The 144179-nt window shown below is 38.2% G+C and overlaps 1 protein-coding gene across 1 annotated transcript; it reads right to left on the reverse strand.

Moving 5' to 3' along the window:
- Nucleotides 1-24901: 24901 nt before the first annotated feature.
- On the reverse strand, nt 24902-93379 carry LOC110679221. The gene is made up of 3 exons (XM_021853361.1): nt 92038-93379; nt 63099-63288; nt 24902-26362 (listed from the first exon to the last, which is right to left on the reverse strand). Exon 3 carries the CDS (start codon nt 26123-26125, stop codon nt 25544-25546), a length of 582 nt encoding a protein of 193 aa, XP_021709053.1. The 5' UTR covers nt 26126-26362; nt 63099-63288; nt 92038-93379; the 3' UTR covers nt 24902-25543.
- Nucleotides 93380-144179: the final 50800 nt, after the last annotated feature.

Here is a 144179-nt window from a genome sequence, read left to right on the forward strand (position 1 = left end):
TCGCCATACGTGATTACTTTAATATCTTGAAATTTTGAAAACTTGTGTGTGTTGTAGTAGTTAGATTTAAGATATATCTTGATATTAAAATATTGAAAAATATTTTAAATGTGAAAGTTATCAAAATAGGGAACCACTATGGCCATAACTGGTACACTTTCCCTATGCTGTTCAGCTCAAGAAAAGTAAAAATTTCTGCCCAAGAAATGGTAAAGAAATTTCATACAGTGAGCTCCATTTGAATTGACATATCTTTTTAACTGCGTACTGCGATCAAAGAAAAATGCTTTTCTTGAGCATTTCTTGCAAGAAATTTCCCACGCATCGAGATAGGCGATTACTTTTCTGTTGAAGTGCATACTTCGCTTAAGGGGTCAGGATCCGTCATTGATTTCGGAGTTTTCAAAAGCAGTTTTTTGTTCAAAATCAAGAAAACTTACAGGAAAATGTGTTCACTGTATTCTATTCTCTAACCGAAACACAGCGAATACAATTTCATCGAATAATTTTCAATTTTGAACAAGAAAACTGCTTTTGAAATTTCGATTATGACGATGATTACGATGACGGAGCGTTGAGCGTTAACTGATGAATAAGTCTCGCGTAAAAATTCAAAAGGGCCGATCCTCAGATCACTGAATCAGAGAAAATTTGATGTGAATATTGATCACTACATTTTTAATTCTTATTTCTCTGCATTCAAATACATCTATATGATATCTTGCTCGTTGATTGCATTTTACTATTTCAACACGTTAATAAAAGATATTATTATGAAAACTGCGAAAAATGTGCAAACAAATTATGTGATCAAATGTTTAACCCATTTTCGATTTTCAAGCAGACATTGGCCTATTTATGAGTTTTGTTAGCGTGCCGTGGCCCAAGGATAGTCCCTTTGGGTTTCGAACGAATGAGCAAGAGAGAGTCATAGGCCTCTCACCCTACTGAGGCCAATGACAGTTTGCGATTTTTTCCGATTGTAGGCCATCTTGATGGAAAAAAATCTCACCATCGGCCGTTTTGAGCAGAGGACCAATGAATGATTTGAAAAAAAAAACGGGTATTAGCTGTTTTGTAAATCGAGTTTAAAACGTTTTATAACCAGTTTTATGATTATGTTTACAATGTTTGTATAAGTAGTTTGTGTGTGTGTTGGGAGATACAATCAAATTGTATCAAATCCCGATTTTTTTTACAATTAGATCATTGGCCCTTTAGAATTTCAACGCGAAAAATGTGATGAATCGTTAAGGCCCAAGTATAAATGGACCAAATGTCATTTTCGCCGTTTAAATCAACCAATTAAAGAAAATAAAAACACAGAAAAGTAATTTTTACGATTTATGGATTTTAATTGCTTTTTCACTTTTGGCATTTGCTTTATTTTTACTTGGGCTTTAATACAGTTTGGTCTCCAGAGAACATTTTACCGAGTTGCAAATATATGATCTGTCTGAAACCTATTTTGTTCCTATCAACGTAAATTCTTGGTTGTCGACTACCTCAGTCTTAATAGTTCCTTTCAACTGTGAAAATACTGAACAATATCATCAAAATGATCCTGACAGTTAAGGGTTGCAAGTCAGCTTAACGCTAAGTAGATTTTGCGAGCTTAGTGACGAGATCCACGGTTTTCGGAGATTTCTTGACAATTTTTTGATAATTTTCCCTACGGCTTGTAAGGAGCACATAAAATCTGCAATTAACTATTTGCAATATTTTTGTCGATTTATTGGTGAAATTTGGAGTTATTCCAAGTGAAGTATTTTATTCTTTGCATTCCTCATTCGCTTCGGCAGGGTTTTTTTTTTCAAACTAATGATCACAATATGCGTTGTTTTCAAGTTTCAGACAATTCATCCGAGAAAATTCTCCCTGTCATAGTGGATTCTGGAAGTGCCAAAGTTTTTTCGTTAATTCTGAACCGGACATAAATGCAACTTTGTGTTTTGTTTCAGACAATTGGATGGTGAAAAACCTCACAGTGGTTTATCATTCTTACCCTGCATGAATTGTTGAATTTTGTCATGATGCCTTATGGAAGTTCCTTGTCGTATTATTGAAAAAACAAGGTAAATTCCTGACTGAATCCATAGTGGGCTCCTCCAAAAGATTACAGCAAGATTCTTGTATTGACGATTTCTCCATTAGTATTTGTTGTGGATTACAGACATAATTTGTATGAGTGCCTGTCCAGTACATTAGATAACACTTCAATAGTCACATTGTGTATATTGTACACCATAGTTGAGAAAACTTGCTTTTCGATCACAGCCACAGCTTGGTGCTTCTGGCAATGGTCAACTGCGAGGGACCGGAAGGGAAAATTATTGGAGAGATTCGGTATTTCCATAAACATTTAATTTAAGAACATCCATCTTTAGGGGTCTGTGAGGCGTTTGTAAAGCTTCAGAGGATGAGAACCACTGACTTAACTGATTACAGTTTGATATTGTCAAAAATATTACTTCTTTATTATCACCTGATTTATTACTATCACATACAATTAAAGTCATTGTAAATAAGTATAAATGAAAACGGTAGAGTAAGGTGGGGCAAAAGTTGGACCTTAGTTGTATAATCAAAGTTTCCATGCAAATAATAGCAGATGAAACAAAACAAATACCATACAGCGAACCTTCAACATATTGGCTATAACTTTGCTGAACAAACTTGTGTCAAAATATTTACCCATTTTTAGTTATAACAGTTTCAAAATTGATTGTCTTAAACGAACTTTTGCCCCACCGGTGGGGCAAAAGTTCGAATCTAGGGCAAAAGTTCGTTGGCTAAAACACAAAATATCAATACTTTTATGACAGACATACTTTATACCAGCCGTAAACTTATGTTTGCCGAAAAATACACACTAAATTTTCATCAAAAAATGCCCAAAACAGGGTTAATTGTAATACACCCAAAAAATAGCAGTTTTTCGCAAAAATAAGTGAAAATGTAAAATTTTTGTGACATTTTTCGCACGATCAGGCAAATTTAGCTAAATTTGAAGATAATATGTAGATTTTAGGAAATTTGACAAAATTTCCGTAGGTTTATACATGGGTCGAACTTTTGCCCCGCAGGTTCGAACTTTTGCCCCGCAGGTTCGAACTTTTGCCCCGCTATGTGCCAAAAATTGATTCCAACTATTTATGGAAAAACTAATACACGTCAAAGCATCCTTATGATAGGCCTAGAAACGCCCTTTCATAAAATATTGAAAAATATTTTTTCTTCATTTGGTTCCATGCATCGAAAGTTTGACCAAATATTACAATATTTACGTCGAAAAACAACAAATAGCCATAACTTTTCCAAATCTCAATCGATTTTTATGATATTTGGAGTGAAAGTCTCTTACTTGAATAGCATTCGAACCACCATGACATTTCTAAGTTTTGATTTGATTTGAGCTAGAAATCTTAAAAAGAAACTCTTGCCCCACTCGAACTTTTGCCCCACTTTACTCTATGCAACTTGTTTTTTTTTCACTAGAGCTAAAACAAACAACAAAATACTGCATTCCGTTGTTAGGGATGAGATTGGGCCAAAAATGCGTAAGTTCTGTTTTATTATTGAACAATTTTGGTTATTTGACTTGAAATGAGCTGCTGAATATGAGAATACGTTCATGGGTAACGTATATGCAAATGCTTAACAAATAATTAAAATTCATTTGTTTTCCCAAATGGCATTCATCCACCCAAAAGTGAGATTTTCTATGAAACATTAAAAGTGACAATTCAAAAGGGCCTTATTTCCAAGCATTCTTCAATGATTTAATAACAATAAACTTCTGGCTCTAGGAATCTAATTTTTTGATCGTAGCTGTAAATAATTTCAAGGAGTACTACGTTGAAATTTTATAAAAATATTTCCAATACTTGTTGAGATATTTTAGATTATGCGTTGTCCTTATGTCACCCTCTAGAGTGACATTCCCCGACTACGGTGAATTGAAGACAAAATTCTGAGGAATCAAATAACATAAAAATAATACTTCAATCTACAACAATCATTTGATGGAAGAGGAAACAGTTCTGGTATCGAGAAAATTGTAAATGACTTTTTGCAGGATATTCGGATACGCTTAGCACACTAAAAACCATTTAATTGACTATCAATTTCAATTTGATCCTCGACACTAAAGCGCATTTGGCACTAAACCGACTCAGCTTTCAGGTTCGTCACTTGCCATTGAAGTCCTTTGTGTCGTTTCTTTCGCTTCTTGTCACTATAAACGTTCACATTTCACTCAATAAATCACTGCAACACTTCTCTTTCGGATTTTAACGACTTATTTCAACGTTGGCGTTGCTCTGGCTCTTGGCTGCAGGCCGGGACAAGTGCAATTTGACCATTAAAATTCAGCAAATGGGCACAAGTCACGACCTACATTCGGAGCCCTAACCTTTCCTGTTCAATTCCTGATCTAACTTCAAGTTGATTTCGATGTTGGCGGCCCTTTCCTGACGAGTCTCTCTTTCTTCATTAATGCTACTTTATTTAGTACTTTGTACAAATTATCACATGCTTTCGTTATGATGTTAATTTTTATATTAGCCAATGTTACTAGAGGGAGGGGGGGTTAACGATTATGCAAGCCGTTAGTGGTCGTTTGCTGTCGCGATTATCCTTCGGAATGGGGCTTCGGCGATTGCACTACCCACTTCAAACCGAAGCTGGTGATAATCAGCGGAGGAAAACAACGAACAACAGTTAGGTTAATTCATTGCTTCGTGTTTTTTTCCTCTCGTCGTAATTCCAATGCGATCAACATGCAACGCAGAGAGGATAAAATGGGACCATAAAACCTGAACCCGAAGGCTTCGCCAGAAAACAGCACCTTTTCGTGAAATTTCGCTTCCAAGGAAAAAATCGGCTCGGTTTTGGATCGATTGAAAAGAGGATGAGGGAAGAAGATGGCGAAGAATGAGGGAACCAAAAACCGCAAAAACCAGAATCGGTCCACAGGGCCAGGTATCCCGAAAAAGACAAAAGGTGCATCTTGCACATGCCGTTTCGTTGCAGCAAGACCATCATCCTGCGCTTTTCGAACGAATCGTTTTGTGGTTAATCAAGAAGAACGGTGGTCAGAAGCAGCAGTCTGCAGACTAGGGTGCGGTTTATTTTTCTAATGTTCTCAAACCCAAAAATGTGCTTTTCTGATTTCAAATCATATTAAAAACGTATCCTCAAAGTTTCATTCAAAAATAATAATATTTAGATTTGTTGCGATCGGTTTGAAAGCAATTTTTCAAGTTAAAAATTATGACCTTCAATGTAGGTTATGTAACTTTGTTATATTTGAACTAATTTCGACTCTTTTAGTTTTATTCTCTAAAAAATTTAATTTATGGAGAGATTGTGAAACATTGACGTTTCACCGCCGCACCCTAAACCCTGCAACCGAACTCAACTCGGTGGACTGTTGATTGAATGAACCATGCACACAGGAAGAAGAGAAAACCATCTACTTCCTGTCCTGTGGCAGTTGCTGTTGTGCAGTGGAAGACGACAGCAACAGGCAGTTGGTTTCGGATGACAGCTGCTGCTGTTGCTCGGAAACGAAAATTGGTGGATTTTTAAGCTTTCGGCTGATGGGCACTTATTAATCTTACAATGCCAGCTGGTAGGAGCGCTTAATGAAGAACGCTATAAGTTGCAAAGTGCACAGTGCAAGATGCGATAGTTGAAACAATGGTGATCTGATAACAGGTCTGTCAAATGCTGATGAAAATGGCCTCACCTTAGCAAAACAAATGGTTTACTCCGGTTTTATAGACCAATTTCTGGTTTAAGTCCAATATAAAGCTTTGATAAAACCCAGAATGTCGTATCTTCGACAGATACATTCCAGATTCGAACTTTTTCGTATATCGAAACCTAGGCGTTCGCCTGGATGGAGCGTGTGGTGGAGTTGCTATCGCTAGGCGTATGAAAAAAACAACTTTTTTCGTCATTTTTGAAATTTTGGGAGTTTCTATTGAAACACAGCTAGGTAAATATACCTACATTGCTGCCTATTAACCTTTTTATCGCACTGGGCAGCAAGTTAGTTTGCTTCAAACTGACATACAGAAAGTGATTCGCAATAAATCAAATTTTTTTGTCATTGGTGTCTTTATTGCCAAACATAGCTCATAGAATAATTCACAAAGCAATTCCAACAGTAGAATTTCATTTGATGAGTGCTTTTCAGGATATTTCTCAATTCAATACCTCAATTTTTCCTCTTCTAGAAACCCATATACTATTGATTTGGTCTTAATCGACTCTAGCTACCTTCCAAGCCAACTTGATTTTGATTCTGATCATGCCTCTGTTACACTTCGTATTTCCCATGAAGCGATTTTCAATTCTATCAGCTCCCCTTTTAATTGTTTACGAGCTGACTGAGAAACCTTCACCGGAACAAGTGATCGCTGTCTAGACGACAACAAAAATCATAATTAATATTCATTTAAAAGGTCAATTGGATCAGATGAGTTGCTTTTTAGGCTACTCAAACCTACCACAATTATTGTTTTCTTCATCAAAGAGAAATCTTTGTGTCAGTTCATATGAAAAGGGTATTCAAATTGGTATCATCAGCAGAATGACATGCCTATTCGTAGATTTGGGCGAACCCTACGATTAGTTGGAGCAGCCAAGCGTTACTAACTTCAACGAAACAGTAGCTTTTATATTTATTTTGCATTAGCAAATTTCACTGTGACATGTTTCTGTCGCGACACTGCAGTGTTGCCAGTTTTTCGAACAAATGATCCAGTCATATACTTGCGAGAATTCCACGAATCGTGCTGTTTCTTAACTAATTAATCAAAAGTGTTACTGATACCAGAGTTTCCTAGTTAGTTTCTAACTACAAACGAATTTTACCGAGAAAATCAAGAGGGCTCCGAATGTTTTTTTTATCAAAATGGAACAATCAAACTTTTACCCAAAAAATCTCCTATCAATTCAACCCCAACAACCGATCGTCTGCGATCATAATTTAGTCGATCCTCAATCATCGTCCATCTTCGATTGGCCCCGAAAGCCACCACCATCCAAATTGGCAGAGCTCGGGACCGAAAAAATAAATCCCACGAACTTTCAAACCCCCATTTCACGGACACGGACCCCGGAGGCGCCTCTGCCACACAGTGCCCAGTAGTGCCCGTCGATCAAAAGGACCGCAATCCGGCGATCGATGTGTGTCCTTCGGACGTTCACAGGAAAATTCCGGCCGACGAAACCCGATCATCATCAGCGGCAGCAGCATCATAAATTTCGTATTGATTGAGTTGGGATGGATTTTTTTTACCTGGTACCGAAATTTGGACGACCCGTCTCTGTTTGACCGGCAAATATTTGGAAAGGTACAAAGCAAAGATGCCCTGGCTTTTGAGATGATCGCGGTTCCTTGTATCTTTCGACGGAAGATGATCTTATCTCCGGGTAAGTAATATACTTTTATTGCAGAGAGGGCGTTTGCAAATACTGGGAAGAGGAACAGAGTTTTTTCACGCACTTTACATGTGATTCGATCAGCTTGGAGATAAACGTACCATTCAGAAAATGTAAGAAACCATTATAGTGAAATATAACGTCGGTATACAATAAAACGTATTGTAATTGCAGAACAAAACACAAATTGCCAATCGAAGCAAAACATAAATTGTTTGTCTAACCGTTTGTTACCTTTTGAAAACCATTCAAATAATCGTTTTACAGTAAAAGATATTGTAAAAACCTCATATACCATACAGTAAATTATTCAAAACAATATATTATATTGTACTTGCATTGTTATTTTCACAATATACTGTATCATCTTTTTAATGTTTTGAATAGTACTAATACAATAAGTTATACATCTTATTTTGGATATTTGGTGGTTCACCACTGAAGAAACATTCCCGAACGATAAGTTTTGACAGATAAATGATAAATTTAGATCGATTTACTCAAAAAGCAATAAAACTGAACCCAGCTTTAGATCGTCTTCACTTAAAACTCCAACAAGCTAGTAAACCCCCCAGATTCCGCTCGTTATCCGGTAGTTTCCTCAAAACGAGCAAATTATGGGTTCATGAATCAGCAGCCTTCCCCCCTTTCCCATATCCTCCTCATAGGTTAATTATTCAATTGAGTGCCCAATTGTGGCGCACGGGTAAAGGAAGAGAAAACGAGATTTTGGAAGGAGCTGTTTACGCGAGCGCTTGCGCGCACTTAGGTACGTTTGTTATGCGATGATTGGTAAACGATTTGATGGATTTTTTTTCAGCAGCTGATGCTTCTCCTCAGCTTGTTACCAATACCCACCATAACTTTAGCTCCCCCGTTTTGAGGCAGAAAATCAATCATTCAGTTAAACTTCAATTAGTTTTTGGGAAGAGGGTGCGGTGGGGGGTTGCGCACGCTTACGGTTCCCATTGAATCCGGAGTTTGAGGCCCCGATTGATTAGAAGAGATGCGTAAGCGATAGGAAAATAGTGAAAATAGCCATTGAAGAAAGGGTTCCGCCCAGTGCTGTAAACATTCGCATTTTCGCGACGTTCATTTTACTTCAATGGTAAACTGAATGAACTTCGAGAAACGCGAAAACTGTGGAATGAATGTCGTCTGACACGATGACATTTTCATCTAGTTCAGAAATGTCTGGTCATAAACAAAAAGAACAGTTTAATGCTTCTTGTTATGTCGAATATGACTCACATGAAAAAAGATATAATTAAACATAAACCGTACCTTTTTCTGATGACACCATCGCGCATCAATTGCATTCATTTGACATTTTTCTTCCGTTTTTTTTTTTCGACCGCTCGTGTAGTGAGTGCTGAAAGCGAAGGCTGTCGAATGTCGACGAAAACGTGTCAACTACGGTTATTGCTTACAACACTGGATTTACGCTTCTTATGTTTAACGGAACTGAAATGCAAATTGTACTTTGCTAGGGGCTGTTAAGGCAAAGATGCACCGAAGCCTAATCTCAAATTTCCAAGGGCAAAAATCTTGAGAACAAGACAAAAGTTCGCATTGTAAATTTAATCGTCAAGGGACCTCCAACAAGGGATCGAATGATCATATTTTCAACGCGAACGGTAGTTTGGTTTGTATTTTTGAAAATTCTACGATTGGCTTCGATGCATCTTCAACTGTTTTTGATGCAAAGCTGATATGAAATTTTCTAAAATATATTGATATTTTGGCGATCAAATGTTTGGTAATGTTATTGAAAAATTTTGGTTATTTCAAAAGTTTATCACAAGAGGACAAAAGGTTAACACTCTTTTTCTAAAAGGGGAAATTTTCTCCAATTTTTTCTATCTTTTGTCAAACTCTCCTTTTGACGTTTACTCTTTCGACTTTTTTTTCTCTTAGCTGCTCTTTTGATAGCTTAGTCGCAAAATGCTGATCATCATGAATCGTATTAATCTTTTAACGCCCGAACTATTTAACATTCATAATAATCACCGGATTCTTTCTGGAGTATTGCAATATGTTAAAAGAATACGAAAACCGTCATTTAGTTGGAAATCTACGGTCACAGTTCCCTACAGTACACGGTAGGCCATATGTACGCAAAATATAAAAAAATAAAATAAAAGGTGATACAGAGAGCTCATATAAATCAAATGGATTTCCTAGAAATCTCACGAGATTCCAGAAGAATTTTCAAAAGATTCCCTAAGACTTCTATAGGATTCTTACGTGATTCCCAAAGTAATTTTACAAAACTCCATCAGAAATTCTATAGGCTTCCTGCATAAATCTCACTGGATTCCCGTTGAACTTACACCAGCTTAGTATTTCCGCAGTATTCCCACGGCATTTACACTGAATTTCAACTCCCTAAGGATTCACACAGCATTGTTACTAGATGCTGCAGGGCTCCCACTGGAATTCTAATGTTTTTCAAAACTATTTCCAAATGACTCTTGAAGCTTTCCATAGAATCCTAAAAAAAAATCCTCTGAAATTGTAAAACAATTTCCCATAGGAATTCCCACAGAATTTTTACTGAATTCACTAAAGATTTCCTCAGAGTTTCTACAAGATTCTCAGACCAGAATTCTCACGATATTTCCCAACGATTTACATAGTGATTCCACAGTATTCTCGCAATATATGCACAATATTTCCATATCATTTCCACATGTTTCTCACAGTATTCAAACTGGAAGCCCTGGGTTTACACTTGAATCCCAGGTTTTCCATTTGACCATTTCCACTGTAATAACAGAATCCAAACTGGAATCAAAAGATCCACAACAAAATCAATCTCAGGATCCACAATTGAATCTCAGGATTCACACTGGAATATCATCAGGATCCAAACTGAAATCCCATGATCCACACTGTAATACTAGGATCTACACTGGAAGTCCCAGGATACACAATGGAATCCAATGATCACCACTTCAATCCCACGATCACACTGGAATTTTAGATTCCACACAGGAATCCTAGGATCAACATTGGAATGTCAGAACCCACACTTGAATCCAAAGATTCACATATTAAATTCAAAACTCCACACTGAAATACAAGATTTACATTGGAATCTCAAGATACACACTGCAATAAAATTCCGCATTACAATCAAAGCATTTACACTGAAATAACAACATCCACACATTGTAATCCCAAGATCCAAACTAGAATCCCACGATCCACACAAAAATTTACAATCGCAGGATCCACACTGGATCTCCAGGATGCACACGGGCATCCCAGGATATGCAATGAACTCAAGGGATCAATTGAATACCACCATTCACACCAAAATCCCATAATTCACACTAGAGTCCCAAGGTCCATATTAGAATCAAAAGGGTTACACTTAAAACACAGGATCCATCTGTAGTCTCATGATCAACACTGGACTCACTTTGGAAACCTAAAATCCACACTGAAATACCATGATCCACACCAAAATCCCATGATCCACACTCGAATTCCAGGATCCAACTCCAACTGGAACACCACGAATACATCAAGACAAGCAAAAAGGTTTACAAGGCCCAGTGGTTCAAAAGCCCAGGCTATCCTAAATTCAAAAAAAGAGATCTTAGGGTAATAACCGGTCTGTTGACTTGTCACTGCCCTAATAGGTATCATCTATATAAACTTGTGAAAATCCAATCTTCTGAATGTCGTTTTTGTCAAATCGAAAACGAAACTGCTGAACATATAATCTGCAGCTGTGGAGCTTTGTTCAATCAAAGAAGGTCAATGTTTGGAAGAGGGTTATAAGAGCCCCTAGATATCTGGCAAAGTCCCAACAGGGTTATAGACTTGACACAACAAGTCGAGCCTAACTGGGATCGTGCGCTATATCAACCATCACACCTTAGTTGTGCCAGGATATTTTATTAGCACCAAATCAAATATGGGTCATACTACAATATTCCTAATTAATGGACGCAGTGATAATAGGCTCTAATTAAAAAAAACTCACACTGTAATCATAGGATCCTCACTAGAATTTCTGAGTACACTCTGGAATCCCAGGGTTCTCAATGTAATCTCAGAATACACACTGGCATTCCAGTATCGACACTGGAATTTCAGAATACACATTAGCATATTAGGATCCACACTTTAATTTCAAACCACACTCCGGAATCCCAAAATCCACACTGGAATCCCAGGATCCACACTTGAATCTCAAGATGCACACTGGATTTCTAGGATCCACACTGGAATATTGGGATCCACACTGAGATTCCAGGATCTATACTGGACACCCAGGATCTACACTGGAACCCGGAATGTACATAGGAATCCCAGGATCCACACTGAAATCCCGGAGCCCACACTGTCGTCTCAGGATCCACAATGGAATCTCTGGATTCATACTGGAATTACTGTTTTTACACTGGAATCTCAGGTATGTACTGGAATCCCAGGATCCACGCTAAAATCCCAGGATACACACTGGAATTCAAAGATCAACACTTCAATCCCACGATCCACACTTGAATCCAAGAATCCACACTGAAATCCTAGGATCAGCACTGGAATCCCATGATTCACATTAGAATCTCAGAATTCCCAATGGAATTCCAGAATCCACACTGTAGACTCAGGATCCACTATGAAATACCGAAACCCACACTGTAATCCCATGATCCACACTGGTAACTCATGGACCCACATTTTGAACTGATTCTCAGGACCCAACTTGACACTAGAATCTCAGAATCTACACTGAAATCCCAGGACTTATACTGGAGATCCGGGATCTACATTAGAATCCCAGGATTCAAGCTGAATCGGCAGGATCCATTCTGGAATCCCATGAACCACACTGGAATCTTAACATCCATAATAGAATAAAGGAAACTACACTCGAACTCCAGGATCTACACTGGAATCCCATGATTCACACTGGAACCACACTGCCTTCCCAGGATCCACAATGGAATCTCTGAATTCACACTGGAATTACAGTATGCACACTGGAATCTCAGGTATGTACTAGAATCCCAGCATCCTTACTGAAGTCCCAGGATACAAATTGGAATTCAAAGATCAACACTTCAATCCCACGGACCACACTGAAATCCCAGAATCCACACAGGAATCCTAGGACCAACACTGAAATATCAGAACCTACACTGGAATCTCACGATTTACATTGGAATCTTAGGATCCACAATGGAATTTCGGGATCCACACTGTAGTCTAAGGATTCACTATGAAAAACCAAAATTCACACTGGAATCTCAGGACCCATACTGGAAACTCAAGGACCCACATTTTTCACTGATTCTCAGGACCTACATTGGTAGTGGAATCTCAAAATCTATACTGGATTCCCAGGACCTATCCTGGAACCCCAGGATCCACACTGGAATCCTACGAGTCATACTACAATCCCTGGATCTACACTAGAATCAAAAGATCCACTTCGAAACAACATTATCCACACTGGAATCCCAGGATTCACACTTGAATACCAGTATTCACACTGGAATCCAAGTATCAGCATTGGAATCTCAGGATACCCTCTATAATCCATACTATAATGAAAGGATCCACAGTGTGGATTCCACATTCAAGTCCCATGATTCAAACTTAGATAACCTACACTGGATTCCCAACATCCATATAGTAATCCCAGGATTCATTTTGAAATCTCATAATTCTCACTATTATCCCAGAATCCTCACTGGCTTTCAAGGATCCACATTGGAGCCAACCCAAGAATATACATTCAGAAATCTCTGGTTTAAAAATCACGATTATTGTAACATTATGCGAGCGAGGTGATATCACCAAGATTTGCTGATAAAACAGCTCAAATAATCGGGTCCTAAAGCCTCATCCAACTTTATGTACCGAACGCTTAAGTTCAAGCCTGAAACACATGTTAACTCAGTTTTTAATTGCTTTTAATTGGTTCACGGCCAAAAAACATGTTTTTTTTTTCTGATTTTTAAGATTTTATCACTCCTCTTGGAAAACACTCAAATTTTGAGTGCATTTTATTTACCGTGTCCTTTCCGAAATGTCAGATAGGAACAACCCCACTGTTGAAAAGTTGAACCCCTGTGGCGGTTTTGTCGACTAAGTGAACGTCAAACATGATCAGAAGTGTCCAGGTTTAAAATTGGAGCCATTTTATAAGTGGAGGTTAAACGTGATACAGTCGTTATTTGCGCAGGAAAATTTGCCAAAGAAGTAGGGGAAAAGCACTAATTTTTGACACACAAGAGATGTCAATTTATGCCAATTTTCAGATTTTCATACAAAGTAGGCCAAAATCGTATGAATGGGTTGAAAATTAGTGCTAGATCCCTAGCAAGACTGCGCACTGTCGTGTTATTTTCTAAAAACCAGATTCTATCAATAATTTGAAAAAATAATGCTTCCAGCACAGCCTAGTGAAAGATATCTGAATTCAAAAACCTGTCATAGGTTTTGCTCTTGAGCTCTATTACAACTTTGCCAAAGATACCATCCTTTCAAATTGTCAGAAAAAAATAAACTGTTTTCATAAAAGTAACTGATCTCAAAATAAATCACTTGGCGTTATTAGGTTAAGTTTGACACATGAAAATATTTCGGTTTACATACATGTAGGGTACATTATGGAAAAATATTAGAGAATTTTTCGTAAAGTTCCAAATTAAACTTAGAACAGTTTTAAATTGCTTCAGGACAGTTTATTTATAAATGACTTTGTTTATTAGTGCGAATTAAACACTGCTTCAGAATATAGAAGACAAGCTTGAAAGTGTCACAACAGTATATCAAGTTTCTAAGAAAGATATAAAATTGCTCTTTGTAACTAGAACTAGTGAAAGCTTTGAAAATATCTGTATTTCCTAATGATACAATTCAACCGATGGACATGAAAACGTTGGTCTTGTAGAAAAAAATTAACATAAAACTTCAATAGGTTCCTATTCCTTACTCGTGCAAGGATTAAACCAGCATTCGAAAGCAAATATTGAAATTTACTTTAAAGTTTTCAAGATGTGCATTTCCACACTGGTTACCCTTATGTCAAAAGCAGAAAAATGGTAAGCACTTGCGGAAGATTTTTATTCCAAACTAGTGGTCCCGGCCTGGGAGGGAGACACAGATACTACACACGAAATATAAAACAACGTTTTTTTTTTGAACTGCAAGATAACTCCAGCTTGCCAACAACAATCAAGGCAGGCTTCGAGAAAATCGGTAGTTTCCTTTTGTTGTGCACCTCCGATCTTTCCTGACAAACATGAAAAAAGGGCCACAGTTTTCTATGCACTAAATATTCGTTTTCATTGGAAAAAGTAGAACGATGCGTTTTTCAATGCTTTATGTTCCATCAGATTAAATGGTGCTCACGTGACATTACTTGCGTTATGTGCATGAATTGATTTTCGTTCGATTTTTGTCACTTTTGAAGGAATACGAAAATGTGTTTTAATCAGTTACGCACTTTTTTCATGTTAGTCCAAAAATTTTGTATTGGTTTCTCCCTCCCAGGTCCCGGCAAACTTCGTAACGCCATCAAGTCATCAAGTAGGCTGTTAAAAAATGTCATTTTATTTCCTATTCAAAATGACATATTAGTTCTCCCCCGTTTTACCAAATTTTCCGATAACTTCCCCAAACTTTTTCGTCACACGAACACGTCGAAGCCCTTCAAGAAGACAACAGTGTAAGAATTGTGCAGCCTCGGGCTGAATTTCCCCTTGATAAAGAGTCAATCAATCAATCAATTGTGCAAATCGGATGTCCTGTTCTCAAGTTTTTTTCGTGACATGCAAACACCACTCCATTTTTATTTATATAGAAGATTGAAATCAATGGAATCCGTACCCCTCCATCAAGTGTACTGTACAAGTAGCTTTGAATTAACTGTGCATTTCAGAAGTATTTTAAAGGCAATCAATTTTACAAAAAAAGTTGTTTAATGAATACAATATAACATATCCTGCAACGCATTTGGTAATCCGTAAATCAACCTAAGCGAGAGTTGATGTTCACTAGAATAAGCGTCAAAAACTGAAACGAACATTAGTTACAAATTAAGTTTTTTTTTTTCAGAAAACTCAAAATATTTGGAAACTGCTTCACGGAGCACAATCAAATGTTCGTCTAGTCTTCAATTTGGAAGTTTTACTGGCTTTTCAGTCTTTTTGGCAATTCACAACCAGTGTTGGTAGACTCACACTCAAATCTCAATCATTGAGTTCTCTCTCGATAGCAAACTCACTTGAGATCTTTTTGCAAAACTCACACATGAGATTTTGATGCAAAATCACTAAAAAAAGAAGAAGAAATCATAAAACTCAACGAAAATCTGCCAAAAACCAATTTTATTGTTGACATTAGAAACGTTTGTTATACAGTACTGACCCGATTTTGTCAGCCCCTTTTTGCGGAAAACTTTTTGCTTTCACGGTTTCAGTATTAAACTTTCTTCAAATCTTATTCAACCCAGTTAAATTTATTATAAATATGCATAACATAGTGATGAAAGAATTTTGATAACTTGTTTACTTTTTGAAGGAGAGCTGAGAAACGTTTTAAAAAAGGGGCTGACAAAATCGGGTCAGTACTGTATTTCCAACAGAAAAACAAAGAATGAGTGCTTTGCGTGAAACAACTGTGGAAATGTCAGTGAGTCAAACGGATGAGCCAACTCATTCATGATTTTTTTGATTGTTGAGTTGCGTGAGCTACAACTCAAGGGTGAAAAATCTCAAGCATGAGAAATGAGAATTTGAGAGTTTGGCAACGCTGTTGAAAACAAATGTATGGTTTTGTTGTCCCAACGTTTCGGTTCTTGTCGGACCTTCTTCAAGGATTCGGAAATGTTTTTTTTTTGGTTCAGATAGTCGTAGTAGTGCAGTCTTTCATCTCATCTGTCCTGATATTTGCGACATATCGCGAAGGATCTTCCATTACAACAAACGTGACAACCGAGGTAGTCCCACATTAAACCTCAGAATGAGAAATTATCTAAAATAAAGCAACATAAACGCGTGAGTGACTATATAACGCATGTTCCTCCTTCGACTATTTCCCACGTTTTCGCACTCCCACGACCGCCTCGCCGTTAACCACGTTGCTAGCAAGCAAATTACGACGGTGATGGCGACGTTAGCGGCGAAGGGGGTAATATGCCTACATGGGTTGGGTGCCAGATCGATCAAAGTGGGAAGAAGTTCTTCATCTTGATCTCAGCAGCAGCATCCAGCATGGAGCCCAACCCGGGGGAAGACCCGCTAATTAGTCAATTTTTTCACCGTTAGTGTGCCGCAAGCGAATGCGCTGTCCATAATAAAAACGATACACTTCATCATCGTATTGAATTGTGGGTTGTTGTTTGTGCGCCACGACGAGGATGATGACGATGACGAAGACGTTGCACAGTGGCCCGAAGATGGCCACTGACATGTTTTCTTACTTTCTTAAGTTTTGAATAGCTATTTTCCTTAGTTTTTGATCGATTGATCAAATCTCAAAAAAAAAGATCAGCTCTACCATTTCCATTCGACCTTATTCTGTGTTTTAAAGATATTTTGAATCTTATTTGACATGTTTGCTGTTTAAGAATGTCAACAAGTTTGTCTTATGGAACCTTTTCAAATGTTTTGAAAAATTCCGGAAAATCTTGTTTAATTCCGAAAAAACGTGTTCAATACATCTAGTAAACAATCTAAAATGATGTTCCATAGTGTTCAATGAACTTGGGTTTCGTTTGAGTAATTTTGACAAAGACGTGGAAATTAATGTTTTTTGTTATACAGTGAATCAGATCAGCAGATCTACAGACTTGTTCAAAAGATCGCATTTTCTTCATCATCAGCTTTCAACAAGATAACTACTTTCGACCAATATTTATATAGTGGACAGCCACCGTGCAACGACTTGGGAGCCCCATTTGGTCCAAGTCTCGTGTTTAAGACGATGACGACGACGACGGCCATGTCTCTTGGTGATAGAAACAGATTATACAGTCAGCAAGTTTACCGCGCTCTTTCGCTCGCTCTTCCTCGCAGATCCCGCGTTCTGTTCGCGCTGCTAAACGAAACGAAAATTGTTTAGCAGGAAACGATGAACCGGGATCCAGTTAGTGTGATGTGGAGGGACCTCTTCTCGTCGTTGGCGCGAGCGAAGCGAATAAAATAAACAAATGCTGGAAATATACAAGCTCCGCCGACGTCGTCGTCGTCGTCGTCGTCGTCGTCGTCATCTTCTATAGAGATGATCGCGAGCTTCTCTTGTGGCTTCGGAGAAAGACGTTTGTGCGATCGTAAAAATTCCACCTAACGGAATCCTATTTCCCTTCGAACGACCGACCGACCAACAAGTAGGTAGGAGGCAGTGAATTTAGGGTTACCATATTTGTCAAGACCAAAAAGATTACTTAAAATTACTCCAAAAATTTTTGAAATCTCTTTAAGTAAGTAAAAACAATGAAACTACATGGCGCTTTTCAGAAGTATTGCAATTTCACATGAAATTTTGATTTTATTGAATAATACGAAAAAGCATGTTTTTGCAACTATTTTGGCAAGTTTTTTATTTTTGTTCAAAAACAGCTAATTCATAATAAGAGTTTGATTTCAAAAAAATGCGTCGAAATAAAAACCTTGACACTTTTGATCTTTGACGTTCGCTGACAAATTTCCACTGGGGCTCTGTTTTTTGACACTGACACCACTGACACACAGAAAATACACGTTTAACATAATGTTCTCAAAATCTGAGTTAAAATCTAGGGGTGTGGTACAAACTAAAAAAAACTAAAAAGTTTGTTTTTCGGACTTAAACCGATAACAAAGATTGAAAAATTGAGTAAACGTGTAATTCTTACGTAAGCTCGAGCTTTTGATACATAAAAAAAGATATAGTATTAGTACTTAAGATTTCTAGACTAGATAAACAACAGTTTGCAAAAACTAAGAAGCAATTTCGTGCGGCAGGCCAAATATTTCGTAAAATCGAAAGAAGAAAAAATAAGTTTAATTTTTTAACAATACTCACGAATATGTATGAAATCGAGAAAAGTATTCACCTGAGGCCATTCAGAAAATAGAATAGTAAACGGTTTTGAAAGGTGAAAAAGAGTACATGTACTCTCTCTCAAGGATGATAACCCTAACTGAATTCCGAAAAGTTCTTCCTGAGCTGTATGAGGCAATAATAAGGCCTCTCCCAAGAAGTGGAGCACCACAGCACAATCATGACTGAGCTGAAATTATCGCTGAATTGGCTTTTGTTGTGTTTATAGATTGGATTGGAAGCTGCAGCAGTCAGCAGAAATCATGATCCACTTCTTCGGATCCCTAAGGCTAGAGACGGATGCAGTTTTTGCGGTGTGGCGTGGAATTAAAAGCGATTCTTTCATTCCACACAATATTGTGCTCTGCAAGATAAATCCACGTAATGCGATTATCTGAAAATGTCGATATACCGTCGCAGTGATAATGAAAATCACCAAATGTTTCAGATTGGGCAAATTCGATACATTTGTGTCCTTCAAGGACGAAAAAATCCAAGCCTACTTGAATTTTGACGTTGCGTTTAAATTGCGCGCATATCTTCTGCGCGTTGCCGCCGCCACTGGATGTGGATTTAATATAAGCGCCGCAATATCACACGCCCTAATGATTCATCACGATGCGGATCGCTCCCGCGGGTGCATCCCATTGGACCTGGAGCAGATCAATCGCGGATCTCGTACCAGATTATTACGTGATTTTCTCGATTTTGAACTCGAGGAACAAAGTTGCACTCCACCAAAAGGATGGTGAAACAACGAACCTCTTGCATCAGCACAGATGTAATTGCGTGGTTGGTAGGCTTCACGTTGTTGCAACTGTGGAAAAAACTTAATTAGATCCGCGTATCTTGGCTGCTGGAGGTATTGCTAGGGCCTCGTGCTAGGGCATTAGGGCGATTCAAAAAGGTTAAAAATGCTCCAAAAACAAGTTTTTTTTAGCAAAAAAAAATGGAATTTTGAAGTCTTTTACTTGAATAGCATTTGAACAACCGTGATATTCGTCAAATGTGCTTTGAGATCAGCTTGAAATATTGAACTTTATTCTACGTAAGAAATCATACTGTTAAATCGGCAAAACTCCATTTTCTTTATGAAGATTGCAGAAAAAGACTATTTTTTAGGAATTTGAGCTACCCTACAGGGCATGCTCCAAACTAAAGTATGTATGATTTTTGCACCATGTTCGTTTCGCTTGGAGGCGATTCCGCGTAGAACACACCGCCGCCGAAGCGGCGACCAGCACAAGCCGAAGAAGTAATTTTTCCTTTTCAGTCAGCCTGCCCGCGGTCAACGTCGTCTATGGAGGTGGGGGGGCCCCAGTTGGAGGCGTTAAATGTTGCGGTAATTGAAACGCGCCACGACGATCACACCGCCATAGAGGACGCCGCTGAGAAAGACGACGACGACGACGACAATAACCGCAAGGGTGGAACTAATTTACATAACCTCAACCTTCGTGGAACCATTTTCTGCGCGGTGCGGCTGGACGGTAGTTTTGTGTGTGGAGGATCCTTTCGGAGATCGTTGTTCAGAAAATGGGTGGATTTGGACCGAGATTCCCATCAATGAATGGTCGGTGATTCGTTTGTTTGTGATTGGCAATGAGTTGTATAAGAAACATTCGGAAAAGTAATTCAAAAATTTTAGTGTAATTGTTCTTTAAAAGATTTTAAGCATGCAATTAGGAAAAAAATCATTGAAATTGACTTTATATGTGTCCGACATAAAAGTAAAATGTCATAAATTTAAGTAACAAACAACGTGCTGTATTAGAACTAGCAGCCGAGATTCAGAACTTTAAACTTGATTATTATTGTAGGAAGCAAGGTCAACTTTTTATGAACTTTTCATTTTGTTTTTAATAAATTTCTCCTAAATTCCCCTGCTCAATTTAATGAACAGTTCGAAAATCCTGATTTTTCTGGCAGCACTGCTGCATTGTGAGTCTGACGAGATGCAAGTGTTAGTTGACAAGTGACAGGTGGATAGACAGATGAAATAACATGAGGCAGAGAGAGAAAGACAGTAAGCCGCCAAAAGCAGATGGGATGGAAAACATAAACAAAGATAACAGTGAATTGGAAAGTTGAAATAGTTTGTGAAAATTGAAATCCTGTAAAGATAGTTTATAAGTTAGAAAGGAAATTGGAATCGACAGGTTTAGTGAGTTTGTTTCATGAGATTTAGACACGAAACCAGTTGGCCGTTAAATAGGGTGTGCCCAAAGTATAAACAAAGGACGAAATTAGAGGTTGGTTCAACAAAATTGGGTTTGTTTCTTCCAGATCCGAAAACTTGACGAATATTTAAAAAATACTTGGTTAAACTCACGAATACTTCAAATTTTAATTAGGTTTTTCAATTGGGATTGAATAAAAAAAATTATGCAACATTTCCATGACACAAAACGCAAGCAATATTCTTTAAGATTCGAAAAAATGCTAGAACTTTTCCAAACAAAAAATCTTGTTTGAGATGTTCGATTTGATGTTCGTAATGAGAAAAACAAGTTTTATATTAAATAAAACAACATAATTCGTAATTAAACGGGAAACCCGTTTTCTCTCAAAAACTATTTATATTAAATAAAACAACATAATTCGTAATTAAACGGGAAACCTCAAAAACGATGTCACTATTCGATAGACAAACCAAGCTACTGTGAAGCTCGTGCAGAATTTTTTGCGGAATGGCCAAATTGGTCAAACAAATTCAATTTTATGTCATCAGAAGCCAAGATCAAAGCTTCCAAACTAGACCATTTTGTATGAAAAAGAGCAATTCGTTCTTTATTCAGCACTCATAATAGAGTCCTAAAATGTTTGATAAAAACTTGTTTTTTATTAAATAACACGATAGAGCGTTTTCTTGCAACCACTTTGGCAAATTTTCCCGCTCGAAGAACGGCTATAATATATTTAAACTTTAATTTTAAAAATGAGTCCAACATTGAACCTTGACACTTTTGATCATGTTTGACGCAGAGGGATGGCATCATAGCTTTTCACTATGGTATTTGACAGGTCTTGTTGTGCCTTCTTATCGGGAGCATAAATTTATACTCCAGTTGAAATTCTCACGCACACTCATGTATTTGTTGAATGTTTACCTTCCGTATGAGTGAAAATGGTACAAAATGCGCCAAACAAGACAAAAACTGCGCATAGCTGGTATGTGAGACAGTGCATTGACAGTCTTCGGTTTACTTATCAGTGGTTAAATCCGCGTTCGCAATGGCATTTAGCCGTCTATCCCGCGCATCGATATTGGTTGGAAACTTGTGATGCGAAATGTTATCATCGTGATAACATTTCGCATCACAAGTTTCTGATTGTGAGAATCGACACCGAAAGAAGGAAACAACACTTCATTGTTGTTTTTATGATAATATATATGAAACTTACTCTATTTTAAACCGCGAGCTACGCTATGGAAATAATAACGAACAATATGCGTAGATTTTGTGTGCCTAGGTTCATTTTCCCACATTCACACCAGCTGCATTGCTTATAGCGTAATAGTATTGGTGAGCACTGCTTGCGTTCGATAAGAGGCGACAAAATATGGCCATCATATCGGCCCCCTGGTTTGACGTTAACGTAGTCGACAAAAACGCCACAGGGGCTCGACGTTTTTACACTGGGGTAGTTCCTATCTGACATTTCGGAAGAGACACGGAGAACAGAATACAACCAAAATTTGAGTTTAAAGCAAGGGGTGTGACAAAATTTCAGAAATCAGGAAAAAAATATGTTTTGGGCGGGAAACCAACGAAAAGCATTTAAAAATTGAGTAAACATGTGTTTTTGGCCTAAACTTAAGCGTATGGTACTAAAATTGGGACAGGGCTTTAGGACCCTATTGAGATATCTCACACGCCATACAAATTGATTTGAATTTCATAAAAAAAAACTTGCAATAGAGGGAAAATCGCAGGAGAATTTCATAAAATTGGGCAAGATTTTGTAAAATGAATTTTTTGCGAGATTTTTTGCGAAGTTCTTGACACAAGTCTCACAGAAGATTCAGCTATGTATATACATCTGCATTTCAGTTCAGTTATTGAAACATTCTTCTTATATCCAGATTAATTATTTTTGTATACAAAGCTTGACATTGGTACAACACGAGTCGTTCTTAAAGTTCTTTTGAAATATTCTTTACCACACTGCATTACACATGATGCAGACAAAACTATGACTGCAGTTCCTGTAACTTTCACCACAGTTGCTAGTTTAGTACAAACTGCTTTACCATAATCATATTATCGTTATTTTTCCGGCTATGTACGACTTTGCATCATAAACTGTTTCTTAAACCGATATTTAGTAGAAATATATAACTTTAATTATTATTTCAAATCAACTGATTGACCTTCAAGAAATGTCCAATAATTTCAAAAAGAAATTTGTTTGCGCAAAAACCAGAGGGATTACGTAGGTGCCTAGCAATGACCCCAATTCAATACAAAAGAAACATTCTAAAAACTTGCATCTCCCTAAAATCATTTCCAATGGCGTCAGCTCCCAGTAAATATGGACCGCATTAGCCACATTTAGTCCCGTCGACAGACCAACTCAGGCTAAAGCTAAAAGTGGTGGCACCGGGCGGCTCGTTAGTTAACCGCTGGGGCTGCTGTTATCGTGCAATTTTATGGTAATAATTGCCTATAAATACATCCAACAACAGCAAGGCCCGGGCATTAATTGACCATACAGTTCTTTCCCTGTCGTCATCGGGCTAGACGAACAAAATCGCTACGAAGTCGAGTGAGAGAAGTCTCCCTCCCCATCAGCCGAAAAGCCTTGGGGTCCAAATTTTGCACGGTCGGCATTTCGCAGAAGTATATGATACCCATCCCGAAGGTGTACGCAAGTCGACCGAGCGTTTCTGCGAATTTTACGGGGTGGATGCTCTGGTATTCGTCATAGTACCAGTAGTGCAGCATTCATTGAGTTACTTTAAACTGGCTCCGTTATGCTTAGCACGCTTGAGCCTGACAAATGAAAAATTTGAAGTAACTTTAGGATAATGCGACAACATTCCCAGACACATCAACCTTTTTTGGGAAAATAATAGAAAAGAAATCGTTTTCGTTAGTATTTCAGCTATTTTGCACCTTATTTCATCATAGTGTTCCTAAGTTCGTTACTTCCCATAAGAAATCACCATAGGTGGCGAACTTGGAAACCGAAATTACGTTCGATTGATTTTAAACAAAAAAAATTTCTTGGGCGGCGAACACTGGACCAACTACCCTAGCAAAATTTCTTCGGACGTTCGTCTGTTCGAATGCGGGTCCTAAGCATGGTAGACGCCGAGAAAGGTGAGCAAAAACCCGAGTTCGTTGTTTTCAATATTGCCACCACGCTATTACACGAATCCCAGTTTCTGCTTCTAATTTGGCCCTCGAGCGATCCATCGCGAGAAACGGAGCAACGGTTTTTTTTCTTCAGCGATCAACACCCAGGTTAGCAGTCGGCGTATTCGAAATGAAGCAATTGACCTTTCGCTCCCCGTTCCCCGTGTTTTATGGGTCGATTTTGATAAGGCGGTGTAGGACCATTCGCGAAGACATGGATGAAGCCAGGTTTTTCATCAGGAATGAAGGCAAGTGATCTTTCGTGGTAAAAAGTTAAAGTTTTTGATTTTTTTAATAATTGCACTTATTTTGGACAAAAATTTAATATTATATATTATAAAAACTATAAATGATTTTAATCTATAGGCACAATGGCAATTCGAATCACATAATGACAGCTCATCCCGAATAAGAATTTGACGAGAAGTGATTCAAACACCTTAAAGCACATTCCAAGACACCAACCATTTTGAAAATTTGATTTTATGTTAGATTTTTAACGTAGATTTAGAATATTTTAAAAACCTAGGTATCCCTAAAGATCCCAATTGGGTTCTTTATGAGGTACCTAGTTGTTGATGTATGCTGATGTTCGAAAGGCAAAACTTCAGCAAATAATTTCTCGTAAATTTTTTCAAAAGGGCCTATCTAACATTGAGACTCTCTTTGATTACAATCTCTTTAATCAAGAACTGAGCCACATTAACCTCATCTGTTGTTTTTTTATATGAAACGTTTGCCAAAGATTTTGTCTTCCGGTCCATAGTGAAATACTTCCCAAATGCTTTAGTATTGCACTGTTAAAATCTAAAGAGAACGAGAAAGGAGAGAATCTCTCGTTGTTACAAAGGTCCTTCAGTAAAGTTCAGTGAGATTTGTTTGGTAGGAAATTATCCCTTACCTAGCAAATATGTAAATTTCTACCTTTTGACGCCTTTTCGGCCTTTTGTCCTATCGACCTTCTGTTCTTTTGTCATTGTGAAATTGTCCCTTTTGACCAAAGCCATCTGGCTACGCCCATGCGCGCAGAGCTTGCATATAGCTGGCGGGCGATTGGCCCGGATTAGTCGGTTAGTTATGATGCGTATATGAGTGTCAGTCCGAAATGTTTAGTCGGTAAGTAAGTCTACGGTTGTCTTCTGCTCTCATGCCAAGTTAGTCGATTAATGGTTTGGTTATCCGAGAGACTCGTACTGCTCCATCAGCAGCGCCGCAGCAATGCCTTCTTCTTCTTCTCCCTCCGGATCCGGTTGATGCTAATTGCCTCGTTCCACCCGTTCATAACAACCACACCAGGATGATCTGGTTGTTGTTTGCAATCCAGATCACCAACCGAAAAGGTCTGACAGATCCGGACTTGAACCACGCAGAGAGGAGCGAAAACGTGTGAAATACGATCCCCATCACTCGTCGTCGTCTTCGTTGTTCGAGCGAAGCGAAATGTGAGGATTCGTCGACCACCGAGGCGCGTCTTCTTACGGACAATGGAAACCAGCCTTGTTGAAACCGGACGCTTGTTAGCACGCTATATACAAATTTTTATTAGTGTCCAGTTCGCGGGTTTCCCATTGCCGGTAAAGAGAATCGCCCGCTCTTCCAGTTGGCTCAAATCCAAACCCCGGCTATTAACGGTGGAACGAGGCTGGTGTTAGAAACGCTGACTTGCCTCGGCCCTAAAGTGTTCTGCTGTAACGAGAGTAAGTTCGCTTGCATCTACGCAGAAAGAGACCTGTACCAGGACCTGGATGATCCACACCCAACCGGATAAACCTACCATCGTCATTACCGTTTGGATCGTTCATCGAAGATGAATGACCGGACATTCCGACGGACATCTGCCCGCCGGACTGCTGATGAGATCCGTGTCCCAGCGAGGACATTCCCTGCTGGCCGAGGCCGGGCTGGGACAGCGAAGTGATGGTGTGCGATGGCTGGGGCTGTCCCAACCCGGGCACGTGATGCAAAGACGGGTGATGAGCGTCCAGAGCGACCGGCTGCAGCGTGATGAGTGACGCCGGTGGAAGCTGATGAGCGACATGAGCGGCCGGTTTGCCATAGGACGGATGCATCACCAGGTTGTTGTTCTCGTTGAGATGGTGCCCGGTGACCACCGGGTAGCTCATGCTGTAGCTGGTCGATGTGGTGGTGTAGGCGGCACTCATGCCCACCGTGTTGAGCAGATGCTGCTGCTGATCGGCCTGAGATACCGTCTGCTGCTGCGACGATGGGTGCTGGTGTTGATTGCTTGGTAACATTGTGGGGACGGATTGATGAATGATGTCACTTAGGTTTACTGGGTTGATAACTTAATATTTGGTTGAGTTGACAGCCTTGTCGCTCCTTTGTCAAGGTGATTGCAGTTGCCGTATAAAGAGTACGATTGCAGTGCGCTTACGTGTCTAGCTTAGGCGGTAGAATTACGAACTACTGTTATTGCTCGATGAGGAGTATCGTTGAGATGTGTATAATCTTAAAGGGTAAACGATGAATATCTGGAAGAAGAAGAGAAAAACAGAAATTAGTGAGCATTACATTTACTAATAATATAGTTATAATATAATAATTATGTGACATATTTATATTTCTCATTCCCCAATCAAATTCGTTTTCAAGTAAGTGCACTTTCACATTTTTTTTTTCAAGTTTCTGAAAACCGTGGTGTAGTGAGACAACTCGTGTATCATTCAACAAAACGCTGGATAGTGTTGAAAATGACCAGGGACGCTGGTAAGTCAGAATATACATCAGTGGAAGCGATGAACGATTTTTTTTACCGAATTCTAAAATTTCAGTTTGGAAATTATTTGAAGATTTTATTAATAGTTACCGCAAAACGGGGTTACTTTGATAGCTTTTTCGAAGAAAGCATCATTATTTATGCATTCTGTTTCAAAGAATCACATTTTATATTTTTAAAACAAGTACTGACATCCTAGCTATCGATTGCACTTGATAAATTGCCAAAAGATTTATTCTGAATGGATATATTATTTTTCATATAATCGAAAGTCGGTTTTCTGTTTTGGGGTAACTTTGATAATGGAGTAGGGTAACGGTCGTATTTTGGACCCCCTAAGGAAGTGATTTTACATTTTTGTCCCAATTAATTTATTGCACAACGTAATGTCAAAGAACATACCAAAATGTAGAGAAAAACTTCATCTACGAGATAAAAATGCCCATACGGTCATGTAGGATCCAAAAGACGTCGAAAATAATTGAATTGTGCATCACTGTTTTTCATTATTTTGGACACACCAATACATTTTGGACCCTCATGGTATATATTTTGGACCCCCGGCATTTTCTTATCGTTTGGCGACAAAGTCCACGGCACTGGTTGTATTATATGCTTGCCCAAAGTCTAATCAATCGATTGACAATGGAAAAGCGAAGAAATTCTACGCTTTTAGTTCAGAAATTAGAAAAAAAGTTTTTGTTTACGTTTGAAAAATTTCTGACGTCTTCAATTTCTGTGTGTAACGTGTTGTAACGGTTGCATGGATGAACCGATTAAATTAAATTAATTTCAGATAAAATAAACATATTTTCCATGCACAAACGCTTGATGCAAGTGCGGAATGGTCCTATCTTTCCAAATGGCATGCGGATTGTATTGGTCTTTCGATTTTAACTGGAAAATTTGCAGGAAACTGGCCCAGGGGGTCCAAAATATATAGAGGTCCAAAATATATTGGTTACCCTATAAATCGAACAACATTGAATGAAATACGGAACATTCATAGGGCATTGCATACCTCTAGGCGTTTAACGCTATATGAAAATTTCTGACTTAGATTACAAAAATGGGTCCAGTTTGTAAAAATGGTTTTCGCTAAGAGATTTGAGACCGAATTCATGTTCTACTATAACTAGGCTGTCAAGGATAAGTGACGAGCTTATTATGACTTCATCAAATAGTGATCGTAGAATAGATTGTTTGTAAGCGTTTCAAAAATGCTAAAATCTTATAAATTTTCAATATTTGCATATAAATCCTCAAATGCACTTGATTCCAACACTTTTACGGTACAATTGATAGGTACCCTGGGCAGTTAACCCGGGATCTCTTGATCATAAGAAATCTACATGACTGTTGGATTATACAAGCATTTACAGTTACAGTGCGTCCAAGACTTTTTTAAGTTAAACTTCTTTAACTTTTCTTCCAATAAAAACTCTCAAAAATCTCCTAGCATATCTGAGACAATTTTTTGAAGTTTTCCTGCATATAAATCCTACTAATTTTCTATCAGAAATTTATCTCGATATTGCTACTGAGATTTCTCCAGGAGAACTTATTCAGAATTTCAATATATAGTTTTCTGAAAATTTTACTATTGACACAACCAAGAATTTCTTGTCATATTTCTTTAGATGATAATAAATCTTCGAGCTGAGATTTTATCATGAAAATTTATCCAGGATGTCTGCACTGATTTCTATCCTGAGGAATTTCTCTGATGATTTTCAATAGAATGCGTCCAGAGATTTTTGCAAATATTCCTTCAGCGACATTTCTGACAGTTCTCTGTGAACTCTAGCTCCTTCAAAAATTAGTCCTGGCATACCACATAATATTATTTTAGAATAACCATCAACAACTGCATACCGCTTCTCCAAAGTAGTTTTTTTAATTTTCTCATAAGAACTTTTTGGATTTTTTTAGCCATCCAGTAGTCGCACCACGATGTTCTCCGTTTTATATGTCCAAGGTGCATATCTGGGCAAAATTTAAAAAAATGTAGGCCCAAGTTCAAATTTTCAAGAGCACGGATCTGGAGAACCAAGCATCCATTTGAGCTGAAAACCTAATCGATTGGTCACCATCAGCTAGTAACCAATCGATTAAGTTTTCGGCTTAAACGGATGTTTGGTTCTTCAGATCCGTGCTTTTGAAAATTGCAAGTTTGGCTTCGATTCATCTTCACCTTAATGGTATAGATCCATTCAAAAGAAATCAGTAATATTTGAACGGTCTTTCATTAATTGTGGTCAAGCTTTGGAAAATTTAACGATCATTGACACACGAGCCATAATTTTATCCCATTTATTCGCCTGCATTCACACAACACGCATGACATTTATCGTTCATGGCAACAAGTCACGAAAGAAAAAAAAGACAGGCACACATCACCCACTGTTTGGCACCGATCACTGTGTGTCAACAGTTGTAACATTCGCTGGCACATTCTTATTATTCCTCCCTTTCTGTGCTATGTTCGCAACCGACGGGGTGTTCGATAATAGATTATAAATAAGATTCTTAGGGCTGCGTAAGTAATGGCGAATGGTCCGTTATATGAAATTACGGAGCCAATTTTATGTTATTAGGAATCATGATATAATTTTTATTGCATAATAATTAAGATAACTAAATAAACTTGAGCACTCACATTTAATTATTTTTAAGATGTGATTTGTAATTTTAATGCAATTTCGATGTAAGTCACTTGTGTCTAAAAATTGAATGAAGAGAACGTAGCAATACTTGAAAGAGCTTGATTTCATACCTTATTGGGTTACCTTAAATAAAACGCTTCAAGTTTAGCGTAGATCACAGCTAGAAATTGGAATGTTCGAGATTCAACAGCTAAAACATGGTGGAACAAAGTTGTTTATTAATTCTATACGTAGTATGCAGGTCCACCATAAACTTGTTTAAATCCTACACAAACTGAATAGTTCTTCGTAAGCTTTTCTTTCAATCAGTCACCCTGCCAAGTTAAGACAAACCAGTCGTTATAAACGGTAAAGGCAAAAGAAAAAAAAATCGTACTGTTTTAGCCATACATTTGTTTCCAAATTTTATTATCTAGAATTTCAAATAAAGACCTGCAAGTAAATTAGCGACAAACCAATTCGAAATGGATGCTCTATACTTTTCATTATTCTCTACCATTTTGTACTGCACCTCTTTACGTCGTTACTCGAAACACTGCACTGAATTTACATTGGTGACAAAATTCAGTTTTACTGTAAGATTTTGTAGGACTCGATCGAAAAAATCAAAACCGGAAAGGAGAAATTTAGCAAGATATGACGGATATTACCCCACAAGCCAAACTCTTGCACGATGACTTGAATGACTGTTTCATTAATTTTGACTAGTTTTCAGATTTTTCCGCAAAAATTTCGTAAGTGCTCTTCAAAGAATATAAGATTACGATTCTAATGACATCTTGTTTCAAAATTTTGGTCGATCCAATACTGAGGAAATTAGCTATGTTTTTTTTCAGTGTGTTTTTTGTCTTATAAATGTCACATCTTATGTAAAAATTTAGTATACAAAATTCAAAACATGTTTTTTGAAAAAATGCATACGATGTAAGAATAACTCTTTGTCTTTCGAATGCGACTTAGAGAGTTTCAATTGGACGTGTAATCCCAGAGATATGGACTGAACACTTTTGTATGTTTTTTAGGAGGTGAACCCAAACTTATGCACGGGAGTGTATAAGTTCAAAAGAGCGTAGCTTCAAAATGGGGCCCATTTTTTTTTTTAAATTTTGTCCAGACATGCAGTTTGACCAAAGAAAACGATTGGTGAGCTCAGATTTGATGAACATTTTTTCTGATAATAAAGGCCTGTGGAGCATCATGCACGTGGTTCACCGATGCCGTGCTGTGCCATACAAAATACAAAATCGCGACTACTGAAAAGTAACGTTTTGAGAAATATATTTTGGACTCTGGAAGTGCTCATACAGGATTTCAAGAAAGTGTAAACTAAGGACAGCATTGCATGAAGTTCGAAAATAATTTTCTATGATTTTTTGGAAGAATTTCTGTTTAAATATTTAGAGGAATCTGACGATAAAAATAAAATCGTTCTATGTAATTAGGGCAATCGCAGGATAAATTAATGCAAATATTATGGTTAAACTTTGCTTGGATTTCTAAGAGCGTTTCTTTTCAAATTCGTGATTTACTTTCTCCATAATCTGCGTAGGAATGTTTAAGGAACTTTGAAAGGTTTAAGCTAGTCGGCTGGTGTAATTCCAACAAAAATCGCCAAATTGGAGGAAAAAGCCTCAAAATTCCCATTATCTGAGAGATTCTGCCAAGAAGTATAAATTCTTGAGAATCTTTTACTATCGTATCTTCAAACTACTAAAAACAAATTACTGGAAGAATTCTTGGAGTAATTCAAAAAGTTATTCAATTTATTGAAGAATCCCTGCCTTAGGCAATGTTCGAAGCGTTCACAGTGAAATTCCTGACCGTAGCTTTGAATAATTCATGGGAAGAGTTTTATAGCAAAACTTCGATAATCCAAGCAATTCCTAGTGAATCTGCTCAAAAAGATCTTAAAAAATTTAGATTGTTGTTAATTATGCAAGGATTCCAGAAGAAGAATTACTTATATTTCTGGAGAAAGCTCTTCAAATAGTTTTTGAAGGAATTCTTCAGGTGTCTCTAGATACACTTTCTGTAAGTCCCAGGTTGCATTTCATCAACAGTTTTGAGAATAGTAGATTTTGAAGATATCCTTGAAAGAATTGTTTAAGGCAGAATTTGAAGAAAGTCACCAGGAAAAATTTAAAGAAAAATATCTTGAAAAATTACTAAAAACATCTTATAAGAAAAATACTGGATTAATTTACAAACAATAGAAAAAAAATCTTACAGTTTTTCCTTTAAAAATATATGATTCCTAAAATGGTATTTCAGCTGTGATAAACGAGTTTTACGAGCGTTTACGTGAATTCATCGATACAATCGTTCAACAAACTAACTGTTCGGTCGCTTAAGCTCATGTATGCGTTATTAGATGACAGATATATGAAAACAATTAAAAATCATACCTACCCGGTTAACCAAACCAAATCAAATCAGATTTTATGAAATACACAGATTTTTTGACAAAAAAAATTAAGTGGCTTATGGCATTAGACCGTTTAACTCCCAGTAATTTCACACTGGTACAAAAATAATAAAAAGAATACAATTTAATGTACTAAAATACAGAGTCAAAACATTTTAAAATTAACATATCTGGAAAAAATACCGTTATCAAGCATCAAGTTCGTTGACACCAGTGTTGTAAACATTCGACATTTTTCACGGCATTTCAATACAGTACTAGAACAACGGCCTAACTGACAAATCTAAACAAACTGAGTTTTATTCACTTAACTGTTTATTTGATAAATTACAATCATATAATGCACTTCTGTTCCTTAAAAATAACGTTTTTCACGAAATAAGTGGGAAAAACGTAAAGGCGCATTTGATGTTTTCTTTCGATACAAATTCTGGTGTCAATTTCACCTATCTTCCCCCCTTGCGGTAACCGGGCGCATTTGAGATTGAGTGTGGCAGCAAGGCGCATTTCAAACTGAGTGTGCAGAAGGGTGATAGTGATAAAGGTTCGTGTGAGAGAGCGTAGCAAAACGGCGAAGCTGATGATAGTCAAACCAGAAGGACGAGGTCAAAAGGCGCAATCGCTGTTGTCAAACTGAAGAAGACGAAAAACCTAGGGGCGCAACAGCTCTAAATTTTGATGAATGGCGCATTATGGTTTTTTATTTATTTTAACGTGTAATTCATAATATGTAAATAAATTAAATGTTTTGCTACAAAAGTAATATTGTAATGAATCCTATATAAATGCATCATGAGATTAAATCGATCGGAAACACAATAAAGAATTAAAATTACATCCGCTAAACTTCAAACCGATTTTACTGAGAATGTATTAGTCTTCACATTCGCCCTAATTCTGACTCTGTATTGATTTGTTTCGCTTTCATAATTAGTAGTCAAATAATCTCTCTAGACTCATCCGCCACCGCACGCTATGTCTGAACCAGACGATTATAAAAATGGAATGTACATCGGATTTTTCCTCGCTAGAGTTTAGTATTTGGGTTATATTTTAATAATCGGAAAGTTTTAAAATATTCCATTGGTGAAATTTTGATTTTTTTTCCACTTTTTAGCCAGTTTTCATACTAAATCCCATGAAAATCACGTTTTCGATGCATTTCAGCCCATACAAAATATATGGAAAAATTTTCACCGATAGAATATTTCAAAACGTTTTCGACCTTTTGTCCCTTCGACCTTTTGTCTTTCGACCTTTTGTCCTTTCGACCCTTTGTCTTTCGACCTTTTGTCCATAGACCCTTTCACACACAACACGAGCGATAGAATGAACATCGAGAAACACAAAAACTGTGGAATGAATGTCGTCTGACACGATGACATTTTCATATACATACACGGAGAAATATTTTTACCTAATTTTTGAGTTTACTTTACCCAAAATTAAGTGTATCGATTATAGTTTCAACCCAAAATCTCTCGGTATTCTCTTTTTCCCACACGAATGTTGTCAAAAATAGAGAGAGCTGCATCTACCCAATGGGGGTACTTTGGCCCAATAAGCCAAATTTGGGTAAATGCAACTTCTCTTATGTTTGGGTCGAAAGAACTCAATTTTGCGCTAAATCAACCCAAAATTGAGTATATTTTTCTAATGGAATTAAAGCCAAACTATCTAGTGGGGACCTTGGAAATTTAGCCAAAATTGAGTTATTGGGCTCAACTACGGAATTGCGTTGAAACAACCCAAAATTGAGTTGAATTCCGTCTCCGTGTATCATGAATTTAGCATAGATTTCAGAAGTGTCCGATCATTAACAACAAAAATAGTTGATTCTTGCTTGTTATTACGGAAATGGAGAGAAAATAACAAAAACCGTACCGTTTTCTTGTGATGCCATCGTGGTCAGCTGTTCTTGGACGTGGACGTTTGTTCTGTACAAATCATAACATGAATAGAAAGTTTCAACTGAAGTTCTACAAACTTTTTCAAATATTTCACAAGTAGATTTCCGAAACTTCTCCAGAAGCGTATTGAATAGCGAATATCTCAGTTATTGGACGCTACAAGCAACACCACCGATTGAAAGTTGACCTGGATGAAGCTGACAAATTCGTGGGAGTGCTGTGACCGCAAGATGCCTGGCACCGTTCGCTGTACTGCACAAAGCAAATCGCGCCTAAAGTGCGGTCCCTTCCCCCTTTATACACCGTACATTCACTAGCCTCAACTACCAGGCAGGAGGCGAACCCGGTTGACATTGAACCTGGCTCGTAAATTTAACCTGCCTTCCTTCGAACCGCAACTACGCCACGGAGAGCTAGAGCTTTCCCCCGTCTACTTCGTGGCACAGTAATGAGGCTGTAATATTCCACCTTAATTGCAAACGCGCGCACATACGTCGCGGAAAAGCCGCCGACAGTTAACTCACTAAGGCTAAGCGATGATGCGATCATATTTGTCAAAGATCAGCAGCGAGAAAAGTTGCCGCTAGCGAGCATCTTCCCTGTTCGGGGCCGCCCTAACAAGTTGTGACTGATTTGTGTGAAAAATGAAAGACAAGTGAAGACCGCCGCCAAAGTGGCGCGGCGGTCGGTGAAGGCGGGATCGAACAAAGCGGTGCGCTGTCAAATCAGATGATCCCTTCAGAAACGTTTCGCTCACGTCGGAGTTCAGCGGGTATGCAAAACGATCGCCGCATGGGGTGAAAGTTCTTGCTGGCGAGTGACCGGGATTAGTTCGCTCGATGCTTGCCAATCAGCTCTCTATTTTATGCGATGTCAAAACCATTGAAGCAGCAGCGCGGGAACCGAGGGATGATTTATGTGATCCGTGTGCAAGCTCACGCCGCAATCCGGTGATCTACGCTTGTGGCGCGTTCCCTTCTGGCAGTGCCCGACCGTATTTCTGTATCATCCCGGTGATTTCGCGCTTGATCAGCTGAATTAAATATGCGCGCACGCCTCTGCCTATCAGGTTTGTTTTATGGCCCCCTTTTGTTCGATTCGTTCTCCATGAACTGGAACGAAGCCGTTCCTCTTCCGGTTTATTGCGAGGAGCAGCAGCCGCGTGGCTTAGTTTGACACAGGCCTCAGCCAGAGCCGTTACATAATAGGCATAACGCTGAACGAGTCGTTTCTTCGACCCGGTTGAACTGGTTTGGCCTGGATCGATCGGTCGATCGGCCCGAGTTGGGTTGGGCATTGTGTGTGACATTAAACGCCTCTCTATACTCAGAACTCAGCGATCGCGTCACAGAGCGCGAGAGTTGTAATTGCAATCGCGCCCCGGGCTCTTACTGCAGCTTCCAGCGGTCGTTCACCTTTGTCACAGTTTCGCTCGAGAGTTTCTGCGCGTTGACTAGCGAGCAACGGGACCTGCATGTGCATTGCCAAACTTGCCGCGATCACCATCTCGGGTCGTGGAGCACAATTATCAACGCTCGGCGAGAATGAGCTAAATGAATTTAATTACGTCCAGTAAATCATTGAACCGGGTGTTCCCAAGTCAAACGACCAACAATGCATTGGATCTTGGCAATTGAGGAAATTGTGCACTTACACTTCCTCTTGAACTTTTTTTCTACTTTCCACAAAGCTCCGATTCTTTCACGGCTGCAACATTGACGCTAAAGCTGATGATGATGATATAATCGAAAAGTGCATTGACCAATCCTGTCGTTCTGTAGTGCTGAACTGCGGCTGCCGGTGTGCAACGAACGGACAAGAGCTACTTAACGACCATCCATCCGTCCGTGTTGTGCCATATTATGATCGCTGCCCGCGATCACTACGTCCAAAGAATAATTCAAAATAAATCACTTTGGTGCGCTGCTGGCTGGCTCGCTTGATGACTCTGGTGCTCTGGCTGCGTGATCTCCTCCCGCTTTCAGAGGAAGGGTATGCAGATTTACCATCCCGCTTTCCTCCGCCGGCGAACGTGACCCTGTTAACATTGGGAACGAATTCCTCCTCCAAGAGCCAGCCCTCCAAAACCCCGTTGACTCCCTCGTTGTGTTCGTCGTTCGTTCGTTGGTCGTGATCTCCATTGGGTGAAGTTGATTTTACAGTTATCCGCAGCGTCCATGAGGTCGATCTGTTTCTGGAGCTGGAGCAGCAGAAGAGCTATCCGCTTTCTAGTGAAGGTAAATCGGATCTGGAAAACGGTGCAAAGTAGTTCTGACAAATCTCTTGATTGATTGGAAACGCTTGCCACGAGAGGGAACTAGTAGAGTTGTGTTTGTAAACATTCGTTTTGTCTCGAAGAGCGTGGCTTTACGTCGGATTTCGATGTCAAGATCACGGGGCTTGGGATGAGCAGTTGAAGAAGTTGCTTGTAGACTAAGAATGATGGGATCAAGCGTTCCGTAGAATTAGAGAGATTGTTGGAACGTGTTTGATTTTAGTTCTATAAAATTGCATCTTGAGCTTTGCAATCAAATTACAACTTTTTCAGTGAGTCTAAAATATTAATTGGTTTGTCTTGTGGTAACGTGTATGAAGCAAATCCAAAATTTAGTTTAGAGCATCGTCGTGCCCTTAGTTAAAAACTGACCTGAGAACCTGATACCAGGAAGCTGATAACTGATATAGCTAAAATATTTGTGCCTCAGCTTGAGATGCTTGGACTTCTACAAATCTCGATAGCCGTTGAGGCTCTCCTACCGACCAGACCATCCCGTTGTAGGTGATCTTCAGATCCTCAGATGCCAAGAAGTGGTCAAAGCGCATAGAACGCATCATTGCATTGTGAAAAGAATGGCTTCTGACAATCCAAACCGAGCTGTAATTCTTGATCGGTGTCACATCCAACGCTACATTTGTCAGCAGGCAGGCCATCCGAAGTTATAAACGAGCCTAGCAGCAACTCAACAATCACTATTTAACCTATGGGCTCAGGTCACATCCTCAAAAGATTCGCCAAACCCCACTCCTTCCTTCTTCTTGGATTTTGCTTGGAAGAGCTTTGCATGGGAACATCTTTGCCGATGACCTTGGACCTCGTCGAGCAAGCCACAGCTCGGACCAGGTGTTAATCTGTGCTATTGTGGCAATCGTCAGCGACATAAGCCATCTTACTGTATCTGAGGGTAGTGCACAGATTAGAAAAGAAACCCTGAAAGCTAAAGTTGAACATCTATGGACTGGTCACTTCTACCCGCTGAACAGGCGAGAGAGCTTTGTTGTCCCATGAGCATGAGCATGAGAATGATTGATCGTCCGAAGTTGCTACTCCGTTGCAAGAACAGCTATACTTACATAGGGAACCAATAGACATTACTCGGGTTCAGTAGATTCATCTTCAATGTGTAAGTACTGGTGCTCTCATTATTATAACAAACAATACTGGCGCCGGCTGCTTCCAAATGCAGGTCAATTTTGGGATGGTGTGTTGCTTGCTTTATGGAAGCCAAAGAGTCCTCTGCACTTCCACAAGGAAACACTGGGTGTTTGGATATGGGGAAGGATTCGTTTTAGTAAATGATAAAGTTATAATTTAACATGAATACGTGAGCATATACACGGATGATCGATACCGATAGTGCGGTTACTACCCGAACCGGACACAATTGATCCGGATACCGTCGCTCGTCCACAAAGAAGCATGCAACAGATTCAACGGATCAAACACAACTCTGGCGGGAGAGCTTTGTTGTCCCAATACCGAAACTCGACAAACAGGCTAGAGAATTGACGAACTAGCGATCAATTGCATACACCAAGGGTTTGGAACGAATTATAAACGTCTGGCTCGCGCATCATCTCACTAACCGTTTCTTTAGGATGATCGACAGAACCACCAAATACGATTCCTTGAAGGATGAACCCACTACACGGAAAAAATCTGTTCCTGGAATCATGAAGAAATCATGAATTTGCATATTCATGGTCCGATTTTGTATGCAGCCATGAATATGGGTATTCACGATTTCGTGAATAATTTTCGTGGTTTCAGGAACACATTTGTACCCGTATTCCGTAAGGAATCATTATATCGTTTACCTTGTTCCTGACCATGATTGACGACGTTTTCCAGGACCTCATAAACAGAGTCAGCACAGACGATATCATTTTAGATGACTCGTTGATCAATGTTTCGCGAGATTGTTTTTAATTCCTTTAAATATCTTTAAATAAAAACTTCATCTGATATTTAATATAAAAGTAACCAGGATCTCGCATAAGAGCTACCCTTTATGTTCTTATTTTCTTAAAGTTGATTCAGAAGTTTTTCTAGTACTTCAAGAGATTGTTCTGTAATGATTTCTATTTCTTGTCCATTTTCCAAAAACAAAAATCATTGGGATTTTTATCGGAATCTATGGCCGCCATAGAAAGACAAAGAAATATCTCAGCTAATAACTGCGGGTGTGCTCATGAGAACTTTAAGCTGCGAAGCAGGCTCTGTCCAAGTTGGGACGTATCGCCAGCAAGCAAAAAAGATGGAACCTCTCCGTATGTCGCATTCGCAAGCCGAACAAACTGTTTTTCCTGCTAATTTGCTTACGACCGGCGCACCGTTCAAATTTACAGCTACATCATCATTTTTCTCCGATTTCACTCCAGAGACGTGTGCTATAGCTATCGCACCCCCTGAAGACGACGACGGGGCGGAGCGTGTGGAATGTTGTTGACGTTGACGATGAAAGCCGCTCATACTCTTCTTACGGCCACGGCCGGTGGACGAAGGGATGAATTAATCTCCACCCGAAAAAAAAGAGTGAGCTGTAAACAGCAAATCATCATCATCTGTCAAATCGTAGTCCACGCGCTCGCGGGCCATCTACGCACGTTCATGCGCCCTCGGGCTCGAGGCTTCCCGAGCCATCCAACAGTCACACTTTTGTCGTCACAGGTCAGCGAACCTCTTGCCCGGAGGTGTTGGCTTGGCACGCTGCACAGCGGCCGTAAAGTCGAACCAAACGGCGAAAAATGATAATCGAAATATTTTTTTTTTGCTTTTCAGTTTCTTCAATAGGGTCCTGAAGCCCTGTCTCAATTTTAGTGCCAAACGCTTAAGCTTAGGCCAAAAACACATGTTTACTCAATTGTTTAATTATTTTCGTTTGTTTAATTCTAAAAAAACTTTTTTTAATGTTTTTTAGATTTTGTCACACTCCTTGGCTTAAACTCAAATTATGGGTGTATTTTATTTTCCGTGTCGCTTCCGAAATGTCAGATAGGAACAACCCCAGTGTTAAAACTAAAAGCCCTGTGGTGTTTTTGTCGACTAAGCGAACGTCGAACATGATCAAAAGTGTCAAGGTTCATTAATGGACCAAATTTTTAAATAAAGTTTGAGCTGGAAAAATTACTAAAATAGTTGCAGTAATGTGATTTTTCTATTGTTAACTTATTATGGCACGTGAAAAGATTGTTTCAATTTTGGGTAAAACTTGTTTAGAATGTAATGTTTATATTTGCGAAATTTCGTCACAATCTGTCAAGCGGTCATTGAGATGGTTTCCAAGCAAGAAAGGCTTTATCAAAAAAAAAAAAATACGGCGTGATCGTGGGAAATCCAGATCAGCCTTACAGGTGGATCACGAAACAGCAGGGAATCGAAAATTTGATCGTGTTCCGTGTGGTAAAATCGTTCCAGGGAACAAACGATCTAGTGGCGAGCTGGCAAGAAAAGTGAAGACAAGGTAGGTGAGGAATAGCTTCAAGCGTAATCCGAACCTTTCGATAGAAAGACGTTGTCTTTCGACCAACTCCATCTGGTTTCTAAAGCAGGCAATGAAGCGGCCCAAATTTTAGGCCTTCAAGGTAAGGAAGGTGCCTTACTGAACTGATAAACAGAATATGGTGGCCAAATCCCGCACTAGGAAACTGTATCGCAAGTGGTTGCTGCAGCCGGTATCATCGTGATGGACGAAGAGACTTGTGCATTAAAGCGGACGACGAGCAGATCCCTAGCCTGAAGTATATTGTCGGCAAGCCTTTCCTGGACGTTCCATAAGAGAAGGTCGATAAATTTTCCAAAAAGTACTTGTTGTGGCGGGCAATTTATAGATGCGGGAAGTCGTACATAACGAATGGCTCAATCAACGGTCAAATAAATAAATAAAAATGAATAAATATTTGAAGAGTGTCTCCTAAGGCGTATGCTGCACTTCCTCCGGTCACATAAAGGCGAGGGTTTCGGTCGGAACTGGCATTCTTCAAACGCATCAGAACTTCACCCAATAGAAACATTCTGGGTTGTTTCAGGAGGTATGGACTCAGCATTTAGTAAATGGTCAAATTAGGCAATTCTTAAATGTTCAAATTATCAGCCGTTTTGAACAATTTTCGAGATTTTGTCCAACTTTTGTAGTATTGCCCGCCACTGTGCGCTGCTACGAGAGAGGCGCAAACCGAAACAATCGTCCCGATTCAGAACCTTGCTGTGCGCTCGCTAAACTGCTCCTCGAAAATGGGTGCAGCCCAAGCTTCTCTCCTCCGTACCGATGATGGAACGATTCTTGGGTCTTAATTCACACCACGCAGCACGGAGAACCCACAGATAAACAGATGTGACACTTAGAACAAATTTCTTTAAAATCGCTTAGTTCGCACCATCATCATCTGGTGAGCAAGTTACACAAAATACTTGTAGATGGCGGTAGTGTGAAACGTCAAACGTGAAGAAAAACGATGCGCACGCCTCTGGCTGTGAGATTTGGAACATAGCGAAATTCACATGTTCGTTAGTGAGCGGTCGAAGGAAACTTCGTGAGTGGCACGTATGTTTGTCTGTGGAGAACCGTTCCAGGCAACACCCGTCATGCTTGTTCAGTTTTCCCTTTATTGGACCGCGATGATCCAGTGTGTGTGTGTGTCGTTCGTCGCAAGTCCGCGCAGAACCGTTTCGGAGTGCATTTCCTTTTGAGAGCGTAATTAAACGGCCTGACCGGACCGGGTACAATTCGATGGTTCTTTGCAAGCTTTGCGCTCGTTGTAGATGCAATAAAGTGATTTTGTTCGTCGGGCAGAGGGCACGGTAATATCGTTCCACTTGTTTTCCGATCTAATGAGGAAGTTGTAAATGGTACACGGCTCCGCGAGCTTCAAGTTTTCGGATGACTGAGTTTGGCGTTTCATTGGCGAGATGACGGTTGCACTTTTGGGGGGCGTCGTCCAGGTCATGGCCGCGGCGTTGAGAAATGTTTTATTTGCTTTCAGATTCTGGCCTGATAGATAGTCACTATCAAAGCCCTTATGTGGGATTTCTGAAGAGGTCTCTGGTAGATTCATTAGGGAATATTTCACAGTTTACTCCGGAAATTCTTATCAAAATCTGAGAGCAGTTCTCAACGCAACCTGCGATGAACGAATCCGACAAATTCATGAAAATATTTCGAATGAATCCTTGGCAAGAATTGTTGCTTTTTTTGCTAAACACTAGCAACAATATCCGTATCAGAAGCCTCCCGATATTTTCAGAAGGCTCTTTGCATGATCCTAAACGGTTTTCTGGTGAACCTGAAATAATAGGTTCTTGATCTATTTTCGGGCAGATTTTCGGAATGATACGAGCATGAATCACTTTGAGGTAATTTAGAGTTTTTTTTTTCAAAATCCTTCGAGGTCTGGATATCGAAATCCTACAGAGATGTTTGAGATGTGGGACTTCTACAGAGTCGCTTTTGGATTTTTGCCTGATCTGTGGGAAACTTCTCAAAAGTTCCTGATAAAATCCGTTGAGAATTTAAAATAAGATTCTTGGAGGAACCCTAATTGGGTTAATTGTCGGCTTCTTTATATTGTTCTTCACAAGTTTGTCTGTCAAGCATCTAACAAAGAGTCTGCCTTGAATTCTTATTAGTTTTTATGTATGATAGATGCATAACCAATAACCCTCCCATTTTCCACTTCAACAGCATATTCAGCAGATGGTTAAGTTATTAATCAAATCAATCATTATTAGATCACTTTCGGTTCGTTTTGAAAATTTAGAGTGAAGTTTCTCTTGATTAGGATAGCCATATTTTCTCTCACTGAAAAGAGTACATTTTTTCAACTCTGTAAAAGAGTACTTACGAGTACACTTAGCCTACTTTGAAAAATATTAAATGCACTACTAATTAATAATTTCACATTTTCTTGCAAAAAAAGTATGATTCTTAAGGCCCAAATGCAATGATAGCGGAACGACAACGGAAAGTGGAACAGGTTCGCCAGCATGAAACACACCGTCCTGACTGAGCTGTCAACGAACGAAAGTGAACCAAGTCTGAGTCGACAAACATGCTATACTTCATGCTAGCGAACCGGTTTCGCTTTCCGTTGCCGTTCCGCTGTCATTGCGTTTGGGCCTTTAATCACAGCCGCTTTTCCTACATTTCAATTAAAATTAAGTTTTTCAGGGAGACACTATTCTCAACTTTCCATCAAATATTTCACGAAATTTAACTCTCATTTCTTACTATATTGAACATTGACTCTAAGTGAATCGATTTTTTCAATCAATTTTTGTTCAATTATATTTACCATATCAAAAGTCGTTCGTTTTTTAAATAATATTGTCTTTAAAATGAGGTTTGTTGAAAAAAATCTCAAGAAATGTAGAACCATTTGAGTTTGTGTAGGAACCAGAAGAATTGAGAAGAGTGAAACGTGGATCTAAATAGAACCTCAAGCATTGTTTCCGATTAAAGTTTTATTAAGGACTTTTTAAAACATTATGAAACTTAGAAACTTGTTTGATTTAATAGTTTATTTTTATGATTCCCATACTACATTTCAAACTGAAACCTTTTCATTTCCACACCTTTGTTCATAAAAAATGGCATCGCCAAAACGACGTTTCTATGGAAAGTGTTTTGAATTTAGACTGACTTTTTTTTAGTTGATTGTGTGCCAGTTTTTGTCGAAAATCGGTGAATTATCTGTATTGTCCTGGGAATAAGGTTGATATGGTTTCTTCAAAAGGTTTTTTGATTTGACGATTATCGTCAATAGTAACTGAAAAATAGTACACTTGAGCCCGTTTAGCAAAAAAGAATAGTACACAAATTTTCAAGGCAAAAAAGAGTACTTGAATTCTAAAATGAGTACGTCTGGTAACCCTACTCTTGATGTTTTATCTAGAGACCGGTGAAGTATTTAATTGTTTCTGCACAAATCACCTAGGACAAGACTTCAAGTGGATTTATCTCCAGATTATTATTGTAAAATTTATGTGCATAATTCTTACAGACATTTGCTGAGGTGGTTCATTGAAGTAGGCTCTTTGCAATATCTACATGACGAAACCTATATGCAAAATTCGCAGTAGATACATGTTGGATCTCCAACAGATTTTCGATACAACAGATAATCTTTAACGGTTTACTGGTGAATTTCTGATTGAATTTGCAATAACTTCGCGAAATCTTGGATGGTTTCATCTGGAGATCGCCCGGAAGTCTTCACGATCGAATTGTTAGTGATTTTTGGATAGAACTTCGGTGGATTCAATTCTTGGCAAGACTCTTACGTGAATCCTGGCCAAATACATAGCCCGTAACTAACGAAAATTTTTGCCGAGAACACAGTCTTCTAAGGCAACACACCAAATCGCAAAAAGTGGAACCTTTTTGCAGCATCAATGGAGAACCATGGACTCACTCCACCCCCTACTCTATCGGTTCTTTGTAACGCACCTTGAAATCAGCTCAAGTTGATAGTAAATCCTGTTAGTGGAATACCTGTAAGTAAAAAAAGAAAAACGAATTTAGTATTGTAATTTTTTATCTAAATATGAGATATATGAGCTAACGCAGAAGATTGTATCTGAAATTCTGTGAATTTTCTCCTTGACGAACTTCAAGTAAATATAATTGACATGAAAATGTCCAACGCGTAGTTTATTCTGGCCAGTACTGTACATGATATAGCTAGACGCCACCTGTCAAGTATTATCTGGGTTTCTTCGGCTCGATATTTACTCTCTCGACAACTTTGTGGAATATAATAAATAAATCGGGTTTTTGAAACATTGAATTGTTCAAACGATAATATCTTGGATATTGAAGGATCACCATCATCATTCTTCAAATATATTCCGATACCTCATATTCTCCGCAAGATATCCTAAAATAAATTTTCATAGATTTGTAGATCTTCAAGCGTCCTGGTTTGACTTCTTTTTCTAAATTATTGTCCGATTGAAGTCTTTGTAGATGACTTAATAAAACCAATAAAGAGGATTATTGGTGGATTACTGGAAAGGTCCTCTCTTCCTTTCTGATGTTACATTCCAACCGGAACCGAGCCTGCTTTTCGGCTTTAGAGTTCTTATGAGCATTTTCACAGTTATTTACTGAGAGCTTTCATGGTAAGCATAAAGATATTTTATGCCCTGGGAGTAGAGAAAAAATCCAACCCGAAAAAACCCTAGACCAGCGGGATTTGCACCTACGACCTTCAGCATGGTCATGTTTACTGTGCGTTTACCACTACGGCTAATTTGGCTTCGACAAAAAAGTCACTTATCTTAATAGAACATTAAGTACCTTTAACTTTCGAATCACTCACGTTCTTGACTAAGTTCAATGACCTCTATATACGATCAACTTATTACGGTTCAATTGTATTAGACTGCCTAACCAAAAACCTCTCCCAGCAGATTTACAAAGAACTGGATTGTTTATGCCGGTAATTATCGTAGAGAGCTGCTGACTCTACATGGGCAAGAGCAGCGATACAAGACACCGCAGTTTCATAAATTCTTCGACTCAGCCATTCGGGGTGCGTGCAATCGAAGTCATGTGTGGGCGACAGTTTGCTCGTCGTCTCTATGCTGAGAACGTTCAAGCCGTATGCTTTCTCACCAGGCGGCTGCATTGACTGCATATGGTGATCGGCTATGATATTGGTACTGTAAAACGGGGGTCACTTGGATATTTGTTAGACGAAAATCTGATTGTTTTAGTATTCTATCACAATGATTTTCGATCTTAAAATTTCAAAACAAGTACTGTTATCTTAGTTCTGATTGCATAACGATTAATTTTGAATGAAATAAACAAAAGATTTTTGGTTCTGGGGTGTCTTTGATAATGGGGCTCCTCAACCAAACTACGTAGAATAGTTTGTAAGCGTTTGTAAAATGCAAAACTCCCATTGATTTTCAATATTTAAATATAAAACCTCAAATGTTGTCGATTCCAACGAAAATAGCTCTGACATGAAGTGTTATACTTATACTCTTATTTTCGTATTACTCAACTGATAAACAATCTATGTTATTTTGTTTAGTATGTTGTGGGCCCTGCATTATCAATGACAACTCATTTTACGGTACTGATCGTTTGCGGCTCGAACCACCCGCCAACGCCATTCTCCCAGAGCACTAGACAGCCGCACGCTAATTAATACTTTGAACTTGCTGACTTGCGTGGAATGCAAAGCCGTAGTACCTACCCGACCCCAGATTGATAAATGCGCTGATATAAATTATGGGCGCAAGCTGACAGAGTTCCAACACCAGACAGTTTGTTCAACAAATCGGCTCTAACTGTGGCGCGCAAATGCGACGAAGAGCTTTCCTAGAGCTCCATGAATATTGCAATTAAAATGTGCGATCTTTCTCCTAGTTTGAGGGTAGGGGGAGGATTTTAAGAGTGCAAACAAGCCGTTTATGATGAAATGCGCGCGCGGGAGGGCAATAATTTCTCCGGGTCCCACAGATCACCATTGTTCTTGCTTGGCGGGTGGGTGGATGCGATGGATCATCTCCCTAACACTGCTGCTGCCTTTGGGGAGTGCTTTGTGGTGGGTGGTGGATCGAGACTTTGAGCCAATAGAGTTGCTTTCAAGCTGGGGTGGCACGCGTCAACCACAAAACAGTGGCGTCAACTTTCCCAAGCTCGTCCATAATTCTTGTTGGCACTTGCCGAACCGTGTAAGATTGTGACGCACTTCGAGATCTGAACTATCTCAGAGGTAACTGTTTCCAGAGGTGGCGGTATTGCGTGTCTGGTATAGGACAAACTTTTAATCGTTTAACTGATGATGATCCCCAGCGGGGTGATTATGTGCAAAATGTTGCGATGGATGATGCCGATTTCGTTACAAGGTAAATACAGGCTGATATCTTGTGGATTTTTTCTTGAAATTTGGTAGATAATCGGAATGTTGCTCATACCAGATTTCGAGAGAGATTATCTTGTCTTGCGATTCTTTCTTGAGACAGAATCACACACCTACTCAATACTCTTAATCCCATCCATCACACACCGGTGTGGCCAAAACACGTAAACCCATCAATAGGAGTAACACATTTCAATTGATCTTGATCATTATGGGCAAAGGAAGATTTTTATTTTAGAAGTGGCCTAGAAAGGCCAGCTTACGGTAATACAGATTTGTAGACATGCCTGCAGTTTGTTGACATTTCTAAGCTTAAACTTAAGCCTTATTTAAGACTGAACGATAAATAAACATGGATAAACATTTGAAAAGCTAAAAAAATACTTAATGTTTTTTTTTTTTTTTTTTGAAGTAGTCGCCCGTATTTCAGTTGGGAATTTTGTATGGCACTATTTGAACAAATTCACTCGAAATTACTAAGAAAGAATTGAAAAATTTGACATATTATTCCAGAATGCATCATCTCACTTCAAAGTACTCGTGATGTATGTGTAGGATTTATCATAATCATTCTTTCCAACTCTTCAGCAGTTTAATAGGCGTACCAGCGCATCTCTCGTTGGAGACTTGTCCCATATCTCTGTCGTTGGTGACGACGAGGAGTAAGCAACTCTCATACAAAAGCCTAAGAATGAACCACCTTGCTATCGGCTTCCTCAATTTATGAGTGACATAATTTCGAATCAAATAACTAGCACAACTTCTGAGAGAATTTCTGGTGGAGCCTATGGAAGAGATTCTAGCGAAATCTGTTTAGGCGTCTCCTTATACCAGAAGTTAAAGGCAAAGTTTTTATTAAATAAATTATTGGCCATGCTGCAGGATTTTCATACATTTTGTGCAAAATTGCAAACAAAATTCAAACAGATTCCTGGCATCGAGAATTCGTTGAGAAACATCAAAACTCCTAGAAGAATTTATTGTGGCTCTGCTAGAAAAATATGCGGACTCTTAATTTTCTTTGGAGATTTCTTTATGATTTACCTCGAAATTGTAGTCCCAAAAATTTATTGAAGAGATTTGCTAAGAGAACATTTAAAAAATCTGCCAAAAAACTTCTTCAAACTGTACCTGAAATTACACCGAAAAGCTTAACTTTCCTTGATTTCTGCTGAGAAATCATTCAAATTACTTTTTCGTGGATTTCTAATAAAGCTTTCCCATAAGGTGCAGTCCACAAATTATGTAACACGCTTGATGGGGCTTAAGTATTACGACTCAAACAAAATTTAGAAAATTGTCATGCAAAAAGCCTTGCGGAGAAGGTAGGGGATCAAGAATTCCCAATTTTAGTGTTCGGCAAAGATGTCCAGCAGATTAAGGACTATCTGGCGATGATGAATCTGATTGAAAATTCTACCACTAGGTGGCGCTAGTAATAAATTTTCTCCAATTCTCTAAATCTTTTGATTCTCATTAGCTTGCAGGTTGGTGTCATCGGCAAAGGGTGTTTTGCAGCTGAAGCGCTATCTGATGATGATGAGTCTAATTGAGAATTCGTACGACAGGCGCCGCTAGGTAAAAGAGTTTCAATGCTCTTAATTTCAAGGGAGATCATCAGTAGATGTGTGGATTTGTTGGAAAACGTCTGGCATTTTGAACAGCGAAACAGCAGTTTTAATGTATAAATATCAATAACAACAAAAAAATCTTTTTTGCCCCAAAATGGATTGTAAATTCTCATTTGAACGTTTTTACTGTAGACCACAAACTTTTAGCTCATCAGGATCTTGACATATAGAAATCTGAAACAAATTGTTATTGAACCAACAAATGAATTTAAAAATAAATTTCTCCCTAACAGAAAACGCTTGATCTGTGTTGATTAACATTGCCGATTACACCAATCCTCTATCATATCACAGAGAACAGACATGGAGGCTAGAACAAAATTCCATCTAAACCATGTGTAAAGGTTCCAATCAACCATCAACGCCGCCAACGCAGACAGCCCGACATACAAACTCGTTTCGACAACAGGATGTCACTAGTGAACGTCAAAATGCATTAAAACACAAAGCAACGCTAGCGACAAGTGGCAATTTTTGATATCGACACTAGCGCCAAAGTGTAAAAAGTGGCAAATTTGTAGCGTTCTCAATCTGACGACAGCGCCGCGTAACAGGAGCATAACAACATACTTTGAAATGACCAGTACAATGCTTTACACACGCTGACGAGAAAAGATGAACGTCTGTTCTCTGTGATCATATCATGATCTTGAGATACAGAATGGTAGAAAATATATACACCACACAGAGGATTGATTTACAATTAAAGACACTAACCTTTCAGTAGACAAGGTTCTTGAGATATAGAAGAGCAAAGAAAAAATCTATCTAGCTTCACTTAGTAAATGTGTTCCTAGTCATAATTTCCACCACAAGATAGCCCTCGATCTGCTGAACATCTTTGCCGAACATACCAACCTTCTAGGTGATAAAAATCTTGAGAAATAGGCAGTAGAATAATATTTACTACTAGCGCCAAAAACGGATGAATTCTCGATACTATTTGTCATCGTCATGTAGCCCTTAATCTGACACCAATTTTCTAAACAATAAGGATTTTGAGATTTAGAGGATTGAATAAATATTTGTTACTAGCGCCACCTAGCGGATAAATTCTCAACTAGATTTTTCCCCTCCAGATAGTCCCTGATCCGCTAAGCAACTTTGCCGAAGACACAAACCTTCTAGCTGATAAGGATTTTGAGATACAGACGTTCGAAGAAAATTTGTTACTAGCACCACCTAGCGGATTAATTTTCAATTTCATATTCCATCGCCATATCACAGAGAACAGACATGGAGGCTCGTACAAAATTCCATCAAAATCATGCGTAAAGGTTAGAGTCAATCATCAGCGCCGCTAACGCAGACAGCGCGACATACACACTCGTTTCGACCACACGATGGCACTAGTGAACGTCAACACACATTGGCACACGAAGCAATGCTAGCGACAAGTGGCAATTTTTGATGGTGAAACTAGCGCCAAAGTGTATAAAGCGGCAAAATTGAAGCTCCCATATTTTGATGACAGCGCCGCGTAGCAGGAGCATAAGGGATTGTTCAAATATTACGTAACGCAACAGGGGGAGGGAGGGGGTCTGACATAGTGTTACGGTTCATACAAAAATTTAAAAATTTCCATACAAATGCTTTTACGTGGGGGAGGCAGGGGGTCCAAAATTGGCAAATTTTGCGTTACGTAATATTTGTATGAATCCTAACGACATACATTGAAATGCCCCGAACAAAGCTTTACACACACTGACGATTAAAGATGAACGTTTGTTCTCTGTGGCCATATAGGCTTTGACCTGCTGAACAACTTTATCGAAGACGCCAACCTTCTAGCTCATCGGAATCTTTAGATATCCGTGTAATGCCATTTTTTTACCCCTCGTGTCCACGGGAGGAATCAGGCTTGTAAGGACCGCATGTACTTCAAAATTTATTTCAAATTAATTGTTCTACCGGTATCCAAATTGTGGCCGTTTAAAAAGTCAACGTTCGGCCCGGGATTTTAAGGGTTAAAAATTTCACTATTTAAAATCATTGAACAATAATTGCCATGAACGTTCAGCATATTCTCACTCAAATTCTTTCTATGGATTCCAAAACCACACAGCTAAAAATATGTTGTAAATTTCAGTTTATTTTCATGCACATATATGGAGCATCAAAATAAACTGAAATGTCAACGTCAAATCGCTTATTTTTCAATCGAATATACTTCAAATTTACACGATCATGTAATATTCAAGCATTTTTAGTTGAAAATTAAACGTGATGATGTAACAATAGATGAATTTGGTTTACTTTTACTATCTTCTTCTATTTACGCTACATTGAAATTTAAATATTTTTATCTGTGCATTGATAATGTAAATTGTAAGTCGTTTTATCAACGTTTTAAGAATAATTTTACCTGTTTACCCAAGATTTGTAATAGTATTTCTCCATTGCAAATGATTTATGACCATATTTGGTTTTCGACAATTCTTCAAGAATAATTCAAATTCATCCCATAAAAGATTATTCGAAATTAGACCCGTTAACCTTAACAAAAGTTTTAAAAGATTCTTGTACGCATCTTAAAGATCACACTATTAAACAAAATTTAGACTTTCCATGAGAAAATATTGAAACTGTATATGAGATCAATGATGCCATAAGTCTTGGAATCCTTATGTTACTCAGTTAGCGCGATTTTTCTAACAAAATATATCAAAATTTTTGCTGGTTAGTAGTTAAAATAACAAATTATAAAAAAAAATCCTCTACACTAAACAAAATTGAAACAAAATATGTTATAACTCAAACAGAAATGTGACTCATTATGTTACAAATCAAACAAAAATATAAATCATTTTGTTGATTTTCCATAACTGAATTATAACAAAATTTGTAATAGGCAATGTTTTCATTTTTTTTTCTATAACAAATTGTGTTATAATTAAGTTTTAAATTGAAACAAATTTGAAACAGCCTTTGTTCTTGTAACTGATTTTGTTTTATATTTGTTAAAATTTCCTCCATCAACTCAAAGTGCTTCTAACAAAAATTGTAACTTGTAACAAATCTTGATATAATTTTGCTATAATCTTGTTGTAATCCATTGGTCGGGTGGCACCAATTGTAGTCAATTAGATTATACGTTATGTTACACAGCAAATTTACATAAAACATTTCGTGTTTACTAGTTCATTTTCCCTTTTTTAAGCTACATTTATTTATTCTTTCTAATCTATCTGAACTTATTTTAACTCAAGTACACCTAATTTGGCCAGAGTGTTCCTTATTTGGCCATTCCTATATAAAATCAATGTGATTGGCCAATAAAAGAATGGAGTTCAAGTACGTGGCTGAAGCTGGTTCCTGTTGCCTATACTGACCAGGCTTGATAAGAACTCCTCTGCGATGCAAACAAGAGGCGATTTTGCCGTTTTTCTGAGGAGAAAAAATTGAACTCAAAATTTTCAACACAGCTAGCTCAAGTGATTCGAGTGCGTGTACAAAAAAATGCGAGGATTTTTTCTGGTACTCTCTCTCCCTTGTTGCGATGCTCACCTTTACTCGCGCTTCAAAAGAACTCTTGAGCGTCCCGCCCGAACAAGGCAGTCCTCGGAGAGTTGTGATGGCAATCATTTTTTGATGGAATTTTACTCTGGTGTGTTTTGTGTCGCATCTTCCTTTCTCATTTTTCGTTGCCTCTCTACTTAGCATTTTTTTTTTTGCTCCCTCGCAAAGAGGCAAAGGCAGCACGCTGCTCTAGAGTATGTCACCGAACTCTGATGATGCTGAGGAGTATTATCAAGCCTTATTTGAACCTAAATGCTCATTACTCAAAAACGGCTGTACGAAATTGCTTCATGTTTTCACATTTCATTGAAATTTTGTTCCCAAGAGTGAATATCCGAATCGAACGCGAAAAAAATGTTGTTGCCTGAGAAACTAACGTAAGTTATGGCTATGCGTCGGTCCCCCAAGGAATTTTGGAACATCTCCGGATCCAGATGACCACCGATCAATATCGGCAAAGATTCTAAAACTAGAAAAGTTTTTTATTAACTTGTTGAAAAATGGTGCAAAAAATATCGAGGAACAACATACAGTCAACTCTCCATGAGTCGATATTGAAGGGACCATCGACTCATGGAAATATCGGGTTATGGAACTGCCATGCTAAAGAAACCTGTTTGAGGGGATCATCATAGTAACCATGAAATTTGATTTTTAGTATAGTTCCATGAGTCGGTATCGAGTAATGGAACATCGAGGTTTAACTGTAGTTATACGATTTGGATATTTTTTTCTGTGGTAAAAAAATGAAGCTGCTTATAAAGGGGTTAACTGAGTGCTTTTTTGCCAAAGTTGCCATTTTCGCATTCATATATCGTGTGGCATGTACGATTATACCTGAGGCGAATAATTATGCTCTAGCCTAGGGAAGTCAAGGAAATTTCCTTTTACGAAAAGATCCTGGACAAACTGGGAATCACACCCAGACAACTTCAGCACGGCATTGTTTTGTAACCGCGGACTCTATCCACTAGGCTAAGGAAAGCCAAAACCATGTTCAATTCGAAAAAAGGGCAATGGCACCTACCTTATAACTGTTAAATTTCATTCGTACTAAGTCCCCCTGCATCACGACTCATCAGCTAATGGATCTAAGCCACGCTTTTGCCGGAGCTCGACATAGGCTTGTTTTAATACGTTCTTCAACCCCGCTCGTCTACCCGCTACTAAAGCCCACGCTTCTTGCAATTGATAGTTAGCCATAAGATGAGCCCAGCCTGCAACGCACTGAAAGTTAATCATCCGAATCATCACATTCCCATTTGCTGCCCATTTGCCCATTTTCCCCCCATTCAAATTGGTGCCTGTTTTACTTGTGCTTGTTTGTTGCGTTGCTTCCGCGTTCAGTATCAGGGAGACCGGGACAATTTAACAATTAAATTTATTTGACTTTTACGGGCTGAAATAGGTAGGAGCTCCGCCATTACCGTTCAGAAGAATTTGTTAACAAATTACAACTCGTCGGAATTAGATGGGTTCCCAGCCTTATTCAGCCAACGCACATGGGATGGGAGTGCCATCTTTCCGTATTCAACAGCACTGGTAATAGGCATGGTAATTTTGTTGTTTATATGAAAATTCCCATCACCATTAAGGTGTCACCAGGCACATTTGATGGCCGCTCTCTGCGTACCACTCTGTTGTGAGAATCCGAGCCCACATCCGAGCCATTAGCAATTGAATGCGCGCAGAACTGACTGCGCGGCGGTTCATCCACCTCTCGTGGCTCGCGACCATGCTTTGGACCTATGACAATGACATCCGCAATTGATCAGTCACCCACCGGCAGGGGCGTAGTCAGGATCGGGGGGCGTGACGAACGACCCCAAAGGCATTATTCTTCATAAGGGTGTCAATTTAAGTACATTTTAGGCACAGACAAACAGACGTAACACTCTGATTATTTTCATCGGACAGCAGAATAGCGTCCAATTCTTATATCTAGTAGTTGGACGACGGGTTACTCGCGGCGCTCGCATCACTTTTATTCGAGTTTGACGTTTGCTCACTACCGCCATCTAGTTCACGGTTGGCCAAATGAAGTAAGGTACCGTGGGGTAAGTGGATACAGAAAAATCAATAGTTAATTTCATTGTTATGTACAGCTAACTTGAATAGTTTAACTCAAACTTTTTTCTGTGGATAACAAATAAGGGACTATTATACTTCAAATCGTCATTTATTTCGATTTTTCTGATTGTTATGTATTGAGAATGAGAGACTTGAAAATTTGCGCCAAATGATCCACTTGCCGCACCATGGTGGGGTAAGTGGATCACCATTAAAAAAAATCTGTTCTCGAAACAAATGTAGTATGATTATGTTTAATAAGAATGATATTACCCTCGCACTTGTTATTAGTGCTAGTAATGTTACATTTTATTACTTTAAAATTAAAAAGTATCTTTATTTAATCAAAATATAATAAAAAGTATGTATATATTAGTTCATACTAATTAGAACAAAAAAAAAAACATTGTAATTAGAAAAATTTGGAGAAAATTCTTCCATTTATACGCATAAGTTATACAGAAGTATTGTAGGATTATTCCTAACGATATTTTCGAAAAGCACTCTTGGTTTAAAAATATTAGTTACATTTACTTTTGAATAACAAACTGAAATCCTTATGTTTTATTTATGAATATATGTGTATCATCTGTCTAGAACAATTTATATGGTCAAATCATGTATGAGACTATGCTTTCAATTGGAAAATTAGTATATTTTGCTCTTTTACAACTCAGCTTAGATAAACCACGAAAAGTTTCGTGTGAATTTTGAAATTATTATTCTTTTTATATTTTTTTATACCAGAAAGGTTAAAAAAGTTTTAGGTGGATTAATTCAAATTTTCTATGGTCAATTTAACAAATTCAAGCTGGGAATGGAACAAAATAAAGGAAAACAACATATGCGGGTATTAAAGCTTATTAAAATTCTCCTAAGCAGTCTGCCAATAAATGATAATTATTCTTGATCCACTTACCCCACCCCACTAAAAAGTAGGGGTAAGTGTACCATGTCCAATATATTTGTATTTATTCATAAAATGACATATTTTTCATTGTGATTCATTCAATTAGAACTGAAATGCTCACCATGTGTCGAAAAAAATAATAGAATTTGATTTTAGACAGAGATACAATGGATGTTTGATTGATGGAGAACAATTTTCAAATTAATTACTTTTTGCAGCTAACAAGTTTGCTTGTGTTAGTGTACGTGTAGTAGCAGTTTTGCAATAGTATCAGTGTGGGCGTAAGAATATAACCTAAAACGAAGCAATGGTGCGGAAACATTCAACATATCCAAGTATTTAGGCTTTATATTGACAAATGATCCACTTACCCCACTGATACACTTCCCCCACTGTACCTTATTTTTAGCATTGGGCGTAAATGTTCACTTGACTATGTTTTAAATTGATAATTATTCTACCTGTTACGTCTGCTTGTCTGTGTTTTAGGTATATTTTGTTTTACACGTTCCTTCCAAAATGTCAGATAGGAACAACCCCAGTGTTAAAACTAAAAGCCCTATGGCAAACAAAATCAAATGTGTCAAGGTTCATATTCGGAACCATTTTTTAAATTAATGTATAAATATGTAATAGCCATTGTTTAAGCTGGAAAAATTGCTAAAATAGTTGCAAGAACATGCTTAATATTAAATAATGTATTATTAAATAAAAACAAGAATTCATTAAAAGTACTCCAGAAAATATCATTATGCAATTTTTCATCGATATGTATGCTGTATACTGCCTATAAATGCATGTCAGTCCCATGTTTGCTGGATTTCCTATTCACATGGGACAATTATGCATTTATGGGCAGTATACATTTATTTTCTGCCAGGGAAAAGGGGGCACTGCCGCTTTGCTTACACTCATGCCCACCAAATGCCATCGCGGAGAGCCTCGAACTTGGCAATCGATGTTCAGTAGGAATGATTATGAGGAGGATGATGATGATGTCGATTCTGCCAACACGCCAACATTCACCCATTGTCGTCACCAAGGTTTTTGTGCAGAAAAAAAAACGCGCACTGTCATGGTTGCAGCAGCGCAGCTAAGCACTGGCTCATCGCGAGATTGATATTTCACGATACTCCCAAAGGGTTCCCGTTAGATGAATCCGTTGACCGCCGTCGTAGAGCTGAACCCAGAGCCGAGCTGCGGTCGTATCCAGCAGTAAAACCAATCCCGCATTAATTTAATTACAATTTTAAGTACAAGCGGGCGCGTAACGAACTTAAACTTATTGACTCTTCGCCTGGATGTCTGGTATGGGAGAAGATGCGAGATTGCGGTGGATTTGCGCAGGTCAATAATGACCGACCGGATAAGTGCCGTGTGAAATGGGCTTCCGCCTGAACCACCATCAGGGCCCCCTCGATAACGTACGCAGAGGGTCGGTCATCTAATACTCCGCTGAGGTCCATCGGAGCCGTATAAAGCCATAAAGATCCACCACATGAGTGTTTCTAATTCTAATTCTGCTACAAAATGGTTTTTCCTTGCCCGTAAAGGGAAGGCATCGCTCGATCGTTAATTAATACGCTGTAATTGGCACTAGCGCCAATTATTTCGCGGCTATTTATTGAAATGGATCTATCCGAGAGCGATCCGAGCGGTAGGTGTGAGGGCAAAGAATAATTCGACGAATGATGCGCGCGAATGGAAGGTGAGAACCAGTAATTGATTCCTGATGATCATGATTTCGGTTGCAATAGATCTATCGAGCGCTGCTCTTAATAGTTCACAGCCCTTGCAGTCATCGTTGATTTTCAGGTTTTTATCAAGAAGGATAGCAACCAACAATAGGTCATTCAACTATTTGTGAAATTTGTGACCACTTCAGACATGAAGTGGTGGAAAATGCGAGAGATGAAAACTTGAGTGAATCCCGTGGAAGATCCTAGGAGAGTCAGGATAGGATCTCCTTAAGACTCTTCTAAAGATGATCCATATCCAGCCTTTTAACAAGCCTTTCTAGATGTGTCAAAAAATTTCTTAGGAATACCACAAAAATGTTTGAAATTCTTTTTATAGTTTAATCGGAAATCTTCCAAAATTATTTATAGAAGTTCTCCAAAGATCTTGACAGAAATGCGTCAGGGATCCACCAGGGATGATGTTAGCTATTTAACAAGATATTTGTCAGGAATCATTTTGGGATATAAACTTTACTATTAGTAATAGTAATAGTAAGGATTTAAAACTTCTCTATTGTTCCAATAAAGATCCAAGAAAAAAATCATATAGAATCTCACAGCTCTCGAATCCGACCAATACTTCGGAACGATTCCACCATTGATATTTACGACAATTCATAAAGAATATACAGTAAGGGAGAGTTCCCTTACTCGATGTTCCATATCTCGATATCGAGTAAGAATTGGTTTTCGTGGCTACCTCGATGGTCCCTTGGATCGCATTTGCACTGGTTCTGTGTTTTGTAACTCGATACCTCCCTAACTCGATGGTCCCTTTAATATCGAGTTATAAAGATGTGGCTGTATAGTTCCCTCTGGATCTACCCAAGTAAGCACTAATAACAAGCCCTGAATCAGCATCATAGGCACAGGCCTTATAATAGCGCTACAAAAGTAAACACTTATTACTGCATCATTGAAGCTTCTAAGCCTGGTGCATACAGGCAATAAATGAGCACTATATGGTTTATATATTCGCATAAAGGACATGTGCTAATGGTATCCAGTCAATGAGAATATTTACCTAGGTAAGGAAAAAGACATTTAGTGTGCGTGCCATCCGTGTACGGTGCAATATGTTTCACAATTACAAGCGAGCGAGCTCTCATAGGTAATGGCTATGTATTAGTAAAGAGAAAAAACTTATTTCTCTTTACTAATACATAGCCATTACTTCTTTCTCCACACCTTTCTGTACATTTTCATTGATATGCAGTGTTTTGACGGTTTTGACAGATAAACCACGTGCTTACACGGAGCCACAAATCAGCCCAACTTTGACTTCTTTTGACGCAATTCGGCTCTTTCGTGGGATAACCCAAATATAGCTACTATTAAGTAATTTTCGTTTGACAACAGCGAAACAACTCAGTGAAAAAAAAAATATCCAGCGTTAGCTTTTCAAGTTCCCGTAGTGGGTTAAAACAACTTAAAGTTAGATAAACTCAAAAAACCCTACATTTGGCTTATTCTATTTGACTTTGACGCTGGATCGGTGCGTTTCTCTCTGTTTTTGACAACATCTCTGTTGCGAGAGAAGCGAAATAACCCAACCGTGGGTAAAAACTAAATGCAGTTTACTAAAATTTGAGTTTGAAGAACTTATTTTTTGGGTAGTCTGATTTCTCCGTGTATATTTCTTCGCATGTTTTGAATCTCGGCAAGTCTAGCGTGATGTCTAGTAATTGTTATCTTTTCGCATTCTGTGGCTGTAGGGAGAATATCTCTTCGATTTTTGGACAGAAATCGTAGTAAGAAAGAGCAGAACTTTCAAAATATAATTCCTGGAAAATATGGGTATGGATTAGGAATTCCAGTTATATTTGCAAGAAGTATTCCAGGAAAACTCTTAAATTATGAGGGAACTCTGTCGGGGATTGTTTTAAGATGTCATCGATATGGGAATGGCTATGTGAATGTTTTCAAACATTCTATCCAGAATCTTTTAGTGGTCTAGGTTTCTATAGGTGATCTATAGGTGATCTAAAATGCGTAGATGGCGCTCTTTTAAAATAGGAATTGATGCATCTCAATTGAAATTTCTAGTGATAACTTTGGAAGAAAGATCACCGCAATCATTTAAGGCCCAAGTAAAAATGGAACAACATTCAAAACTGAAAAAGCAGTTTTCTCATTTAAAATAGACAAATCAAAGAAACTAAAACCACACAACTATTTTATTTGCCAAATAAAACAGGTGTGTGTTTTTACTTTCTTCGAATTGTTGGTTTAAGCCTGATTTGCTACTGAACAGGAAGCGCTAAAGAAATTTCTCACCGATTCCTTGCAGAAATGTTCTACAGCGACTCCCATTTGAAGTGACAGTTCTTTTCAACTGCGTACTGCGATCAGAAAAAAAAACGCATTCTTGATCGATTCCTTGCAGAAATTTCCCATGCATCAAGATGGGCCGAAAAATTACTTGTCAGCAGCAAAAAGGAGAAAACTGCTTTTTCAGTTCTGACTTTTGTGCCATTTTTACTTGGGCCTTAACTGACAAGATTTTTGCAATTTAAGGCACAGGAAACTGTAAATATTCATTTCAATTTGAAAAACTTTCGCAAACTAAACTTACTTTTGATGACCAATCAATATCAATAATTCTTCTAGAAATTTTTTTCCACAGATCCAACCATAAGTTCCTCCGGGAAAAATACTCCAGAGATTCCTTCAAAAGTTTCTCTACAAATTATTCAGGATTTCCTCAACTGATTCCTTCCAATGTCTATCCAAAAAAATCCTCAAGTAATTTCTTCAATAATAGGGTCCTAAAATGTTTGATGAAATATTGTTTTTATTTAATAACACAGAAGAGCATGTTACTGCAACTACTTTTGCAGTTTTCCCGCTCAAATAACGGCTATATCATATTCAAACTTTAATTTTAGAATTGGGTCCATAAATGAACTTTGACACTTTTGATCATGTTTGACGTTCGCTTAGTCGGCAAAAACACCACAGGGCTTTTAGTTTTAACACTGAGGTTGTTCGTATCTGACATTTTGGAAGGGACACGGAAAACAAAATACACCCAAAATCAAAAATAAACAAAAAAAGTTTTTTTGGGCATGTCTTTTTGGCCTAAACTTAAGCGTTCGGCACTAAAATTGGGATAGGGCTTTATAACCCTATTCTTTAGGGCTCCAAGAACTCCTCCCGAGATTGCTACAACAATTTCTTCAAAGTATCCTTCAGGAATTCCTCTAGAAGTTAGTTCCAAGGATTCCATCACGAATTACCCGGGAATCACATCACGAATTCTTTCAGATACTTCTCAGGGGATTCCTCAAAAAATTCATCACCAGAATTTCACCAGGACTTTTTTCAGGGCTTCCTCCCACGGCTGCTCCTTAAATTCCACAAGGAGCTGTTTCAAAACTTCCACTAGGAATTTCTTCAGCGATTATTTCTTGTAAATTTTCAACAGATTTCTCCGGCGATTTAAACAAAAACATTTCGAGGTTTTTTTTAGTAATACATCCAATGTTTCCTTCAAGAACTCCACCAACAAATCCAAGATTTATACAAGAATTCCATCAGTGAAACTTCAAGAATTTATAAACAGATTCTATCAGGATTTTTTTCCTACGATTCCACCAGGTATTCCTCTAGAAATTCTTAAAGAGATCGCTCAAAAAATCCTTTCCAATAAATTTATACAGGATTTCCATCGAAAATTCCACCAACAATTTCCAGCATATTCCTCCAGAAAATCCTTCACCGATTTTCTATAGAAATTCCTTCCAAAATTCCTACAGAAATGCATCCAGAGATATTCTCCAGAAACAATAATTCTACCCAGAATTTCTCCAAAGATTTATCAAGGAGTTCCTCTAGGGATTCCACCAAGAACTTCTTCCAAGATTCCACCAGGAAGCCTTCAGGGATTCCACTAGAAATACTGCAAAAGAATTCAACAAAACTTCCTACACAGGGTATCACCAGGAATTCCCTTAAAGATTCCGCTTGCAATTTTTTGAGAGGTTCCCCCAGGTTATCTTCCAATATTTTTCTAGGGAATCTTCAATAAATTCATTTTAGCATTCATTTGCTTCGAGAACTTTTTCTTGTATCTCTGAAAGTACCCTACGAGGTGTCCGTCCTGGAATCACTGTAAAAACTACCAGAAATTTCTCCAAGGACTCCTGAAAGAATTTATCCATTGATTCCTTCCAGTATTCCTTGAAGGGTTTTTTTCCAAGAAATCCACCAGGAATAACTTTAGAGAATCCGTTAGGAACTCCTTCAGGAATCCCTTAAGAAATTTCTGCTTCGAATCCCAAGTGGAACTCCTAATTAGAGACACTGGATGAAAGACTGGTGAATTCCTAAATCACTGAAATCTTTATAAGAAATCTCAGGTTAAATTGCTAGAGGAATTCCTGAAAACCATCAAATTCCCCCTCAAAATCCCTGAATATATTCCGTGAGAGTTTCCTTGAAAACATCCGGATTAATCACTTAAGGATTTCCGGGATTGATTCCTTAAGGAATTCCTGGAGGAATTGCTTGATGAATTTCCACGAGGAATTCCTTTGAGAAATTCCGGAAGTAATCTCTTGAGTAATTCCGGTGATGAAATCCTCATAATAAATTTCTGGTAAAATCTCTGGAGGAATTCCTGATAACTGGGAGGAATCCCCTGATGAATTCCGCGAGGAATCCGTTGAGAAGTTCCAGAAGTAATGTCTTGAGTAATTCCGGTGATGAAATCCTAATAATAATTTTATTGTATAATCCTTGGAGAAATTCCTGATAACCCTCGAGATATTGGAGATATTCGGGAAGGATTTTCTTAAGGATTAATTATTTATGGAGGCATCCCTTAATTAATTCCGGGAGAAATCCTACTAGAATTCCAGAAGGGATCGGCAATAAATAGCCGGACGAAACCCAGAATAACCCTGGACGCATTTGTTGAATTCCAGATAGAATCTTTGCCGGAACTTCTGATGGAATCCCAGTAGGATTTTATGATAAAATCTTAGAAATATTTCTAACAGAATCCATGAAAAAACTTCTGATGGAATCCTTGCAGAAATTCCCAATGAAATCTACTGAAGAAGTTCAGATGAAATCCCCAGAGCAACTTCTGATGTAATACCTGGGAAAAATCCTTGTTGAATCTTTGGCGTCGGGGTCACCTCTACGAGCAACAAGAAGTCTCAAACAGCGAAGAACATGATGCTCTTGTTTGCTTCGTCTTCCAGCGGCGAGGCATAGCCAAATCCAAGTAACCACTATCCCATTAATTCACCTTTCTGGCCTTGAAGGGCAATTATACGGACAATATATGGCATGTCAACTGTATTATAGCACGTTATTGGCATGTAAGGCGAATTAAAGTGCTATCTGGTTACTTAGGAATTATAAGCATCTCTGTGTAGAAATGTGAGGTCGAGGGTTCGATGCTAATTGTCGACGTGTCGTTTTTTTTTTTGTAATCTTCGCCATCTGCCAGATAATATTTTGTTGATCAATGAATAAAATTACCAGATATTGTTTTGATCTTATACCATCTTAACAAGATATACTAAGTTTTGATATTAGTTTTGATCTTTAATCTTTTATCTCCAACAAACCAATAACTGATTATGATCGTTATTAATTGCTTTAGAACAACATATTATGATCTTGTTTAGCTTTTTCCACCACCACACCACGTATAGAGCAAGAATCGTATTTCACAGGTTATACTGAAATCTCTAATGATATTGTAACCAATCATAGCAGAAATTAATCCAATTCATTTGCCAAGGTTTATACAAGTGGTCCTCCATGAATCTCTCAATAAATCTGCATTAAGCAACATTATGAATCACACCAGCATCTCGAACCCATTATTGATATCATGCGGTATCTTTCAATATCTGTCAAGGAATCTGCCAAAAATATCTGTTAGAAATCCGCTGAAATTTCATGGAGAATTTTGGGAACAGTCTGCCGTGGGTCTTCTTAAGAGACAAATTAAAGTAAGATCTTCTAAGAACTCTAATGTAATTGAGGGACTCCTGGGAAAACTATAATCTCATTATAGAGGGGTTCGTTGTTATATTTCTGTTGCATGAATCTAGATCAATCTTATACACAGCAAAAGTTAAATCAAGAATCCCATAAATTTCATCAGCAACTGCTAAAAAATCTCAAATCCGTCAAGAGTCTCATTAGGATTTTTTCAATATCTTTCTAGAAATTTGCTAAAGGTGTCTGTCAGGTTTATCTAAGCATCTCGCATAAAGTTCTTCGGGAGGAACTTGCCATAGAACTATCCTAGTTTATGAAGAATTTCGGGATAATTCCATCGGGGATTTTCTTAAGCATCAAATTAGGAATAGTCCAAGCAAATTTATTGAATGATTTGTGTGCAAGTTTCTTGAGGGACAACTAAAACAAACTGTGTATGACGAGAGTATGCGAGTGTTCGTGTGTTCAAATGTCACTAAGCTGACATTATTCAAACACTCTCAAATATTTGTAAGCAGCATGTCTTAATGTACGCAAACTGCATACAAATATCATTCGAATTATTCCAAACAATACTGAATCCAAATCTACCACAGATCAGTATTTAATCTCTTAAGAAATATGCCAATTATCTTGTCATATACCTTACCAAAAATGTATCTAAGATCATGGGTTGCACTAGTATTCCTCCTCGAACCCAAAATTTCACTGAAGATCTTCACAATCATCTATCTAGCAAGGCACCTAAATACATCAAGCAACACTCCAAACCTCATCAGCAGCAGTCCAAAGATTCCCAATCCATCAAGGACATCGCCAGAATCTCAGTAAAATCTTTTAAGCACTTCGGGTAAAATCTTCTAAGCACTTCGGGAGAAATCCCCCGACCTCTGCGGTACCATATGAAGAAATTAGGATCTCCTACATCCTTCAGGACTAAATTTTACTGAGATCCCTCAAGAATCTCAAGCAAAGTAATTGTCAGATTCTAAGGGAGGACCTGTAGTTTCGAAGGCAACAATTTTGTGACTCATGATGTATATAGCGAGCAACAGCGCTTAAGCCTCGTTTAAACAGACAAAATATAAAAATAATTATATCCAGTTTCAGTGCAAAAAATTGCACAATGTTGTAATATTTAATGATTTTTTTTTTTTTTTTGAAGCAGACATTAACAAAGATGAAAAAGAGACCCAAAAAATGAGAGCACATCGCCAAAAGAAACCCACATCCGCTCCATTTTCCAAGAAGTGGGCAACCACAAAAAACGCTCCTTCTGTTCGGCTCGGTAGATCACCTCGATCAACCTGCCAGCTCCAATTAGTGACACACGATAAGCATGACGCCACCATCCGAAATTTTGCCACTTGCAACAAAATTGATCCAAGTAAACTGTCATTCGATAGCATTCGGCTTGACAGGGAGCTGATTGGTGCTCTTCAGAAACGTGATTCATTTAGAAAACTTATCAAATTACCTTAAACCTCAAAGGACGGACGCTTACCTCTTGTTTCAAATATGCTCTTGCGATGGGGTTGGTGATTCTTGTTACTGGTTGCTTATCTTAACGTAGTAGGCATACGAATAACTTGAAGGGTAAACTAAGTAGGCTGTTGCTTTCGAAGATCTCTCTGTTGTTGCTCAGTCTTAGGCGTAGCGATTGATTTGAGGCAATGTGATGAAATAAGCAAAATCTGGAAATGGAAACGAAAAGAAAATAGATTAGTCTCATTCGCTGACAAGTTTAAGAAAAATAATATACGAAATAGGCCCACTAGGGTTACCCCAGTTCGCCGGTAAACGCTGAATGCCAACTCCACGCATAGGCCGGGACAAGTGCAATATTAGCTTTCAAATGTCACAATGTTGCCCCTGTCCGTACCGATGCGTAGATTGATAGGGGGGCAGAACTGGGGCAGAGCCGAATTACCCGGAATTTGCACTAATAAATTTAAATTTGTTTCCGGTCGACAGCAGCAGAGAGACGAAAATATTAGGAACAAAAAAACGAATGAGTCATGGCGACCAAAATGGAGAAAGAGAACACAATGACTCTACACGCTTAAAAATAACACAGAATTTAGTACGATTCAAACAAAATTGGGCTTTTGTGGACCAACACTAGTTTTGTGCAATGTATACAAATGCTGATCCTGTGCTGGTTTCTTCTTTTTTTTCAGAAAAAATATTATACCAATTTTGTGTTGGAGTGAATTCTGTGATATATTTTTTAGCGTGTAGCACTTAAAGACGCACAGACTTCGAAGCATCTGTTATCTGGGTTGACCGTGAACGATTCGAACCGAAATATATCACTTCTCCTTGGCATTTTGCACACTGTTTTGGTTATGCCACATTTGGACAGTTTTGACCGACAAAAACAATTTTCGCACTGCGGGAGATTCGCCAGGTTTTGTGGTTGGCTCGATCACTGTTTTTGGCGACGATCGAAGCAAGCGTGGCAGCGTTTCCGCTGCCAATAAGTTGTCACCGCAAACTGCGACAAACCGAAACGGGAAATTACCACTATATGGGGCTCTGCACAAAAATCTTCCTCTCTTTTTCACCTCTTCATAAAATTTTGTAAACGACAAGACTGGTCAAAGTTAAAGTCCCATACAACATTAAGATAAATATTGAAATCTATTTAATCACTTATAATAGCAAAATTACGATATAAAGGTAATAAGATTGTGTTATACTTAGAAAAAATGAGTTCTTTCGACCTAGCTACAAGATTATAACTTTTTCATGATTTAAAACCCAATTGCAGTCGAGCATTGTCCGATGCACTCGACTTGAAAACAAGAACTGCTGCAGCCTGCTAAGTTGGTAGCCCTGCACAATTTGACAACTTTCTTTGTTCACTGTCAGGTTCAATGTCAAACTTAATTCGCCAGGCCCTTCGGCGCACATCTTCCGGTCCGTTGGTTACAACAACGGCCAATGCAATCACGATTCTCCCGAAAGTGGCAGCAACCATTCCGGTAATTGCTATTATTAAGCGCAAGATTCCTGTCGAAAAAAAACTTGTCAGAACCGCCACGGCAACTGGTTTTTTGGTTGAGAGGACTCGTCCATCACACACGTCCGTCAGCAGACCGTATGCGAAATACATAATGTTGACGGTTTCGGGTCCCCTCGTCAGCGCATCAGCCTATATGAGGGGCCCTATTATTTAGTGAATGAAACCTGTTATTTTTGGTTTTGGTCTCGAAACAGAAAACCTTTTCGTCCTTTTTTTTTTTCATAGGTTGCTCACTCCGTTCCGCTTGATGGCGCTCTACCCCGGCAATCGAGGTTGCATGGGAATTTTCGCTGCATGGCAACGCGAACATTGGTAATGGGTAGAAGAAGAGGACATCGGGCGCGGCGTTCGAGGTTACTCGTCTGCGATTACACTCGAGGGCTACCATACTGCTACTGCACAGCTAAAAAAAATAATATAATTTTAAATTCATTGCGATGCTCATATTTGGAGCATCTAAATATAAGCGAATTTCAACTGTCAATCATGTAAACTTCAAGCAATTTCTTATAAAATTTAATTTCATATTAGCTTAAATTTACATGATCGTGAAAAAAAACAGAAATATTGTTTTTTTTTTCACAGGAGTCCTCATTTTACACTTTATTGAAATTTGAACATTTTTTCTTCTGTGTATGGTAGAACGAAACTCGATACCTTGGGAGCATATACTTTGTCCGTGGTGGACAGCCCGGAGAGCCAGCCAACAGGTTCTGCCGAGCGGCGGTAATTTGAATCCGCAACCGTGAACACGGGGTACGGGTTTTAGAGATAGATGCTCTCGTCGGTTTCACAACATCATTTTGATGAGTGGCTGTCATTTCGGGATGAATTTGCAGTACACCGTTGAGGGTTAATTGTTGGAGTTGTTGATAGAACTTAACACTGGTGGAAAATTGGGTAGGGGTGATATTTAATGGATTTGATTTACCGTGTAATTCAATTTATCAGCGACACGTGTTATGGGTGATTTCCAGATCGTAAAGCTATAAGTACACGGTGTCAAATTTTTCGCCTGCGATCTAACCAAAGACAACAAATGATGATGTTCATATTCAGTTTAAAGTTAATTAAAATTATGCAGTAATTCAAAATTATATTAGGTGTGCTGAGAACAGTTTACTGCGATCTAATAAACTTGGGTACTGAGCGTAGTACCGAGGAATCTAATGTAGTAATAGAATTTTTACGCATTCTAAGCACTACGCCTACTTCGTCGTAGATTCAACAGCGATCTAAACTTTAGTTTGAAACACCATATTAGAATTTTAATAAAGTCAAACTAGAGCACCTATAAAGAAGAGTGACGTCATGTTTCAATTTTGACAGATCTTCTGCTCAATGAAATGCGGTTTGTATGAAAATCACAGTCTGCCGCTGTTCCAATTTTGACATTAACGCCATTCTTATTTAAATGCGCTCTGGGTCAAACCAGACATGCCCTAATTCAAATGCACCGATTGACAGTAGACTGGATGTCTAGGGCCCGATCCATCTGACAACACAAAAGGCCTTTTCATTCTGGCCAGTTCCGTCTATACATTTGTTTACATCGATGGAGAACCAGTGCATGGACGGGGCTGTCATTTCCATAAAAGAACTGTCAAAGTGCTTCAAGATTAGCTGGTTTGAAAAGTCTCGAGAAAAGATTGAATTGTGGCTTTTCTAGTTACGTTGTTCAATCTGCTCAATTTCTACCAAATCTCGATATAGCTCAGCTTAATTCGTATAATTTCAACTAAAGAGTTTGGCTTCAAAAATTGCGTGGGTTCCATCGAAAACGTTCAACTTCGATTCCGGCAAAGACGGGAACCGAGAGATGGAACCATAGTGCACAGTGGGATCTGGTTCAGATACATGGAATGTTGGTTAAGGAAGAGATGCCAAATTAAAAGAAAGGATGGAGCTCGCAAGAAAAATCACAACTCAAAAAGTTATACCATATCCGAATCATATTTCACTAGAAAATGTGACAAAACCACCATCTTTTGAAATTTTTTTTTTTTTTTTGAAACAAGTTTTCTTTCGGTTTTTTGGTGAACTAAGAACTCCTAAACTAATTTTTATTTTATTATGATTTTAAAGATCAATTTTATGTTTTGGATCAGTTTAAGGATCGTTTAACACCAAAAAATGCTACTTGAGATACATTATATTCATCTGAATTAATGCCAAGTAATAGCCGAACCGTAATGGTATGAGCGCTATCCCAAAGATTAGGACCCTAATGCGAGAAAGCTAAAATCGGGACAAACACGAATAGAAGTGATAATCGATCTTCATGTATCTGCAAGACAAGAACGAACGCGTTCGGCATTCACTCATCAAATGCATTCATCCGAATGAGCGGATTCCCACTCACTGAATCATTCATTGGTGTATCGTCGATCAGTGAATTCCCATAAGCTGTCAAATCGAATGCCACTCGGGCGCTACGGACCAATACACGAGTTCACTTATTTGACGTTTGAGCGGTTATTTATGTGACCATGGAAACAACATCGCTCAAACATCAAATTAGTGAACTCATGCATCGGTCCATTGGTCCATAGGCCATGGGAAGTGGTTCACCTAGAATTAATTTATAGCAGAGAAAAAGTCAATTTTGCATGAAAATTGACAAGTAAATGAGTGACAAGTTCATCCTCTTCTCCTGGCCTTTTGACTTATCCACTGATGTACTGAATTCATTCACTCTAACAATAGGGTCTTAAAGCCCTGTCCCAATTTTAGTGCCAATTGCTTAAGTTTAGGCCAAAAACACATGTTTACTTAATTTTTAATCTTTTTCGTTTGTTTATTTATTGTCACCTTGGCTTGAACTTAAACTTTGGGTGTGTTTTGTTTTCCGTGTCTCTTTCGATATGTCAGATAGGAAAAAACCCAATGTTAAAAATAAAAGCCCTGTGGTATTTTATTTTCGACAAAGTGAACATCAAACATGATCAAAAGTGCCAAGGTTCATTGATGGACCCAATTTTTAAATTAAAGTTTAGATATGATATAGCCGTTATTTGAGCGGGAAAAATTGCTAAAGTAGTTGTAGTAACATGCTCTTTCGTGGTATTAAATAAAAACAAGATTTCATCAAACATTTTAGGACCCTATTGTGACACTAGAGCGGGATCAGAACACGCGGGGGCACAAGTCATGGATTTTGAACATGTCCATATTTTATATTATTTTCACAACTGGCTAAACTCAGGGAGAGTTGCAAATTCCATTCTGTGCCATCTCAAGTGAATAGCAATATTATCTTTGAAATGATGAAAGTGAATCACTCCAAAATTCACTGCAGCACCATAAAAGGATCGATCAAATCCTCCAATTCCGATGGATTGTCATCGTCCAGGTAGAAAGATCAACCCATATCGAACGTGCGCGATCAAAGTCAAACGGTAATTAAATGGCTTTTTCAGCCAGAGCAATCGGCTTCGTTACAGCCATGGATGGACAGCACAAAGCGACGACGACGGGCCCAGTATTGGCCCCCAACGTGAATCCATGCCCATCCCAATGCATTGACCGGTGTCGTCGTCGATAAATGCGCTTTCTCGCCGGTGTCACGTTTTAACGGTGGTTCTCCCTCTCTGCGCCTCCACCAACTGCGGTCAGCAGCCAACAGAGAAAAGTCCATGCCACGAGTGATAGCGATCGCCGCCAATGGGGCAGCTTCTGCTGCTGGCTGACTGACATTTTGGGGCATAACGGGATGCTGCTACATCATCACGACACGACCGCGGCTCCGCGCGCGAGAGCGACATCTTTTGGCCACATATGTGAGCGATCGACGAGAAAGAGAGAGAGAGAGAGCGCGACTGCGAGCGATCGACGCGACGAAACGGCGGACGAAGTGTGTCACAACTGTGTCTACCCTACATGTTCAATAGGGTGATCCGTAACGCGGGTAGATCACCTTTTCGTTGTGCCTTACGGGGTTAGCTCTACCAATATGAATCCTAGTCTCATCGGACTAGGATAATATATTTTGGAAATTTATATGGATTCACAGAACAAAATCCTTGTTACCGGCAACAGTTTCTGAAATTAAGTCTAATTTACATAGCAGATGCTTTAAAAGACTTCGAATATGGCAGTCCCGAGCACCTACTCCTCAATTACTGTTGATTAAAGGACTCACGTGAATGCTGATAACTAACAAATTTCTAACCTAAATTGCAGTTAGTTCAAATCCCCTTTTTTGTAGTTGGCGGGGACTAACCTAAAGCCGAAATAGGTACATATGGGACTTCACAACATACACAGTTTTACTGAAAAATTTACTGGAAGCTATCACAAAGTCTTGCGAAGAACTCTCACATAATATTTGACAAGATTTTTATGGAACACTTGGAATCTCATAGAATTTTTGCAATGATTTTCATCGAATCCGGGACATATTTCAAACAAAATTTTGGACAGAGTTATCGTATAATCCCAGATTGGATTCCGATTGATTTTAAAGTGAATTAAGGGAATTATTCTGTTGGAAATCTAAGCACAACTGTTACAGATTCATAGGTAGGATTCTCCCAAAACCAAGAGCAGGAATTTCTCGTACTCACGATTTCTAACAAAACTCTGAGTTGATTCTTTTAAAATCTTGGACATCATTGTCTAAAAACCGGAATGGACTTTCTAGACTAGATTCTAATTAATTTCAGTGTAAAATTTTCATAAAATCCCGAGTTAGATTATCAGATCAACTCTCTTACAGATTCATGAACTTGCTGCAGTTGATTTCTGTTGTTCAGTTTGTCCAGAAAACTTTTTTCACTGGCTGAATTTTGTTCGATAATGTTGAAATGTGAATGCGGACTGTCGCTCATAATGGTTTCTCATATTTGGCCCACTATTCAAAAAGGTTGCTTAGGCCAGGACTAGAGTTTCATTTCATGGTGAAATATGGTCAGAACTACCGATTTGGTTCCCCAGAAATCAAATGATTGGGTTTGATAGGAAGGGTGCCTTCGTGAGATGTAAGTCTCTACGAAAGGTGTAAATAGCGGAATATTTTCATCGCATTCGTTTTTTGAATCAATTTCTGAGGAATCTGAACAGAAACTGTACAGAAATTGATACCTCATTAGCTGTCGATGGAAATGGAGTAATGCGACATGTACCATACACTAGATTTTTAGGTGAATTTCCAATTTATAAAATATGTTCGTCAGTTCGTAGTTTGCACTAATTTCATATATTTCAGCCAATTTCAAATATGCTAACATCATTTTTTTCAAAAAGTCTTCAAAAACATCAAATATGTCTAAACATGTAGCTGGTAAGAGTTTAAACTAGTTTTATCAATTTTTTTCCCCTCATTGTTCTTTAAAACTAAATTTTGTTTGACTACAACTTGCAGATTCAACAAATTCCAAACCTTCTGACAAGCTGTTGGGCGGCATCCACAAATTACGTAACGCTCGAAGGGGGAGGAGGGGGTAGGCTCGAGCGTTACGACTCATACAAAATTTTAAAAAATTCCATACAAAAAGCGTTACGGAGGGGGGAGGGGGTCGAATATTTCCAATTTTAGCGTTACGTAATAAATGGATGCCACCTTGGAGATAGTTATACGTTTTTTGATATGGGTAAAAAAATCGTTTCGACTTCAAAAACAATCGAAAATCATTCATGTTCAACGAAAAATGCCATGTGTTTCAAACTTTTGCCAGGTAAACGTTAATTTTTAAAATGGAACGGTAATTCTACTTTGTGCAATATTGGAAAAGGTTGAGGCAACGATAATTAATTCATTTTAAAACAAAAATATGCTGGCATGTAATGTATATATGTTTAACACTGTAAAAAAAAAACATTCAAGTTATGTTGAATAGCATGTAGGGTAAATAATGTACCAATACTGGAGGTACTAAGCACGATTGAACTTCATTTGATCGTCTAAATTCAAGAAGCGCAATTAATGTACATCCCAGACAACCAGAAGTCGCATAGCAGTATACGAAAAAAGTCGTTTATTTGTCTAGACGGCTTCACTCCCGCACTACATGGTGGATGAAATCGTTGGAATGATGAGTTTCCTCGCATAAAACGCTATTTCATGAGTTCATACGTAAATTCCATTTCGTCCCGTATGCCTGTACAATGTTAGTCGGATCAATCCGTAACAGCTGTCAAATAATCTTTGTTATCATAAATTAAGTCGCATAAGAGTACATACTAATTGGCAAGAAAATCTACACACTCGCATTGCATGTTATGTTTCATCATATAAAATATGCACGTATATCGCCTCCACTTTTGTACGTATAAGGCTTTTTCGCGACATCTTATACGTGAAACTTTGCACATATAAGCATCGCATAACGCAAAAGGTGATTAGGTTATGCGTACATTCTGGTTGTCTGGGATGTTAATATTGTAACGGGAAGTAACGACCATTGACTAAATGAGAAAACATATTTCATCGCAGTAACCCACGGCATATCAGTGAAAAATAATACCTCCATTATTGGATTACACTGTTCCTTTGGTTGCGGTATATTTTTATAATTTGTGTTCCTATAGTTGCGGTATTCGTGGTTTTTCTTATGGGACCCTCCACTATAGGAACACTTTACCGCAACTATTGGTACAAGTAAGAAAAGTTTCAATAAATTTAGTTATATTTCATCACTTTTGAAACAATTTGGACGCTCTTTTCAACTATTCCGTGTGTCAACAAGCCAATACGTCGATTTGCAGTGTCGGTTCTGTGGCAAATGTAATAAAATCAGTGAAAATGGCACTATCGCAACTATAGGAACAGCCACAACTAATGGATCACTTACCCTAAACATATTTTGAATTGATTGAACACCGTAACCAAGGACAAACTGATCATTGCACAGTGGGACGAATGCCCAAAATCGTGAACTTGTTTCTGTAGCGTGTTGAAACGTGCCTTTATCGGTATGGTGTAACCAGAAAACTTAGTTCAGATTCCTGCCGGTGGCGCTGCAAATTTTAACTTATTCAATTGACGTTTTTCGAATATGGTGTCTTTGACAAAGTTGTAAATAAATGTAATTGAAACAACTTTGATAAATATACCGACCATTTATCTAGTCACCCTTCCGAATAACAAAGAAATTTCATAAAACAACCCCAAAATGTCGTTTGATTTGAATATCTACAAATTTTGAAAATTTTTATGGCAACTATGTTCTACAAAATTACATTCATAGTCAAAATATACAACTTTGTGGAAGTGAATAGGGTACTAAAACGCAAACAGAAAAATATTGTCATTTTTTTGTCTTTAGGAAGGCATATGGATGCAGATAAAACCTCTCCTGGTTCAAACTACATTATAATCAGTTGCAAATTCCAACGATTTTGCCTGTATCCAAGAGTATCTAAACGAGGATACAGGCCACTATTTTGGGCTAAAAAATGACTTTATCTGCTTTTCTAGGCACTTAAGAACTCCATAATGCTCAAGAAAGTGATGACTGTGAAAAAGATCAAGATTCTGAAATTTTTGAAGAAAAAGGAAAACATGGAATAGTTCTTCTTAAATTAGTGACTACATTCATAAATCAACCAGCGCAATTATTCACCTGTATTTAACCAAGTTTAATTATTCGTAAAACGTGACATTTGAAAAATTGCTACAAAGCTGCAGGAACGTATTGCTGTTCAATCATTTGAGGATTGAGATAAATCAATTGAGTATAAACAAATTCGCTAGAAATACAAGTTTATTTTGCAAAGTTGGGAAATTTATGGGAGGTACTGTTTTTTTCATATGATGTTAATAGTGCATTACTTATTTTAAAGACAATGGGATTCTAAATGATTAAAATATCAGATGAGGTGATATTAGAAGTAAAAAGAGTGGCCCATGATATTCAAGCTTCTTTGTTTGGATACAGGCGGAACAGTTAGAATTTGTAAACCCAGGGAGGTTCTATTGCATTATTTTGCCTCTCTGATACCATCAAAATCGAGAAAATGGCAATTTTTACCAAAAAATAACTATGATTTTTTAATTTTGGTTTTTGAATCCTATTCACTTCCACCAATTTGTGTATTTTAACTAATTACATAATTTTGTAGAACATTGTTACCATCAAAAACACCAAATTTGGTATATATTCAAATAAAACCATATTTTGAGGTCCTTCTATAAAATTTCTTTGTATTTCGGTAAGGTGACCAGATGGAGAGTTGTGTATTACAGTATTGGGGCGAATTTTACCAAGATGGTACCAAATTGTATTTCCTCTCAAGAATGCTGGATGTTTCGTTCACATTACAGAAATTATATGTTTTCCAGTTTATAGATGTCTAATGATTATTTCAAACTATTTTCTTTATAACGAAGTAAGTTTTTAATAGAAATAGTTACAGTTTTATTGTGTTAAATGCTGTGTAAGCTTGAGTGTGAGCTACAGAACTTATTTTAAAAATCATATGTTGCAAAATCATATAGCAACTTAAGCAGGGAACTCCAAAGATCACTTTGAGAAGAAATCTAGTATCAGTGATTTTTTATCGCTGATAAGGAGAACACTACGGATATTTGATTTTGAAACAGTATCTCGTGAACTTTTCAACAACTAGAAAGTTCAGAACAAGTTTGAATTGAACTTTGTTTATTACTTGAAGGTTTGAAGGCTTTTTAAACCAACTCTATGTAAACTGTAGAGTTCGGGTAATTACTTGAAAAGTAAGCTGGGATTACAAGCCAATTTTTGGCTCATAAAACTGTTTATTATGGAAAAACGTACTAATCTCAAGAACAATTGCCAACACGTAGGCTTATTATGCCGACTTTTTAAAGTATATTCTAAAATATATTATTCAAATATACCAGTTGTAAGAGTTTTGTCATAATTTTCAGATTCAGAAGGGTTTATTTAAGTAGACAGGGTTTTCTTTTTTTAAAACCTGTTTGCGATCATGGTGATCAATTTCGCCCCAGAGTGTGATTTTAAATTTCTCAAGCTAATTCTAGCTAATATAATTATATTTAGTTAAATGTTATATCATAAAAAATCTAATATTGCTGTTTGCTTTTAAGGTGCAAATCTTCACATAATGTCCTTCAAATGCGGTAAGACAAGATAATCAAAGAACACCTAGCAATCATTACTCACATCACCGCCAGCCTAGCATAGAAAAGCTTACTTTGACATCGGATTGCCCGAGGAAAATCTTACCATGTTAGGTGTACCCGCATTTGATATTTGCGTTTTAAACGCACACAGCAATACATAAACCTAAAGAGGCTCATTAGGAACAGATTTTAATGTTTTTTTTGATGATCTTGAAATTCTTAAGAATAATGCAACAAAAGTTGTGAAATAGTGATATATTTGCCCCCTGTCTACGGTAGGTATTCAAGAAGTTAGGGTAACGAGCTACATGGGCGCTTCCATTATTCAACGAGACTAGGGGGGTATTCGTAGGCCGAATAGTCCGAAACTTCGCAAAAAGAAGCACTTCAACACGTTGCATATTGTGTTCAAATATGAGTTTAAAAAATCCTCCTGCCGAAGTGAATTGAAAGTGCCCAGAATAGGATCCAGCTCCATGTAATCAAACGAATCTCATTTTTTTTAGTAAAATGAGGAAATTTTTTGAAAAACCTCCTTTTAACTAATAATGTTTATTGTTTTAGATGGTTGTGCTACCTTTCCCCGAATGTCATTTCTCCGAACGCTAGTTCCTCGAATGTCAATTCCCCGAATACCCCGAATAGCCCATTTTCTTGAAAAGTTTTTGACACTTATAACTGAAATTTATAATGTCAAGGTGATGAACGTACCGGTTGATCCGTGGATTTTTCGAATTTAAAAGTCCTCAGCATTTTTGGCAATTTATGTTTAGTTGAGATGACCTTTTTGAAACGCCTAGGTGATGCGAAGGGACATTCCAAGAAATAACATTCGAGGAAAAGGGTCATTCAAGGAACTGGGATTCTGGGAAAATACATTCAAGGACTACAATCGCTTAAGACAGCTTTGATTTTCTGCAAAGTTTTCATAAATTTAGTTTTGGGATAGAGCTATAAAATTCTAAATTAGTTGAAAATAATGAAATTATGTAAAATCCACTGAAGGTCATATTTTATAACTTAAATATATTCACTTTCAAGTCATTTGCACCCTAGCTTGCGCCACCTTTAAATCTTAATATATTTGTCTCAATTTCCTATTTACGTGGTTCAAATTCAGAAGAAAACACAATCTTTTGGTATTGAAAACATTCAAAAAATAATCCGCACCCTAATTGTACAATGTGTTGTGTAGGTTGTATAGGATCAGCGCTAGCAGCAAACGACCGGTGAATGTCGTGTGTGTTTGAGCGCCTTGCTTTGCTTTTACAATTTGCAATCAGTCAAAGTGCAACATTGTATTCCTAACTCGCATGTCAGGTTCGATCGTGAAGCTCGGCGGCGGTTAATGCCACCGATGAGCTTTTGCGGTCGAACTCTCCACTAGCCAAGAGAAAGAGATTACAATTGGTGGTCTAATTGAAGAAGCGGCTTTGTGCTGCTAACGGGAAGATCAATTGTTCGATCGGCGCCCTTCTCTGCAGTTAGCTACGGTCGAGCGCGAGATGTCCAGCCTTGGGTTGATTATGCCGCAATTTATTTGCTGGGTGTGGTTTCTTAGGGTTATTACTCATGTCAGGAAAAGGGAACGACGAAGCTGATCAAAGGGGTTTGTCATGTGTTTACAGATAGAATGCCTTCCGTTGAACATGGAGAAGCTTTCGAAAGAACTAATTTTGAAGAAACTCCGCTAGAAATTCAGAGGGAGCTCTTGCATCATTTTTTTGAAATCGAACAAATCCTGCATTAGACAAATTTTCTGAGCAACCAAACCAAGCAGCCTCTTCGATTCAAGTAAGAATGCAAAGGGTTTCGCCAATCGTGGTCAGTGTTTCTGAATTCGCTGGTTTTGAGTATATCCAACAGTCATTTCGTTAGATAGCTGAAAGAACTGCGAAGCAGAAGTTATTCAATTGAGTGCCAACAGCAGAAAGATAACAATATCGAATAAAAGTCTGGCAATGAGCAATCAGCTCCGCTCCACAAGCTTTCATAAAAGCTATAAATTCCATCCGCGACGACATCAATCACAAAAACTCAACCAAACCAGTTGGCGACCAAAATTAGCAAGCCCCCAACTTTCCCACGTTGATCGAAACCAGATGCCCTAGCGAATTGCCGTTCTGTTTTAAAACTCGTTAAAAAACACCGAAAAACTCGCCAATCGCGAAAAATTGCTTTTGATCCCGAAGCGCGCGCAATCGTAAAATTGTGCAGCCTTTTGCGGGGCCGTTTTTGTGGCGTGTGAACTAATAAAAGCCAAATGGGTTCCGAGTTCGCTTTGGAAGTGACCGGCCGATCTGGTCATCAAATCGATTGACAAAGCAGGCCACTCCGAAGCGCGTAACAGGCCCCTCGCCCGAACGAGGGGTCCTCTCTGGAAATTTTCCACCAATCGAAGACAAATCGGGTTGCTTCGATTGACCCCAACTGTGTGTGTGCTCTCAAGGCTTATCAACCTTAGCGCCCAACCGGACCGTAAAGCTTTCAGGTCGATTAGATGATTAATGACGGTTGGACGTACCCAGCTCAGCGGTCGGATCAGGTAGTTTAAATCTGCGTGTGAGCAATCAGCGGGTAAGAATCAATATTTTCTTCTTCCCATGGTAGCCCATTGGCCCTCGGGTAGCTCAGCAGCAGCATGTAATTAGGTATGCGGAGTGGTGGTTCAACGTCCCTCAGTCCAAGAGGATCCAGGCCGGTCAAATCCATTGGGAGATTTCACGTCTACATGCTAAACGGCTCAATTGTCGGGAAACAATGACCGATGGCCACCAACCACGGCCAGCAGCGGCAGTCGAGGCGGCGCTTCACACCACACTGGTGAAGAACAAAGTAAACAATTAAACAGGGAAAATCCGTTATTGAAATTTATCAGCATCAGCAATTTTAGATTCCAGCAACGGCTCTCGGCCGTAGGAAGAGAACGTGGTACCAAAAATAACACACCGAGCTGAGTTCGATTGCGGCTGCCGCGACCCCGAATCCAGCGACACCCGAGCCTGAAGCCGGGAACAGGGCACATTATCATATCCATAAATAAATAAAAATAAATAACTGAGTAAGTACAAGCAATTGGAATGAATAAGAAATGGGCAGCTTCCGCGAGCGCAGGAAGATCCGCCGGCCGAGCAAAATCCGAAGAGTTGAACGGCCCCTTTTGTTACGGAGAAGTTGACTGCTAATAAACCATTGAGTAACAGCTTACGCTATCGATGCCGAACCGAAGCAGGCGAAAGGCGAGATCGAAAAAGGTGTCAACGTAGGCGGCCGTGCAACGAATCGGGAGCACTACAATTGTGTGTGTCGGCCGCTCTGCACTGCCGCAGCCGCCGCCGCCACCGAGAGATTTACATATTTACAGTTACAAGAGCAGCGCACTCGCACGACGACGACTGCCGCATGCTGTGCCGCGCCGAGAGAAATCCGTTAGGAAGTCGTGTCTCTGCCTAGTGCTTCCTCCCCGCCTCAAAAGGTATGGTCAGGCGGACGGTCGGGGGATCGTTTCAAGTTCGGACAATATTCAAGTTCAATAGCACGAGGGACAAGCCCCCGTCACTTGCTGCGCGGTCCAGCACTCTTCTCGCTGGAGTCGACCCTGTTCGAAAATAAATAATTTATTGCTTTGGACTCTCTTCCGAGGAGAGGACCACAACTGGAAACGAGGTGGAACAAATGAGATGTAGAAGAAACGACAACAACAACTGTCCGTCCGATATTCAAATGCGGATCTTGCGAGGACAATAACTCGGGCACTGGCCGCGATGACGTAGTTCTTTGGCCGATGCTCTAGAAATGATCGCGGCTGCGGCGATCGTCGGTACAGGCCTAGGTGGAGTTCAAGTGCGACACTTGAACGGTTGGACCTGAATGCAGAAGAAAGGATGAAAGCAGTGGAGTTATTTATGATTGTTTTCATCGCGCTCCGTTCGATTCGTTTGTTGGAAGTTATGAATAGATGAATTATTTGCTGGCACTATTCACTTGGTGGGATTGTTCTTCGTTGTACGACCGCGCGGCGTATTTGAATGTCAATCAAGAGAAGGTAGGTATGCGAGAGGAACCGATTAGGAATAATGGGAACTTGTCGTTTTGGCAGTGGAACTGTGCTGAATCAGAGACCTGATTCGAATTGAAAAGTTTCGCTAATCTGGATTAGATTTTTTTTGGAAACAATCAGTTGGAAAAGAATGCAGGATCAAAGAAATCAGGATAAGAATACTCGTTCGGAATAGGAACATTCAATCATTCACTAAATCGTTACCCAGCGATTCAAGATCGCCATTGGGCATCAAAATCGATCTTAGGTAGTGATCAAACAATCTATCGTTTAGCTCGTGCCGTTTGACAGTCGATCATCAATCTCACCAGATAACAGTCAAACCAGAGACGAGTAGAGACATCTGTAATCTGTATATGTAATCATTCTGTAATCTGTCCAATCCAATTCCAATCCAAATCCAATCCAAATGCAATCCAAATCTAATCCAAATCCAATCTAGCAATTGAGAAGCGGTTGCCAACTGGCTAAGTATTTTCTGACCGCTTCTTGTCGTTTGCTTTTGTACAGTTCTTTCCATTCCCGGACCTGAATAGATTGCTCGTCCCTTATCAACTGTAATTATATTTCGGCAGACCGAAAAAAACATCTGTCTAACAATTATTCAAATTCGGACAATAATTAAATTTGAGGTTGGTCCCTCCTCGCCCATTCCCCGAATCGGTTTCTGGGCGTAGCGTTCGTCGTCGCCAAAAGTGCCACGCCGCTAAATCGGGAGCCCTCCTGGAGTGACCCCCTAGCAGCTGAAATTGGGAAAGAGCTGAAGAAATTCGGGACCATCCATGCAGCAAATTGCTATCCAGCACGCAATCCATTATAATGGGTCGGGGACTTGTTTCGCGAGCTGTCACTCGCCTCGCTCACTCACCGAGACTGATGCCGAGCCGAGGGATGATTCGCGCGAACCCGATTTTCGTTTGACAACCGAGGGGCGCTTCACTAGCCGCGCCACGTCTGGGGCGTATCGGATGGAAAATTATAGAGACCCACCGGCGCGAAAGTCGAAACCGAGAGACGAGAGCTTCAAATTATACCGTGAACTTGAAGCGGGGCAGCCAATTTTGGAACTGCGCCTGCCTGCCCAATGGTGATGACGGCAGATTGGCTTAATTTTGGCTTCACTCGAGGTCTGAGCCCCTCGAGGTGAAAAGACGACGCGTCGGACATTTCTTCTGGTTGCCGCCAACGAGTGGAATTACCCCTCGAGGGGAAAGCCGCCCAAAATCGCTCGGAGATGATAATGGTTGGATGATCGCGGGATGATCACTCCGTGCCCTTAGGCTTGCATTCGCTTCGGCTTACTCGCGTTCGGGCTTGGCTTCTGTTAGATGCGCTTGAAAATTTCATGTGAGCGTTGCCGCCATATTACGCACGCAACCCAGCACGTCAAACGCCAAGCCGCTATGGCGCTTGTCTGATATGACTATACCAAGGACAAATCGTTGTCGTTTTTTTGACAATCGTTCGCACATGGGCCGCTGCTTTCCAGACGGCTCCAATATTAAGTTTGTGCCTTGGTGCGACACATGTCTCAAACGGCCGCAGCAGAGAAGAAAGCGCGGAACGAAATATATATCAGTCAATTAATTTCAATGACATATTTAGTATAATTAAAACTACCAACGCGCGGGCATTCCGCGCACACCGAGCGCGATCCGAGGGGCCGATTTCGAAATCGAAAAGCTTTGGCTTGCGGCGGCGCTTTGCGACCGTTGTTGTCAGTCGCAGTAATCGGTGGCTGTGGTTGAAATTTTAAGTGTCTGCCGCGGCAGCGGCGCACAGCTAAAACCTGCCTTTTATAACAAAGGGAAATTATTAGCAACACCACCGCCACCCGCGCCGCGTCAATCTAAGGTGGCGACGCGGTGAAACAAAAACAAAACACACTGTTTCAAAGGAATCGTCTTCGTCGTCGTCGTTGCCGTAACAACAATTGTCCCGGCCGCCAGAGCCATGGCATACTTTGCGGCACCACTTACTGGGTGATGACGGTTAAAGATGGCGGACGGGTGGAAAATATATATTAGTAATTATGTGGTTCCGATCGGTATTCTTCGAAATTAGTGGTTGTTCGGGACGGGGAATCGAAACGAAGAGTGACACCCGATGCGTGATTTTGGAGGTTAGGTGTTTTTCATTTTTTTTGGGATATTTACTACGAAAAGTTTAGGAGATATTCGTGGGCAAACAATAGAGAGTACCCAGAGAAATTGATAAAAAAAATCCAAGGCGAATTGATGGATATCCAACTAACCAAAAGCACTTATAATAAGCCCCAAATCAGCATCATAGATGCAAACAGGCATTATGATTGCACTACAAATGCTTACACGCCTTATAACAGCACTTTAATCGCATAAAAACGCTATTACTGCAACATTAGTGCTTCTAAGCCTGATGCGTATAGGCGTTGAATAAGCCCTATGTTGGCTCTATTTTAGCACATAGGGCATCATTCACTGTTAACCAGTGTTTTGACAGATATACTACGTGGTAAGTGTTTGCATGTAGTGTTAGAAAGGAGCAAACCATAAAAGTTCTTACTACCACATTCGCACATTTAATGATGGGGAGAAATTATGCTTTAGATTGATCTTTTCCCCACATTTATGTATAAAGTAAGTTTTTATACTTTTTTGACTTGAGTCTGTTTGAATAAGTTTTCGAGATTTCAAGCCGCAGCAACATTTAGAATCGCTTCGAAAAACACAGCTTACCTTTAATATGAAAACTTTTTTCTTGAATCCATACTTTATCCCACTACATGCAGTAAAGTTTTGAAAATCTTCGGTTTTCCAAAAAATAAAAGTTTGCAATAGAATTAACATTACTAAGCAATAGAATTAACATCGCATTTCTAGATATTACAGCTTCAAATCTAATTATTCGATTGATCTGAACATTTATACATAGAATACATATCTGTAGGCGAATTCCAGCGCGTATTTTCTTCGAAGAAAAGAAAATTTACTTGCTGCTCAGTAAACACACGATCGTATATAATAGTGTATACGAGTACAAATGTGGAGGCGATATACGCACATTGTGCATACAGCCTAACGGCACATGTACGTATATCGCCTCCACTTGTGTACTCTTATTCGCTATGGTATACGAGTTTGTGTTTACTGGGTGGTGGATTATAGAAGGAAATTTCTTCTCTTCGAAGAAAATGTGCGCCGGAATTCACATGTGGTCTCTTTAGACTTAACCAAAAATTTGGACCAAATTTATAACAGTGGGTTGAATTGGAAATTCCGAACAGGAAGACATAGGAAGAATTGTTTCCGTCCAATCCAGCTTTAAAAATGTGCTGATGGCTACAACAATCTGGTTAGCCTTCTGGTAGGGATCAAATGATCTGATTATAATGAAAGCTTATGGCCTCCACAACTAAGTTCGCTTTCTAGTGAGGATCAAGCAATTTAACGTTTGGCTTGCGTCGTTTGACTGCAAATCGATTAGGTCGATCACCAAACTCATCGATCAGCTGTCAAACGACACAAGCGAAATGTCATACCGTTTGATCCCTACACTGAAAACATCTCTTCGTATTTTATCCAAAATCCATTTCGTAAAACAAGATTTCGTACATATAACGCTATTTTCATTCATCGTACGAAATATTTGTAACTGACAGAATTTCGCGATTCAGTGATTTTATGAAATAATCGTAAAATGCACGATATACAATTCGTAGATGTGTGTTTTCGTATTTTTTGTGTTTGTCTTTCACCTACGTTTCTCGCACTGGATGAAAATTCTAGAATACTTTTTCGAACAACCGTATTTCAGAAGAATAAACAAACTTAGATTCAACTCTGAACCAATTCCACTTTTTGGTATTACATTGATATTTCGGAATCACGATGTAACCACGAATTGAAACAAAATACTACTTGAGACAATCTTACACTGCACAGTGGTTCAGAAAGCAGATACACGCTAAAGATGCAGCGATGTAAAGAGCTTTGGAATAAAAACTGTCTTCTACAAAGTTGTTTATATTAGTTAAACCATATGTTTGGTGTTATTCAAAAAAAGAGTGATTCAAAATTTTCATAGAAATGAAGTGGCCGCTTCAATAAAGTTGCAGAGCATTCAATTCAAAAAATAAAAAGGATTCTTTTCAACTTTTTAATAAACCGATTCATAGCTTTTTATTACGTCTTAATGTTATCCATGGCAAACTGGCTTCCTAACTCCAGTGTTTTCCAGTCTAATATCTCATCAAAGTAGTCTATAGACTCCCAAAAAATCATGTAATTTACGTCTTTTGGGATGCACATAAAAGAAGCGAGCCTAATGACGTAAAGTTGTGTCGAATTTTAAAAACTTTAGTTTCAGTTTCGGGTAATATATGTAATATATTTATATGTATAATTAAATATATGTAAAATTAATGTGTAAAATTACATTTTTTTGTTCTATACATCTTCCAGGACACGTTTTTGTGTCGTTCAATCACTTACACCATGTGTCATTCAGTCATAACAAGAATTACGTCCATAGTAATTATCATTATTTTGAAAAGTGTGATTTTTACAAAGCATCATCGAACATCTGTGATGGTATTTTGGAAACAACGCTACAACGGACTGTTGTTTTCTGCTGTTTTTCATAGCTTAGGGTTCAACAAGTATACTTTGATACATTGGTTTCGTTCAATGATTCAATGGTTATCAAGCCTGCGCGCAGCTGCGATAGAACTTTGACAGCGGTAAAACTTGGCGGCTACTGCAGATCAAAAAACTTTCAAAAGAAATACAATACATACAAAATATAGATGTGTAATAGATAAGAGTTCAATAAAATTAACTGAAAACATTCAGAAAAACATTATGAAATTTATAGTAAATATAAAAATTATCATACTAAAAGACTGTTTATGTATACAGGCATTCCATGAAAAACCAATCTAGTGGATCATAGAATTCCGTGAAAATTTGCTATTTTGTTCCTTATTCGAAATAACGATACACGCGTTTTTGGATTTTTTATTAGGGTGACCATTTCCAAAACAGGGTGACCAGAAAAAATCGCGATTTTGTAAAATTTTTATTTATTAAAATCATAACTTTTGAACAGCTTTAGAAAAAAAAAATAACATGAAAATATATAAACATTTCCTTAAAAACTAGAATTTTATATATATTTTCATGTAAAAAAAATTTCGGAGTTTTATATTTTCTTCTGTAAAGTTGAAATCTTAAGCTTTCATTCCATAAAAAAGATTGGAAACCGGTTGAGCTGTTCAAAAGTTATGATTTTTTTATATAAAAAATCTATTTCGCTGAGACCTACAGTGTGTACCCATGAAAAAAGACTGATTTTTTTACTGAAATTTGAGGAAAAATGAGAACAGCAATAGCCTCTTTGGTCCCAAGGCCCTCAAAACACGAAAAAACGGAAATTATTGATTTTGTTTTATGTAAAAAACAATTTTTGTAAAATTTTATATTTTTCTTGGAAAGTCAAAATCAAATTAGCTTTCATTTCGTCTAAGAAAATTGAAAATCGGTCTAGCGGTTCAAAAGAAATGAAAGTTTTCTCACTCATCACTTTGATGAGATATTAGAATTCAAATGGCTGGAACCAGAAAACCAGTTTTCTAGAGACACCCCTATGCGAACATAAGAAAAAATCTATAAATCATTCAAATTAAGCCAAAAAACTTTTTTGACAGTGTTCCTCTAAATTGAATGGTCTAAGAATAATTTTCACAAATAATATATTATATTTCTATAAAAATGAGGGCCGCCCTAATTTTAAATAACATCAAAAAATTAGAGATAGAAATAATATTCCCAATTACTTTTTTCTTCTCCCAATAGTGTGAAAGTAGTCTACGTTCATTTGAAAAAGTAATCGAGAATTGTTTAATATTACGAAACTGATCATTTAATCTACGAAAACATTCGTTGTTTTCTGCAACGAAAGATTTCGTAGACACATTTCGTAAAATACAACATGATACACATGACACGACCGAAGCCGAAGGAGGTAAGAAGAAGCACGCGTTCCTCAAATCCAACTACCGCTGGGTGGATCTGAACTAGCTTTTGGACATGAAGCGGGATTTTCTGATGCACAACTGTGCCAATCGTCGCCCAGATCGTGGAACCCGCAGGAAGCCCGTGGCCCTGATAAAGAAGCTTTGTAAGGCTAAGAAGAACGCCCAAGTAGACAGATATTTAGGTGGAGAAAATACGAAAATGATTATACAATGACTCAAACACATATTCGTACAGTGCAATGTATTCACATCAAGTTGGTTAAGAGCTATCAAATGATACTTCGACTTATATCGATATTTCGATGAGTTGAGTCACTGTAAACATAAAGTAAACACAGCAAATTGTATCTCTTGTGAAATGCACGAACCCATTTCGTACAATGCACTAAAGCTCCAACTCTATTTACGAATGATTCGTACTTTGCGTTTAAGTGTTCGTTCTCAATACGAAACAAGAGAATTTCGATTACAAAATGTTTAGTACAATATACCAATCATTGTTTGTTTTGATTTGGAGCATGATTTTTATTACGAAGCTGATTACATTCATTTTACGAAACTGTTTCGTTGCAGAAAACAACGAATAATTTCGTAGGTCACACGAATGATTTCGTTATATAAAACAATAAATATTTTCAGTGTATACCAGCAACCGAGCTTAAATGTGGAAGCCATCAAGGTGAATAAAAAGCTGGATTGTCTGACAGTGTATCAACAAAATCCTATTAATCGATCTTAATACTAGCATTAATGGCCACCAATATCAAGTTTTCTTTCTGGCAGGCACCAAACGAACTGAAGTTTACATCGTATGGTAATAAACAATCAGTAATCTTATCGATCTGCTGCCAAAGCTCAAAGATCAGACTTTTCGATCACTGGCAGAAAGTAAGCCTAATTGTGGCATCAAAAAACATTAAGCCAAACGTCAAATCGTTCTCTCCGTGTCAGAATCAAAACTTGGCTGCGCGTTAAGTGCCATATTCTTAAAGTCTGCGGATATTCTGCAATACAACAAACAGTTGTCCGGAATCAAATCAACCGATCATTGCATTCAGACCTCGTCCAAACCAGAAGGAAATCACTAAACACCCGCTTTGTTTCCACCTTCAAACCCCGGTTATGCTAATTCAGAAAAACTCTGTCCCCAACTCGCCAACTCGCCATTGTCATTGCCGGGGTCGTGCACGCATCGCGCAGACCCAGCCGCAAGTTGAAGGACGCACCACCAGGTTCGCAGCGTTCACTTTCGCGTGCGGTGTGACCTCCTCCATTTGTCTTTGTTAGGCTGGCTTTCGACGTGACGCGGAAGAAGCGCCCCCCTCTCGCCTCTCGGAGACGATAACAATAGCCGGGAAAACTTCGACCGCGCGATCACGTTCTGTTCTAAAGATCGGTCGAGATTCGTCGCCGGAGATGCAGATCGCACGTGAGGAGGCAAATTTTGAGAGCAATCGACAATACTGTTTCGAAGGCGACGTCCGACGTTGGAGTCGGATAACGAACCGTTCACAGTGACAAAGATGAGGAACAGCTACGACGAGGACGGAAAACCGGGTGCGGTTGGTCTGGTAGAAGTGTACAACTCACCGCCAACACCACCACCACCGCCTTCACGTCACGATCGTTGTTCACGAGAGGGGAGGGCGGCGGGCTGCGTAGAAGTGAGGACGGAAAAGATATAGAAGAAATAACATTATAAATGATGGTGCTTTCTGAACCGTGAAGCTTGTGGTTCGTATACGGATTGCGGTGATGACTAAAGCGCTTTGTAGCGGCTCAACACTAACACTTCGACGGAGAGTAACTACAAACCACTAGGTACAATCACCATCCAGATCGACCAGCGGAATGTCAGCGATTTTGAAACTACTAAACGCGCCTCACTAAAGGCGCCCAATCCAAGGAGCCGCTGCGATCGGCAGGTGTTCAAAACTCGAACCAATCTGGCCTACAATGGGCGATCGAACGAAGAACGCCCACAAACTCTTTCCCCCCGGCATTTTGCATTCCAGATTACGACGATAGTGTCACTCGGGCTAGACCATCGAATTGGCTCGGGGCTCAACGCTGGCCCCTCTTAGGAGTAAGCCCCAGGAAGAACATTCATCAAATATTTATTTTCTCCTACTCTGCTATTAGAAGTTTACTTTGGCCTCGGTCGTCTTGGACTTGGTCGTCTTCGCCTTCTTGGATCGTCGCTGTTGTCGAGCACGAGCCCCGGCAAACGCCATTCAATTCTAATTTGTACAAAGAGTTTCTTTCACGCGGGATTCCTGCTCAATGCCACCAGGGCTTTTACATTTGCCTGGGGGGGGAAGACGCGCGCGAGGTGGAATAATATAAAATGAGATGATAAATATAAATTGATATCATATGGAGGAATGCCGGGCTAAGAGGAGTACATATAGGTAAGCGCAATCGCCTTGGATCGGAACCTAGCTTTGAATGTTCTGTCCGATACGGTTGGATAAGGGGGACCAGCTGCCCAAAGTCAGGGGTCGACACGGCGGTGGTGGAATTGTTTGAGTTGAGGGAAATCAACCGCAACCGGGTGTCTTGATGTTTGCCGAACGTCACTAGAATGTATAACTGGTTCGATTGATATTATCAGCACAGACAAACGGACGATTGAAATTCATCGCCCACGTCACTTAATCATCATCTGGTAGCCATGTTTCATAGAATACGGTATTTAGCTACTTCTCATCGTAATAGGCTGTTTTTCATCGGTCAAACGGTCCTCTTTCCTACACTAAATTATGCAGTATCGTAACAGTAATTACGCAACTAATTATAGTTGCTTTATGACTCAGTACGCAACGCATTTGTTTTAAGTTGCGTAAACAATAATTTTCATAAATTGCAAAATTATGATAACCTTATCCAGAGATGGTTCCTGATACCCTCAAGTGGTTTTCTACGAATTTGCCAAAAAAGTTGTACGCAATTGGATAAATGTACGACTTGTGTATATGTAAATCACCATTCGCAGATGTACTTGTAAATTTTAATTTTACAACTTGTTGTGTAAACTTCTATTGTTGATGCAGGAGGTGATAGTGTGAATGGTGAAACATGAAATGCGATGTTCTGGTTGTAATGTGTGAAACCTAAGCAATTTGAAACGATCTTCCAATACTTGGTCGATGGACAATTTATCAGTGTTAAGTTTGTTTGTCTGTGTTATCAGTATGAGGTTTGGTATCCAATAGCTGAAAGAAGGAACGCTGCGTAGACTCATTTCGAAACTAATTACATACTTTGCGATTTGCTTAAACGGAATGCTCGTTGGCGTTTTGATATATCAATCCTTTATCATAACGAATTCTCCGACTGGAGATAGTAAATAAAGGTTCCAAAGAAGTTTTTTAGTCAATCTTTATGTGTGTAAAATACTGGCTAGGAAATACTCAAATGAAGCATTTGTTACTCGCAACCGAAATTTGTTACATAAAGTAAGTTTATCTGATCCTGATGTTTGGCTGATGTCGTTTGAAAGATGATTGATCTTATCAATTTATTGTCAAACGACATTCCTATCCGACCTATCCGAAATAAGTTCTTTTGTTGCGTCTATTGACGCTTTTAATAAACTGAATAAGACGTTGCAACATAGGATTCCTCGTTTAAATGTTGTATGGTATTCTGTTTTCTGTCACGATAAATTCATCTTTGGAACTAGAAAAGGCAGCTGACTGTTTAACTACTTCCACCAGTAATGCTTAAAATAAAAGCTGTCCGGCAGGGAGCGATCTACTTGCAGAGATATTCCTTGAAACCTAAGGTTAGAGAAGCATAGAAAAAATGATCGAAAACAATTCAATCTGACGAAATTGACAATTAATTGGTCTCTGTACAAAGAGGCCCTAACCAATTGTAATAGATAAATAAGAAGATCAAAGCGCAAAAATTGGAGACACATGTGCGAAGGCATAGAAAGTTCTCATGAAGCTGCAAGACTTCGTAAAGTTCTTTCTAAGGATCATAAAAATGGTCTAGGTACGTTAAAAAGGACGATGAGTCCTACATTGCCGATAACAAGAAAGCTCGGAATAAATGGTGGAAACTCATTTTCCTGGATCCATCCCCATAACAAATCGATCAAAAAATCAAGATATCAACCTCTTTAAATGAATCTGATAGATCCAAGATAGAGGTTGCAGATATTTTTACATATTCTAAGATTTAATGGGCATTGGATTCTCTCGCTCTTCATTCGCTGGTTTCAAAAATTGAAAAAAAAACTTTTGACACTAAGGAAATACTACTGGTTGCTTTTCTCGATGTAGAAGGCGCGTTTGACAACGCTAGTTTTACATCGAAGAAAAACGCCATGAGAAATCGAGGTTTTCCTGAAAAAATATTTGAATGGATAGAAGGGATTCTATCTAGAAGGCAAATATCAGCACATCTAGGAGATTCAGTTGTGAAGGTAACAGCTGTTCAAGGCTATCCACAAGGGGGTGTTCTATCTTCTCTTCTCTGGATCTTCTCTGGTCTCTAATTGTTGATGACCTACTTATAAAGCTAAAGCATCGAGGATTCAAAATAATTGGATTTGCAGATGATATTATTATTAAAGTCTGCGGTAAATTCGATAAAACTGTTTCCGAGCGAATGCCAACACCAGCACTCAACTTAACCTTAGCATGGTGCAATAATGAAGTATTAAGTATAAATCCTGAAAAAAACTACAATAGTACCGCTTACAAGAAGACGCAAAATCTGTATTTCGGCTCTAAAAATAGGAGATGCTAAACTATCTCTATCTCTTAGTGCCAAATTTGTAGAACAGTAATCTCTTTTTGAATAAGCATATAGAACAACAGATAGAAAAAGCAAGAAATGCTTTTGTGGGACTGCAAAAGAACCTTTGGTAGAAAATGGAGTCTGAAACCGAAGATGGTTCATTGGATCTTTTCGACCGCATCTATTTTATGTGGGAAAAAGCAAGTTAAATAAGCTACAGAGACTTGCAAAAGACAATACAATACGCACTTCATGACTTTATACAAATTGATGCAGTTATAAGAGTCAGAAGCTCCATAGATAGCGCTGATAGTGAACTGAAATGACATACGACTATATTAAAGCACTTTAGAATAAGTCCAGTGAACTTAGTGAACGACCATTACATGTTGAATACATGATTGGGACACAGGAGGACCAACTTTCCGATCTGGATCAGTATTTTTTTTCACTTATGGTTCAAAACAAGATAATATGGTGAGTGTTTGGCCCTGGAGTAAATGTATCTTATGCACTGGGAAGTTGGTCAACAGTTTTTCAGGCTGAAATTTATACCATTCTTGAATGCGCTGACATTTGTATAAAAAGGCAATACGTTGCCCCCCTTCAAATGCATTGCATGCAAAGCTAAATCTTCTTCCACTTCATGACTTTATACAAATGAATGCAGTTAGAGTCATAACGTCCATAGATAGCGCTGATAGTGAACCTAAAGGACATATGACTATACTGAAGTCAGAATTTTCTCTGCTCTTGGAAGTTTTTTTTTAAACTCCCTAAAGCCATAAAACAGTGCTTTTCAGTGCTACAAAAACAGTACTTTTCAGTACTATTTTTTCTACTATTGATCCCTTCACGATCCTTGTATGGACCCGTGCCTTCGATTTTTCGTTGGACCCGTTAGCGAAAGCTAGCGATGATAATTCTTCTTGGACACCGTCTTGGGGAAAAACTTCTCGAAGGTAACGTCTTCTTTCGTTTATTCACCAAACATGGTTGCGACTACAAACAAAAGGAAAGGTCAATCTCTGAAAAAAAGAAAGAAAGAAAGAACTTCTTTCCAAAAAAGTGGGATTTAAAACTGTCACTAAACGTGGCGAGAATGTAAGAAGGGACGTTTCTCCGGAATGCGAACTTTTTTGAAGGGTGGAATGAATAATGTTGATAATTGCATTGAAATGAGCAATCAGTTTGATGCTTTGGACATATTTTCCGAACATCAAATCAAAGCAGCCTCTAGCCCAGGCTCTTTGATTCAAGTGAGGAAACAAATAGTAACAGCAATCGTGGTCAGTTGTTCCGAATCTTGAAGATTTAGGTCGAAGATCTTGAACTCCATTAGGGTAATCAAGGTTTCCTTCTAAATCACAAATAAAGAAGACTGTCGCGTTTTGCCGGAAACTCTTGAGGATCGCGAACTTCTTTTCAAACATCTTGAAGAGAAGAAGCACAAGTTGTTTACCACCCAGAGCTTGTCTTTTTTGAGATGATTTAGATGATCTTATCAATGTTGAACTTGCTAGAAAAATTCCGTACTGAAATTCTATGGCGATATCTATAAGAATTCGAATTCTAAATATGTTAAATAAGGCCTAAGTTTTTATCAAACTTAGAACGTATTGATGATGGGATAAAACTGTTGTTCCCTAGAAATAATTTGTGATAAATGTTGGAAGTTCTAAAAAAGCATTTTCAAAGACGTTTCTGAAAAATATTCTATATATAACAAAAATTAAGTGTTTGGTGACCTTTAACGTCCAAAAGAAGACTTCCTGTAAGAACTGGTGTTACTCAAAACCTTTGGGGATCAATATTATACAATATTTTCACATCTGGCTTACCTGAGTTACCTCAGGGATTTCGAAAATATTTGTTTGCGTGGACACAAGCCTCTCCGCCAAAGGACAAAACCTGCGTGTCATCTGTAGCAGATTGCAAAAAAGTTTGGATATTTTTTCTGCATACTTGTAAAAATGAAAGATTTCTCCTAATGCTTCCAAAACTCAACTTACAATATACCCACATTATTTGGAAGTTTCAAGTAGACTTGTTGTCACGATGAAAGGGGTTCCAATAAATTGGTCAGATGAAGTTAAATATCTAGGGACCATGCTAGATAGAAATTTTACTTTCAAGAATCACATTGGGGGCATTCAAGCGAAATGTAACAAAAAATGCCTGCATCCACTCATTGAAAAAAAATCAAAACTTTGTCTTAAAAAACAAGCTTTTGATCTTCAAACAAAAGCGATATAAATGATGACCATTTCATTTGAATTTGATTTTGAAGTTATTTCAGCATAAACGAAGCATCGCTACTACTTCTCTTATGGTGACGGATCTCCCAAATTTAAGCTGTAGATTCCCCAACAAACTTTCAACATGTTCCAAACTATAATTCACGGTCTATTTCACCATTTAGATTTGGTTCGATGTGCCGAGTAAAAATCTGCTTCCCTCTCAAGAACATAACCAGTGTGTAGACTAATTCTGCCTGATTTTTCTGAGAATTTTCCTACCGAAAAAAAAACGCGTAACCTTCAACCAAATGGAACGCCCCAAACATTCCAACGATTTTTTTGTTCAGTTTCCGCTTCGAAACATCGCTCTTTGCTGCGAGCCAACAAACTCTCACGATCACAGTTGGCTTTAGAATCCCATTCTATCGGACGACGACGCTTAACAACTCCCACCAACATGTTCTTCCAGTGCAATCCAGTGTGTAGCGTTTTGGACTGAAACGGAATCCCGATTGGAATGGAGTGACCTAATAAAGGTTGAGCAAGAAATTTTGAAAAGAGTGCATATGCGATAAACGAGTCTTCATATCTAGATTCTAAACAAATCAGTAGACTCCTTGATCAAGGTATCGAAGATAACTTATGATAGGAAATAAAAGCCCAGGTGTATTCCATGTTTTTCACTGTGTAGTAAATCTGAACAATGATCTTTAAAGCCCTTATGAGACAAATTATTCTGTCAGAGACTGGTCGCAGTCTCGAAGGTTCCTTAGAAATTGAGATTTTGACTACTTTTCTTACAAAATACGCTCATCTGACTGCTGAAGCTTACTTCTTTTTTACGCTGCGAATTGCTACATTAGACCCAAACATGTTTTCCGAACGTTACTTCCGATCATTCTATGTATAATTTTTGATTATTTAAAATTCTTGATTTATGTAATTTATCGCGTTTTTTGAATGTTGATCAACGTGGATCATTTCAGAATTTGATTTTCATTTGGCACACCCTCTCAATCGAGATCGTTGTTCGTCAAAAAAATGCGAGCACCCAAAGCCATCGAAGAAGCTCGATCGTCGAGTAAACTCAGAATACTGCCCAATAAAAAAAATAATTCGATTTAAACGTTGTCGGGCAGGCATTATTGGCTTGGTGTTTTGGTTTTTCCATTCTTTCGATTTCCTCGGTGCCCATGCTCGTAACACTTGAATCATTTTCCCAAAACTGGCAGCATCTCACAAAAATTCAAAAAAAAAACTTAAACATCTAATTCAAAACTTACCTATCATAAAGCGTTTCTCGATTGCTCCCGGTTGCGGTAGTGCGTTTGGGTGTAGTAAATCTTCAAAATTTTCCGTAATAAGCTCCTCCGCACACTTCACGAGGGGGGGGGGTCGAAGGCGATAAGTAGAAGTGTTTTTTTTTTATATTTGGTTTTCCAATTCTTCCCCGATTTCTTCTCGCCCGATTAGCGTTCTTTCCAAAGTGGAAAATTGGAGGCGGTAATTGTTGCTCTTTAAGACCGATGATTGACGGCGAAAAAGGGGTTTATTGTATTTATCGTTATCACGTTTTTTTTCTGTTCGTTTTTATGGGTTTTAGAAATTTAAATTAAGGGGTTGCGATTTGATTTGATTGTGCACTCTTAGCGGCTAATGAAATGCTCTTGTTGATTTGAATCGTTTTATGCTGGATGGATTGTAACTTTAATTTGGTGCAGAACTTATCGATTTATAGCTTACTCTAGTAGTACGATTAGGTTGGTGTAAATTTTATAAGCATTCAGTTGAAATCACAATTATCAGTGTTGAAATAAATATCTTAGAGGTCGTTCCATAGGTTTAAATACTTATGATCTAACAGTCCACAGTCCACACAGTACGGAACTCTTGCTTCACAGCTTCGATCTTTGGTATGCAGCAGTTCTGTGTTTGCACTTTTTGCTTCTTCCTCTAGCGTTTACTGGCCGGCACCGGACGACAGAAACTTAGTGAACCAAGTCCGAGATAATCGTTCCACACCGGTTTCTTTCCAAGAGAGCAAGCACACACCGAGTCAAAACTTCTTTTGTCTGGTACCCCACGCTGAAATTCGCTTCCAGAGTGCCTGTTCGTGTATTACTTTTTTTCTGCTTCTCTCGCTTCGGCCGCCGTTTTTGCTTTATTTAACGTCGTTTCGGTTCGACAATTTTTCACTTAAACACCACAATAAAGCACAGAGTCGGAGTCCTCGCGGGCTACAATGCGCGGTTCACTAAACTACTAAACGCACTCTGGTCTCTCGGGCTGGGCTGACGCGCCTACTACGATCTATTCTACTACCATCTCCCGGCACTCTCTGCGCTCTTGCCGCTGACGACGCTGTTTGCAGTGCGTGGTGATCCACTAAGCGCGCTCTACTCCTGATCGGGGGGTCACCCTAACACCTCACTAATCCCTTGGATAAGCTGGTACTACTACTCCTCGAAGCGGTGCTGCAGATTTGTGTCTGCTGCTCTTTAGGTCTTTTGACTGCTCCTGCAAAAGCGTCCAGCTTCGACAACTGCGCGCGCACTAATGAGACAGCTTTAGCCGAGCGGGAAACGAAAATGCTCTACCAAACCGAACGATGACGACGACGACTACGGACGAACGGACGGACCCCTAGCGCAACAAGCATCAGGCTCTTTTGTGCGTCGCGTCTCGTCCGTCTATCCATTTCATCCCTTCGGCGTGCTCTCTTGTCGCACGAACGAATCATTTCCCTCTCGCATCATATCTCCATCAGATATCTTCACTGCGCTGTTATGGAGCGGGCCCTCCGTTAAAAGTTTGGTTGATTTAGTTTGTATATCTAGCATCTTACGAGTGGTAACAGCCGTCAAAGTTAGCTCACTTTCAGATACGGATCCAACAATTTGACACTTGGCTTGGGTCCGTTCAACATTGAAAGCCTAAGGGGTCATGCACAAATTACGTCACGCTCCAAGGGGGGAGGGGTCGAGCCAAGCGTGACAAGCCTTACAAAATTTACCGAGGACTCATACAAAAAGTGTGACAAAGGGGGGGGGGGGTCAAAAAAGTTGAAATTTAGCGTGACATAATTTGTGTACCATCCCTAAAGAACACTCAGTGTTATGTTTAAATGTTTAAACATTATTTTGCACTTAAATTGCTTTACAACCATGATCAACTGGTTAACATTACAGGTCTTCCATGTTCAAATACTCTGAAAATAATCATTCTCGTCGGCCACGTCCTTAAGTCCATCGGAGAGAGGAAGGAATGGTAATAAAATTTTTTATTCGTATTTTCGTTAGTCATAGTCAATTATTGTGAACTATCGATGACTTTGAAATGATTTATTTTCCTTTTCCAGACTTTAACTCAAGGGCTCCCAGTTACGATCCCATTCGGCGACGTTGCTTCCCCATCTGCCATTGGAAAGAGCAAGAGCGAGCACCGATATGGAACATCTTGCTGATGGATCTACTCCCTTACGATGATGACGATGATAATGATACTCATGACGGTCCTGCATGTATTGCACAGCGTGGACTGTAAAGTGGTTGTACATATCGTATTATGCTGCTGTTTTTGCTCCGTTAGCATAGGAACGACGCTGCTCGGAGCATACATGGATGGTTGATGGTGACTAAGTGAGGTGGAGTGAGCACTGAGCATCGACCACACCGGAGGCGTCTTTGGCGGCAAGAGCAAGTCACGCAACAGGGAGAAACGGAAGAAGTATAGCATAGACTGACTGTACATGGCCACGGTTTCTACTCCGTGATTGATCAGAACTGGTAAGAATCGCACTTCGATCCAAATGCATAAAATGGATGGGATATTCCTCTTATTCTCGAACTGGATATTTTAGAAGAACTCGTATTATTGATAAATAGAAGAAATGTTAGAAGGTAATGGTTGTTGCTGGTAGAAACCGAGAACACCTCTGCATTTCCACAATCACCACGGGAAGAGTGTTTATTAGTGAGGGAGGAAAAAGATCTGGAAGTCTCCTATCGTTGGTGATGCGATCCACGCACTCCTAAATTATTTTACGGATTCCTGTGAAATCTCAACAGCTAAACAGTTCGGTAAAATGAATCAACGGAGTACGGTCATTTTTTACAGTATTCGGTAAAAAAAATCACCGTAATCTGTAAAATTTCGACGCAATTACGGTGTTCTATTTTACTGAACTGTTCAGCTGTTAAGATTATGATGAAATTCATGGATTCCTGTAAAATGAGCTCAGTGTGGGATTAGGAAAACACGTCGTAATTGATAATGTCGAACTATACATGGGTTATTTTGAGTTATGACGAGAAAAGAAAGCTACGTATATTGAAATAATATGAAACAGCAATAAAGGTTTATGCCAACATTTACAATAACGAACCATTCATTGATTCATTGGTTGAAAATTACATAAACGTAACGTTCCAATGATAAAATGTGTTATCATAAGCATGAAACAGGCTCACCAGTTGGTAATGGTCATCCTCAAAGAATTCGCACTAGCACAACGTCGTTCGCTCCACAGAAGCATTACTTACCTTACCAGCCAGGATAAGGTCTGGATGGCTTCTGCTGTTCGTAGGAGACGTCGTCTCCAGGGTTCGCAGATCGTCCTCAACTTGATCGAGCGCTACGCAACATGTCGCGTCAACACTATCATCCTAATTTGGTAAAACAAATTTAAGATTTAATTAACATTTTGTCAACAACATATTACATTTCATTTGCTGTAGCAGTTCAGATTTTTTACAGGTGAGTAGATTTCACCTGTTTATAAAAGAGAAAACAAAAAAAACGCTTTGAATATACTTAACCTAACTTAACCTAAACATATAACGCATTAATCGTGGCGATCGAAGATTGTAACGATTTTTGCCTGAAATTATTTATTATTTTATTTGACATTTGTTCCAATGTTTCAACATTGGATATTCTATGTAACTCATTGGTACTATACCAGGGAGGAAGTTTTAGAATCATTTTCAAAATTTTATTTTGAATTCTCTGCAGAGCTTTCTTCCTAGTATTACAACAGCTAGTCCATATTGGTACAGCATACAACATGGCTGGCCTGAAAATTTTTTTGAATATCAAAAGCTTGTTCTTAAGACAAAGTTTTGATTTTCTATTAATAAGGGGATAGAGACATTGTACATATTTGTTACATTTGGCTTGAATGCCCTCAATGTGATTTTTGAAAGTTAAATTCTTATCTAGCATGAGCCCTAGATACTTAACTTCATCTGACCAATTTATTGGAACCCCTCTCATCGTGACAACATGTCTACTCGAAGGTTTCAAATAAAGAGCTTTTGGTTTATGTGGGAATATTATTAGTTGAGTTTTGGAAGCATTAGGAGAAATCTTCCATTTTTGCAAGTATGAAGAAAAAATATCCAAACTTTTTTGCAATCGACTAAAGATGACACGCAGGCTTCGTCCTTTGGCGGAGAGGCCTGTGTCATCCGCAAACAAAGATTTTTGACATCCCTGAGGTAACTCAGGTAAGTCAGATGTGAAAATATTGTATAATATTGGTCCCAAAATGCTGCCTTGAGGAACACCAGCTCTTACAGGAAGTCTTTCAGATCTGGAGTTCTGATCATTAACCTGAAGTGTACGATTTGACAGATAACTTTGAATTATTTTAACAATGTATGTTGGAAAATTAAAGTTTTTTAATTTTACAATCAAACCTTTATGCCAAACACTGTCGAATGCTTTTTCTATGTCTAGAAGAGCAAGACCAGTAGAATAGCCTTCAGATTTGTTGGAACGGATCAAGTTTGTTACACGTAAAAGTTGATGAGTGGTCGAATGTCCATGGCGGAATCCGAACTGTTCATTGGCAAAAATTAAATTTTCGTTGATGTGGGCCATCATTCTGTTCAAAATAACCTTTTCAAAAAGTTTACTGATGGAGGAAAGCAAACTGATTGGACGATAGCTAGAAGCTTCTGCAGGATTTTTGTCTGGTTTTTAAATTGGAACAACCTTAGCATTTTTCCATTTGTCAGGAAAATATGCTAATTGAAAACATTTGTTAAATATGTCAACTAAAAATGATAAGCTACTTTCTGGAAGTTTCTTGATGAGGATGTAGAAAATTCCATCATCGCCAGGAGCTTTCATGTTTTTGATTTTTTTAATAATAGTTCTCACTTCTTCCAAATCAGTCTCCCAGGCAGTTTCGAAAACGTTCTCTTGATTGAGAATATTTTCGAACACCTGAGTAACTTCATTTTCAATTGGACTAGTAAGTCCTAAATTAAAATTGTGCGCACTTTCAAACTGCATAGCAAGTTTTTGAGCTTTTTCGCAATTAGTTAGTAATAATTTGTTTTCCTCTTTTAATTGGCTTCTGAGGTTTTTTCAAGATTTTAGATAATTTCCAAAAGGGCTTAGAGCCAGGGTCCAATTGAGAAATTTTATTTTCAAAATTTTTGTTTCTTAATTGAGCAAAACGTTTATTGATTTTTTTCTGCAAATCCTGCCATATAATTTTCATAGCAGGATCGCGAGTGCGTTGAAATTGCCTTCTCCTCACGTTTTTAAGACGGATCAAGAGTTTAAGATCATCGTCTATAATCACGGATTCAAATTTTACTTCACATTTTGGAATTGCAATGCTCCGGGCTTCAACAATGGAATTTGTTAAAGTTTCAAGAGCATTGTCAATATCATGTTTAGTTTCTAAAGAAATGTTAACATCAAGATTAGAGTCAACATACGTTTTATATATATTCCATTCGGCTCGTAAATAATTGAAAGTGAAGCTGATAGGATTGAGAATCGCTTCATGGGATATTTGAAATGTAACAGGGACATGATCAGAATCAAAATCAGCATGAGTAACTAATTGGCTACAAAGATGACTAGAGTCGGTTAAGACCAAATCAATCGTAGATGGATTTCTAGAAGAGGAAAAACATGTGGGCTATCAGGGTATTGAATTGAGAAATATCCTGAAGAGCACTCATCAAATAAAATTCTGCCGTTGGAATTACTTTGAGAATTATTCCATGACCGATGTTTGGCATTAAAGTCACCAATGACAAAAATTTTTGACTTATTGCGAGTCAATTTACGCAAGTCAGTTTGGAGCAAATTAACTTGCTGTCCAGAGCATTGAAAAGGCAAATAGGCAGCTATGAAAGTATATTTACCAAACTGTGTTTCAACAGAAACACCTAAAGTTTCAAAAACTTTAGTTTCAAATGATGAAAACAGTTGATGTTTTATACGCCTATGAATGATGATTGCAACTCCCCCACATGCCCCATCAAGTCGATCGTTACGATAAACAAAAAGGTTAGGATCTCTTTTGAGTTTAGATCCAGGTTTTAAATACGTTTCGGTAATAACTGCTATATGCACGTTATTAAACGTAAGAAAATTAAACAGCTCATCCTCTTTACCATTTAGAGAACGAGCATTCCAATTTAAAATATTTAAATTATTATTTGGATCCATTAGAAAAACGTAATCCAATAACAATTTGGTTTGTAAATTTTACACCTACTTGGACTGCTTCAGTCATAGTGGTGGCTTTGAACATTGCATCAATCATTAGATTCAATTGGTCAGTTAGAAAATTAAAATCAGAGGCAGACATGTCATGTGATTTCCCATTAGAATTTCCGGTAGACGAAGAAGCGGAGTTACCTGTGGCGGTAGGGTTTTTTCCATTTGATTTGAAACAAGTAGAATGGGTACCCATGGATCGAACAGGGGAGGAGTTCAAATCACCTGCTACGATATCGGCAAAGGATTTTCCGTGGGTAGATACATTCGAAAATGAAAGATTCGAACGTCTACCCGACGGATTAAAATTAGTTTGTGAATGAGCATGATTATGGTCTTCCTGATGGGTATGATTCATGATCAAGCGATCGTTAACTGAAAAATGAGCATTGTTCGATACTCTACCAGGCAAATTCCGGAAACGAGCGTTATCGTAACGGATATTATCTTTCATCTGCCTGGCACGAGCCTCAATGACCCTTTTGCATATAGGACAATTCCAAAAATTGGACTTATGGATAGCCCCGCAATTACAGCATATGAATTTGGTGGTATCTTCCTTCACTGGACAGACGTCTTTGGCGTGAGAAGAACCTCCGCAAATCATGCATTTAGCATCCATGCGACAATTTTTTGTACCATGACCCCACTTTTGGCACCGACGGCACTGAGTGGGGTTCTGGTAATTTCCTCCAGGTTTCTGGAAATGTTCCCATGTCACACGGACATCAAACAAAAGTTTTGCTTTTTCTAAAGCTTTAATATTATTTAGTTCTTTTTTGTTAAAGTGAACTAAATAAAATTCTTGAGAAAGCCCTTTCCGAACAATGCCAGATTGCGTTCTCTTTTTCATAATGATTACTTGGACTGGGGAAAATCCAAGTAAATCATTTATTCCATTTTTGATCTCTTCAGGTGATTTATAGTCACTTGAGAGACCTTTCAAGACAACTTTGAACAAACGTTCAGTTTTGTCGTCATAAGTAAAAAATGTGTGCTTCTTCTCTTCAAGATGTTTGAGAAGAAGTTCACGATCTTTAAGAGTTTCCGGCAAAACGCGACAGTCTCCTTTCTTTGCGATTTGGAAGGAAACCTTGATTCCCCTAATGGAGTTCAAGATCTCCTGCCTAAATCCCGCAAATTCGGAACAACTGACCACGATAGGCGGCACTCTTTGCTTCCTCACTTGAATCAAAGAGCCTGGGCTAGAGGCTGCTTCGATTTGGTGTTCGGAAAATTTGTCTAGAGCATCGAACTGATTGCTCATTTCGATACAATTATTCATTTCACCCTTGGAAGAAAGTTCGCATTCCGGGGAAACGTCCTTTCTTCCATTCTTGCCACGTGTAGTGACAGTTTTAAAACCCACTTTTTTGGAAGGAAGTAGTGAATTCAGAGATTAACCCTTCCTTTTGTTTGTTGTTGATACCATGTTCAATTAATAAACGAAAGAAGACGTGACCTTCGAGAGGTTTTTTCCCAAGACGGTGTCCAAGAAGGATTACCACCGCTAGCTTTCGCCAACGGGTCCAACGAAAAATCGAAGGCACGGGTCCAAACAAGGATCGTAAAGGGATCAATAGTAGAAAAAATAATACTGAAAAGTACTGTTTTAGTAGCACTGAAAAGTACCGTTTTGAATTTTAGCACTGTTTTTGTAGCACTGAAAAGTACTGTTTTATTGCTTTAGGTAGTTTTTAAGAAAACTTCCGAGAGCAGAGAGAATTCGTGTACGCACAGCACGAAGGTACGATGCGCACTGAATACTTATTGATAGCAGATTTGTTTGATTAGCTTCAATGCTGGAAATTTATTTCACATATTATCTGTTCTCTAATAGTCAAATTTCATATACAGCTTACATTATGGTATCTTCTAACATTCCGAAGTTCACTTGCCAACTATGATTGCTCTTTTCCTAATTCTGCACTACTTATTATTTAATTAAATACCTCTACAATATTCAGTCTCAGCAGTGTTTTCAGTTTCACCATAAAAATGCAAAAACCTCCACAACAGTATCCCCCCGTGAAACTGGTAACAAGTCGATTTGGTTCATTAACTTATTTCCCGTGGAATTGCTCCTCTGCTTCTAACACAGCAATATGTAGACGTAGGTAGCCAACCATCGCTATCGGTCGCATCACATCGATGTTTACTCTTGTCCATTGCTCTTGTTTATCACCACCGGAATCAAAAATCAGCAACCCTTCATTGAATCCATACTGCACAGTGAACCTCCCATATTTGCGTGTATCAGGGACACTCTCGAGTCACACGCACATCACTTGGCTCCATCGTCGTTTTAATCAATCTTATCAGTTTGTACGGCAAACCGTATTCGTGCATAATCTGCCGTAGCATTTTTTTTCCATCTGTATTAAGGCGAAGTAGGCCGTCATTGAAATTTGTTCGCGTTGTTGCTAATTCATCTCACGATTTCGAATCCAAGAAAATCAGTTGGTTTTGCACTGGCACAGCTGAAAAAGTATCAGCATGCTTCATGCATGTTAGGGCGTACAGTGATACTTTTTCAAGTCAATATAAACTATCAAGCCTGAGTTTTATCACTTTGAAATGCAAGCTGAAAAGTCATCATTGTTGCCAAAACGAATGACGGGCTACTTAGCCTTAACGAGATTTTTAGCCCTGGGCAAGCTCATCTCGGGACCAACGACTTTACTTCCCTTCCGAAGAAAGTCGTCACTAATATTTTTAGTGACTATCTCGGGGATGGGATTTGATCCCAGGTCCTCGGCTTGAGAGGCGTGTGTTCTAACCACTACACCAGGTCCGTCCCCTTGACAAAAAAATGTCCTAGATAGCGAAGTTATGTCAAAATATACTACAGTAATCAGAAATTACATTCACTCACAAAAACAACGAAAATGATGCTCATGAATGCTGAATTCACGTTCAAACAATGTTCTCATTTTTTTATGGGCCATACTATACATTATCTTCATATTTCATCGTAAAACATTGTATTGCTGAATTTGAGCTTCCCTTTCAAATAAAAGACATGGAGACATAATGAAGACCATATGGTCGGCATTAAGTCAGAGTGGACTAAGTACAAAACATGAATATTCAACAACAACAACAACAAAATTTTGGAAAAAGTACAATATTTTAAAAATTTACTTTAATTGGGACGAATAGGTATTGTTTTGTCTCAAATTCCGAACGGACCCATATTCCGGACACTCGGTTTTTGTGTGACGATTCGGTTGAAATGTTTCGCTGAAATATAGCACCAAATTATCAGAAAATGGCAGTCAATTCAAATTGAATTTTAACATCTTCAAATCAATTTTATACCTCGGGAGCAGTGATAATTTTCTAGTTCAAGGTCAAGGTCACCATCACATTGGCTCAAATAACTTTATTTTCGTAATTATTTATTTGAATACGATTTATACGTGCTGTTCGGAATTTGAATCAAGGTGTTTGGAATATGAGACAGAATGAACACAGTGTTTGGCATTTGAATCAAAATGTTGTTCCATATTTTATGTAAAAAAATACTGAACAAGTTTAAATAAACTTTTTTATCAACACTCTCAACAGCTTACAGTTAGACTTTTCGAAGCAATTACAACTTTCACGAATATTACCTAATTTATGCCCACCAGATGCCTTTGAAGTCACTGTTGGCCTTATGTGTTAGGAATATGAGTCAAAACGGTACTCGCTCACCACCATGTAGGATCGATACAAATCAACTAAATTCGTGTACTGAAGCACTTCATACATGTTGTTTGGTCTTCATTTCGGCGCATCTTTCTTAACTGGTATATTTTACCCCACACAGTTAAATATGATGAAGATTACACGTCATTTAAACTTAATTTATGCGATGTAAACATGTCATGTAAATTTCAGTTTGAAATCATGTAAAAATGTGTTATATGTCATGTAATCACTCAGGATCCTGTTCGATGACATGACATATAATTGAAGTTTACATGACATATCATGTAAATATCCATGATTTTCCGGTTGGTAAATGGCTGGGAATGGCGTACCATTGGTACCTGGCGTACCTAAAGGAATAAAAAAGATGCCTCTGTGCGGTCCTTAGCCTCTTGCCCAGCAACTCCTATCCCTACCTCCTCGCGGTACTGGCCAGGGTACGAGTAACCTTAGGGAAGATCGGGTAACCAACCCCCGGTGGTAACTTTGGTCGTATGCTGACAGGGAAGGGGGGTTTGCTTTTGCTTCTGCAAACCTTGAGCGTCTGTACTCCATGTTAGGAGCGGCTCACAACAGCGTCTGTTCCTCATGTCAGGGGCGGCTGATCATTGTCCGAGTGCCAGAGAAGGACTCTAAGCTAAACTGCGCACTATGGTCCTCCGAACATTTAGGGGGAATGGTCCTCCGGAAATCTAGGGGGTTGGTGTCAGGCCCTGCAAGCCAGCTGTAAAAAAATCAAGCAACGAATAATCAACGAGAGAATACGAACCGGGACAATCGGCGAAGACCACAGCGACGTAAAGGGACTAGCGATTGGAAGCTCGGTACGTGGAACTGCAGATCTATCAACTTCATCGGGAGCACACGCATACTCGCCGACGTGCTGAAGGACCGCGGATTCGGCATCGTAGCGTTGCAGGAAGTGTGTTGGAAGGGATCAATGGTCCGAACGTTTAGAGGTAACCATACCATCTACCAGAGCTGCGGAAATACTCATGAGCTGGAAACAGCTTTTATAGCGCAACGGCTTAGTGCCGCGAGCCGAGATGTGCAGGGATAATGATGGGAGCATTCTGACGGACGAGCGTGAGGTGATCGAAAGGTGGAAGCAACACTTCGACGAGCACCTGAATGTCGCTGAGAGCACAGGCAATGAAGGACGGGACAACGGAGGAAATGCCTTCGTCAGTACTGCGGAAGATGGAAACCAACCAGCCACTTTTAGGGAGGTTAAGGATGCCATTCACCAGCTCAAGAACAATAAAGCTGCTGGTAAGGATGGTATCGGAGCTGAACTCATAAAGATGGGTCCGGAAAGGCTGGCCATTTATCTGCACTGGCTGATAGGCACAATCTGGGAAACAGAACAGCTACCGGAGGAGTGGAAGGAAGGGGTAATATGCCCCATCTACAAGAAAGGCGACAAGTTAGATTGTGAGAACTTTCGAGCGATCACCATTCTAAATGCGGCCTGCAAAGTATTATCCCAGATCATCTTCCGTCGTCTATCACCTGTAGTAAACGAGTTCGTGGGAAGTTATCATGCCGGCTTCGTTGACGGCCAATCGACAACGGACCAAATCTTTACTGTACGGTAAATCCTCCGAAAATGTCGTGAATTCCAGGTCCCAAAGCATCACCTTTTCATCGATTTCAAGGCGGCATACGACAGTATCGACCGCGTAGAGCTATCATGGGCGTGAACAGCTTTCCCGGGAAGCTCACGAGACTGATAAGAGCGACGATGGAAGGTGTGCAAAATTGTGTGAAGGTTTCAGGCGAACACTCCAGTTCCTTTGGATCCCACCGGAGACTACGACAATGTGATGGACTTTCGTGCCTGTTGTTCAATATTACGCTAGAAGGTGTTATGCGGAGAGCCGGGCTTAACAGCCGGGGTACGATTTTTACGAGATCCAGTCAATTTGTTTGCTTCGCGGATGATATGGACATCGTCTGCCGAACATTTGAAAAGGTGGCAGACCTGTACACCCGCCTGAAACGCGAGGCAGCAAAAGTTGGACTGGTGGTGAATGCGGCCAAGACAAAGTACATGCTAGCTGGTGGGGTCGAGCGCGACAGGGCTCGCCTAGGTAGCAGTGTTACGATAGACGGGGATACGTTCGAGGTGGTCGACGAGTTCGTCTACCTTGGATCCTTGCTGACGGCTGACAATAACGTTAGCCGTGAAATTCGGAGGCGCATCATCAGTGGAAGTCGGGCCTACTATGGCCTCCAGAAGAAGCTGCGGTGAAAAAAGATTCACGCCCGCACCAAATGTACCATGTACAAAATGCTCATAAGACCGGTAGTCCTCTACGGGCATGAAACGTGGACTATGCTCGAGGAGGACCTGCAAGCACTTGGGGTTTTCGAACGCCGAGTGCTAAGGACGATCTTCGGCGGTGTGCAGGGGAACGGTGTGTGGCGGCGAAGGATGAACCACGATCTCGCTCAACTCTACGGCGAACCCAGTATCCAGAAGGTGGCCAAAGCTGGAAGGATACGATGGGCAGGGCATGTTGCAAGAATGCCGGACAGCAACCCAGCAAAGATGGTGTTCGCTTCGGATCCGGTTGGTACAAGAAGGCGTGAAGCGCAGCGAGCTAGGTGGACGGATCAAGTGCGAATCAATTTGGCGAGCGTGGGGCAGAACCGAAGATGGAGAGATGCGGCCTCGAACCGAGTATTGTGGCGTGAAATAGTTGATTCAGTGTTATCTGTGTAGATGTTAACTAAATAAATGAATGAATCCATGATATTCCACGCTCCAATTATGTGCATTAAATGTCTCAAAAATTTACACGTTTCGTTCGAACTGTGCAGGTTCCTCTACAGCTTTCTGCTGCATGCACATTTATTTATTTATAAATAACTAAAAAGTGCTTTTGAAAAATATATTGAGCACACCAAGCCATATTATGTGGAAGCAGCCAGATTATTGATGCACACTTTTATTCTACAACCATAGATGGCTTCTCTTCATAAGGTTGAGTTACAACTTAGTGAAAGTGGTAAAAACGATAAATAAGAAATTATATTCAGCTAAGATATGTAGCTGACAGATGTTTGCGTTACAGATGTTTTAACGTTTGTCGTTACATTTTTTAAAGTTATAATTTTACGGAACGTTTGCTGCTTCAACACAGCTTTCATAAAGCAATAAGCAAATAATCGAGGCTTATAGCGACAAAATATTCTGATAATAGATTACCCACAGAAGTTTTCATTTGATGAAATAAGGTTTTTGCTACAAAATCAAACGTATTTTGGGTCCGATTGGCCCATTACACATTACAGTCTGCCTTCTGAGATAATGTGAAAAAGTTATACGAAAGCTATACTGCCAATAAATGAATGTCAGTCCCATGTTTGCTGGATTTCCTACTCACATGGGACAATTATGCGTTTATGGGCAGTATAGTTGATATTATTTAAATTACACATGAGAGAATCCAATACCATTCTCAATTTCCAAAGCCAATCCAGCAAACATAATTTCACTTCTTTCTCAACTCAACACGTTGCCGTCGCTTTCTCACCCACCAAACCGTCCCAACAAACATCGTCATCATCATCACCATCATCGTCCTCGTCGTCATTGCCCTTCATCAAGTGGTTGCTTTTGCGTTGCGGTGCTCGTCGATCCTCGATCTCCCCCAGGTTCAGAGAACATGTTTACCATCACTACTACCAACACATGGGCAATCCTCACCCAAACGAACGCGTTTGTATTGCGCTGCTAAATAGCATAAAAATTATGCTCACCGTTTTTCCTTCGTTTCCCAATGCTTCGAAACCCAAAAACAAAATATACGCAATCCATACCAGCGAGTTGCGACCCCAAGAAAGTTCGAGTAGGGCAAATTGGTTCAAAATGCGCTTAGGGGGTAAAATTATCTAGATTGCATTTTAATGAAACAATAATAGTATTTACACTACCGTCAATCAATACTTATCTATGGAACATGTTCAATGCGTGTATGGTCCAGTCCATCATGAGCTAATCAAAATTTAGTTTTTTGTAAAAATTGAGTTTCGTTCATTGTGTATTTTTCAACTTTTCGAAACAATGATTTTCATGACTATGTATGACACTACTAAACATTAATGTCTCCCATAAGTTCTACATAGCAAAGGAAATGCGGTTTTTATTGAAAATAACATCGCCGAAAACGATTTGTTTGTCAAAATTTTTGCAAGTATTCCAAATTCAGCAAAATAGACGATTAAATGGTGAATGCAAAATTTCCTAAGGAAAAACTGTCTGAAACTTTGAAACAGACCAACCAAATTGTCGCCAGCAAACAAATCAAAGCAGGTGTTGTGCCGTTATGTTGGCAAGACTGGTGAAACGTCAAACTCGCAGCGGTTGGTTGGCTGGCGACGGTTTCACCGACGACGATTACAAATCGTCGCGTTCGATAAGGTGCGAAATTTACAATAGCTGAAAGGATTTCACATGAGAAGCGTTGTTCACTTTTCGATAAAATATTATGAGGAAGAGATAGTGGGCTGAACATAAAAGGTTGAAGTTTTCCATAGTAATCTCCAATAGTAATATCGCACAGTCAAATTTATTTCGAATCACTTCAAAGTTTAGGAGGATACTAATAATCATCCAGATTTTTACGCTAGCTTGCTAGGTCATTATTTGACGTTTGAGCGGTGCCGTGTTATTTATGTGACCATGGAAACCCGTGAATTCGGCACCGCTCAAACGTCAAATTAGTGAACTCATGCATCGGTCCATAAGGTTTGATTCATCCCTTTTTGCCATTTCTTGCCTACACTAGAATTTTTAAAGCCGGATCGAAGTATACTTTGTGATTTATGATTGTTTTTATGTTGGAAAGGTGACGTCAAATATTTTCATTTGTTTGTTAGCTTGGTTTGAGGAAAATCGGAAAAATATTTCCTATTTTCCGATTTTAGTTGGCCACAGAGTATCAGGGCTTATTCACAAATTTCATAACGCTGAAAGGGGTAGGTGGCTGTCCTCACATTGTTACGGCTACAAAATATGTAAATGTAATATGTAAGTGTTACGAAAGGGGTGGATGGTTATCCAAAATTACCATTTTCAGCGTTATGAAATATATTGATAAACTCTTAGGCGGCATCCACATATTACGTAACGCTTTAAAGGGAGGGGGGAAGTAGGTTCAAGCGTTACGGCTCATACAAAAAAATTTCAAACAAAAAGCATTCCAATTTTAGCGTTACGTAATAAATGGACGCTGCCTTATGAGCTAGGGAAAAAAAGTCCTTTTCAACTTCTTCCATCCTAACATGGACAGCTCCTCGGCAAACCCCAATCAAAAATACTGGGTTATATAATGTTGGGTGTGCATTTTTTTGTTCATAACCTACATAGACCTAGATAAAGAACAATTTCCGAACATCAAGCATCATTTCTCTCTTGCATACTTAAGACATGTCGTCGGAATGGAATAACTCTGGCTAAAATGGCTGCATGTTCTCAGGCGTAGCATTATGCTCACTATGTGGAGAAAATCAGCGTGTACGTTATGTTTTTTATCCAGATAGACAAACACATTAGAGTAACCTGAACAATGAACCACTGGCAAGGGTTGTGCTACTTTTCCCCGAATGTCGGTTCTCCGAATGTCGTTTCCCCGAACGCCAGTTCCCCGAATACCCCATTTCCCCGAAGAGACCAGTCCCCCGAAAAGTTGTTAGCAGTCTTAATTTATATAACTTTTTTCATTTCAAGGTGGTGGACGAACCGATCGTCGGATATGCACCCTTCTTTATTTGATTGGCGGTTCTTTCAAGTTTTACCGTCCTCAACATTTTTGGCAATATGTGTTTAGTCGAGAATGATCAAATATCTCCTTCTTTATTTTGCTAATAGTTCTTTCTAGTTCAGCACCCTGTCACTAAAGACTATTCTTGCATCTTCTTAAAGTACATCACTTTTCGGGGAAACGGGTCATTCGGGGAACTGGCATTCGGGGAAATGACATTCGGGGAAACAACATTCGGGGAAAAGTAGCACAATCATTGGCAAGATATAATTTTCCACGTGATTTACAAACGGTCCTTAAAAGTAAAACAAAGATAAATCGGGCCGTTTGGACTTCGTTACGAATATTTGAGCCAAAACTGATATCCAAAATAATATAAGTCACAATTGATATTATATTTTATTGAATTGAGCTTCAATTATTTTATGTTTGCAGTAGTAACTCTTTTCATTTGTAGATATAAAAGTTCTTCGATCCTAGGTACCTAAAATGAGTAGAATTTTTTTTTTTAATTCTATTTAGGCTGATACAAATATTAAATTTTTATTATGTCCAAGACCACTTGGAAGGTACGAGGGGGGGGGGGTGATAAAAATAAATAAGGAACAAAAAAATGAAAATGAAAAATAAGTTATTTTTCGAATTTTATTTTTAACGAAAATTGTTAAACTTTTTTCAAACGTCCTCTGGATCATTATTTTACTTGATTTTTACTTTAAAAATTGATAAAGACCTAACTGATGTCAAAAAAATGATGAATCTGTTTTTTTTTCTCTTGTTCAAAATTTTCGGATTTTTGAAGGGGGGGGGGGGGTGACATAAAAGAAAATTATTATTTGTATCAGAGAGTATAAAAAATAACTCCAAAGTAAATACAGTGAAAATCATTAACAACTCAATCAACAAATTAAAGATTTTGCCTACTAAAATCATGCAAGAAAATGTTTATGCAAGAAATGTCATAATTGAATCACCCCTCGCAGTTTTATAGCCAGCGTAAAAAGCTGGACACTCTAAAACCTCAACGAAGATTTTTTTCTCGCAAACTAAAATACGTCACTTTTCCTACGAAATAAATTCATTGATGTCACTTTTTTACGAAGTGTGGGAAATTGTGTAAGGCCATTTATTACGTAACGCCAAATTTGGAAATTTTTGACCACTCCCCCCCCTCCCCTCCGTAACGCTTTTGGTATGGAAATTTTAAATTTTTTGTATGGGCCGCAAATCTCGGGCTCCCCCCCCCCCCCTGTCCCCCTTCGAGCGTTACGTAATTTGTGGATGCCGTCTAATGGAATGAACTTCGGTTAGGAAAAATCGTTGAAAACCTATGCAATGTGGATATTTTTGAAATGGGCCTGACAAGGGAAAGCCGAAAATCGATGTCCGACGCCATTTTGAAATCCAATCTCTGGTTAGGGAAAATCGTTAGAGATTCATGCAATATGGATATTTTCGGAACCGGCACGACTGATAAATGAAAATCAATATATCAAAATCAAGAATATCAATACATATCAGTACATTGATCCATTTTCTTATATGGATATCTAAGATTTTATGCCATAACTAAATATCAATTATATACTACTACTTACGTTTGTAGATACTCAGAACTATATTCTGTGGAGTCCTTGGAAGGCCAAGAACATCGACATATCTCAAAACAATACTTCCTTTACTAATGTGGATAGTTAGGGTCCTTCACAATATTTAAATATTAATTATTGATAATTGGTTACGCTTTAGGATAGGCGTATATTCGATAGACATCTTGGAGGACCAAGAATATCCGCACAAATTACTACAATACGCCGTTTACTCACATGAATGGTTGAGGGCCTATTATATCCCCCCACTAATATAATAAAATATAACAAACACTTACACTTAACACTTAACAAGTCGTAAGCTACAACTCCTAAAGAGGTTCAGGAATTCTTTTAAAACAATCAGGAGAGTTCAAAGAGCACAGAAAATTATTTGAAGGGGTCCTTTGAGGGATTTTTCAGGTGGGTGCACAAAAGATTCTAGTACTAGTACTCAAATATTGTAAAATTTGAAACCTCAGAGTATCCCTAGAATGATTGATGAATGTTTCATATAAATCAATATTTCATGCAAAATAAACTGTTATTCAAAAAAAAAAAAGATTCAGCAATAGAAAATATTGTAAACTACTGTGTCACGTAACATGTTTCAAGTGAAACTCAAGTTGTCTCTCTGTTAAATGCGATTGAGCTCTAGTTGGCATTTTGAATCATCTTCCCCTATACGATTCGGTCGTTCCAACAATTTGGGGTTCGCTTGGTTCCTGTTGTTCAGGTTTTCTGAATTTTCAATCAACACATTCGCTGCTCCCTTTTTCCCCCTTCTCCACACCTCACCCATTCGAGATGTAAGAGAAAACCACCACACCAGAACGAGTCCGGGTTTCAAATTTTACTCGCCGGTTTTTCTCTTATTATTCTCACCGCTCGGTTCAATATTCAAACTCCGAACTTCCCGAACGGAGAGGTGAACCGATTGTATGGAACGTTGAGTTGTGGTGAAGGGGACCGAGAGTGCATGAGCAGAGCATTGAGCAACCCATAGGAAGAAAGCGATCCTATAAATCATGAACTAAAAAGATGTTTTGAACGGTCTTTCTTGTGCTCGCTCGTGGTGCTCTAGAAGAGCACGTTTTTTCCTGTATGCCATTGTTGTAGGGATGGGTACTTATTTCGTCTTAGAAATGTGTAACTATTTGAGTAGATGCGATAGGGAGCGGAGAACGCATGGTGGTTTGTGGACTCTTCTTTGCAAGGTTTCAATAGAAGTGGTGTCTAGCTTTCGTAGTTTCGCACCACGTTTTCTCTCGATTAGATTTGCTCTAGGAGAATATACTGCTTGAGCACAGGAAGGAAGTGCGTGAGTCATCCACAGTAGATCTTGATGGAATGAGAGAGCGTGGATGTGCCCCTTATAGCGACCACGTGTTTCCTAGCAAACAACTTCTCCATAAAATTGAAATTTGCAGGAATGTTGCAATAAATACTAAATATGAATTGATTATTAAATATCATTATTGACAAAAAATCTCTACTCGAACAGCTTAGTGTTTTTCATAACTATTATCTGAGAACTTTCTTAACCAAGATCATCATTTTGGCATTCGAAAGGTAATAGCAGTATTTTGGCATACATCTTAACGAGCACGAGCAAAAAAAAAGCTACCGTCAGTACAGCAGATAATGCTACTCCTGAAAACACGGCATTCGAAAACTTCTAACAATTACAGGTAATTGTTCCTTGAGTATTGTCCACGTCCCGCGCCTGTAGGCGAATACCTTAAGTCTTCGTAAGGTTTTATATATAGTACACTAGGACGGTTCTAAATTCAAAAATTTGTAAGTTCCAATCTCTCATATCTTCCCTATCATCCATACCATAAATAGTGTTATGTGGAATTCCGGCCTTGAAAGAGACTAACAAATTACTACTGACAAATTGCATAAAAGCTCAAGAACTTGTTGTGCTGTTTGAAAGCGCACACAATTTTAATTTAGGACTCACTAGTTCAAATCACGTTACTCAGGTTTTCGAAAGCATTCTCAATCAAGAGGACGTTTGCGAAAATTCCTTGGGGACTGATTTGAAAGAAGTGGGGGAGGGACTTTTCGCATAGAGACGTTTCGCATAATTTTATAAGTGGACGTTTAGCATAATGGACATTTGGCATAAAAAGAATTATATGCCTTCTTAAAAATGCTACCTGTTCTTATATGAAACTGCTTTATGCGAAACGTCCATTATGCCAACCGTCCGTATGCGAAACGTCTTTATGCGAAATGGGTCACCTCCGAAAGAAGGGGATGATATCGGTTGGCATATTTTCCTGACAAATGTAAAAATGCCAAGGATGTGTCAGTTTTAAGGCGAAACGTCTCGGAGTTCAAAGATGACCGGCACTCTGGCCGACTTGTGATCCAACTCGCGTTTTCAAAGGCACAAAACTGGAGAAATAGTACGCAAACGACCCTGATCTTCTTATTTTAAGCTGTCTGCTAGTGCACAAAGCCAAAATAAAAAGTACACTGTTGTTGCATGCTTTCTTCGCGAGATTAGTGACTTTGAAGTTTCAGTGCAATCTTAGAAGTTGGATTCCAAACTGTTTCACCTTTAAGACCGGACAAAAATCTTGCAGCAGTTTCTAGCTATCGTTCTATCAGCTTGCTTTCCTCCATCAGTGAACTTTTTGACAAGGTCATTTTGAACAGAATGATTGTTCACATCAACGAAAATTCAATTTTTACCAATGAACAATTCGTATTCCGACATGGACATTCGACTATTCATCGAAGTTTACGTGTAACAAATTTGATTCGTACAAACTAATCTGAAAGCTAATCAACTGATGTTGCTTTTTTAGACATAGAAAAAGTATTCGACAGTGTGTGGCTTGAAGGATTGATTGTAAAATTAAAAAGCTTAAGATTATTCTAACAATGTATGTTAGAATAATCTTGAGTTATCTGTCAAAACGTATATTTCTTGTTAATAAGAACTCAAAGTCAGAAAAACTTCCTGTAAGAGCTGGTGTTCCTCAAGGCAGCATTTCTGAAACCAATATTATACAATAATTTCACATCTGACTTACCTGAGTTATATCAAGGTTGTCAAAAATATTGATTTTCGGATGACACAGACCTCTCCGCCAAAGGACGAAGCCTGCGTGTCATCTGTAGTCGATTGTAAAAAAAGTTTGGATATTTTTTGGATACATAATTGCAAACCTGGAATATTTCTCCTAATGCTTCCAAATCTCAACTCATAATATTCTCACATTAATCAAAAGCTCTTCATTTGAAACCTTTAAGTAGACATGTTGTCACGATGAGAGGGGTTCCAATAAATTGGTATAAGTATCGAGGGGCTCATACTATATAAAAAATAATATTCAAGTCAAATACAACAACAATTCTTTTTCTAGGCATAAACGTCCCCACTGGGACAGAGCCTGCTTCTCAGCTTAGTGTTCAATGAGTACTTCCACAGTTATTAACTGAGAGCTTTTTTGCCTTAGTTGCCATTTTCGCATTCGTATATCGTGTGGCAGGTACGATGATACTCTATGCTCAGGGAAGTCAAGGAAATTTCCATTACGAAAAGATCCTGGACCGACCGGAAATCGAAACCAGACACCTTCAGTATGGCTTTGCTTTGTAGCCGCGGACTCTAACCACTCGGCTAAGGAAGGCCCCATAGTAGAAGCTCTGGCACTTATAATTATTTTGGCGCCAATAGGGTAACATCTGTGCCGTGAAGTGAATTTTTTGATTTTGATTTGGGGGGGGTGGCATGTGCCATCCTGTGCCCTCTTTGTCTTCGCCAATGTCCCTGACTCAAGGTAGGCATGCTCGGGGTAGACACGCTCACCAAGACAACTCACGATCAGGAAATTCTCGCACTTAAATAAGTCAACCACAGAACTTTATTGGCCAGTAAGCTTCACTTCCACTTTCTTAACTTGATGTAGCCTTACGCGGGGCCCCTTCTTTCGACGCTACGTAGACCTACTGCATATCCTGGTCCTGCCGATATGGTTAGGGATCGGCCTTCGGCAGATTCGTAGCCAGAATGCTGCCCAGATGGACACCGTGACACCGCAGGGAATTCGGTCTGCTAATCTTATTCATAACCGGCGGGGTTCTACATGAAAAAATATGCCTTCAGCTTTCGACACAGTTGACTATTTGCGAGATTACCTGCAGCCCACTTCGCCTTCACTTCCTCCACGTCTGTATAGGTACCAAATTGTGAGGCGAATCGTACGCAGCCCGTGGTTTATCAACTGTGGTCATTTATAATAAGCCATGGCGGGCTTCAATATACCACTACTACATGCACACTTAAATTATTTCACCGACCTCAGTAAATGTTTCGCCGAGAACCCAACAGCTGAGAATTCTGTAATTTCTAATGCCTAATCTCGGTACCGTAATCCGGGGGCAAAATGATCACTATTTCACAACTTTTTGTCATGTTACCCTTCGCAATTCAATTATTGTCAAATTTATTTCGACAAAATCAGTACTTCATTGATCTCTGTCAGTTTATGTAATCGATTTTGTATGAAATCAAATTCAACATTTCATAAAATTAGTTTAAATATTGAAAATTAAAAATGACTTACTGGGGCGAAATTGATCACTATATAATAAACCATATTTTAGAACAAAAAATGTCCTTATCTACTAAATTTGGATCTCCTGAATCTGAAAATGATGTCAAAATTCTTACAATTCGTGTATATTATATAATTTTGCAAAATTAAACTTTGAAAATCTGTATATTACGCCTAAATGTATGCAATTTCCTTTGAATTGAGCATTATTCAACGTTATTCAACAATAAACGGGGGGACGGACCTGGTGTAGTGGTTAGAACACTCGCCCCTCACGCCGAGGACCTGGGATCGAATCCCATCCCCGACATAGTCACTTATGACGTAAAAAGTTATAGTGACGACTTCCTTCGGAAGGGAAGTAAAGCCGTTGGTCCCGAGATGAACTAGCCTAGGGCTAAAAATCTCGTTAATAAAGTCAAACCAAAACCAACAATAAACGGGTTTATGAGCAAAAAACTATTATCGTAATACTGTACGATTTCAAAAATGAGTTCACTAGTTTACACTCAAGCTTACACAACATTTTAAACACTCTAAATTTGCATGTAGGCTTAGTACCAGCGGATTGTTTAGCGCAGACATTTTTAACAGTATTGCTTACACCTTCAAAAACTGTTTATATGAGCAATTCTCGCTGAAACCAGGCCGCCATCGGCACCCATCGTTAGAATTCCAATTTTATGTCACTGATCGCTAGCTTTCGATAAAACTTAAGGGTGGTCCTTTTTGTTTTCTCAAATTGGTGGACCCCTCGTACGCCAGCTAGCTGAACAGTTTGCGAAAAAGCCCATTTTTGATAAATCTTGGGTATTTCTTCACGTGATATGTCTCATATTTCCCTTGGAACACATACCAAACTTAATGGCATCGTATAGAGAAAGGATATAGCTTTCATTTTAAGTTAAAAAAAATCCGGCGGCCATTTTGAATTTGGCCGCCATCTTGAATTTTGTTAGAAAAATCGTTTTTTCACCATTAGCGCACCGCTCGTTTTGAATTCTGAGATCACCATCAGAAAGCTGAGGAAAAATTGCGTAAGATAGGCTACAGAAACTAGGTGTGCAATGGTGTTTACCCTATGAAATGAACGATTTTCTAAAACATGTTCCACGATTTTGACGTATATGGCGAGTGCAATCAATGCAAACATCATGTTTTGTACAACAAAGATACAAGTTTTCAATAGTTGGTGTATTTTTCGAGTCAGATGAAGAATAGGAGTATTATTTAGAGTGATAAAATCTGGCGGCCATCTTGGATTTTGACGCCATCTTGATTTTGACTAGTAGAATAAATTTTTCACCTTGATAGCACTCAGCATGTCGAATTTAGAGGTTACCAATAAAAACAAGGCTACGTATACTCTTCTTCTTATTATTCTTCATTTTCCTGACGTTACGTCTCTAGTGGAACCGAGCCTGATACTCTTAATAACAGAATATTTCTTCGACATATCTTTGAATTCAGTTATTATGAATAAATAAATTTAGTGAATAAAAACTGTACAAAAACATTGATTGAAATAAACAAATTTTTTTTTACCATTTGCTTTTTTTGTCATCGAATGAAGTTTATAAATTGTGCGTTGAGACATTAGTAAGTTTTGTGGTAATATCTGTAGTTTTAACGTAAAACATTTCCAAAAGTGCATTAATTTAGAATGGAAATCTTAAATTTTTAAGCAAAAAAAATCCTTGATTTTCTGAATCATAAAGTATTGTTTTTACTAACACCCAACATGCATGTGAAAAATAGCGAAATTGAAAGGTGAGAAGCAGGCTTTGTTCTAATGTGGACGTAATGCCGAAACTCAGGTGAATCATTTTGAGTTTGGAAAATCTGGTGGCCATCTTGGATTTCGACGCCATCTTAGTTTTTAGCAGTATAATGATTTTTTACCATCTCAGCGCTCTTCATGTTTAATTAATTAAAGATCTCCGTTAAAAAACAAACAGATTCTTTATTTCTTATCTTATATTAGCTGTTCAACAGATTGTTCATTTCTATCGATGGTTTTAGACCAAATAAATGAAAGAATTAATGCTATTTTTCAACTCGCAGATATGCAGAACAATCATTCAGGTTGCAAATAAGCGTTAAAAAATTCTACTTGTTAATTTATTTTTGAAGCTTAGGGGCTGGCTCTATTCCAGTAGGGACGTAACGTCAGGAAAAAGAAGAACAAGAAGAATAGTAAGTGTAACGGTGGCATTAAAATTCAACATGTTGAGTGTTATCAAGGTGAAAACTCATTCTACTACTTAAAACCAAGATGGCGTCAAAATCCAAGATGGCCGCCAGATTTTTTCACTCAAAATATTACTCCTATTCTTCATCTGACTCGAAAAATACACCAACTATTGAAAACTTGTATCTTTGTTGTACAAAAAATGATGTTTGCATTGATTGCACTCGCCATATACGTCAAAATCGTGGAACATGTTTTAGAAAATCGTTCATTTCATAGGGTAAATACCATTGCACACCTAGTTTCTGTAGCCTATCTTACGCAATTTTTCCTCAGCTTTCTGATGGTGATCTCAGAATTCAAAACGAGCGGTGCGCTAATGGTGAAAAAACGATTTTTCTAACAAAATTCAAGATGGCGGCCAAATTCAAAATGGCCGCCGAATTTTTTTTAACTTCAAATGAAAGCTATATCCTTTCTCTATACGATGCCATTAAGTTTGGTATGTGTTCCAAGGGAAATATGAGACATATCACGTGAAGAAATACCCAAGATTTATCAAAAAATGGGCTTTTTTGCAAACTGTTTAGCTAGCTGGCGTACGAGGGGTCCACCAATTTGAGAAAACAAAAAGGACCACCCTTAAGTTTTATCGAAAGCTAGCGATCAGAGACATAAAATTGGAATTCTAACGATGGGTGCCGATGGCGGCCTGGTTTCAGCGAGAATTGCTCATATATCCATGCAAAACTGAATTTAATAAAAATAAAATAGTTTAAATTCATCATTAGACATCTATAAACTAGAAAACATGGAGTGTCTGTGATGCCAACGAAGTATTAAGCATTCTTGAAACGAAATGCTATTTGGTACCGACCCACAGTGCGTTGCTTCATAGACAAAAATCAAATTTCAAGTTATTTTTTCCGGCGATAATAAGTATCCACAAGTGTTTATAGATAACATCCGTTATCGAAACAAGTATTTATAAGCTTTACAAAGCACTAAAACATCTACAACAAGCGTCGAAAGAGACAGTTGTCGAAGTAGCAGAAAAACTAAATTTTGCCGCATGTTTTCAGCATTCGTTCAATCACTAATCAATCTATTCAATCAAAATCTAAAAGAGAACATGACTGAAGGTTGGTAAAGTATATTTGATGTGATAAGAACACCAATTTTAACTTTGAATTTGAGAAATTGTCACGTTGAGTTGGCTATAAAATCAAACTTATGAAATACTAACATGTAACTTTGATTATCGATTCAAAAAAAGTTCCACCGAGTTCCAACCTAAATCACTCACAGACATTTTTCTTAGAGTGTCCTCTAAGAGGTCTGAAAGAAACAGCTACAACTCCCTGCAACTCTTCGAGACTTTAGACTATTTTTAGGTATACTTCTTAACCAGCACAAGTATGAAAATGAGTTGTTTGTGATAAAAAATCCGAAAATCTTGCAACGCTATGTAGTCTTGGCTCAACCAGACATTACACCAGAGCTAGTTCATGCTTAAAATAATATGTTTTAAATGTAGTTTCCAAGATTTTATTCAAATTTCATATTAAAAACTGAAAAATTAAAAAAATGCGATTTTGTCGCATAAAGGCATATAAGTCACTTTGGCAGCTTCGAGTGAGAAGAGACATACTTGCAAATAACTTCTAACATCATTATAAGCAATAAAAGTACAAATTGCAAAGCTTTTCTGGGCAAATAATGAAATTGGCGCTTGGGACAGTTTTGCGATTATGCGTCTAGTATATGTCATTTATGCAAATTGTTGCTCTTTTGATCAGAAACAACTTACCCTTCCATACCAAGGTGCTCAAATGGCTTGATGTTCAAGTTTTGATTTTTGTCCCGCATCTCCATACACAGTTAAAAATAGTGATGATTACACGTCATGTAAACTTCATTTATGCGATGTAAACATTATCATGAAAATTTAAGTCTGAAATCATGTAAATATGTGTTATATGTCACGTAATCACACAGGATCCTGCTGGATTACATGACATATAATTAAAGTTTACATGAAATAACATGTAAATATCCATGATTTGCCACGCTCCAATTATGTGCATTATATGTCTCAGAAATTTACATGTTTCATTCGAACTGTGTACGTTCAACGCACTGTGCGACCTGATCAAATTCATCCCAGTGATCAATTTGACCCCGGATTACGGTACTTATTTTACCAAGATTTAGGCCATCCAATTTTTTGCCGAGATCTCGGTAAACGATTACCGGTAAAAGTTTTACCGAGAATCGTCAAATTATTACCGAGATATCAGCTGTTGGGTTCTCGGTGATTCCGTTTAAGTGTTTGGATTTTCTGTAGGATATACATGGAGCCATCACATAGATTCGGAGAGGAACCACTGATGATTAGAGAGGACTAGTTACCAAATGATCGTTGACCTGGACGGTCGTAAATCCTATAAGTGCTTACCATAAGTTTTTAAGAAGAATAAATGTCTTGTGTATCCGAAAAGACGATGTTGTGTAGTGCTCAAGTGTCGCTTTTTTAATTATAATAAGAAAGAGGATTGTCATGGATAAATTACCCAAACCCAGGAAGAATTAGGCAATAATATAATTAATGATTTTGTGAATATTATTTTTTTTTTTCATAACATAAAAACACACTTTATTCCCAGAATCATAACTCAGATTCCAAATTTTGAGAATGGATTTGTTCCCGTGTGGGTGAGAACTTTGCTAGTTTGCTGACAAGGGAGTTTGCATCTGCAAACCAGGAGCGCTGTTGTCCATGTCAGGGATTGCTGATAATCGTGCGATTGTTAGCAAAGGAATCTAAGCGCACTATTGTCCTCCAAAAATGTAAGTGGAATAGTTTTACTTCGAAAGCACTGATGAAGATAGAAACGTTTTGTCACGCGCAGCTCGAACGCGAGTTCGGTATCTGCTCAAGCCTTGACGTCAAAATCATAACAGGAGATCTAAACACCGCCTCCAAGAATATGTCCATTCGTAGAACCTACTTTCAGCACAGATTTCTGAATAAGTGCATCAGGATCACGTCATCAGATCAGGACCTATCGTGGCGATAACATACCCGAGCAAAGTTGAATAGCAAAATGATAACAAGTCCTGTTACCAGGTTATCATCGTTTGATAACTGATTTTGTTATCATCTTGGCTGAATTAAGAGCCAACATAACAAAAATGAGAACTCCAATTTGTTTGTCGAATAACAAAATAATAGTAAATTATGTTATCATTGAGTTCAAGTTGATAACTCAATTTGCATCATCGTATATTTTTGCATTTTATGGTCTTAAATCAAGAAAAAAGATTGAGAGAGGCGTCTCGCTTCAAAAGATTTTACAAAATTGTTTATGACGAAAAGTCAACTTTGTTTAATAACACACGCTTCATACAAATGTAGCAGTAAAGATGTGTGATAACATATTTTGTTATCAACGTGTTATCAAAAATGTCTGCCACGGATACAATGATAATAAATTTAGTTATCATTCCGTTATCACTGATAACATAATATCACAATAATAACAGCGATAATAAAAGTTGTTATCATGTTGATATCATCCAGTTATCCGACTTTGCTCAGGTAGACTATGACCATTAATTGGTGATTACAAATTCGTAAAATATTTAGCACAATTATCTGGATAATCAAGCGAACTTGAACATTTTATCAACTTTAAACCTCTACACCTAAAAATAACTTCTAATCCAACATCTAGGTCGCAACACAGATATTAGAAATGAATGTGATGTTTGGGGTGATACTAATAAATAATTTTTAAACAAATGTACAATTGCCCCGAAAAAATCGTAGAGTACTTAAGGATTTTTATAAATGGTACATTCGAGAAAATAGTTTTTGGGGAAGTCATTCGAGAAAATTAACTGTTAATAAACTGTTATTCAGCTACTATTGTGGATGCCCATGTTCGCATGGTCGACGTAATCACCAGCACTATCATTGTTGAGAAAATGTGATTTTTTGTTCCCGGCTGCATTCTTGCATCTGTTAACAAATTTCAATCAAATAATTTGTGCATTCTCTAAGGAATGAAATTCAAAAGTAGAGTAGGGAAGATTTTTACATCATACCCTACTTTTGCCTACTAAAAACGCATACATTATTAAATCCGAAGAAACAGTGTGTATGAATGATTAAATGGATAAATTGAATTAAACACCTGGACACAATCATAGCAACCTGGTTTATACGGTAAATTATCAGAACAAACACCAGACAAAACGTTCGAATAAGTTGATGTAGGGTGCAGAATCACTTGGGCACTTCCATGATTCACTTTGGCATGCGGGGTTTTTCTCGGCCGAATTGTCTGAAACTTTGCAATAAGAAGCGCATTAATACGACGCATCTTGTGGCCAAATATGAGCTCCGTAGCTTTCAAAAAACCCCACTGCCGAAGTGAATCAATAGTGCCAAGAATAGGATCCGGCTCCCTATGTGCTCACGTCAATCCGTTTTCCTCTTATAACTCAAATATTTTACGAACAAATAAGGACTGTTCATTTTATAAAGTGGACACCTTGTGCTGTATCTTTTTAATTTATCGATGAAATTTCAATCGGTTTTCTGCACATCGTTCGACGAGTATTGTACAATGTTGTTAGAATAAAAATTCTCCAAAATAATCAAATTTCACACGAATATGAAACAACGATTAGAACGGTCGATTTTTGGAGGTTATCAAAATCGATGATTGTTAGAAATTGGCTAGAAAATTCGACAATTTATATTTTTTATTTTCAAAAACGGCTTGTACTTCGAAAGCATCATCAATCAGGAGCCTGATGTAAAAAACAAGTTATTTTTGGAACAACAATTTTACAGATATAATAAAATCATTTTTCTCCTATATTTTTAAGAGAATTTTTTTTTTAATTTGAAGGGAACTGATATGAGTAGAAATTTTTGGTTAAAAGTATGTCCTTATGGAAGTCCTAATATAGTATTAATTTGGAAAATAACTTACGCCTTCATAAAGTTACTTATTTAGTCCCCGCATCACATTTAAAGCACAATAGAAACACTCTCAGAAGACCTTTCAATGTACATTGACAATCATCAAAATTGGCAACACTACTGTAATAAAATCGATTTAATTTTCCACATATTATTTTCATAATATGTTATTCTGAGATTACCAATTGAAATATTTGGAGAAAACCATTTACAATTTGCTGTAGATCGATAAATACGCGTACACGATTTTTAAAGTATGAGACCTTTTAGTGAAACAACCATAAACAGTAAAATTTGAACTTAAGACTATGGTTTAAACGCACGATTTAGCTCTCGTTTGTACAAATATAGTTTCTTTAGTAAACCAAACTAGTTTTGAACACGCTTTTTACTTTTCTCTTTTGCTGGGAGTGAAAGGATGGTGTATCAGCAAATTTGGCCATAAATGGGTAAATCACTAAAGTTACCTTATGTCAGAGGATGGTGGAATATAATTGATTTTTTTAAGCTATGCCTATAGTTGAATAGTAAAGAACACAAACATACAATTTGTTCATAAAAATAAGCATTTTTGTTTTGCTAAAAATAATGATAAACTTTGACGAACAGCTTTTCTAAGGAGTTTTTGGAAGAACTGTTTAGCTCTTTAACCAAAAGCATTTTCTAATATCTTATATTTTCATAGCATTGCAGAATAATAGTTGAACGATTTCGATTTTATCAATAAATAGAAAAGATATAGCATAAACATGTAAAGTGGACACTATAAAATAAACTGTCCTTAAGTGCTGTTCGCATGTATTGCATGGATAGCAAAAAAATGCATTTTGATTATATTGACGCTTACGTCACCTATGCAATCATGGGTAGAATAGTAGATATTCTTTTATTTAAGCATTTTTACTAGCACAAAGTTCAAGAATAAACATCAATAATTAAAAACCTATTTTTCATTGAAATTTGAAAAAAAATATTTAGGATATTCTTTAAAACTATGTCGCGGCATTTGAAACATCCAGTGTAGTGCAGGAATAGATTTTCAAGAATAAACAGTTTTAAATGACAGTTTTTTCCCTTATAAAATAAAAAGATCAGGAAAGTTGGCCTTACTGTTTTTTTTTTGGTTTAGTGCTTTCACTAAACCCTACACGAGAGTAGGGATATAAGACCTAATATTTGTAGAATCTAGATGTTTCACCTTAACGGTATTGTATTTACAAAACAATTACAAAGAATGAAATGTGCTACCGCATATATAACACTTTCGCTTCAATCCATTCTGAGTCAAACATGATTAGACTGTTGACTGATGTTCAGTTTTCATAAGACAGCTGTGGTGACAAATGATAGCACTGTGTAAGGTAATTTGAAAATATCTGAATATTTGATTTCTCATATCAGCTCTACTTCTAACACAACCCGAAGCAAAATGGCTGAGTAGCGAAATTGCGCCGCAGTTATGTTCTCGGAAGGAACAGCAGCAGCGTGTTTATGCTTCAGTTTCACCTTCCTCTTGATTTAGGGTCCCAGAGAGTGTTGTCCTCCAGCAGCACGCTTGATCGAAGAAGGCGGAAGAAGCAACGTGGGTCCGCAACGTGCTTGATGCCTCCGATTCGGAACCCTCTCCACGGTGTTCCCCCCAGACCGTTAACATAAGAAAAAATCTCTATCGACTCTGACTGCTCACCATCAAGGATGGAAATCTAGTGATCATGACAAAATAAATGATGCATCGCGGTTGTTATTTATCATGCGATCATAGCAACAACGATAAACCATTAGTCGTCAAGTCCTAACAACAAACTCCGCTCCGCGAAAAATGAATCGCTCAGCATGTGTGCTAACGATCAATTGTTCGCAAACCAAAGTCATAACTTTTGGAGGATTTTTTAACTTTTATTCCGCGATCTGCCTTCTGGTATGCCATTCATGATCCGAAAGTCAATTGGCCATGGTTTCGGCGAAAAATTATGCCGTGAACGCGTTCTGATTCATGTTAATCGCAACTTGTTACAACATCCGACAAACGGTTTGTCCCGCGACAAACAGTGCATCTGATGCTCCATATATCCTTAGGGGCGGTCCATTAATTATGTAAGGGTTTTAGGGGAGAGGGGGGGTCTGAGATTTCTTACGCGCCATACAATTTATTTTTAATTTTCATACAAAAAATCTTACCATGGGGGGAGGGGGGGTCGAAAAACTCCGAAAATTGTCTTACGTAATTAATGGATCGCCCCTTACTATGCGCGCGTAGTGAGCTGTTCAGATCATGCTTCTGCAAGAGCGACGGCCTTCTTAGATCATTCAAATACTATGTCGTTAGTCGTTAGAGGCGATTTTATGGTGAGTCACCATACACTTTCTATGGCACAGTTAACCCATAGAAAGAGACTGGTGAGAACAGGTTCGATGTTTTTGCAAATTAAAAAAAAACGTAAGACCCGATTTGATGTTACGGCAATGCAGGTCAAGAAAGTTTGTGGTTAAGGCCCTACTTCCTTAGCCGAGTGGTTAGAGTCCTTGGCTGCAAAGCAAAGCCATGCTGAAGGTGTCTGGGTTCGATTCCCGGTCGTTCCAGGACTCTTCGTAATAGAAATTTCCTTGACTTCCCTGGGCATAGAGTATCATCGTACCTACCACACGATAAACGAATGCGAAAATGACAACTTTGGCATAGAAAGCTCTCAGTTAATAACTGTGGAAGTGCTCATGAAACTTCAAACGTTGAACGGGACAGTTATGCTGTTATTGGCAGTGCAATTCAGCCTTAAAAAACGACTGATGATTACAGAATTGATGTAGTTTGCGTTTTTAATGATAATAACGGTTTGGGGAACACCGTGCTCTTAGCTCCTTTGCGAAATACCTATGCTCTATGTCCCCTTAGATATATGTATGAAGGGGTTGTATTTCGTAAGAAGCAGTTTCAATGCACCCGTTCGATTCAGATTTGCGCACATGAACAGAAATGTGCGATTGGGTTCCACAATTCCAATTCAAATGCTCGCACAAACGGGGTTGAAATGTCGAAATAATACCAGAGGGGTGACTGTCGGATCTTAAGACCTTCCGATCCGAATGCCGCGCTCTGCTGCGAACCAAGTTGATGACGGTCTGGCTCAAGGTCCCAACTACTCGTGGCATTAGATATCTCAGGGATGCTACCCATTAGAAGGGAACTTGTTTTTTCCTTCTTTCGATTCAATTAGCCATACTCGGGCCAAGAGTTCGTACCGTAGACCGGGGGCAAATGGATCACTATTGTACATTATTCATAAACAGAAAATTGTCAGAAAATGCACCTACTTCTATCAACATGTCTCCCACTGATTTTGATTATTCTTCATACTTGTAAAAATGTAAGATTTCTTCTAATGCTTCCAAAACTCAACTAATATTATTCCCACATAAACCAAAAGCTCTCAAGTATCCATGTCGTCACGATGAAGGTAAGTATCTAGGGCTCATGCTATATAAAATAAGCTTTCAAACTTATCCACTTTTCAACAGAAAATCAAAACTTTGTCTTAGGAACATGCTTTTGTTTCTCAAACAAATTTTCAGGCCAGCCATTTTGTATGGTGTACCAATATGGACTAGCTGAAGAAAGCTCTGCAGAGGATTCAATATAAAATTTTGAAAATGATTCTGAAGCTTCCTACCTGTTGTAGTAATTAATGAGTGACATAGAATATTCAACGTTAAAACATCGAAATTTAAAATATTATATATTTAGGTTAAGTTAATCAAAGACTTTTTTTTTCTTATAAGCAGGTGATATCAACTCACCTGTATATATACTGAACTGATACGGAAAATCAAATGTAATATGTTGTTAACAAAATGTTAAAGATAGCTTAATTTAGTTTTACGAAGTTAAGATTATAGTGTTGTGTAACATATGTAGCACACCCAGATATGAGAAATTAATAGGGTGTTTGAAACAATACTTATAAAGGCATTTGAAAAAGAAATTAAAAACATCATTGTACACCTAAGCATAAACAGAAACACTTAGAATATCGGTGATACCAAAGAATTTACTTCTTGGTACCGACCTAAACAAATTCCTCCTACAGATCAATTTGACCCCGGCCTACGGTTCGGCAGTGGAAATGAAATGAAAGCGACAAGGGTGCCAACGCAAAGGAAGACGAACGGTGAGAAGGAATTCGGTTACAGAAGGTAGTAGGATCACTTATTTTTTTCCCGGGCGAGCTTTTGTAAGTTGGCGTTGATGACGACGATGATGATGGCAGCTGCAACTCGGAAATGTGTTCAAGCCATCCGGACGACATTCAACCACCACCGGTTCTTAATCGATTGACCACGTGCTGCTGCTTCTGCTGTTATATTGCTGTAAGAAAATTTACTTCTTTTATACGGGCCGTGTGCTGTTTTGTTGCTGATCATTGTTGGGCGATTGGGATCTCTGCCTTGTTGGCTGTGAAAGCTGACAACCGACAGCTGGACGGTTTTTATTTTTAATGAACGTCATTTTTTGGCACGCGGTCAGCTGAAATTTTCGGAACATAAAGTAATGATACAAATTACACCATCATATGCTGGCGGATATTAAATGTCTTGCAAGACGTAGCGGGCCTGACAATGTAATAAACACGTCAGACAGTTGATCGAAGATGGTGATGTATATTTCAAGATAAATATTTAAAGCCTCTTAATTTATCAGTTTTCTTCTAAGGATTTATCACGAGCATGCTAAAAGACTTGTCCACAATGTTCGATATAAATAACATATATCTGGATAGTTAGAAAACTAAGGTTACAGAAATTTCACAACCTATGTCAGGGTTGTGAAAACCATGTGTTGTAATCAATGGTTTTATTATCAAGTGAATTCCTTAAAACAATCACATTGTTTGAAATACAGTCGGCTCTTCACAACTCGATGTTCTATAACTCGATATACAGTCGACTCTCCATAACTCGATATTCAAGGAACCATCGACTTATAGAATTATCGAGTTATAGAATATACCAACGCAAGAAATCCCAGAATCGAAGAAACAAATTTCTGCATTTCCAATACATATATGGTTACTACTGTAAGAAAGCAATAATATTTTGTTGATATTATTCTACAATCAATTATTTGAAAACTTTTTTTTTTAAATGTTCGAAAAATCCCATTTTTTTGCCTACAATATTTTATTTTATTTTAATGCTTTTAAACATTTATTACAACTTGCAGGTATTTATTCACTTCCAAACTAGAATTAGTCCAAGTTTCCTCGTATACGAAGGATTTTAAAATGGATATCGAGATATGGAGGGAAATTTTCCTCTCACGTGACATCGACTAATGGAGATATGGAGTTATAGAAATATCGACTTATGGAGAGCACGATGTATGGGAATTTGAAGGGACCGAAAAATCCATCGAGTTATAGAATATCGAGTTGTGGAGAGTCGACTGTATTCTATAACTCGATGGATTTTGCGGTCCCTTCAAATTCCCATACATCATGCTCTCCATAAGTTGATATTTCTATAACTCGATGTCTCCACTTGTGGATGCCACATGGGAGGAAAATTTACCTCCATAACTCGATATCCATCTAAAAACCCTTTTTTATACAGGGGGACATGGAACATTTCTGGTTTGGCAGTGAATAAGGACTTGCAAGTTGTAATATAAGTTTAAAAACATAAAAATAAAAAAAATATTTTTTAGTAGAAATAAGGGATTTTTCAAACATTTTGAAAAAAGTGTCCAAAGATATTTTTTTCAAAATGCTATCAACAACATGAAATTGGTTGCTTGCAGAAGTGATCATAAAAGTATTGGAAATATAGAAATTTGAACCTTTGATTTCAAAATTTTTGGTGTCGGGATGTTCTATAACTCGATAATTCTATAAGTCGATGGTCCCTTGAATATCGAGTTATGGAGAGTCGATAGTATTTTGAAATTCGTATGCTATTACAATAGTGACGCAATGTCTAACCTGTTACCATACGCGATTCAGAAAAAAAAAACAAAATTAACTGGTTTACTATAAAGTTAAGAGTTTACGAGCAAAAAGTCGAAAGAAAAACATCGAAATGAAAAAAACGTCAAACAATATTTGTTTGTTATAAATTTCTCCTTGTTTGAACTTCTACTCGAAATTTTCGACACTTTGTCTTGTTAGTGCTTCGGTCTTTAGTGCTTTCGAACTTCAGTCCTGTCGGCCTTTTGTTTTTCGATCTTTTATAAGATTCATAAAAACTCCCTTTTTGCATACAAGATACTCCCTATGCAGCCATTGTTTTTTTAACTAATTCGTTTGTTTGAGGCTCCATCGCGTTTAACGCTTTACGGACCCGAAATTGATTTTTGTATTATTTACATTATATTGACTTTTTCAGTTCTAAAATAAGTACCAGATGCCAGAGTACTCGTGGCAACTTGAAGTTAGTGGTCAAAATGTTCAAAGGAAAAACATTATAAGTCTTTTGTTTAGGGTTCACTGCAGCTCATCCAGGAGATATCGTCAGCTGGATGGCCAGAATCCTCAATCCAACGCAAAGGGACAAACACAAAAAAAAACTGGACGGCTCACACTAAATTTTTAAATTGGTCATACAAAAAGAGTTACGGAGGGGGAAGGGGATCAAAAATTCCCGATGTTAGTGTTACGTAATAAATGGATTCTGCCTAAAGAGCTTTTGGTTTACGTGGGAATATTATCATTTGAGTTATGGAAGTATTAGGAGAAATCTTACATTTTTGTATGTCGAAATAATGACACATTCCACGCACATCTACGCCAAGATATCAAAAATTCAAACTCTGAAATATTTCATAAGCTATGCAGAACATGATAGACAATATGTTGAATTGTATAAAAAACATAAATTTGATTGAAAATACAGTAAAAAACATACCTGAAAAGTTATATAAAGTTTACATAATTTATTGGTGAGAAATTGAGACATTTAACAACATTTTTATAAAAGCCATGTATCATAGTTAATCAAGTGTAATATGATTGTCTTATCCGTTAACTAGAAGGGTATTAGATTACATTCTCATGTGTGGGTTTATTTTTTCCAAACGAATTATTGGTTTACACCTGCACACGCTGTGTCTGAACCAGCAGATTATAAAAATAGAATGTACATCGGATATTTTCATCATATTCATAAAAGATCATAAGGACGGTTAAAAAGATAAATTAAAAAAAGAGTTCAATTACCCCATTGTACAGCAGCTCTACATATTGTTCGTCCCATCATTAGAAAACATTGATGGTCTTCTACAAATTTCTGAAACAATATTCTCAAAATAGTTTATTGAATGTTTTCAATAGTTTTACCCATTTATCAGATCCTTTAACTCCACTGTGTTATTGAATTTCGGCTAGTTCTGACAACCATAAACGTCTGCTTGTCGACTTTGCCTAAGGCATACTTTTGAAAGTACCGTAATCCGGGGTAACATTGATCATTTTTTTTAGTTTTTCTTAATTTTTTCATTTCACAATACAAATGTTACAAGTTTCATATTTTTAAAACAAGTACTGGCACCCACCGGTCCTAACTATGTACTTTATTTTGTTTTTCGAAAGATTAAAACATGTTTAAATAAATGTTTTAAGTGATTTTTTGATTCAGCTGATATGGGGTAACATTGATCACCCAAGTAAACAACGTTCGCTAATATTGGAAATGTCGTTACTTACTAAAATCAGGGCCACTGAAGCCGAATATGAAGACCAAACTCTTACAAGTCATTTACTTTTTGAGTTATTTCAAAATTAAAAACACCTTGAACCGCGTAATACGCCTAAAAGTAGGCAATTTCCTCAGGAAATTCTACATTCGTAATAGTATTTAGTTAATAATGCCTAAATGAATAAACTTATGATAGATTTGACAACGGAATCGTTTTCGGCGATGCCATTTTTAGTAACACCCGCATTTTCCTTGATCACATCGTCTGCAGAACTCATGTGAGACATGATTTTTCGGTAGTGTCAGTGAAAATGATAGAAATAATTGTTTTAAAAAAGTTGACAAATTTGCGCATGAACGAAACGCAATTTTGGCAAAAACCTTAATTATCATTAGCTTATGAATATACGAAAGAGAGGTACCATTCATGGTTCGAAAATGCTTCATCAATAAATCTTTATTTGAACGTTTAACAAGATGAGTCATCCCGATCAATGTTACCCCGCTGATCAATGTTACCCCGGATTACGGTACATCGTTGAAAGGTTTACATAATTTTATTTTACAATCAAATTCAACCATTCTAACATGTGTCAAAACTCAAGATTATTCGCGCCGCCATCCAAAAGCAGTGTACCAGGAACATTCTTAAAAAAATCACAGTAACATCTAAATATTATTTCAAAGAATTTAGTCTAATTTAAATGGTGACCACAAGCGCCATCTACGCTTTTTTTTTCACAGAAACATTCAATTAATTTTAACCAGTGTCGGATCTAATTACTCCACTGTGAGGCAGAATATCGAATATATTAAACAAATAACAAAAACTGAAAGCAACATAACTGATTTTATCAATAAAAATAAAAAATGGTGTTTGCGTAACGCGACATCATTTGCAGAACCCTGTTGTAAGATAAACGTAACGCGGCACTCATAAAATGATATCAATGATTTCTGCAATTATTCAATATTTCCTTCCAGTTTGAAGTCACACTCTGATTCTTATCAATACATATAAGGATTGCCTAGAACAAACCCGGATTTTAAAAATTATAGCAGAGCAGATATAGACGATTATAGAGTGTCGTTTAAAAAATGCATTTCAGCGATGGTGTCGCGTTACGAAATGCAACTACTTTTAGTTACCATATATAGAGCTTAGTGACATTTGAACACACGTAGACTAGCATACGCTCGTCATACATAGTTTGTTTTTGTTTTCCTCAAAGAAACTTGCACACACTTTCCAGACTCATCAAAATGCATATGGAAATATTACCCAATTTGAAATATTTACACCCGGTTTCTGGGTGTTTTTCTAGACTGAGTGCATATTGTTTTCCTCTAAGGTTCACAACTACATCTACACTAGGGCACTCATACCATTGGGCGTGATAACCACTATACAGTGTTATGTTCCAAAATGAATGTCACAACATCAAGTACATTTAATATGCAAGATATAAAACCTGTTTAATCACATGGTCACAAGGCATATTTCCGAGAACAGACCTAATTTGATAATGAAAGTCGGTTCCTCGTGGTGTCGCGTTACGCTGGAATGTGTCTAATATCCAAAATTGTTTTCAATCTACCAAGGCTCAAGCGTTACAGCTCCTACAAACATTATCAATTTCAGCGTTACGTAATAAATGGATGCTGCCCAATGGAGATGATCCATTTTGCATAAAGACGTTTTGTATAACGATTATGGACGTTTCGCATAGAGCAGTTCCATAGAAGGTAGCATTTTTAATTGACTGGCCCTTAAACAAAAAAGTTGTAAAACTCAACGGGGCACCCCCTAGATATGTGACTTAGGGTAAGAAAAAAGCTCTCTCAAAATTTCAACTCAATTGGTTGCTCCACCAGCTGGCGCATTCAATCCGAAGTTTGTGTGGGATATTCGTTTCAAATATATTGAAAATTGACCCTATGTCACTGTTTCCTTCCGTATATAAGTTGACCGAATTCAATCGAGCCCAGAATGTCAAACACACTAGTTGGTACCCTAATGAACATAATTGTAGAAGGTTGTATCTCAATTTAAGCTCATTTTCATTAACATTTAAGTTGTTGAAAATTAGGCTTAGGTCAGAACTTACGTACAATCACATATATGCATTAGGGCGGTTCAAAATTTAAAAATGTTTGAGAATCCAATCTCCCATATGTTTCTTACCATCCTTACCATAAAAATAGTGTTCTGTGAAATTTTCAGCTTTCTAGGTGGTGATTTAAAGGTGGCCCAAAGACAATGTAAGTTTGTATGTAAATTACTTTGGAGAAATTCTGAGATATGTTCCAAACCCGCTAGTAATGTAATGTAAGTACAAATTTATTATCCCATAGTAAAAACTCATTCTTCAAGCCATTATAAAGAAATTAGCTGAAAAGAATAATTTAATCCGACAAATAGCAGAAAAGATATTCATGAGTTTGTTTGTTATCAGTTTGCTAGATATGGGATTATAGCCCTGCAAAGATGTACAAAAATCCCAAACAAAATTTGCTCAAAAGGGATTTGTGTGTTTCTTCAGCAATATCCTTCATTAAGACTTGAAGAATGAGTTTTCAATATGGGATGATACGTTCCTACTTACATTACAGTACTAGCGTGTTTGAAACATTTCTCAAAATTTCTCCATAGTAATTTCCATACAAACCTACTTTGTCTTTGGGCCACCTTTAAATCGCCACCGAAAAAGCTGAAAATTTGGTAAGGATGGTAAGGAACTGGGAGGGAGAAACCAATACAAAATTTCTGTACGTCATAGTGAGCCGGGATTCCGCTGTCACGAACTGTCACTGTGAGCCCAGATCTCAAACATTGGACTAACATGGAAAAAGCGCGTAACTGATTAAAACACATTTTCGCATTTCATCAAAAGTGACAAAAATCGAATGAAAATCAATTCATGCACACAATGCAAGTGATGTCACGTGAGCATCTTTCAATCGGATTGAATATAAAGCATTGAAAAACGCTTCGATTTACTTTTTCCAATATAAATGAATATTTAGTGCATAGAAAACTGTGGCCCTTTTACCATGTTTGTCAGGAAAAATCGAAAGTACACAACAAAAGAAAACTAGCGATTTTCTCCAAGCCTGCCTTGATTGTTGTTGGCAAGCTGGAGTTATCTTGCAGTTCAAACAAACATTGTTCTATATTTCGTGTGTAGTATCGGTGCCTCCCTCCCAGGTAAGGAACATATGGGAGATTGGATTTTCAAACATTTTTAAATTTTGAATCGCCCTAATATGCATGCACCTTGTGCAGCAGCTCGGCCTGCGTCATAGGTGGCTATGATGCGCCTAATGGCTGCCACCATGCGGTGTTGAAGAAATACAAAGCAATATAGCTTGTACTTAACAAATCTGCTTCAGATAGTTAAAACACCAACTTTTTCAATTTTAATCATGATACAACCTTCTACAATATTGTTCGCTATTGTATCAAGTAGTGTTTTTGACATTCTGGGTTAAATTTAATGCGATCAACAATTTGCCTGACCCAAAGAGTAGACGATGTGCTGTTTCCCATATGTTTGAGCTGGAATTCTCATATTAACTTCAATTCAAATGTGCCAACTCATGGAATGACCAAATGAGCTGAAATTTTCAGGAAGTCACCGCCTAACACTAAGGAACAAACGTGGGGGGTACCCCGTGGAATTATACAACTTTCTTTTTCTCCCATACTGAGCTGGGCCAGTCTAATTTTAAAGAAGGCATATAATTCTCATTATGCCAATTGCCCATTATGCAAACGTATGTGAAACGTCCTTACGCGAAACATCTTTGTGCAAAATGTCCCTCCCCCGTATGCAATAGTTGCCGGCCCGCGACGTCATTTTATGCGGCCCGCGAAGAGTTTGAAGATTCTTCCCATAACTGGCCTGTTGCCTGTTCTACTAATTTAAAGTTCGAACATACCTAGAATCATTATTAAAACATTCGCTTGAATTTCAAGCTTTATTACGTTAGTTTTCAATGATACTAAATTTACTTGATTACACGAATGGTTCAAAATAATCCAATTTTAATAATTTTGAAAATACAGGAAAATTTGACAGCGTTCTCTATCCAAGTTAATATGTGTTGAAATTATTCTACACATAAATCTAGCTTGCGAGAATCAATTTGAGGTTCATAATGAAAAACCATACTTTTTAGTACTTAGAATAATTTTATCAAGATCAAACGACTTGATTTCTGTATATTATTTTTAAGGAAAGCTTGGGGAAAATTGTTACAAAACCATTACAAGGATTTCTCAGAATTGTCAGAATCATTTTTTAACAAAGTTGTGGGCAGGGTGTTCACATAATCCTGCTTGGATTTCTGATCGAATTCTGGGCAGGATTCTTATATAATCCTGGACTGATATCTAATAGATTCCGGACCAGGACATAACGTCACGCAGAATTCTCATATATCCCTTGGCAGATTTTTCAACTGATATTGGGAAGGGTTGTGACAAAGTTTTGAGTGGGGTTCTTGTGAGATCTTTGACATGATTCTAATATAAATGTTTGGGCAGGATTATAAACGATTTCCGAACTAAATTCTGACGTAGTATTAAACACAGAAGAGCGGCTAAAGTGGAACATCTTGAGCCTTTGCAAAATTATTTCAGAATACTGAAAAGGATTCTTGCTGAATCCTTAGTAGGATGTTCAAAAGCGAATTACTAGTTTTTTTTCAGAAGTAATTTTGTTTTTCTTATTTGTTTTAACAAAAATTTTGGAAATGCTTTGGCCCGCCACGCAATTTTATTTCTGAGATTTGGCCCGCGGTCCAAAAAGGTTGGACAGGCCTGCTCTAGCGAGTAATGATTTGATATAAGACTTGACTTCACGCGAATGAAAGACATCCAAATCTAGGGATTATGGAATATAACCACTCACAGGGCGTTGCTCCATAGACAAAAATCAAATTTCAAGTTATTTTATACGGTGACAATAAGTATCCACAAGTGTTTATAGATAGCATCCGTTATTGCAACAAGTATTTATAAGCTATACAAAGCACTAAAACTACTACAACAAACGTCGAAAGTGACAGATGTCGGAATAGCAGAAAAACTAAATTTTGTCACATGTTTTCAGCAATATTTACACTAGCACGGAGAGTGTTGAAACTAATCTATTCAATCAAAATCTAAGAAAGAACATGGCTATGAAATCAAACTTATGAAACATGAACATGGCTATGAAATCAAACTTATGAAATACTAACATGTAACTTTGATTATCGATTCAAAAAAAGTTTCACCCTAAATCACGCACAGACATCCCAGGTAACAATTTGAAGCTGCTTAAACGCTTTTATAACTTATTCAATTCAGCCTTTGTTTGAACAAAAGCTGTTCATAGCCTCCACACACTGTTTTTCAGCTGTTAAGCATCTAATTCTGGCGATTTTATTCAGCCTTAAGCTTAAATGAAGCTGTATGGAAAGCTGAATAAACGTCTAGCATGCGCTTGTTCAAACCGTTTTCAATAACGATAGTTCTATTTTTAGGGACCCAGATAGCCGTAGCGGTAAACGCGCAGCTATTCAGCATGACCAAGCTGAGGGTCGTGGATTCGAATCCCACCGGTCGAGGATCTTTTCGGGTTGGAAATTTTCTCGATTCCCAGGGCATAGAGTATCTTCGTACCTGCCACACGATGTACCCATGCAAAAATGGTAAATCGGCAAAGAAAGCTCTCAGTTAATAACTGTGGAAGTGCTCATAAGAACACTAATCTGAGAAGCAGGCTTTGTCCCAGTTGGGACGTAACGCCAGAAAGAAGAAGTTCTATTTTTAGAACAGATGGCAACCCTCGAAAGCTTAACGATCGCTTATTCATCCATTATCCAACAATAAACCTTGCCTATCTTGTTGTGACCCAAGGTCATCGATGCCGAATTCAGGACTTTTTTTGACAAACGTTAGGCCCGTGTGCGTTTAAAGCATGTCCGTTTCGGGATGCGAAGTTTTGTTGTTCGATGAAACAGTTTTATAGTAATCAATTTAGTGTTTGACCCAACCGTTGGTGTTTATTATTGTCAACCTACAGCTGAACAATTTCTTGATAATGGCTGTTCATTCGATTAAAGCTTTAAACAGCCTTTAATCAATTATCATTAAGGTTGGCTAAACAAACGTTAAAACTGTAGATAGAATATAGTTTGTTCAACTTGCTGTTCAGCTTTGAGTATACTGCTGGATAAGAGTTTTAAATAAGCTTTTCTTTAAATTATTCTTCAGCTGTCACGGTGTTCAGTGTTCAGCCTTTTACAACATTAATCAGTCAATGTTCAGCTAATACTCTTGTTGTTCCGCTTTCATTGTTACTTGGGATGTTTCTTAGACTGCCGTCTAAGAGGCCTGAAAGATACAGCTGCAACTCTTCGAGATTTTTGACTATTTTTAGGTATACTTTTCAACCAGCACAGGTATGAAAATAAGTTGTTCCGAAAAAAAATCCGAAAATCTTGCAACGTTATGTGGTCTCGGCTTAACCAGACATTACACCAGAGTCAGTTTAAGCCTAAAATAATATATTTTCAATGTTGAAGATTGAAGATTTTATTCAAATTCAAAAACTGAAAAATTTAAAAAAAAATCGATATTTTTGCATGGCATGAAGGCGTACAAGTCACTTTTGCAGCTACGAGTTAGAAGAGACATATTTGCTAATAACTTCTTACATTATAATTAGCAACAAAAGTACAAATTGCAAGATTTCTGTTGGAAATTAATTATATTGGCGCTTGAAACAGTTTTGCGATTATGCGTATATTATGTGTCATTTATGCAAATTGTAGCTCTTTTGACCAGAAACTACTTTCCCTTCCATACCAAGGTTCTCAAATGGCTTGATCTTCCAGTTTTGATTTTTGTCCCGCATCTCCATACATTCAACGCACTGTGCACCGCACATTGGTTCGAAGGCGACAAAAACCTCAAAATAAGTTGTTTGCTCCGAACGGTTATATTTTTCCTGACTTCCTTAACATATTGATGGCTTAAATCCAAAGTTTAAAGCCGATTGGTTGATTTTTGAATTTTATACATCTGTTTGAGTGGACCGTGGACATAGGCTTTCAAGAAAATTTATAATTGCGATCTATAATTCACCAGCTATTGATCGATTTAAGGCGCAAGTAAAAATGGTGCAAAAGTCAAAACTGAAAAAGCAGTTTTCTCCTTTTAAAACAACAAATCGAAGAAAATAAAAACACACAGCTCTTTTATTTGCCAAAATATTTTTTATTATCTTCGATTTGTTGTTTTAAAAGGAGAAAACTGCTTTTTCAGTTTTGACTTTTGTGCCATTTTTACTTGGACCTTAAATAGAGGTCAAACCGCAAGGGTTTCTTGAGAGAAGTTGTTTGGAGGTACATAAAGTACACCTGAGATAAATAAAAATTTTCATTAAATTTGTACAAAGTGATTAATAGCAAAAAATCTTCAAAAACATAATATTTTTTATAAAAATACCCTAAAACATTAGTAGCTCGCGAGAATAAGTTCATTCGAAAGCTAAAAAGAGAGCTTTCAAGTTGGGTACAATTTTTTTTGCGAAAACTTGCAATAGTCCACTTTGAACACGTTTGAAGATATACAGAATGCAATTCTAATTATGTAATAACTAACCTGAGATACGCTAGTACGTGCATGGCTATTGTAGTAGCCAGAATGGCAACCCGAGCTGAAACGAATAACTTGCACCTATCTTCTTCTTCATCTTCTTTCTGGCGTTACATCCCAACTGGGACAAAGCCTGCTTCTCAGCTTTGTGTTCTTTTGATTCTTATGACTTCCGCAGTTATTAACTGAGAGCTTTTTGCCGGCCCGGCTGACCAAGGTATTTATAGAAAGGTACATTGATCTAAGCAGTCAGTGGATGCGGGAAATGATAAGCAGCGAGGGGATAAAAAATGACAGCTGTCGAGTTGGCTGGCTGGTTACTTCCTTTCCCCTGAGAGAGACTCGCGAAGAGGAAAAATATCAACGTCATATGCAGCCCAGATTCCCCTCTCACGAAACGTCAAATGCAGCCCACCGTTTTTATGGCTGAAAAAGTGAAAAGTATTGTGTTCAAAGTAAACTGTTATTAAAAACCTCAGTCGGCGGAGCAGTTTTTTCCAAAGTTGCTGATAAATCTAAGCAGAAGATTAATTATTTCTAATGTCTGCTACGTTTGCTGGCATGAAATTTCACTCAAATAACTATTTATGATTCGATGTGACGCAAACTTAATCATTTTTTGCTGAGAGGTTCATGTGAGGATTTGAACAGCATGCGCATAATTGGTATGCACAAAGTGGAATAAGAAAAAAAACTCAGCAATCACAGAAAAAGAAGACCGTCTTCGCGAGTCTCGTCTCAGCCTTTCCCCTCCGCTGATTGATCTCGTTTCCATGGCACAATTTTAATTTTATTATGTTTTCAAAAACAAATTGAAAATGTGTGCTCTAGCAAAGACAGATTCCAAGTAGAGAGGTTGGTAAGCGTATTTTATTGTTTAAATCCATGTCTTATTTCAATTATCTAGTTCTAGAATGTTGTGATTGTGCATTGAAATAAAATTTACAATCAAAAAGGATCTACATGGACTAATTCTGTTGCTGCGCTAATCTAATGGGAAATAGAAAATGTCAGCTTATTTGAGACATCAATTGGCCACTGTGCTTTACTTGGTTTTATTTCGAATTGAGAACGAAGTTTGTACAAGAAAAAGCTACAAAATATAGTTGTTGTTCTTAGAGTTTTCGATTAATGTGTACAAAATTCAATTCTACCCACTTGCAGGAATGTAATGTGCAAAAATGTATCATTAGGTTTAAATATTTTTATGGTTTAAATATTTTTATAGTATGTAACCGTACATACCAATACTCATTACAGTTCCATTGATATAGGAAATCTCATAAAATATGGGACTGTTTTTCGAGTATGGGCAGTACAACCGGTGATTACAGTTACTGCAATGGACATAGGTCTACTATTGTGCCACAACTGTTTTCACATCATGTTACTGAGAGAAATAATTACATTACATAGGTCTCTAATTGCAACATCATCGAGTCAGCTTGTTGTAATTAAAATGTATGATCAGCACTGAATAATTCAAAGAAGTAATTCGAAAACAGAATTCTCAAACTGCGGTTGATCGACAGAAAACAAAGCGAAGTGGTTTAAGGGGAAACATGTTGCTAGGATCTCAACGCTTGCTGACCTGATGAAGCATAAGAAACCAGCCAGCTGTCTGATTGTTTTCCAATATGGCGGAATGTCCTATTTGACACATTGAACTACCTCCCTTTTAAATACCTTGCGGCTGAATGTTTTTGGCTGCGCTTTTCGTTTCAGTAGAAAGAACTCGTCGTACTTGATCATGTTGCTTCGTGAAATAATACGAAAAACGATTGAATTACGTGTACTAAGCGAAAGAGAAAATCGACGAAGAGAAATCGATCACTGCAGATACGTCTGTATGATACTCAACGCGAGAAATCATTTCCTGTGTGGCCTTGTTTTTGCTGCCAAAACAAGTATGAGAACCGACTGAAGCTACAGCTACTGACAATCATGCTGAAACTGATGAAATGGATGATAACTACTTGCATTAAGGCAGGGTTGGATCTGAGTTGTTTATGAACGAATTTGCATGAAATTTTCAGTTTTTCGGACATCACATGAATTTCAACATCTTTTTTGAGTGATTTTTCAAATCACGATTTACCTTAGTGATTTTTTTTAACAAATTTGAATAATACTGCATATTGAAAAAAATAAAGTTTGTAGATTTAACCGGAATGAACAAATTTGCTCATGATGGTTTTGTAGAAGGCTTCCGTGTTTTTGGATAAACCGTTTATAATTTTTCGTCAAAAATTTCACTTTAGTTGTTTATACTATTGAAGTTGTGCATGAATTTCTCAAAAATATATGTTGCAAATCATCTAATGCCCGATATGCTGTGAAAATTTCATTCAATACGGTCTATAAATAACTGAGAACTAGTCTACCCAAGTTGACCATTTTGTATGGAAGATTGAAAAAGTTGCTTATAAAATTTCCGTCTACTTGTCATAAATACTCTAAAAATACGGTGTGCTATGCAGCTCAGTAGATTATGAATAGTTTCAGTCATAAAATTGTTAAATTCCTCGAGTGAAAATTTACATCATCTGAGAAAACGGAGATACGTACTTTGTATTTGTTTACTTTTCCAGCTCTTGACAGTTCTAGATCGCCCTAGAGTAATTAAAATAGTTCGTTAGTCTGTGAATTAAGGATGGTTCTATGCAGTGGCGCGGGAAGTGGGTAGGACAGGTAGGACATGTACTACGCTCAAAAACACCTTTAACTGTCCTACCCACGATTTAACAAAAATAAAATTAAAATGGGATTTCTGCTGATCTCTGAAAAGTAAAATAAACTCGATCAACGTCGTACTTATTCTTATAGAGAATGGAAGGTTTTTTATGGTTTCTCATGTATAGAGAAGCGTGACTTGGTTTATGCATGACCCATTCAAAAATATGGCTCGTATGTCGTGAAAATCTTAGGAAAATAAACTGTAAGAATTGTTACAAGAAACTTCTTTAATCGTCAGAAAAACTAATGCTGCAATCTTCTATGGCATTTCTGAATGAATCAATGGATGATTTCTTTAAAATATCAACGACCAACCCTGTATATGTTCTGGGACAAATATCCGTGAGCAAGTAATTCATTAGATGTTTTTGGAACATCCAAGATTCCATCCATCAGAAGATTCTAGAAGAATATTTGGAAAAAGTTATGAATTAATTTAAGACCAGTCTCATCGTGTTATTCAAAGCACGAGGGTGGTGGTGCTGGAGATTTCTGAACATGCGGTCACTCTTGACATAATCTATCAAAGCTGAACCCCGTGAAGATTTCCAGAACAATTCCTATAGAACTCCCAGAGTGTCAAGAAGTTCTTGGCTGACTCAGAATCACCGCAGAAAATTTTTGGAAGTAGTTCTAAGTTGATTCTTAAAAAATGGCTTCATCAAATTCCCACTGATATTTTCCGGACTCTATTTTACGGCAAGTCTCTACTTTAATGGAAGGTTTCTAAAGTCTCTTTTTGTCTTATTTGGTTGCATTGAATCCTGATGGAAACTTGCACAAGCTCCAGGGAAACCTTAATAGACAATGTGGGGTTCAACAAGCTCTTCAAGAATTCGTCTCAGAATTCCTGAGGGAAAGCTTCCAAAATTATCATAGTTCATTTGTTTAGAATACTTTCAGGGCCTTCTAAAGAGATCTCTCCTGATATTCTCCTTAGATTTCTCATGCATGCTTTCTCCAGAATTCGCTCCAGGAAATCCATGAAAGCTCCAAAGGTGCTGCCTCCAGTAATTTCTTCATTTCTTATTTTGATTTTTTTTCCCACAACTATTCTGGAATTTCCTCCAGATATTGTTTTCACTAATTGTTTAACAAAACCCTCCAAACGCAGAAATATTAAACGTACTTCATACAGTAACAAAATAATGTGAACACAGATACTAATGTTACTTATGGACGCTATGTTCACGATACAGTTCGTCCCAAAACGGTAAAATAATAGCAATGGCATTAGTTATTTATGTTATTGTGATGAGTATGGTATAGAAACATGAAAACCGTTCACGCTGTATGTAACTGTTTGCGAAGATAATCGAACCACAATGGCTAATGTACCAGTCGAAAAAACTTAATAAATAAAAACAAGTTGTGTAAATTTGCTTTTAGGAGAAAAATTGCAAACAACTGCCAAAGTTGTTTGATTCTCGTAACTCTCAAGTACACTCTAACAACTGGAGGGGCGAGTATTCCAGTGGATTTTATTGAGAAAACCCAAAGCGAGGGTAAGTTGGATTCATTACCGATTTAAAATAAATTACATCTCTTGCTGTGATTGCAGATTATGTAGGAAGCAAAAATTTGGTCAATCGGATCGAGTGACTTAGCAGTTTCATGTCGGAAGAATTCAAGGCATTTAAAGCCTAATTTATTTATTTTTTCACCTGGTAAATTCACAAAAATACATGTTGTACTAATAAATAGTGCATTAATTGAAAAATGCAAGGAATAAGAAATTTAAAATACATAATGAAAGAAACAAAAATCAATGAGAACCATACGCTATGCAGAATTATGATATGGTGTAACCAGTGTTGATAGACTCACACTCAAAATCTCAATCAATACGCTCTCCCGTGAGAGCAAACTCATTTGAGATCTGCTTCGCAAATCTCACGCATGAGATTTTGATGTAAAATCAACTCAATCAACTCAAACCGTAAAAAATGATTCAGTCGCAAAACCCGGCAAAATCTCGTGAAACCCGAATGTTGTTGTTTACGTTAGAAGGGATTACTATATTTTACCAGACTAACAAGAAATTATTGCCGTGTGTGAGTAAACTGTGGAAATACAAGACAATGAGTCAAAAAGGTGAGCCAACTCACCCATGATTTTTTGACTGCTGAGTTGCATGATTGACAACTCACGCATGAAAAATCTCAAGCGTGAGTTGTGAGAAATTGAGTTTTTCACAACACTGGGTGTAACTATACTCCAACCATTTTTTTTTTTCAATTTCTAGTAATGCAATTACCAACCGTATGTGGTAAACTCTCATCATGGTCGTCTTTCGAATTTTGTTTGAGAAAAACTCGATTCTCAAACGGTTATAATCGGATCTCTAAAAACATTATTCGTTGAGGTTGAAACATTATCCAGGAATGGTTCAGCTATGGTCAGTAGCACGATTTGGAATATGGTTCTTAATGGAACATCAGGTAACAGGTCTTTAATATCCTCATTATTTTGAAGGTACTCAGTCGGAGCCCTGTAAAGACGGAAAACTTTCTTAGTTTGGTGGTAACGACTGGTACCCTTTGCGTTTGAGCTCCTAAATAAAGTAACTTTCAATTTTCAGTTTCGGAATCCATAGAGTTAACATTTTTCTTAGCTTCACTGGGCACAAAATATTTGCCAACGTTTGTCCTTCCCATGGTTTCTAACGTGGACGCGCCTCTGGTGCTATTATGTGCATAGATTTATAAAATAATTACCGTAAACACACAAACCTAAATCAAGGCATCATCTGTTAAAAATAATCTTTCATCATCATGTAAACATTAAGTGTTATGATGCGCCCAACTGTGTCATTCTCTATCTCTACGATTAAGCAGTAAATGCGCACATTTAGAAAGCACCCTAACTCACGAAATAAACATCCGACAAACTTATGCTTGTCTTATTTCACCCCAATCAATGTGATGTCTGCACGCAAAGGGAAGAATTTGCCCTTGAAACGACTGAATCCCCCCTCTTCCACCGATTCCTTGTGCAAATCCTTACTTTTTTGGTGGTATTGGTGCGATCCGGGTGAAATTTAGCGAATCACTGACGGCTGCTGGTGGGATATTCTTCCCGTTTGGAAAACAAATGCTACCGGTTTTAGCTTTACCGTTGCCATCGATCCATCGTCCTTTCATGGCACACGTGGTTAAGGGTCCCGTCCTGCGATACCGGCTCACACTTTAGTAGAAATGTGAATACAGTTAACTCTCCCTTACTCGATATTCCATATCTCGATATCGAGTTAGAGAACCATAGTAAAATTTGGTTTTCATGGCTAACTCGATGGTCCCTTGGAACGCAGTTGCACTGCTTTTGTGTTCTGTAACTCGATACCTCCCTAACTCGATGGTCCCTTCAATATCGAGTAAGGGAGAAATGACTGTACTTTCCCCTTCTGAATGGAATAAAATATTCCTTTTTTTGAAACAACCGGGCATGCTGCGAGGAAAACGTGGCCACCGCAGCATACAAAGAGGTTGCAAAACCTAACAGATATGATTATGCGATTTTCGTTCCATTTATCATATGCTTACGGTTCTTGATTAAAAACACAGTTAACTCTCCCTTACTCGATATTTTGTATCTCGATTAAGAGTTAGAGAACCATAGTAAAAGTTGGTTTTCATGGCTAACTCGATGGTCCCTTGGATCGCAGTTGCACTGGTTTTGTGTTCTGTAACTCGATACCTCCCTAACTCGATGGTCCCTTTAATATCGAGTAAGGGAGAGATGACTGTATACTAAAATTTCTTATGCTCTTTTTTACTAGACTAATTTTGACCAAACTCTTTATCTTACCATTGTGCGCTCGCTTCTGGTCCACGTGTAATTCTCGTAAGTGTTCCTTACTGCGTAATGCTCACGAGAAGTACCACAAACTCCACATAATTCTTTCGAAAGTACGCTTTCGGATCCTCCTTGAGGCAACCAGCAGCATCCAAACAGCCCATTCTTCATTGTTCGAAGCACAAGGACGAGGACAGGAAGCTCTCTGTACTCACCGAAAGGAATACCGATGGGTAAGTTGTGTGCAATGGCTACGGCTGCTGTTGGATTGGGTTTCCATCCTTTCGCAAGGTAGAGGGGAACAGAAGATCACCATCGTACGCACAAATCAGAACAAAACGTAAACCCACAAGAAAGGAAACACCTGGAAACTTGAGAAGATTTTTACCCTCGCCCCGTAGGCTTCGTGGTGATCCTTGCTTCATCCTTGGTCATTGTTACGTACTTATGATCGGAATTAAGTTCATACTATTGAATATATGAAAATGGAATATTTCATAACTACAATTCATCAGACAACTAGATACCATAATCCGGGGTATCATTGATCAGCGGGGTAACATTGATCGGAATGACTCATCTCGGAATAAGTTGGTATCATTATTTATTGATGAAACATTTCCAAAGCATGAATGTTGCTTCTCTTTCTTATGTGTATGAGCTATTAAAAATTAATTGTGGAATTTACGGCTAAGCAGTCTTGGAATGATTAAAACGAGTTTTGTTTGAACTCAACGTGTCGACACGGGGATTGTGTCAGGGGAGATTAATTTGTCGTTTTTTTTTTCTCCCCTGAGGAAGACACAATCCCCGTGTCGAAACGTTGGGTTGAAACTAAACTCGTTTTAATCATTCCAAGACTGCTTAGCCGTAAATTCCATAATTAAAATATACAGTCGATTGCTCTACAAAATTAAAAATTAAGTTTTTTGCAAAAATTGCGTTAACTTTATGCGTAAATTTGTCAAGTTTGCGAAACAATGATTTCAATGGAAAAGGATGACACTACCGAAGATTCCGAATGAAAATGCGGTTCTCACTAAAAATGGCATCGCTAAAAACGATTCCGTTGTCAAAACTTTTATAAGTTTTTTCAATTAGACAACATTAACGAATTACTGTTAAAAATGTAGAATTCCCTTATGAATTTGCCTACCTTTAGGCGTATTCCGCTGTTTGAGGTGTTTTTAATTATAAAATAAATCAAAAAGTA

This window comes from Aedes aegypti, chromosome 3, assembly GCF_002204515.2.
Source record: "Aedes aegypti strain LVP_AGWG chromosome 3, AaegL5.0 Primary Assembly, whole genome shotgun sequence".
Classification (NCBI taxonomy): domain Eukaryota; kingdom Metazoa; phylum Arthropoda; class Insecta; order Diptera; family Culicidae; genus Aedes; species Aedes aegypti.

Bases quoted from the DNA above. Each gene is read 5' to 3' on its own strand.
- LOC110679221 (XM_021853361.1), bottom strand. From the start codon at position 26,125: ATGTTACCAAGCAATCAACACCAGCACCCATCGTCGCAGCAGCAGACG.